Here is a 129,103-nt window from a genome sequence, read left to right on the forward strand (position 1 = left end):
CTTAGATTAAATCAGGAAGGTTTGGGAGAGACTCCTGTGACATTCCAGCAACTCTTTGGAGTTTGCTAATCTCCTCTGTCTCCTTTTCTTTTCCTGTGCCCTGGTGAACGTGGCCATTGCCCACCAGCACTGTGTACTCGCTGCCTCACCTACAGCTGTAGCTCACACGTCTTGTGGGGCATATTCCACAGCAATTGTATGACCTCTTGAATAGCACTGTTGTGATTTTGCACCCCCATTCAAGTTCCAGTGACAGCATTGTCCTGCAGATTATCCATGGCTTACATGGAGCTCATTGCCATGGCAGGGCTCATATGGAGGTTTGTAAGGACAGTTTCTAGTGTTTAAAACATCACCGAGGAGTTAAATTTCTCTTTGCTCAGGCAGAGCCTGTCCTCTCCTGAGAGTGTCTCATCTCATCTCTTTGCTCAGGTTGCCCAGGGTTGCTCCCACCCTTGGTCTCCCTAGATCCCCTTTTCCTTTCCCAGAGCAGCAGTGAGGCTGAGGCAGTGGCAGGACTACAGTGTGTTTCTGCAGAAGATGATGGGTCAGAGAGGCCAAGGGGAGCGACTTTTAGGGTGTAACAGCGCTGACTGTGTTGCCTTTCCCTCCTCCCTGAACCCAGCCCCGCTGATAGGCATTAGTGGGTGGGAGGCTGGCTCACTCCAGAGAGCCTTTGACATAAAGGGAGTTTTCACCCCACCTCTTCATCAATCAAAACTTAAACTTATTTGTGCTTATACGCTACTTCTTAAGTAGAGAAAATAAAAACTGGGTTTAGGAGAGTGCAAATATTTAACAATAAAAAAACCACATTAATTTACCCTTTTTCATTTCTACAGAAGGATCCTTAATGGAGTCACATGACTCTTATTCTAAGTGATAAACCACAGGTCATAAAGCACCACTTTATCACTCTGCACAAGCAGTATAAATAACAGCTATTACCCAACCTCACTCCATCTGATAAGCTCGGAGATTTTCTAATATACATTTCTGATTTTTTTAAATAATATTCATGATCATTTCCTCTTGAGCGTTATGAGTCTCTGGCTATGTGGCCCTTGAAACCAGGGCCTGCAAGCCCTTGTACCATCTCCCTGATTTATGGCCGTGTTGGTCGGGACTGACGCCCTAATGAAATCTGTGACACTGCATTAATGGGGCTGTTTGTTACCACCAGAGTTCAGCAGCTGGCTGTAGTCTCAGCGCCGTGCTCAGGATGGTACAGGCACAGTCTATAAAACCCACCCGGTGGGCAGCAAACCTGCCCCGCCGCGCACACCGCGGCACCAGCGCGCGGGGGCTGCCCGGCCGGCTCGGTGAAACCTCGAGTTGCAGGCCGAGGGTCACGGCCCCGCACCTCCTGCCGCAGCTGCACGAGCACACGGAGCGCGTGACAAGCTCGGGGTCTTCCCCGGGCCCACGGCTACGCACACAGACACACGGCTCTCAAGCGTGTAATTAATACCCAGCCCCCGGTGCGGAGTCATTGAGTTGCACCGGCCACAGCGACTGCGCGCCATCAGATTACCACTAACAAGCGCGTGCGTGTGGAGTGTATCCGACACGCATCCCTAGAGCCTGCAGCAGCCCCGCGGCCTCAGCGCGACCTGTGGGCAAGGAAACGGTGCCCACGCTTCTCCACCATCCTGCCCAGGGCTGCTTTCCCTCTGGCTCCAGAGCGAGGCCACAGGCCAGCACGAAACACCTGCCTGCGGTGTGTGTGTGCTTCCACGACGCTTTCCGGTGTGATCTACTTCCATCGACTGAGACATCCAAGTCAAATAGCCACCCAGTTCTCATCAAATCTGATGGCAGTTTGGAGGATGATTCATGTCCTCAGCTCAGAAAAACTGAGCCAGCATGTATGCAACAAAGATCTTGTGTATCCACTGCACAATAAAACATACCTGCAAGACAGTTATTTTAATACCAACATGCCCTATATAGAGATACATTATCGTGAACTCAATCTTGGACCTACCATGGCAAGCAGAGAGAACTCCAGTTTTCTGTAAGCAGGTTGTGTTGGTACCTCTTCTTGGGCTAAGTAATCACCCTGAAGTTTTTACCACAGGCACATGCTTGAGTGTCTAGATCTAATGTAGACCGACTGAAGCAGTTCCTTTGTGTTGCAATCAGCTACCATCAGCATGTGTTTTCTCTTGAGTTTTATTTGCTTCTGTTCATCCTTGTTTCATTTTTTCCTTTTTTAAAATAGTGTAGGAAACAAATGCAAAGATTTATGTTCATGCAATGCGGGCTCCTATGCAAGGAAATAAAAAATCCAAAAGTGACTATTTAGCCTTAATTCTGCCCTAGGGTAAAACTCTGTCAGCTGCTATAACCGTATATTACCTATCAAATAATTCAACGCAGCACACACTTTCCTCCACCTTAGGTACATACAAGGAAGAGTCTTAGTTCCTGTGTGCTTTATTTTACAATTTTAAATGCAGGACTATTCGTTGAATTGAAAGCTTTCTTCAGAAACATTTTGATGTGAAAGGTGGCAATGTTATGGAATATACTGTTGTGCCTTTAAAATGCAGTGCCTCTTTCAGGGTTGCTTTTGTAGTATTTTTAATAGTCAGAAATGGCTTAACAAGAAATCAGGAGTTTGACGAATTCACATCTTCTGGAATTATTAAATAATTACAAATAATAAAGCATTGAGCTTAAAAATGGCAATTTAAAATCAGTAATATTGATATGGCTGAGTTTCATTTATCCTGGAAAGGAAACAGCTTTGACAAGATCATATTTTTTGATAAAACGAGAGTGATATTTTTCTATCAGGTCTCTTTAATTCCAGTATCATAAAAATGTGGTAGATCTTTATTGATGGACTTTAGCTGGTGCATTCTCTTCTCTACAGCATATATATGTTAATGATTTTCTCAGCACTGACATACAATATGTTTAACCAGATGATTTTTCCTTTCACTCAGAGTTACTTCTCTGAGCAGTAATTTAGTGGGCAGTTCTCAAATGACAACTCTGAGAAATACACACACCATGTCTTGTTAAAAGTGTATTTTAATGATGTCTTGCTTGACCATGTTTCCTTTTTGTAGAATTGTAAATAATTCCTACTCTTCTTGTGATCTGTAGCTGGAGAGACACAAGACTGGAGGAGACCAGCTATTCAATCAAGTCCAGTGCATTTGCACTTTGCAGCAGGTGTATAGTCTGAAACAAACCACAATTCCCTTCTTATGCCACAAACCTCAGAATAACTCAAACCTGCTTGTGCTAAAAAGATACACACAAAAAAAAAAAAAACCCAAACCCAAACCCCAAATCCTCTGAAAAAAAGTAATAACACATCACAGGGAAACAGCAGAAGATACCTGGAGCCAGAGCATCACCCACTGCTGCGAGCCGCATGGGCAGGGGAGTGTGGTACGTGAATAGGCACAGCTGATCTCAGCACATTGCAAATGTAACTCTAGTCAGGCAGTAGATGTGCTCTCTTTAATGATATTACTGAACAGATTACATAAATGAGTGAGAATTTATGTACAGAATTTGCATGTGTTTGCAACTGATCTGAAACTTATAAATACATTTCTGTATTTACACGCACAAGTAAATTAATATTGATTTCCAACCAGCAAGCACCACCAAAATGGCATTCAAGTGCATGTTTCCAGGTGCAAAGTATTTAGCTGGAGAGCAAAGCAGCAAGTTTGCAATGAGAACATTGAAAATGTGGATGCAGTTCTGGAAAGAATGACTTGCACTGTTGGTATTGCAGCAGTGCTGGAGGTTGCAGGCACCTTGGGCAATCCTACTGCAATCCTGCTGGAAAAGAGCTCTGCCCAGCATGTGCTAGTGAGACAAGTGCCTCAGTTTAGCAACATGGGTCTAATTCCCAAGTGGGTGCTTATTCTCTCCCTGGAGAGCTTTATTGGGTGTGCAGCTCAGCTCTCCGGGTTGGCCATTGAAGGTTTCCAGGCCATCGACATGAGCTAGCCCAGGGACATTGTGGTTATTGCACGTACCGAGTCTGCTCCTGCATTGCTTCATTTTCAAACCCCTGCACAGCTGCCATCTGCATGCCCTCAGCACCCCTGCGCCCCATTTTCACACTCCCCAAGCTCTAACACATCCATGCATTCTCCAAAGAGGACTCTCTCCCTGACTGCCCACATTCTGGAGCCTGTATCCACTCTTTCCCTCGTCCCTCCTTCACAGCCTCCTACCTTTCCTAGACCTGGGCCACTACCTGGGCAGACATGCTGTGTCCCAAAGCACCATTCCTCACTCTCCTCCTGCTGTGCACCCAGTCCAAAGTGAGAGTGTTGGGACAGGGCTGTAGAGGGCAGGGGGAAGAGTAGCTGTTGGAGCTGCATGAGTCAAGTCTAAACCCTCCTCTCCACCAGAGAAGGCTATTACTTTACCAAGGACTGGGTTTTTAGCCAAGCTATTACAATCACATCTCTCTGGATTTCTTTTGTTTTTTCCTTCTCCTTTCCCTGAAACTCCTCCTGATGTTTGGTGCATTTTTCTTGGGAATGCTTTTGTTGTTTTTGGGTTATTTTGTTGCTATTGTTGCTTGCAGTCACTAGAGAGTTCCCTTCCTCTGGTTAATGGCTCATTAACTAGCTCCCTCCATGCAGGAGTAGGGCCTGGGAAGTGCTGAATTCTAGAAAATCCTCACCAGAAAGGAACCATTTGCCAGCAACAAAATCCTCTTTTCAGAGGCCCCTGTGTTATGGGGCAGCAAGGGGAGACAGTCCTTGGATGGGAGGGGTAGGGACAGAGCCCGCAGGAGTGCGGGGCACAGGCGTTGTTACTGTTTCTTGAAAAACGGCGCTGGCTCTTGGGAAGAGGGGGAGAGGAGACAGGAGCTGGATTGTTAGAGGATTCAATGAGCTGTGCCCAATGTATTCGAAAGGTGCTTAAGACAGCCAAAGCTCCTCGCCAAACATACACTGCTGTGAGCAGCGCAGCAGTGCCCACGGGCTGCAGAGAGGCAGCCCAGCTCCCCGCCCCTCGCACAGCACACCCCAGAAACGGGCACCATCCCCCTGCCCCACAGCACCACGGCATGGCCCAGGCGTCAGAGCTTCCACCCGTGCTCACCTGGACTTCTGGCTAGCCCAGAAGAGCTGCCCACCTCAAACCCTTCCCCTCCCTCCCATCTGCACCCTTCCAGGTAGAAAATGACTTGCAGCTTTAGGTTGTCCCAATCAAGCAACCCAACAGCTAGGTTAAGAGAGTGGGTTCAGGATTTTCCATAGATATAAAAAAGACAATTCAAAACAAGTCTTGGGATTGACAGGACTGGTGAAATCTGTGTTCTCTTAGCTTTGTGTCTTGATTCCTTCCTTTGTCCTCCCTCCATCACCACTACAATAACCACAGAGGACAAATTCTCCTCCAGTGCCTCGCACTGCCCCAGAGGGACCCTCAGCTTTCATGCTGTCACTGGCTCCAAGCCATGTGCTGTTTGGTCACTGGGCATGAAGGGGTGGTGGCCAGCAGAGAAGATGGAGTAGTCCTGATGCTGGCACCAATGTGAACCTCGCTTCTTTGCCCCATCATTATTTTAAACACATTTTGTAGGCATAGAATAGTTTAGTGGTCTCTGTCCATGTGTCAAGTATGGCTGACATTGACAGGTAGGTTAAGCATTATGGAGAGGATGGGGACAAATGACAGACAGTGCAATTGCCTCTGCTGGGTTACCTGAGCTTAAACTTAAAAAAGGTGATAGTTTCATTTCATCAGTGTCAGAAAGTACCCTCACCTGCAGCTGCAGAACAAAGCACAGCTCAGGCTCATGAACATAAGCAATCAGTTTGTCACACTTTAATCAGGTAGCTCCCATCAGCAAAACTGCAGAAATCACTTTTCTTAGGGGTCTTGTGGCTCAGCTTCACTTCAAAGATGAATTTTCCTTACCCACAAAGGCTGGCACCTCTGGGCCTTCTGAAATACCCTGGAGGAATCAAGATTTAACCTACTCCCATAGCTGCTCAGCTTGCCGAACGAGGTCCACAGGCGCAGCAGAGACGTGCAGATCTTGATGTCACATTGGCACTGACTGTGGCACTGCTTATGATCTAGCCCTGTGGCCATAGTCCCAGCACGGCCAGTGCCCTTGTTACAGGGCATTTTTGGGCTCTGTGGTACCAACTCACCTACAGATTATCACACCTGATAAAAGCAACAGTTTCCCACCGTGCATATTTCATACACCTCCAAGTTCATCACAAATGAAGCAGTGATGATTACTGCCATTTTAAAGGCAGGGGAACTGAGGTATTTCATGATGCGTGACCCAGGGTCTCCCAACACACTGGTGGCAGGGACCAAAGAGACACCCAAGTTCCCTACATTTCAGCGCAGTGTGCAGGGGCTGGATTATCTCTTGGGCAGGATTCACTGTGTGATGCCCACACTGGTCTCAGGCGAAGCTTTCTAAGCCTGGCTTTACACTCAGGGTGGTCTAGGACTTGAGGGTGGCAGGGCAGAAAGGAGACATTCCCCGACAAGCTTTTGCCTCACAGAAAGACGTGAAAAAAGTTCAGCTCAAGGTCCTAGTGAAAAGGACGCCTGCAGGGCCACCCGCACCGCTCTCTAGCTGCTCCCAAGCAGTGAATTCATCTGGCTGAGGTTCTGGGGAAAGTGAAAAAAAAGTACATATGAGGAGACAGAAGCTAGCCCCATCGACCACTCACAGTGTTTGACATTAAAAAGTGCTGACAGCAGAGAGGGAGGAAAGGAATGGACGAAGGGACACTTTCATCTCATGACAGTCTCCTGCCAGCCCCAGCCACTGCGTCTCCCTCTCGCCCCCCCCTTCTGGCCCCTTGCTCTCCTAGCCATTTTATTAAATAGGGTCACAGCCCGCATTACGGTCCCTCCCACGGCCCTGGCAAAATGAAAACACTCGCCCGTCCCCATGACCCCCACCCTCCCAGATCTCTGTCTCCTTCACTGTTTCCCCCCACCCCAGAACTGAGATCTCCACCCCACTGCAACCTTGGCGTTTCACAGCCCAACATCAAGGCTAAGGGCTCCAGGGAGGAGGAAGGTCTCCCCCGTTTTTACCCCCCCTCTTACATTAATTATCTCATTTAGTTGAAAGAAAAGTCCAAAAATTGAGCTTTCCCTTGGCAATTTATGAGGCTAGGGAGTAATTTATGGCTTGATACAACTTTATTTTGTTCCTTCTTTACACACACACGCGCACACACATAGACACAGATAAACACACACATACATACACTTAAGGAGACACTAAGCTGAATTTATCACATTAAGTACCTGCCTGCTAAAAGGACAGGACTGGACATAATTTACAAGGCAGGATAGGGAAGGGTTCACATGGGGGGGGGAACATTTAGATGAGTTAATGTTTGAAAGTTGGTCTTTGAAGGCAGGAGGCTCCTCTAGACAGAAAAAGAAAACTTAACTAATTAAAACTGATGTATCAGTTTCAGAAGAAGAATGTGCTGGGAATGAAACTGTGCATTGGTAAAAACAACAGTCAGGAGGGTTAGCTGTGGCAGTGTAGATACCCCCAGGGAGATGGTCCCGATTTCAGCATCAGACCAACAGGGTCTGAGCTCTGTCTCACTGGGGCAGTAGCCAAAGGCCCCTGCCGAAGTGACTGGTCTGATGCAGGACACAGCTTAGGTGCAGAAGCAAATGTGGGTCATCTGTAGGGTTTGAATCATGGCCATGGCATGCCAGCAATGTGACCCACTGCGCTCTGCTTGGAGGAGGAGGGAGGGGTTCTTGGGCCACAGATGTGCCGCCGGTTGCTTCAATAGTGATCAAGCACTGTAAATGGCCAAAGGAGAGGACTCGCCTGCCCCAGAATGCTGACCAACAGCGCAGGCAACAGAAAGGAAAGAGGGCACAGAGGGGCAAGTGACTGGTCCAAGGCCAGTGCAGAACCACCGTTGTGGCCAGCATTCACAGCTCCCCAGTCAGCCCTTCAGCCTCGCTGTGTCTTGCTCGGTGAGTTCCAGAGGGAACATCCTGGCTTCATCTCTGCATTTTGCAGTATACCTTCCTGAAGTGTCCTCCTCCCACTTAGGGATACCCCTGGGGGCTTTCCTAGCACCTTCCCCAGTTCTCCAAACCTCTGGAACAGACACCTAGGGGGGAGGTCCCTCCAGGCACTACCCAGGAAATGTGAAGTCTGAGTAATTAAGTATGCTGAGATGAGAAACATGTGCAGAGCATCTCAACTGATGTTCGATTTTCTTTTGTGCACCTGAACTTCCCTAACTTCACAACGCATCTCTATCTTCCATATAGGAATCTGAATCGTAGAAGATACCCAGTGACTTGGACCTGGGTCACAATGCAATTAAATCCATCAGCCAAGGGCCAGGTGAGCCCCCTGCAGACAGAGAGTTCTTCCACTGCAGGAACCTGTACCTGATGTGGTTGGGCACCGACTTTAACCACTCTTCCACTGCCTTTATCCAGGACTGCACACATGGTTTCCTCTGAGTCATAGAATTCTATTGCTCTTACAAGCCTTAAAACCTTTAAAATATTAGGAGAAGAGGTAACTGTAGGTGTGGAGGAAAGAGGCAAAAATTAAAAAAAATAATTAAAAAAAAAAAAGAGAGAGAGAATCATAAAAAATATTTTAGAAATTCCCCTTACCCAAATGCATATTCTTTCAAAATGTGCCTTGATGAAAACTGGTCAAGCCACGAGTGCCCTTTTAAAGTGTTGGGACTGCATCAGGCAGAGGGCCACCAGACAATAAACAGCCCCTGCTTGTCAGTCCACACAGCAAATTTCTGGAGCCCACTGAAAGAAGCCCCAGTAGGTGATTTGTATGTAAACACAGAACACCCGCTCCCTTTGGTAGGGAAGGTGTTCTTTGTCTTACAGCTTTCCCTGTAGACATCAGCTTGTTTACAAATCTCACAGCAACCCACAGCCGTGGCATTAAACAGGTGAAGAGAATAACGCTTTTTTCTTATTGATCTAGGGTCGGTTTCATTTGTAAGCAAAAGGGCAGCTGTCAATAGACTGCATGATCTAAGGCACCAATCTAGAGAAATCTTAAGCACGTGAGCGCCAGGGAGCAAGGATGGGATTCAGGGTTGTTGAATTGGGGCCAGCAGCCTAAACCAGGCTTTATTTCATGTTGCATCATAATTCTATTGTGTGAATGAGAGGGGAGCATTAATAAATGGGAGGATGGAAGGGGAAGAAGAAGAAAACATGTCTGTTTCTTGTCCAATAATGTTAGCAGTATATTTATAAAACTGAAACAAGACTAATCTTCACTCCTCTGTGCCTCTCAGGAAGACCTGTCCATGTTGTCTGTTTTGTTTAGATTGTGCACTCTTCATGACAGAGATTATCTGTATTTTGTGTCTTGTAAAGCACTGGGCACTTTTATATAATAGTAATAATCTACAAAAGAGCAAATAAAAATATCAGAGCAAACAAATGATGTTGCAGAATTGTTTCTGCCTAAAAGGAGCAGCAAAATTCCAGTTAAAAATGCCCATGTCTACCTCGATAATAAAATGTATGCGTGTGATTGTGCAGGTGAACGCACATATGTAGGTGCATACGGCAGGGAAAAAGAGTCAAGGAAGGAATAAGTTCATCAAATCTCTAAGTATGTGGCACCTCAGCATCATGCAAGCTACCCTGGGCGCAATCAAAGCCTTCCGACACTCCGAGGGACTCAGTGGAAGAGTGCAGGATATTGAGAGTGACAAGCCATCAGGACCGCACTATCAGGCCAGCAGGGAAGGGAAACTGAAGCAGGGTGTCAGTTTGAATTGTCATTATCCCTGTTCAGGAAACAGCATCAGGCAAGGCAAAGTAGTGGCAGGAAGAAAGGAGGTTGGGACATCTGGGGACTAATCCCCCATCCCCCAGGAATTCTGCACCCATTCAGGACCTGGGACTAACTGACTTCTGCGCCACTCCCGGTCCTCCCTTTGTCATCTTGGGAAGGGGGGTGACTGCTCCCAGGGTGCTCGGGGTGGGAGAGCAAGGGGGCAGATGCATCCCTGTGCCCAGGGAAGGCTGTCGGGCAGTGGGAGGAACTCTGCGGTGCAGTGGGAGTGTGCAGCGCTGGGCAACGCCAGGGATGGAGGGGAGGAAGGGAGGGTGGGGAGGGGATGGCCTATAATCCCCTTGGTAAATCCATGCCTGAACTATAAAAGGATAATCCATGTGCAACCCTGGCCCCACTTACAGGATTTAGCTCTTAGTGTAGAATACTAATATTTGGCTGTTTGTTTACCCCTGTGAACTAATTTGGCAGATTCTTATGATTCTCACAGGGAGAATTTATTTCGATTTTGATATTACTCAAAGCCTTGGGTCCTGGAGTCATAGGATTATATGCAAAGCTCTGAGCAGACTTTTTTAATCCTTTTTCTTAAGAAATAACTATTTGTTGTGGATGCAGCAAAAAGCTTGAAAGCTGGCCTGCTGTTCCACAACACAATGGCATCAGAAAAGAAGCCACTTGCTAATTCCTTTTTTTTTTTTTTTTTTTTTTAACATGGTGATTTTTAAGCCAGTTTTGCAACTGTGAAAGGTGAATGGGGATCAAGCCCACGATTTTTGAAGAGTCGGCACAGTCAGGCCTGGCTCTGCTTGTAGTTTCACACTGGCTTGGTGAGCTTCTGTCTCTGCTTTCCTGCTCCTAACCCAGTGGCACTGCCTTGGGAGAGCAGTATCACAGGCAGAAATTAGATCCTTGAGCTAAAAATAATGTGCAAAATTTGGGGAAGAGGCAGGCACAGGAAAAAAAAGAGTATGCGTTAGGATCAGGAATTCAGCCTTCAATTAAAAAGTAACTTTCTAACCTTGGACAATGCAGAGAATGGCTTGAAAATGTGATGCATGCATCCCCTTAACACAAAAAGCCAGTACAAGAATCCCAACTATGTTATTTTTATAATCTTGCTGGTTTGAGGGCTTGCTCTGTGATTTTTGAGCAGTTAAAGTCGTTAATACTAGTGGGGAGAAGTGTCCTTTCTTTAAATGGAAAAACCAGCTTTCGTGGTAAAGTGTAAAGAAACGGAAGGAAAACAACAATTTTCTCTAAATATATTTGTGGCTGTTCCACTCCCACTCACTGTTCTGAAAGAAATTGAAAGTTGCAAATGTAATCACAGCTAGGAGCAAGACAAAACTGGATATGTGCTGAAGATTTGACTCTCAGTTTATGAAAATATTTATTTTTAATTCTGTGCCCAAGATGATTTCTTTTGAGAAGATTTAAGCACATGCCTGAAGTGGAGTAACTGCAGAAGGAGTCCACCAAATCAGGGACATGAGGAGAAAGCTGACAGTAAACCCAAAATTTATTATAAAAAAAAAAATTCTCTCCCTCAGTAAAAACAGAAGCATTGCCTAAAAACCCAAACCTTCATAAATCAGGCAAACAAGACAGGCAGATGAGAATCTTATCAGGCAGTGGAAATGAGGCAAAAGTAATTCAAATTATTCACACGTTTTGAAACTTTGCTGGACTGAGAAGAGAGGGTGAAATCTTGGTGAATAGATCAGGAGCACAGGCAAAATTTGTGCTGCAAACACACTAGGTACAGGTCCTAGAAGTCCAACAGCAGAAAGTTTTTAGAGGACGTATGTGCATCATTGCTGGCTGCCTGATTTTCCTCCTTCTCAGATCCTGCAGTGTCTGGCTCTCTTGCACGACTTCAGCTTCTCGGGCTGCCTCCTTCCCGGAGCCGGCCGCAGAGCCAACTCCCGCTCCCCAGCTCAGCGGGGTCTGCCGTGTGCCGCAGGGACGGGATGCTCGGGCATCCACAGCCCCTCCTGCAAGTCCCACCAACACCCTGGAAATCTACGTGCGCCTGAATACACTGATTTGTTGTCATTTTACCCCGCACTCAGATGCTGACAGCCAGTTCTATCTCTGGTTATAGCTATTAATAATTAGTCTATAGAGATTGAGAAAATATCTTTTAGGTGAGTGATATTTTCCCAAATTTGTTCCAAAGATAATGTGAAGGGAAACGATGTGTTCATGCACATTGAGACAAAGAGAAGGGAAGGTTTGGCTGTCTGATTTTTTTAGTGGTTTGGATTCATTCCTGTGTCCTCCTCTTTCTGTCTCGGCTTGTATTCTGGTAACAGGATAGAAGAACCACAAACATTACCAAAAACTGGGGGGAAATGTACTACACCAAGGATTCAAAGGGAACCATTTGTTTAGTTATTAAAAGGATTGAGACGTGACTGGCTTCCCATATATAAATTTCTTCCTAGGGAAGACATACCAGGTGCTAAAAAACTCCTTAATCTGCCAGAGAAATCTGTAACAGGAGCCAATGGATAAATGCTGAAGCCAAACAAGTCCAATTAAAAATAAAGTCCTGGACCTTTTAGAATTTTGTTTCGCTTTGTCCGAGGAAGTCAGGGTGATTAACCATCAGAGCAGCTGTTACGGGAAGCACTAGAATTTCCCTTTCTCAACATCTTCCGCTCAAGACTCGTATTCTTTCGGGAAGAAAGTTATTGTGTTCAGTAAAGGGGTAGCAGGGGGACAGTCTCTACTCTGTGTTATGCAGGCAATCCAGTCACATCATCAGAAAATGCTTTGTGAGCTCAAACTGAATAAACAAGTTAGCACCCCTCAGCTTATTTTTAAATAGGAGGCTTCTTTTTAAAAAATTGGGAAAGGGAGAATAAAAATTCTCAGCAATTGAATAATTTAATAATTTTCCTTATTACACACACACACACACACACACACACACACACACAAAAAAAAAAAAAAAAAAAAAAAAAAATTAATAGAAGCAGAGGGATCTGGTGCAAAAAGGACGCCAGGATCCAGGACAGAGCAAAGCAGAGGGCTCACTGCTGTCAGGGCTGGTGGGATTCTCCCCCAGCACTGCGAGCCTTTGGGGAAGGAGCTGCTCAGGCTCCATGGAGAATCCTGCCTTGCTGATTTCCAGCTGAGCAGCTTTCCACACTCAATGGCTGTCCCTGCTGCTTTCATGCAGGGATGTACTCTAGCTCAGAAGAGAGCGGTTCTGTTTAGATAGCCCCCAATCCTAGCTTTACCTCATCCCTTCCAGCAGAGTCACTGTAATTAAGATTTGTTAAGGTTTGGAAGAAATCTCATTAATCAGATAAGATCTGAACTTTATTTTCTTTTTAAAGACCCAATTTGATCTCTCTTGCTTGTGGTAATTGCTCTCCTCTTCTGACATGGAAATTCATTTTCCAGGCACATAAAACACAATAGATTTCCATTGTCAACAGCAGCAACCCCAGGAGACTTGAAAATATTCCTCCAAAGGCTAAAAAGGGTATTGGGAGCAAATCCAGACACAGGCGGGGAGAGGGAGCATGAGACAGGGTGCTGTCAGAGAGATATGGGGTGGAAGGAAGGGGTTTGTGTGGCCCTGAAAAGAGGAGGGATACACCAGGGGCAGGGGGACAACAGAACCCCCACTGTGACCCTCAGTAAGTCAGGTTGAGCCAGCAGGTCCTACTAAGGGACCCAGCACGGAGAGGAGAAAAGTTGTTGTCACTCCTGGTTCCTGACCCGGCTTGGTAAAAGCATCCTTCTCCTGAGTTTATCAGAAACCAGTACTTCAAAGAGCGATCAGAAAAGCCTCCTCGACGGCTGACATTTCACATGAGGCAGCACCAGGATAAATGACACAGTGTGAAATATACTCCACCACATCAAATCCTATCCATCAGCAGGATTCCTGGTTTCTAAATGTCAGGTATAGAACGGGAACTCCTCAAGAACGTCTGAACCAGAGGGTGGATTCCTTCCCTGCCGCCTACTCCCCAGCGCCCCAACTTCTCTTGGCCTCCACCGTGCTTTGGTGGCTCTGCCTTCCCATCCAGCCCAAGCCCAGGCAGCCAGGTGCTGCTGCCAGGCCGGGAGATGTGTACCGATAAGGCACACACCCTGAACAGGGCTGGGTGTACCTGTAGCACTTCTCACCCGAGAGACTGCAGTCCTCAGGAGAGGCAGGACAGGGGCACATGGCAGCCCGCTGATGAATCCTTCAGCCAGGGCACAGCATGTCAGCCCAGCGTGTGGCCATCAAAACTGGCATCACCATCTTCCCCCTGCCCAGGGCCCTGTACCCTGCCTCCCCTCTGTCACGCCGGTCGCCCCCAGCCCATGTCCTGCTGCTTGCACCACCCCATCCCTGAGCTTGACCTGGACCAGGAGGGGCTGAGCCCCAGCTGCACCATGAGGCCAGTGGCTACAAGCAGCCTCCCTTGTCCTGAACTGTCACAGCAAGAATAAAGCTGAACCACAGTTTTCCAGCGCTTTCAGGGGTCCACACAATCCTGCAGCAGCAGCAGTCCCTGTCACAGCTCAGCCTGGCCACCTTCTGGAGATGCTGAAACTTTGGTGGAGCAGAGATGGAAACCACTAGCAGGCACATTGTGGGCTCCCAGAAATGGGCAGTCCCGGGCAGCTGGGCCACAAGGCTGGCTGTGGGTGGCCAGGGTGGCCAAAGCAGGGAGAGTTCCCTGCACCACCGGCCACGTGGAGGCAGAGAATGGGCATGGTGAGTGCATGCAGAGGTACTAATAGAGACCTAGGGCGAGCATCCCAGCCCTGCCTGCTCCTCTCATTCTCTTTGCAGAGAGAATCTGCAAACATATTAATCTCATCTCACACACAAACCCTCCGTCCTGATCCCAGAATCCATATATTAGGAGATTTACATAAATTACCAGCTATCAATAGGGCACATGAGGTGCAGGGGCTGAGAGCCAGCACCCTTGCCAAGAATACAGTACAAGAGGATTGGAAAGGAGGGAGAGGGAGGGGGCTGCAGAGAAGGGCTAGGAGCACAGACCTGGTGAGCAGAGGTCTGGAATGGCAGTGTCTGGCTATGCTCTCTGGGTCTGTGAGTCACTTGCTGCAGCCACTGTATGGCATGGCTGCAGTAGTAGGTACATAACTAGCAGGGGAAAGTGTATGAGCTCTTCACAGCACTGCTTTGCTTTATTCAGGGCTTTACATTTGACTAGGTCAGTGCTCACCTTAGCCACTGGCATCTCCACATCTCAGGAGCGTTGGGGAATCAGAGCTGTGTGACTCTACTGGGGTATTCAACACATCCTTGACTCCCTCATTTCTACCTGGGGGGCTTTTCCTCTGCTGGGAGAGGAGGAAGGTGTAAGTCCAGCCACTGACCACACCACCTGCCCAGAGTCAGGATGCTCTCTGCCTTAGGTGCACTGAAACAACATTCAGTCTTCTCTGAGCTGTGGGAAATACAGGTGATGCTTGGTGAGCATTGTGAGAGCCTTGTGCAGAGCCCTGGCATGCAGATGCAGAGAAAAGCACCAGAACAGATTCCATTCCAATGTGTTTCCCGGGACAGACCCGTTCTGTGAAGGGGGTGATGGCCGAGCATGGGGCTGACCCAGAAGTGCTCCAGTTGACACAAGGACACAGCCCTGTAATGCTGTGCATTTCTAGATCCATCCCCTTGTCATCTGCCTGGGGCACAGCCCCGTTCCCATGACCCGAAGTCTCAGACCCTGGGCAAGCCTCGGGCGAGCCCTGGCTCCAAAGAGGGGACAGAGATGGGTCCTTCCTTCCCTGGGCGGGCAGTGCGCCTGGCCTCTTCCGCAGCATCTTCTGAGCGTTCCCGGCAGCAGTCCCGGATCCCCCTGCCTGTGAAGAGCCCCGAGTCGGGGTCCCTTTTGTCACCAGCCCGCGGCCGCCCCGGGCTGAGCCCGCTTCTCCCGCAGTGTTCTGCTGCCCTCGTGGGTCCGGAGCGCTCATTGCAGCCCCGCACCCGCTCCGGCCCCCGGCCCCCTCGCCGCACCTTCCCTGCAGAGAGCCAACGCACAGGTTGTTCCCTTCCCTTCCCTGACGGGAAGAAGAGCAGGGCGAAAAAGGCAGGCAGCTCCCTGTTTTGGGTCTGGACCAAGGGAAGTGGGGCGGAGAGCACTGAGAGGGGCCTCAGCACCCAGTCCCAACCCTGCTGGTGGTGTAAAAAACGGCACAGAACAAGAATGCCCTAGAAACCAGAAACAGTGATCACAGGAGTTAGAGCATCACCTCTTCGGAAAGGGGCATCACGTGTCATCTGTCCCTCCACTTTTCCTGTGGACAGGCAGGCAGCACAGCTGAGGCCAGTGTGTCCACAGGCTGCTGGGACTGTTCCATAGCTGTGAGTACAGACAGGTACTGGAAGCTTCTCCCAAGCTGAGGTGAGGTACACTCCAGTGTTATTTCCAGGGCAGAGAAAGATAGAAAAGTAACCTGTGAGGCAAAGAAACAAAGCAATGCAAGCCATGGAAAACAGGTCTGGATTTATCTTCTAGAGAATCGGATTAAACAGGGGAGAATGTTTCTTTCGTTTTATGATAGTGGGGGGAAGGGAACGGGAAGTGAGGAGAATGAGAGTAACCAAAATTAGAGTTCACATATACAAGATTTCCTGGCAGTGTGACTAGAGTACACACAGACCTTAGCAGGTTTGATTTGTGCTGGTATATGACAACATATGTGGCACAATGAAAATATGACTTGCACCATATGTTTGTACTTGTACAGCATCTAGAGCAGCAGACAGCATCCTTCCTAATGCCAGTGTTCAGGTGTAGGCACTTGGTCCCACGTACCTCCCAAAGACTCTCGGGTACGATCGAGAAGAGTCAAGTCTAACCCAGGTCTAGCAGATAGGTTCCAAACCGAGGCTGAAACTGGATTCAGATTCATGCCCGGTGTATCTGACACGAGGGCTCTGTGCCAGGGGAGAAGATTTTCACGGGAAAGACGCTCCTAAGGTATCTCAGTTCAGAATCAGGTTTTTGGCCCCGCCGATAGCCCGAAGCCCCTGCGCAGGCCGAGAGCATCCCCGCTGCGCGGCTGGCAGGGCGCGGTGCCCGCGGCAGCTCCGGAGCGCCGCACGGAGCGCGGGCTCCACGCCGCGGCCGTGCCGGGCAGCACACGGCAGTGCACGGCGGCACACGGCAGCACACGGCAGCACACGGCAGTACACGGCAGTACACGGCGGCACACGGCAGCACACGGCGGTACACGGCGGCACACGGCGGTACACAGCGGTACACGGCAGCACACGGCGGTACACGGCGGTACACGGCGGTACACGGCAGTACACGGCAGTACACGGCGGCACACGGCAGCACACGGCAAGTGCACGGCAGCACACGGCGGTACACGGCGGCACACGGCGGCACACGGCAGTACACGGCGGCACACGGCAGCACACGGCAGCACACGGCAGCACACGGCGGCACACGGCGGCACACGGCGGTACACGGCGGTACACAGCGGTACACGGCAGTACACGGCAGCACACGGCGGCACACGGCAGCTCACGGCAGCACACGGCGGCACACGGCAGTACACGGCAGCACACGGCGGCACACGGCAGTACACGGCAGCACACGGCAGCACACGGCAGCACACGGCAGCACACGGCGGCACACGGCGGCACACGGCGGTACACGGCGGTACACAGCGGTACACGGCAGCACACGGCGGTACACGGCAGCACACGGCGGTACACGGCGGTACACCGCAGCCCACGGCGGTACACAGCGGTACACGGCAGCACACGGCAGTACACGGCAGCACACGGCAGCACACGGCAGCACACGGCAGCACACGGCGGTACACGGCAGCACACGGCGGTACACGGCAGCACACGGCAGTACACGGCGGCACACGGCAGCACACGGCGGCACACGGCAGCACACGGCAGCACACGGCGGCACACGGCGGTACACGGCGGTACACGGCAGCACACGGCAGCACACGGCGGCACACGGCAGCACACGGCGGTACACGGCAGCACACGGCAGCACACGGCGGCACACGGCGGTACACGGCGGTACACCGCAGCACACGGCAGCACACGGCAGTACACGGCGGTACACGGCAGCACACGGCAGTACACAGCGGTACACGGTGGCACACGGCAGCACACGGCGGTACACGGCGGTACACGGTGGCACACGGCGGCACACAGCGGTACACGGCAGCTCACGGCAGCTCACGGCAGCTCCGGCCGCACTGCCCGCCCTCCCCGGCGCTCACCCCACCGCCTGTCGCTGCCACATACCCCTAGAGATGCCCGTTCCGATCCCTGCCGTGGCCGTCTTTCCTACCAAGGGGTTGGTTTTGTCTGTCTGCCTCCGTTTTAGCCGGGCTTTTTCATTGCTCTCCCTCTCCACTTACTCAAACACCTTCATCAACACCACTGTCCCCGAATTTGATCATAACCCAGACACCTCAAAACCGGCCCCTTTGGGTATGAGCTCTCCTCTTTTGGACGTACAAGATGGTTCTCTATTTGTTCACTTAGCGATTATTTGTCTGCCTTAAAGCGCTTGGAAAACACTGCCATTGTCAGGTCCCGGGGCTTTCATCTTCCACCACAGCCGTCCCCTTTCACTGCAACCCTCATGCAGAGCCATAACATGGGATTTTCCCACGCACCCCTGCTTTTTTGTTGTCCCGGTGCGAATGAGCATTTGCAGACACGTCCAGCATCAGGCAGATACACCTTGTCCAGTGCCTGGAAACGGCTGGGCAGGATTTGTCTGGTTGTGCCTTGGGTGCAAGACCAGTATTTGACAGAACCTTTCCAGGGCAACATCTGAAAAACCAGCAACAACAATCCAGTCTCTTGGATGTGGGAGACAATCCCAACATCAGCAGGCGTCAGCATCAGCTCTGTCCTGCTGGGGAAGGAGCAAGAGAGTCTGACAGCTGTACAGCGACTGCCAGAGGTGACAGCAATGCCTTGGCCACTGCACCGAGAGAGAGCTCATCACAGCTGCTCCTGAGGGGCAGAGCCCTCCCTTGCAGACCTGGAGAGTCACTTTGGGAAAGGCAGGTTGTCATCATAGCATCAGAGAGTGCATGTACAGAAAAGGCAGCAGCTGGCCTGATGGCAAATTCTCCTGCAGGACAGGCCATGCCAACCAACATGTTGCAGCAAGGGCAGATGCAGCCCAAATAAACCAAAAAATCAGCAGAGCAGCTGCAGCAGCACCCAGAGGTCAAAGGCAGCTTGAGTATTGGGGGGCAGGGGAGTGTGACCCTTTCCAAACAAGTTTCAGATGTTGACAGAGAAAGAAAAGAACCCACAGTAAACACAGACAAATTCAGTCAAAAATGGGATTCACTGATGGAGGCCTTTCAGCTCTGGAGCAAATTCTTCAGAGCAGCAGTAGATTTTCTGTCCCAGTGCCTTCAAACCCTGACAGAAGGCCCTTTGGGAGGGAGGGGTTTAGACAAAAGAAACAAGGAGAATTCCCTCAGTTACCCACCAACTTACACCAAGTGACTGAACAGCTGCTTTTTGACTTAAAATCTCTCCCTGGCTGTGCTTGAGCTGCACAGCTCTTTCAGGTGTGACAGGCAGACCTGCCACAAGTACCATAGCCTCCGCGGGGTGGGGACAATGGGACAAGTGACTCAGGCGGTTTCATAATCTGTCATAGCAATAGCCACCACGTGCACTCTATCAACCCTACCATCTCTGGTTTGCCTGTTGAGCATCAAACCACCTGTTACAGCAAGCAAATAAAGTTTGCTGAGGAGCATTTTTCTGTTCTTGACGTGCATAAAGGGCACCACCATCAGTTGCCTGTCTCAGAGAAGAGTTTGGGTCACAGGAGCAGTGGAGGTGACTGTACCTACTCAAAGAGAGAAGTTTTCTGGTTCAGCAGCTGATTACAAACTCTCTCACATAATTTCTCATAGACTTTCTTCCCTCATAGGGTCATAAGACAGAAAGCAGATCCATGTGTCATCCTTCAAAGGACCTTCACCAGGGTGACAGCAACTGTACTGTAATCCTTGGGGCACAGAAGCAGCTGTCAGTGCAGGCAGGACCTTCAGGGCCAGGGCAGATACCAGTTGTCCACTGGGAACCATAAAGCCCTCCCTCTCTTGGCAGTCCTCAGAAGCACCTCCTGCATGTAAACAGCTCAGCAAAGGCTCTCCCAACTAAGCCCACATTTTCCCAGCAATTCCCTGGGGAAACTGGTACACATCAGCTCACAAGAGCAGGGTCCTGCCTCAGCCTGTAGCTCATATGCTCATGCTGAAGGGCAGTTCTCTGACTGAGAGCTCCCCTAGAAGCCCCCTCTGATGCCAGAGACCTCTATCTAGGCCAAGGCATGCCTCAGGCAAGCACACCATAACAAATACTTCCAAGAAAATCCAGCCATCACACATTTACTTCCATCTGCAATTGTATCCCCTCAACCCTGGAGCACAGCTCTGTTCCCTTCACCCAGAGGCTTCATGCCTGATCTTACCCCAGCTCTAGGGCAGGATGAATGAAATTACCTCTGATGCATCTGAAATCCAGGGAACTTGAAGCAAACACAAACCAGAGTGGGGAGCTTTGACCAGTCCACAGGTCCTGAGGATGAGTTATCATCTAGCACCATGCATGCAAGGTTCACAAGAGGTTTATGGATGGACAGAGAAGAGGGCAGAGAGTAGCAGGGACTGATGATACCAGTGTACCCAGAAAGGGAAAGCCTTACTGTTTAGTCCTGTCCTTCCCCATGGAATTTGGACATTACATCTCTGCCCCAAACCCAGCAGGAGGTAAGAATTGCTGTTCTCACCAGAAAGCTGAGGGCTGTAGGCAGGTAGGTAGATGAAGAATTTGTTGCTCTGGACACCACAGGTACATGGTCTAGGAGACCTCTGCCTCCAGATCTATGTGCTGACCAATAACATCAAGCTGGCAAAGGACAGGGATTAGTAACCCCTTCTTTCATCTGAGGGACGGAGACTCAAACCCACTGGGTTTAATGCTGCAGGAGCATGGACATACCCAGAGAAAACAAGAAGCTGGCAACAAGCTACAGTCCATAGGTAGTAAAGCAGAAAGCAGAACAGGCAGGGAGCTAGTTCAAGCAAATGCAGAGCCCTTGATTTCCTAGTTGTACAACTTCCCTGTGGTACTTACGTATCAGGAAGAGCAAGAATGCTTATAGATGCAAACACTGCAACTGCCTAAACCAGCAGGTGACACAAGGCAAGAAATACAAGCCTTCTTTCTAATATACCACATTTAAAGAGATAAGATTAAAAACAAGAATTTCTTAAATGGATAAAAACCTATACTGAAAATAAACTTTATTTAATAACAATTCATTAAAAGCTTCTCCCACCATTATTTTCACCAGTTTTATTCAGAGCTGAATATGCGAGTGAGGCAGGCATGCTGTCTTACCAAAATCCAGCCCTAGGCAGTTTGCCAGATGAAGCCAAGGACACCATCACATGCCTGCCTGTAATCTCACCAAAGTTACACTTTGTTAATGATCCAGGTACTTGGGTCTCCATTTCCAGGATCATATACAAGAAAAGACATGTTCTCATGGTTGTATATGAACCAGTCTGAAAAGTAAAGATCCCGTGCAGAGAGCTGAAGAGAACCTACTGCTCCCCACTGTGTTTCTTGAATTCCTGGAAAGCAGCCACTTATGGCCATGAAACACTGATTTTGTTTATTTTTATTTCACTTGGGCAGATCTTACTCACAGGTTAGTTTGAGAAAATTTCTCCCCAGAGAGGATTTGAATCAGCCAGGCTCTGCTGGGCCAAACTGCCAATATCCTTGGTTTTCGTAGTTGGTGCCCTCTTTACTCCTTCAGAAGCTGTTTTCCCATTAACTACTGTGCAATTTTATCTCCCAGATCCAGGACTGCAGGAAAGTCACTTGAGCCACCAAAGCTATATTCCTCCTAGTATCCAAGCTACTTTCCTGTGTCCTTTGGGAAAGGTACAGCCAGGTGACATTGGCAAGGCGCTTTCCTCCCCCTACTCACAGGTAACATTTTTCCTGTCAGAAAAAGGGGAGTCAGCATACAGCAAGAGAAGAAAAACACCTTTCTGGTAGTCTTGTACCAGAAAATAATTTTCACATGCTGGCATGTTCTCTGTAAGTGGTGGGATCAAAGCAGGAGGTTTGGAAACAAATGCCTTGCTCAGGCAGTGAGTCCCACGGTTTTAGATGTGCAAGATCCAAGTGCAGTTCCAGTAGATGACAGAGCTCCTTGGCAAGGTGCATAATAGTTGCCCTAAGGATTTGGACTGCTGTGTTTTCTGCAGTAGCTGGAAAGGTGCTAGCCTGGGCAGCATAAGCAGATGGAGCCCAAAGGCACAGGAGATGAACAAGACCTGGCTCTCCCTTTCTGGGAGGCCAAGGCAGCCACTGACCTGCAGTGCCTTCACAGCTCCTGACCTGAGCCAGGCCTGATCCACCTCGCCCATCAGTTCTGCCTCATTGACCACACACAACCTCTTCCAAATGCTGCTGTAAACAGCAGGCTCTTGGAGGGGGCTGGAAGGTGGCATTGGTAAGGTTCATGAGCCACCTCCTGGCTCCCTCCTCTCCAAGCACAGCCACACTGCCATGTGGAGGAAACCTTTGGCAGCTGTCTTGTGCTGGGAGACAGGGCTTGCTGAGCTTGGCTGAGTAATCCCAACCACTCCTGTCACTGCAGCTGCATGCATCCTTGTTCTCCCAACCTAAGGATCACTGCCTCGCTGAATCACCCCATTAAATTGCTAATATCTTATTGTTCTTTAAGATTTCGAAACTTGCTGCGAAACGTTTACAGATAATTTTTTTTTGCCTGCAGTCACTGTGCCTAATGCCCAGTCATTGAGTGCCATATGTGTTTATATGCACTGCAATTTTCCACTTGATTACATTTTACCACAAACACTTTCATCCACTCCGCAAAGACAGCAGCAACACATCCATAATGCTCAGAGCAGCCCAGACAGACAGAGCTCAGACACAAATGTCTCCACTGGATGGGCACTGCAAAATCTGAGATTCTTAAACCAACGGACCCAGTCCCCAATTCTGAAGTCTCCAAGGGCACAAACACCTCAGTCACCTAACAAAATGTGCAAAGTTAACTTCATGCTCCAGCTTTCCCATTCAGCACCAGGTGCTTCTTGTAAGTCTGGAACAGCTACACAATATGGACATGCTTGCCAATAACCAAGGAGTTCTCAGATTTTCCAGGAGACGGGGGATGACACAGACTTCTACAAGGTTGATTAGCACCTGAACCTGAAAAAAATCCATTGGGACAGCAATGGTGCAGCATGCAGCACAGACAAGTTCTGAAATTAGATCCTGAACCCCAGAAAGTGAAGTCAAGTTCTCATTCACACTTCATCTAACTGGACCTAGTCCAGCTTGTCCATTGTGGGGCTTTCAGCTCCTGATGGCTACACCTTCACATCTGCAGCTAGGCAAGTCATCTTTTCCCCTCAAATGGCACAAAGCATCCTGGCCAGAAGGTCAGCCCTGCCTGGGGAGAGGGGGTTCCCTTAACTCCAGCTGGCCCAGGGCCACAGCAGTGCTGGTGCGACCAGGTCACCGTCTTCCAGGAGAGGAGAGGCAATATGATCTACACAGCAACATTGGCATCCCCATGTGAGCTCGTTCTTTGCACCAGTTCAGCACAGCACAGAGCAGAGAATGCCTGCTCAGCTGCAGCAGTGAGCCAAGCCTCGACACTGTGCTGATGTGGCAATGCTGCTTTTGATTCAACAGTCCTTGCCCCGCAGTGTCCCACCCTCTCCACTGCCCGGTGTGGACGCTCACTGTGGGGAAGTGGCAAACATCTGCCATCTAATGATCAACAGCTCTCAATCCATTACCATCCACCTGAGCCCTGACAGGCTGCTGACAGGCTCTGCTGACAGACATAAGGCTAGTTTGGCGAGGAAGCTCTTCATACCTCTGGAAACTAACTGAAGTAGCCTACAACATCCACAAAAGGTTTTACATAGAAAAATAGAATAATCCGATATTCCCTTATATCCAGGGTTATCTGGGATAACCCCTGCCTTCAGATCTATGTGCAGACTGTTTCTTGTGCTATGTCCAAGAAAGAAATGTTACTACCCCTTACTGGATGCAAACTGTCAAGGGATAGGGCATTTTCTGCTGCTAATGAACATCTTCCATCCTTGACCGAACTCATGGGAGCAAACATAACCACCCTACACTGGAGAAAAGGCACTAAAGCTGTTAGTGGTCACTAGTTAGGCAGCCCAAAGACAGTGTTCCGCACCCTGGACCCATGAGCACAAGTCTGCAGAAAACGAGGCAAATGAGTGAGCCTAGCTGCCAAGAAGGGCCACCACTGTTCTGCCAAGCATTTACAGCCTCTCTTTGAACAACAGTGATTAGCACCACCAGCACAAAATCAATATTTACTTGAGAGAAAGGCTGGTTGAGAAAAACCCAACAGTGACCTTGGCAGAGGCCACTCCCAAGACATGGGGCAGCATGTCTGTCAGAGGGAGCACACACCGCCTGAAAAGTGCCTGTTAACTCCTCTTTTGTTTGAGACTTCCTACCTTCCAGACATCTGATGTAGTCAGCCCTCAAGGGGCAAAGGTGTTTATTCCACATGAGTTCACTGCCCTCCCGTGGGACTCAGGCTGTATCAGTTTTTAGGTCTGTACCTAAAAGGCAACCTTTTTGAGTAGAAAACAAACAAGAGGGGTAGGAGTGAGATTGTGTTTTTTTCCCTTGGCTGCTTCACTGAACCCATTCAGCCTCCTGCTTAAACTCCCATGCCTTTCATGTAGGGCAAGAGCTCAAGCTCACATGGCAAATAGTAAGAGGTGTGAGCTTCCTAGACTCACTTGGGAGCTACCACTTGCCTGGCTGCTCACAGAGGAGAAGCTGCATTGAGCTTTGGGGGGGGTTGGCCCTGTGCTGCTGCCTCCATCCCACTGCACGATGTGGTGACTTCAAAGCATAGCTCATTCTATCCACGCTCCTTGGTCTAATGAAGAATTGGAAGAGTCTCATGCTAGAGGCTTTTATCTGGGAAAAGCCTATTAACTCTTTTCTAGGCTCAACTCAGGGCTTATTTACTTGTTTAATGCACGAGACTAGAGAGGATCCCTTGAGTCACTGTATTCAGCCTTCCTGATGTATTCCTGCCGTATGATATTGACCACTTTGTCCCAGATCTTTACATCACACTCCATCAGACTTCTAGCACATCACCTACAATTTCTTTCTCTCCTTCACAATCTCTTCTACTTCTGTAAATGTTAGTTACAATCCATTACCCTGCACAAAGGGTCCCTAGATATTCCCAGAGCCCCTAAGCAGAATGGTTATTATTACCTCTTATTCCCACTGAGGAGGATATCAGCTTTTATGCATAAGAGAAAAAGAATAATTATAAAAGTACAGCATCCCTCAGTTCCAGGTTGATGGGACAGTGGGTACTGTAAAGCTTGGTAACAGCAGATGACAAAATCCTTTTGGGAATATCATGCACCTGCTGTACCCTCTTTGCATCCTAGTTAGGTAACAGGGGATTTGCAAGAGAAAGTACTGTGGCCCAAGACGTTCTCAGGTGAATGGAAGGCATCTTCGTGACAATGTGACAAGTCCAGGTGAACCATGACAGAGATTCAGAAGCAACTTCCTTCCTGCACATGACAAAAGGGAGTTTCCCAGGAAGACTTCCACATCCATCTGCTAAATCATTCCCATTCTTTTTCCCTTGATGATCTCAGCCTGCTCTTCTTTCTCCTCTGACAGCACTTCCCTCCAGCCCCTCTGCTGGAGGCTGATACTTTCCTGTGAAGTCCAATTTCTTCTCAACTGCCTCTGTGCTGAAACCAAGATTTGAAGGGGAGCCTCAGGAGATGGAGGAAGCAAAGTATGAGACATTCAAGCTATAGTGAAATGACATATTCATCACAGCTAATGGGGGCCCACATGGCACCCCAACTCCATGCTGCCCCACTGCCCATTTCCCAGCTGACTCTGCTGGAGTTCTCCCCCTGCTCCCCTCCCCATGTTTCTGACAGTGTCACTCCAAGCGAAGTGGCTGATCTGATTGGCGAGAGAACACGAGGGGTGTCAGAGAAGGTGCTCACAGACATTTCTTGGCTGCCTCAAGGAAATAAAGGCCATCGCTGAGCCTGTCAAAATGATTAATCGCTTACAGGGAATGAGGGGGAGGAGGGAGAGGGAGGGAAAAGGAACGGGAGGAAGGAGAAGAGAAAGACAGATGGGATGGGGAGAGCTATAAACAAATAGCAAAAGCAGGAGACACAGGATTGCCTCTGTGCTGAGGAGGAATTGGAAGCAAGAGACCCCAGGCTGTGCTTGGAGTGAACTGGTGGCAGATGAATGGGTCCTTCACAGCCCCCAATTCCACTTGGAGATTCCTTCTTCAGGTGTGCACCACTGCCAAACGCAGGCTCAAAGAGCACTAAGATCTGCTCCACCAGAGCCAGTGTCAGACCTGACAGCCCAAGTAACATGGCCCTGTGACGTCTCAGTTCTACAAATCTCTGCGGTTCCCGTGAGCTGACAGACCAGAAGCTTATTACCTCAAATGCCAAGCAAGGCCTTGCCTCCAGCTCCACAGCCTGTATTGTCTGGCATTTGACCCAAGTACCCACCAGCACCAGTAATTCTTTGCTGCCAGAAGGATTTTAACCCAATGAAACACAGATGGTTGGGAGCAGCTTCTGAATGTCAGAGGTCCTGGTGGGGGAACTTGCAGCAGAATCAGCCCATTGCCTGTTGTACTAATCTCTTCCACAGAAACTACCCCCTTGGATGCTATTATAACCACATGTGCCCTCTCGGTGGGCACAGGGACCATCCTTTTATAGAAGCAAACTATTTGACCTCACCCCTTTAGCTGCTTTCAGCTCAGCTCAAGCCCTCACACAGCTCACTGCATGAGGCCAGCAGCGCTTAAGCAGCTCAAGGGGCACAAAGCATGCAGCAGATCTTGTAACACAGATTACCTACACACAAGAGAGCCTCCCTTCCTGGCTTCTTAAGAGGTTAAGTCACACCCAAAGGTCCTCTCTATCAAGGCACTCAATAACAAATTCTGACTATTCAGGAAAGAAAAAAAAAAATCACAGCTGACACTGAGACAAAAGTCACTCTTGTGCTCCTGCCATCCAGTACAGTGACATTTCCTACAGCAAGGGCAATGCCCTGTCATGTCAAAGTCTGGGATTGCTCAGGGTTTGCTGCAAGTTTGCGAAGTGAATTCTGACTCCACTACCTACTACACCACAACCTATCTTCCCCCTCTACAAAGAGCATGAGGTCCACTCCTCCAAATGTAAACAAGCATTAAAAATGTTGCTGTGAATGAGAAGCACCCTTCCTCTTGCGTTCAAGAGGGAATAAAAGTCACTACCTGACATATCTCCCCATTCTAAGCAATATGACCAATGATTCTCCTAACTTCTGTGACAATGAGCTCTGGATAAAAAGCCCTGTTAGATCCTGTCCTGAGATCTACTGTTCTTTCATTTAACTTTCTGTGGTGAATACTAGCCACGGGAAGAGGCTGAAAATCCAAGCTGCTGTCATTTGTCTGAGCTCAGAGCCAGCTGGGAATGAGACAACACAGCTTCAGCTCTTCCCTTTGTATTTCCAGTTGCAGAAAGAATAGTCACCCTGATAGAGACCTTCACCTCAAGTAAATGACCCAGCCTCGCAAAGACAGGAACTGTCACTGAAATCAATGGATACAGTAAGCTTAAGTCTTCAAATGAACCAATCAACATTGTACGCCCCACAAATGGCCTGTCATGCCCTCTCCCAGGTTAGAGCTTTTGATTTAATCAGAGGCAATGCCTCTTCATGCAAACTATACCAAAATGTTTAACCTAACAATACCATGGATGACAGCTGTAACGAAAACAGGTAACTCAGATTTCATATGTACAATAATTTGATGAAAGCCCACAAAATCCAAACAAATGCATACAGTGGGTTGTGCATGACTGGATGATGAGGTAAGACAGCAAATGACAGACACAGAGAAGTCACCACTGCCTTCATTTCTTTACCTGCCATGCAGTCCATCAGGTTCCTCCTTGCTCTTGCAGAAAATGACATTATCAGGAAAAGAGCCTGAAACTGCTTTCATGTTGCCTATCCTAAGCTTTCTGCACGCCAGTCAAGGCCCCTGCCTGCTCACTTCCACACCACAGACCACATGCAAGATGTGGAGAAAGGAGACAGAAAATTTAAGACATTGTTCTGTGTTTTTTGCTGTCAGTTTGTGGCCAGGCACGGAGATGGAAGTGCAAGTTGTCAGTGGGGGAAGGACTGGTCTCCCAGATATGCTCTCTCCCTTACTAAGTAGGTATCTGAGAATCACAGAACAGGACTGGAAGGATTTTGCCACACTGCCTTCCTCCCCAAGCCTTCCAAGACAGACATAACGCTCTTTGCTGCTCTGTACCGAGGCAGAGATGGGTCCGTGGAGCAACAGGACACTTAGTTATGCATCTTGTGGACTTCACTGTGGCTCTAGTGGCTGCCTCCATTGTTTGTGGGATATTCTCCCCCCCTTCCCTCCTTCTAACAAAGATTCTGATTAATGATCGCTCATTCCTAATTGTCAAATTTCTTTTCCTTCATCCTGTGTCTAATCACCAGTGACAGAAGCCATTACGCAAATGAGAGCAGACGACTTCCCACAACTGTTCTCGTTGGTAAAAGCCTTGTAATTTAAAGCTCTGATTTGTAGAGGAAAGCTGCGTTTCCCCAAGGCGTCCGGGCATCTGTTCCACTTACACTCCAAGAGCCTCGACTTCCGCTCCCTCCCCCCACAATTAGTCCTCTGCTTGCAACAAATATTTGACTTTTCGAGGCAGTAATTAGAACTTACTTTGCATGTGTTTGTCACAGTAACAGTATCTTTCCCTTTCCTTCTAGGCAGCGCCAATGCAGACAAGTGCCCAGGGAAGATGGTGGCTTCAGGCTTCCAAGGACATTGATGGGAGAGGTGCTTTCTGTTCCAAAAGCAGGAACAGGAGATGAAGACCAGAAGCAAGAGTAGGGAAGCTTCTCATACACATGAGGCAGAAATGCCTTTCTGTAAGTGTAAAAACATATGAGCAAAGGCAGTACCTCTGCTGCAGTTGCTGCTCTGCTTCCAGGGCTGAGAACATGCATTAACAAAGGCCTGCCAGGAGATTGCTGAGACCCTGAGAGCACTACCCCCATTCTAGGGCTTTAAAGCACAGTTAGCTGTGTTCAAGGTCAGCTTGGTCATTGCTAAGAGCCATTGCAAACAAAAATCTTGGCCCAGGCCTACCCCCGTCTCAAGAGCTGCTTTGATGCCAAGGGTGCCCCCCAGCTGAGTTAGCCTGCCCCTGCACTGCAGCTGTGTCTGACACCTCCTCTGCCTGGGCCTGATCCTCAACTCTTGCCTTTGCCCTGGACTTCATTTACCACTCCGAATTTCCCTAAGCTGAGCATGACCCTGATCAACAAGGGGGTGAACAAGTGGGTCAGTTGTTCAAAAACCCATGCGCTTCTCTTTACACAGGGAAGATCCTGCAGCTATGATTTACAAGGATGAAACTTCTCCTCAGAAGAACATCCCACTTCTAAAGGAACAGGGAAATGAGGTGAGAGAGGAAAAAAAAAAAAAAAAGAGGAGAAGAGAAGAGAAGAGAAGAGAAGAGAAGAGAAGAGAAGAGAAGAGAAGAGAAGAGAAGAGAAGAGAAGAGAAGAGAAGAGAAGAGAAGAGAAGAGAAGAGAAGAGAAGAGAAGAGAAGAGAAGAGAAGAGAAGAGAAGAAGGGTATTAAGGGACCTAAGTTAATAAAACAAGAAAAAGACTAAAAGTGAAAAATCTTGGCCTCTGACCTAGTTTTCAAATTACACCATGCTCATCCGTCAGTTTCCTCTCTCTGCTCTTTGCACAACCTAAACGTTTCTGAACTTTGTGATGCTACCTGTTATCCAAGAGGCAAGTGCAGAGCAGAAAGGATCAGACACAGCAGACCACAAAGTTCAGTGCAACAGAAGCAAGGGTGTTCAGAGAAGATGTTCCCAGCAGGCACAGCAGGGAAGGGTGAGCACCCACAGTCAGACTTCCTGCACTTAGCTTTCCTACTCCCTTCACATTCACCCCGTCCCCCAAGGGAGAGAGGAGAAAATGCCATTTGTGGTACCCAAGGCTGACGCATCTCTCTCTCCCACCACGCCAACATCCCTCACCTACTATTCGGCTCCTCCCTATTTTACTACATCTTAGCCATTTGTTCAGAATTAGTCAACATTTCACCAATGGTTAGATTTCAAGATTGCTGTAGTTAATATTGCCATAAAATAACCTGTGTTGACTAGGTAGAGAGGACTTCACCTCCCAAGGCTGCTAACACACATCACAGGTACACACAGGAAGCTTCCCCCCAAAATCTCTGTTACAATGTAGATGTAGTTTGCTCTGTCACGCAATCAGAGTATGGTGACATCATTCAGGTCAGCAGGGAGGGGAATTTTTCCCTTCCCACCAATACTTCTTGTTGACAGGGTACAAGGACATCATCTTATTCCCAGCTTTCCTTTCAGGCTTATGGAAGTACTATGGAGAAAGTTGTGACAACACATAATAACGCAATTGGTATTCTGTTTTGAAGGCAGTTCTGGAGACCGACAGCCTTCACCGGTGAAGAACACAAGTGGAGTTGTCAGACTGAAAGGCAACTTTATATGCACATGTCCTTATAGAGCTCTTCCACACAGCCACTCACAAAATAAAAGCCACGCCATTCTGTTGTTCAACATTGGTTGTATTTAAGAACTACACTTCAGAAGGTACCATGTGTTTGTCACACCCCACCCCCTGCACACACACCCCTAGCAGAGAACACACAGCTTCCCAATACCATGGCAAGGGGCATTGAAAGCACAAGGTGAAAAGGGAAGGGGGGGGGGGGGAGTCAGTCCATCAGTGCATTGTAAATGAGCTTTCACGAAGTCAAGTGCAGCAAAACCTGTTCAGACACTTTAAAAGTTAGACCTTTGGCAAATAAAAGGAAAAAAAAAAGGATCCTAAAAGTTCTGTAAGTACCATTCTCTCTCCACATGGGATATGAACTCCCACCCTGAGCTTCAAGAGTTGATGGTGTCTAACAAGCAGTACTGAAGACTACCATGTACTGAATAAATAGCACAGAAATGGGCTTTAATTTGAGCATCTTTCAATAAAGGGCATGTGCCCAAGATTCCTGGGAAGGCCTTGCTTTTGGCTAGTCAGAAGCCTCTTCCCCAGTTGTCCAAGGGCTGTGCATTGATAAGCATCCAGCTGAGTGACCTTCGTCTGGATCTAAGCATAGCTCTGGAGAGTCTGCCACATGGCAGTCAGACTACTCAGTGACACATATTTCTTGAACAAGGACCCTGTAGCTGCCAATTAAACTTCATTTATTCTGACCAGAAAAGCAGCCAGAAAACTTGCCTCAGGACCTCCTGTTTGAGAAGCCTTTCACTTTTGTGAACACAAGCCCACTACAAGTGGTGCATAAGCTGTCCCAGCAAAAGATGGGACCTGAGACCAAAGATGGAGCACTTATCAAGTAGCATGTTACACTTTTATCAGAACCCACATCAAAACATGCCCAGCACAACAGGGAAAACACTGGCAAGTCTCAACAAAACAAATCCTACACTTTCTGGGATGAGATACGCGGGCTACAAAACAGCCTCTCCCACCTCTACCTCTTGGGACCCATTACAACCGCATCAAAAATACAAGACCTTTGCACTACCCCCAAACCAGGGAAAGCAGTGCAGCACACCTCAGGGAATAAAAAGCCAGCTTCCACCTAAGGCTTCTGCATGGAAGCATAAGCCTAAGGCTTATGGCATGGAAGAGAAGGAAGAAAGCGAAGTTATTTTTAAGAGTGATTACTGAGGACTCAAACAAGAAGTTGTCACTTCCCAGTCTGCCATGTGAAGTCCCAGAACACAAAAAGGATCAAGATAAACTTAATCACACTTAAACAAAAAGTCCTGAACTCTTTCATATGACTGTACAGGGAAGAGAACCACACACTGGCATGGATTTAACTGATAGACAGGAGCCACGCAAAATCACACAAACATGCGCACCTGTGCACAGCCACATACGCTTGAGTTCTTGCAGTTTCAGTAAAAAGGGCACTTTCCTGTGTTAGTCTGAGGAGCCAGCACCCCTGGTGGGGAGAAGTGAGGCTCTGTACCTAACTGACACTGTGTTTTGACAGCTGAGCTCAGCATCCCTTGGAAATTTAATTTAAAAATGTGGCTTAATCATTCAAGACTTGGAGAGTGCCCTGGCATTTATGCATCTCTCTTCATAATGCTACATCCCCTTTTAACCATACTGCAGCTTCAGAAGAGCAGGAGAGAAGCCTTCCCGCCCCAGAAAAAGCTGTCAGAAAGGAGATTTATCTAGACATACAAGACAGATGTTATTTGGAGAGCATAGGATTTGGTGCTCACACACGAGATAAATTCATTCTGATCTCTACCCTGTACTACATCCAAAGCATAGATGTTTTAGGCTGAAGTAACTGAATCATTTGTCCAGCTGCTCAACACACACAGGCCATCTCACATGTTTGCTTCCATTAATACAAAAAGGTGCCAGAGTTGAGCGGGGACAGGTCCTCTAAAAACAGAGGACTGTGAAACCTAACATTTCCGAGCTTATATCCACTGCTGGCACCAACACACAAACCCAGCCAGGAGGTCCAAACCCCTTGAGGCCGAGGAAACAATATTGCTCCTGGTTATCCTCCAAGCTCTTCTTCATATGCCTGAAAATCCTGAAGTAACACATCCAAGTGCCAGAAGCCATGCTCCTTGTTGTGGCAAACAGGGCAGAGGGAAGAAAATAAACAAGTTAGTGAGCATGAATCCAGCTTCCAATAAGTGCAGACTCTTTCTTGGGAGGTTCAGTTAGATGAGAGTGGAGGATGAATAGGGTACTAATGGTTTTGCAGTTCCAGTAGCCCCTTTATTGTAGTGGGGCCAGGATAGGCCAGGAAATCCATCAGTCTGTTAAGTGCTGCGTGCAATACTAGCGCTCAGAATCTTCCATTGCTTGTGAACAAAGCAGCTCCAACATCAGCCAGGGGCACCAGGCATTAGTCATACCGGCCCTTAATCATCATATTCAACAAGGGACCCACCTGTCCAAAGGAAAAACAGGTCATTAGCCAGGATAGTTAGTACAGTACAGAGCCTGCTCCCTCTGCATCACAGAGCCCAAGATACATCTAATCACTTTCAGAGTATTTTCTAGAAAAACACTGGGGAACCCACAAACACATTCTTCAAACACCCTACCAAAACTGCAGGGTTCTCTGTCAACACCTGACTTCAGGTGACACCAAAAACATTCCATTCAGAGTAGAAACATGCTTGAAACATTTTCACTTCCCACCCAACATCTGTGATTTCTAAGTAGATGCTATTAAAGGGAGTCCATAGTCACCACGGGTTGTTTTCAGGGCAGAGAGGGAACATTCTCACTCACTGAATCCTCTCTGGTCCCTGGGGTCAGTAAGAAGAGGGGCTACGACTGATGATTTTGCTAAGGTTTTTTTTTCAGTCAAAACCACTCCCACATCTCAACATTGCCTGATCATGTAGGGAAGTTTAGAATGTTATGACAGTAAAATAATCTCAGGGGAAAGGCTAAAGAGGAGTTTCTGCACAGTGGTATGGATTACAGACCATGAAAACATTTCTATCCTGGACCCGCATTTCCACTTTCAGATGATCAGATCTTCACAGGCATACTGTTAGCACCTCAGTCTTTTTAGACTTCTTACCTCAGGGGTGGGTTGTTGGTTTTTTTGTTTTTGTTTTGTTTTGTTGATATTCCAGATGGTTAAGATTGCAAGGAATTCAGAGATGAGCAAGACACAAGTTAAAGATGAAGCACATGACTTAATAGAGGAGACTTCTGTTATTTAAGAGACTTGGATTCAGCAGGTGAAACAGTTTGGTTTTTGGTTGGTTTTTTTTTTGCAAATAATGGGTATCATTGCTGCACAGAAGGCTAAGGAGTATTTGGGAGCAACACCTTCCTGTAAGTGCCCAAAGTCAAAGTACATTTTTCCCCACATAAAAGAACAACTGCATCATTGTTTGTAGTGGTCCTTTCCAGAATTATAATTTTAAGAGCTTGCCTTTTGTAAGCAAATGACCTTCTGAAGACTGCAGGAATAACCAGCAAAAGAGCAATCCTGCTTTCTGCCACCCTCACTGTGGCACCTAGAGAGCCAGATAGCTGTCATCTCAAGTTTTGCATTATGCCTTAGCGATTTCAACAGCAGTGATGGTTCTTTTCCATACCTCTTGTGGATTTCCTAAGGCTTCTCCTAACATCTTCTCAATGTTCCTCATTATTGCCACTTTCTGATGAGCCTTTAATGGATACTCAATTCTCTTTGGGGTTGGGGCACCCTGAAATATCAAAAAGAGCTCATTTGCATGCTTCCTCTATTGGCAGCTTATTCCACCTTCCCCCAGTCACCCAGTTCTTCACACACACAACTCTGAAGAGGGAAAAGTAGCTTCCAGAAGCAAAGGACTTGGTGCCATGAAGTTCTCATATTAACAGTGTGTGCCAATACATCTCTACCTGAACAAATCCTCTGGGAGGATTGGAGCTATCCAAGCTGCACTTGTACTCACCTTGTACCAGAAGTTCACAGTGATGGTAATCCCCCCATTCAGGAGAGACTCAATGTGATGCCACCTGCATGGAAATCACATAAAAAAAAAAAAAAAGAAACTATTGCTGTAGCTTATAATGACATACCTTGGATGATGAGTTCAGACAGCACTAGACAAGCCTTGCCCTATACCTCCTGCATCAAGACCTCAAAACTTCTGGAAAGCTCTCCTTATTTAAATATAGATCCTTTTCTCACACATGTTAGTGAGTACATGACACAACTAATGTGGAGTCAGGGAGAATTACTATTCCCAGCCAACAGACAGGAACTGGAAGCATACTGGCCCAAGATATCACAGAAAATATCACAGTTGCTGGAGAAATAAAAACAAAATACACTTAAGACCTAACCCAACACTAAGTAGAAAACATTTTAAACCACTGGTTTTTATGACAGTGCAGTCCTGCCATCCTTCTTACCAGTACATAGGTATGTACAGGACATCCCCAGGACCCACCACCGTCTCATAGCCAACCACATTCCGGAAGTTTGGAAACTTCTCGTAGTCAGGATTGTCAAAGTCCACCTAACAGAAGAAAACATGAAGAAACTCAGGAGAATTTCCTGCAATGACAGTTCTTATTCTTGGCTCTCAGTGTCAAATCATCTTGGTCCTCTCTACATGGGTTTTACATTCCCATTTGTATCTTAACTTCATTGTGAGGTCCTGCAGTACCCTCCAAGTACCATATAGGTAAGAATCTTGCAATTTGTTTGTCAGCAAATCCGTGTTTGACCAAGGGATCAGTGAAACAGAACAGAGAAGTTAGCAACTGCAACCCCACTGTGCTATCAGTAAAAAGGTTTTTATGGCCCTAGCACTTGCGAGTTGGGACCAAACACAAAGATAAAACCACCAGTTCTTCCACCAATGCATTCTGTGAAGAACAGAGGTTCTGCAAATCTGAACAGAGGTTTTGCAAAAGCTCAGCAAGTGTTTTACAGCTTTAACTCCAGTGCAGCTTCCTCCCACCTAGCATCTTTACAAATGCCCATTTTTGGCATGGAGCAGAGAACAGATCTGCTACTCTCACCTGGCTCTGTCTGTCGCACGGATGGTGCACAGGATAAGGGTAGAGGCATTCAAACTGATCAGGAGGAAACAGGATACACCTCTTGTAACCCTTAATCTGAGCAAAGAAGTTCTGTTGCTCGTCATAATGAGCTGGTGTCACATTCCCTACACAGAGAGAAAAGATAAGACACTTTCATGTACAGGTATGAAAAAGAAGCAAGTTACATTCCTTGCTAAAGACAGAAAATATACTCCCACATATTCAGAAACTAAACAAGGAAAATGACAACAGGAATGTTACAAACTGAGCGCTCTATCAGTCAGCCGTTATTGAGCAGTTGCTACTCCACTTAATTTCCATTCCAAATCCATACTCAGCAACTTATGCTCTACAGGATTAGGGTCTCCAGCTTGTTTCAATGAACAGCAGATGCTGAATGTTGATGCGAAGCTTTTTCATAAAACATTTTGTTTAAATGACAAGTTGTGGAACAGACTGTCAAAGATTATTAGTCTGCAGAAAAAGAGTTCCATGGCTGGATATGAAAAAAAGTCCTAGAAGTTTTACAAGAAAACAAGTAAACAATCTCTGTCACTGGAGCTCCCCGTAACACCCGCTCCAGTCTGATTAACAGTGCTTGACTGCTGCCACTAGATCTTAAATTTAATCAAATCTTTAAATACAGTGGGGTGTTTTGTACCCCTCACAACTGTTTTTCAGGCTGTTTGCCAATTCAGATAGTACTCTCTTGGCCAGCAAGAATTAAGATAACAGTTAACCCCGTAATTTCATTAAATAGATCATACAGTTACATGCTGCTCTAAAGACATTTCTTTTTCTAGCACATGCTGGTTCAAGACAATTCCTTGGTTCTTGTGCATAACCTGTTAATAGGATTTTAGTGATTATATGGCCTGTAAGAAGTGTTGGTCCACTGATTCTATATTATGTTCTCTCAGCTAGTAAAACAAGCAGCAAAGACAAACTACTGTAGGTTGAGTATGACTTGGAGCAAAGGGGAAAAAACCATCCAAGTTTTGTAATTGAACAATTATAATTTGATATGTTGGCCACATTGATTATAGGCCCTCACACTTCACAGAATGGAGTACATTTCTTGAGTTATTGAGATTACTTTCTAAAAGAATGTTCTCCTTGTCAGCAGCCTAGTGATACCTCTGTCTTCTAAGGCACCTGCCTCTAAGTCAGGCTCCATGGATTTAGAATTCTATTCTATCCATATACTTTTAGAATTTACCCATATTCAAGTTTCCCACTGTACTCTAACCTTTCAAGAAAAAAAAAAAAAATCCAGTCTTGATCAAAAGAGAATTCCTCCTCACAGTGCACTAGCTCAAATAAGAAAAAAAGGCTTCACGAAATAATCATATTTCCTCCTGGGCAGACATTGGACATACTCAAAAAAGCCTGTAAGTCTAGCACTGTTCAACTTGCAAACCGTTCTGCTTTTTGAATCTAAAGTGCCTGAAGAACTGCAAACAGTAAACAGATCCCAGGATATGATAAGTAGTTACTAGAAACACAGTCCCACAAGCATCACACAGAGCCTTTCCATAAGCACATTACATTCAGGCATTCACAGTACATCCCTGACAAAATACAGACTATTCCTTTCCTTGTTTCCTCTTTATAACCCAAGCTAAGGTGTGACAACAGTCTCCTCCCAACACAAAGCTTTAAACTACCTCCTCTGAAGGAATACACAGAAACTAGGGGAAAATCCATTTGAAAGACCTTCTGGAACTGAAGTACAGAACTGCTGATGTAATCTTCTCCCTTTCTCCTCCAATTTGAGGAAGCTATTTACCTTCCATGCCAATAAGAAGCAAGTTAGAAGTCAGTTGACCCCAGCCACGTTTCCCTTGCTGCTTGTTAATCCAGTTCCAGTTGAAGCCAAGGAAATCCACCACAATCTTCCTTCCAACGGTGTCATTCAGCGTTTGCTGCAGATACAGCCTGAATTATCCAAGAGAGAAAGCAGAAATCAAGTATTAAGCTTTGTCATTAACACAGACATACTCTGTCTCTTCAGAAAGATTTCAAAACAGAGAAGTACTTCCTAGAGATTCTGTTCTATCACTATACAGCTCAACAGCTGTAGAAGGAAACTGTTTCAAAAAGTCCCCAAACTTTGCTCTAAGGTTTCCCAGTACAGATCTCGGTTCAACTTGAACAATTACAAGGGGAAAACATAATTTTAAGGAAGAACAACCCTCTCTCAGGGCAGGAGGAGGAAACTCTAAACAGACCAGCCATTATCAAATATGTCTAATCCCTAGATGAATGACACTCGTCTAATTCACCTGCAATACCAGTTACCTCTTCTACCAGAGCTACATGAGGGAAAAAGGGGGCTCAGGAGAGCCTGCACATTTCAGTATCAAGTTACTTAAAGCCATGCTGACATTTAGACATAGAGAATCAGAGGAATCAAGCATCTGTACCAACAAACACAGCATTACAGACTGCTGTCTGCAATGCTGGAAGAAAATGCATTTTTAAGAGCAAGGACTGCATTCTCTCTTGGAAAATGCACACCCAAAGCTGAGAAAGAAGAGAAATGCACAGATGACAAGTGGGCATGGGTACAGTGTTGCTTTTAGAGGACTGTGGCTGAAAACACTAAGGGTTTAAGTACATCTGCTGATAGTTATAGTCCATGTCCACTTGAACCTCCTCTCAGAAACTCACAGCTCTGTTAGTGGCACAGTCCATCACCACCAGTACACAGCACCTGCACAACCTGACCTCATATTTCCCAAAGAGGGCTAGCTCCAGCTGCCTTAGGATTCTGTGGGAAAGCCTGATTACCCTAGCCTGTACCTTTTCATAAGACAACAGGCTTCTCTACCAATACCACAGTCTGCCAAAAAAAAGTGAAGCTCAATTCTTACACACCCTGCCTCACACAGAGGAAGAAAAAAAATAAATAAATTCCCACAGCCAGTGTGAACAGTTTGTTTAGTATGAACTTTTCTCATAAGGTAACAAGGCTGCTGTCAACTACAAGCCCTGCAGGAAAAGCAGATTATTAAAAAGAAACAAACAAGAAGTCCAAAAAATTCAAGACACATTAATCATCAACACCCACTGAAGAAAAACCTACCTCCTACTTAGGTCTGAAGAAAACAGAGAAACCTCCACACACCACATATCACTTACCTCTCAGCACTCCCTTTTTGTTGTATTTCTTTGAGTCTGTCCACAAACTCGGCAAATTTCATTTCTTCCCTACTTGACTTGGGTTTGAAGTTCTTAAAATTGGCCATTTTCTTCTCATCGTAGTACAAAAACTTGTGTGTACTGGCACTATACACTGAGAAGTCCCCATTGCCAATGTTTTCCTGGAGATAGTCCAGGTCCCATTTCAGAGCAGGATAAACCAGATTCGTATCTGTCAGCACCACTGGCTCCTGGGGAGAAACAGGAAGTTTATTGATTCAAAGACCTCTTGAACTTAGGAACAATCAATAGGCATTCATTATTGCACCCACAAAAACTCCCTTTCAAAATGGGGAACTGGAAAAGGCATTTGAAGTAATCATACACCTCGTTCTGGGGAGAAAACCAAGCATGATAGGAAGTTTTAAGAAAGTGGTGTCCTGAGGTTACAGTAAGCTCCTGGTAGCAATGGGACAGATTGCACTATCTACTTAGCCAATCTCTATCAGCGAGGTTAGACAAACACCAGCTGGCAACGCTGCTGGGCCTGCTTGGTCCTGCCACGTAGCCAGGAGACACAGTAGATTCTGGCTGGTCACTTCCAGCCTCAGATGTGAAGGTGTAAATGCCAGCAAAAATATCCCTCTGAATCCAGAAACAGAACTCATCTCTTTTCTCAGAGGACTGCAAATTACCAGCCATCAAAAAACTGACCATCTCTTCCTACAGCAAAAAAAGAGAACCACTACAAAAGAAAGACAAAGGACATCGCCTATCTTCTCATCTACCAGGAGTAAGCAACCTAACCAAGGCCGTGCTGTGTTCCCAACCTGTGCATACACAACTTCCCTTCTTGCAAACTTTCCTTAAAAAGCCCAACTACCAAACCTACCAAAATGAGACTGAGTTGCTATAGAATCAATACAAGAGCCACCGCTGCAAAGGAACCTTTACATCTCTGGTCGCTCGCACTGACAAAATGATCAATATGTATGTGCCCAGGGTTTTATAAAACGTTCCCACAACTTCCATCCCGACAACAAAGGGCTTAAAACAAACGTCTCCTGCGAATTTCTCAACTCAACGCTGTAGCACCGAAGAAAAATATCCACCACAGCAGAGAGGAGCGGGACAGCGGCTGCAACGGAAGCCGCGCGGTACCCCGGACGGACAGGGCCGGGATGAGGAGGTGACTGCGCCCGGGATCCCCCTCACCTCGTTCTCGATGAGCTCCTCGGCGCGGGGGTCGCTGTGGCTGAGTCGCGGGATGGGCCGCGTCTCGAAGGAGTAGCGGCGGAACTGGGAGTCGTTCCAGCCGGGTCCTGCCGCCACCGCCGGGCCCTCCCGGCAGCCCGCCGCCGCCGCCGAGGAGGAGCAGGAGGAAGATGAGGAGGAGGAGGAGGAGGAGGAGGAGGAAGAAGAAGAGGAGGCGGAGGAGGACGAGGCCGCCGCCATCGCCGCCTCCACCGGAGAACCCGTACCAAGGAAGCCGGAAGCGGAAGCTGCGCGCCCATGGCAACGCCGGAAGCGGAGGGCGAAGGTGGAGGGCAGAGCGCCATGGAGAGGGAGGGAGAGAGGGAGCGGCCGCGGCAGCGCTCCCGCGCGGGCGGGGGCTGCAGGAGGCTCCGCTGCCCTTCGCCCGCTGTCCCGTTCCAAGGCTCTCGGACACCCCGGGGAGCTGGGAGCACAGGCCGGGAAAGACCCGCTGCAGGAAACAGAAAGGATTGTCTCTGCAGCCTCGTTTCCGGGCCCCGTGCCGCCCAGCGTGCATTCAGCCAGCAGCCCCTGCCCCTCAAAGGCGGGGGAGCGGGCTCAAGCGCTGCCCCTCGGGCGTTTCCATGGCCCCGATGGGAACGGCACTGCCCGCTGCTTCGGTCTGCCTACGGGCAATGCACTGCGGAGATCTGCGCCCGAAACGAGAGGGTTAATTAACGCTTGCTACAACAACAACAAAAAATACAGCACTGCCTGGTGCAACTAACACCCGGCCTGTGATGGCGGCTACATCATTTTAGCAGCATTTTATTAACTGTGACTGAAGCTGTTGAATTATTTTCTTATTGTATGTTTATTATGTGAGACAAAGTCTACTTTTGGCTTTTAATCTGCAGACAGTAAGAATGATGATCGTTGTTTCCCAAGAATGCGCGCCACATTAGGCATAAGCTCTGGAGAAAATTTTGGTCTCTGGCATTCAGTGGTTTTTATCTTACAGTAGCTGGGATTTGTTCTGCCTGTGCAGAACTTTGCCTTCATGAGAATGATGCAATTTCTCTTTGTCCTTCCAAAATTTATTAATATACTCAGTTTCTAGGAAAATTAATGCCCTCTCACCTTTTAAATTTACAGCATTTCTGCTGTACAGGTTACCAACATTTTTTTACAGTGTATTTGCAAATGTATTTCGGTGCTTGGAAAACTTGAAACACAGCTGTGGAAAACTTAAACATAATTCAAAAAATATATACCCAGTGGTGAAGAGCTGATGCAAGAAGTAGCTGACCACAGTCCAAGTCTGCAGTGAGGCCTGAGCCCAAGACAATGGGAACCAAGGTCCCCACTTCCAGTGCTGTCCCCACACTGCTGTCCCCACAGCACTGTGGGCTGCAGAGATGGGACAGACACCAAATGCTGCTCCATGGAAAACAGCAGCAGCATCTGCACTGGAAGGTTGGGCTCTGAGTTAATAACTTTATTAGATAACTAACTTCACTGCATACTCGTTTGCAAGGGAGTTGGCTGAATTAAGACACCATCCCTAAACTGACATTAGGTCTTTCTTTAGGATAAGTGAAAGAATCCTGTTCTTTATCTGTGACAAAGCCTCCATCTCAGGCATGCTGTATCTCAGATATATTTTTGTGGTTCACCACTACCTTCATTCAATTATTAGGTTTAAAATTAATGTTGTTATTAGAAGGAATGGCTTTAATGACAAATGGTCTGTGATAGTTTTTGAGCTGCAAAGGATAATAATGTAAATCGTTACAGAGACATTGCCCATTATGGTTGATGTGAATAACTGAAGGAAAATGAGTTCAACTACCACAGAGTTTATATAATGAAGTAAACTGCAAAATCCTTTAATGCTTATATTGATTTTATTTACAATAACACATTGCTTATGTTTGAAGAATCACATTGCTAAATTAACATGCCATTTCTGCTGTCCACCTTCCCCTGGCTCCATGGAGATAAGACGATTACATTTGGGTATTGAATAATAATATTGATACTGATACAAAGAAGGCGATTTGCTTGACGCCGCTGGGCGCGGCATTGACCCGATTGAGCATCGAGAGCCGGCTGCTCTGCAGGAGGCTCCCCGCGTCTGGAAAGCGGTCCCTGCCATAAATTCCCATTGCCCCGCTTCAGACGATGACAGACAGAGCAAAATACCGCACCGAAGCCTTTTCCGTCCATTAACCTCGTGTCGGTATTACGAACCAGCGGCGATTGATTCCCGGCCGGCGGGGCTGGTGCCCGCCGCAGAGGCAGCCCCGGGGAGGCCCCGCCCCCAGCCCCGCCCCGGCGCTGACCCCGCCCCGCCCCGCTGCCCCCCGCCTCCGGCCGCCGCGCCTGCGCGCTGGGGGCGATGGCGGCGGGCGCTCTCCGCGGTGTCCTCTGGCCCCGGGCGGCCGCCGGGCTCAGGGCGGCCCGGGCCGCCCTGGCGGCGCCTTCGGGGGCGCGGGCGGGTGAGCGAGCGGGGAGGCTGGAGCGAGGGGCCGGCGGCGGGGCCGCGGTGTCTGGGGCGGCGGGCCGGTGGTTGCGGGGTCGGGGCGGGAGGGCGGCGCGACCTCCCCGGCCTGGCTGCGGCTGCCGGCGAGGCCCGCGCCCACTCTGCAGCGTTGCTCTCCCGCAGCCTCGGAGATGTCCAAGGACATGATGCCTGGGCCGTACCCGCGGACTCCGGAGGAGCGGGCAGCCGCTGCGAAGAAGTACAACATGCGGGTGGAGGACTATCAGCCCTTCCCCGACGACGGCCTAGGGTGAGCTGGGTGGCGCCGTTGTTCCGCAACCGGGAGCGGGCCGGGACAGTTCCTTGTCTTTGTGGGTGGCTGCTGCAGGCTCGTAGTCCCTAGTGAATGCCTGGCTTTGCTGTTCTGTGAGCTTAGAGCTTTGAAGACACTTTCGTGTTTTAAAATAGGAGTGAATTGAATGAGTTAGAGGGCTGTGTAAATAAAATGCGAGAGACTTCATATCCTGTTGTCCTGCAAGGCTACGACTTGCATATGAATGTTGAGAATAAAGGTTTCAGGAGATATTTAAATGTTCTTCAATATGTGCCAAGATGACTAGCGTTCCATATTTTAGTTAAGCTTGCATTTTCTTTCATCTGGTGGAGCCCAATAAGGCCAGTTTGGGGAATGCGATTTGTTATGGTGACTGGTATCAAGGTAATTATTGTTGTGCTAGTTGTTTTAATGCATTTCAAAAAAAGTATATGCATACAAGCTATAAAAACAAGACAGTATTTGATTTTATTTCCTTAGGCCTGTCATAGACTGTCTCCTACAAATTATATCTAAATAAGTACCAAACATAAGTTCTTTATGTTTGGTCTTTTGTTTGTTTCTCATAGGTATGGTGACTATCCCATGCTCCCTGATAAGTCTCATTACGAGAGAGATCCTTGGTACCAGTGGGACCAGCCAGACATGAGGCACAACTGGGGAGAGCCGGTAGGAACTCCAGTCCCACTTCTCAAGTTGCTCACCAGTGCTTCTGTTACTAAATTCTAATATGTGCCTCTTGTTACTGCTTTCTGTTGAATCCTTTGTGTAATTTCATCATCCGTGCAGGTGTGTGTTGCCTGTGCAAGCAGGGACAGTCAGTTTAAGACAAAATTAGGCTATGGCCATCTGGGTAAATACTGTGAAAGTGCTGAGGACAGTTAACTTATTACATATGAGAAGGGAGACTTTACAAACCTAACTTTCCCTGCAGGAGTAATTTTATTTGCCTGATCGGACTCAGTACAAGATCCTGGTTCAGAATTGTTTAGCAAAGAATCCACTGTTCGAATAAAATCCTTTTAGTGCAATTGAAGTAGCTACTGTTGCTTTATTACTCCAGGGCTTTTTTGAGGTAGACTGCAAACAAGGATGCTCTCTCTAAAGGAAATTTGCAACATGTCCTTAAGATAAATGTAAATAGGTCATCTGTGTTAACTTTGAAAATATAAGCTCCTCAAATTCTTTTCAGGAGTAGCTTTTCTCTCAGTGAATTACTGTAATATGCAGTTGTTGAGCTTGGTAATTGACCTATGACCTCTTTACTAAAAGCAAGAGTTCATCTAGGTATGTGTGCTTAATGTATTGTAGTAAAACCTTGTCAGAGCATTTCAACGTGTGTATCACAGCAAAGTGCATGTTTTAATGGCTGTAAAAGCACATGAAAAAAACCCACACTGATTCTGTGTTGTAGTGGTTGCTGCAGGAAGGCTTGTGTACAAGCCCTTGCACATGGTGTTGGCAATTGGGAACGAAGAGGGTGTATTCCAGGTGTCAGCAAATGCCTCTGTTTAGGCATCTTTGATTTCTGCTCATTCTGGCTCTAGGTTTGATAGCTGTGGGGCTCTAGGGGAGCTAGAGCTGTGAATCTTGAGCAGCTCTTGAGCTACATTTATTAATGTGAAAGGAGACTATAGGCTGAACATGCTTGAGACTTTCCTATTTATACTTCAGGGCATTAGCTAGCTCTTGTTGTGGAGTAACAGCAGGTCCTCTCCCTGTTTTGAGGGACCAGCTTCCAAGTGTCAGGTAGTTGCTTCTTTGTTTGAAATAGCACTACTTCCGTTTGGGTATGTGACTGAGCTTCCATTAATGAGGGTTCCACTTTATACCATGCCTTTCCAATAGTCCTGGGGAACAAAGCCGAGGTGGAATGATTATGCATAGAAATAAAAACTGCTGCTATCCTATATTTAAGCATGTTTTCTGGGATAAGCATAGGATGAAATGTAGAGTCTTTAGAGTTTTACTGTATGCAACAATTTGTTGTGACTGTAGGTAAACCATGTACTTCCTCTGTGGCTTTATCTCTGTATTTGAGTGGAGATGAAACAGCTTCTGGCATTTTTGTGACTGCTGTAATGTACCGCTTCCCTTGAGTAAAGCAGTTTGACCACTGTTGGTAAATGTGCAATTGTTTTCCTTTGCTCTTTAGATGCACTGGGACTTTGACATGTACATTCGGAACCGGGTTGATACATCCCCCACTGTCGTTCCCTGGCACATCATGAGCAAACACTTCTTTATCTTTTTGAGCACAATGCTGATCATGTTTGGTCTTGGAGCGATCTACCCATCCTACATGCCTGTGGTGAGTGAAACCTAAGGGTAAAGGGCGGAAAGGTAGCTGTATTTCTTGTCATTGCCAGTGCCCATAAGAGTGGTTTTGCTGAAGATGAGTGATGGGTGTGGATGCAAAACTGCTGCGCAGTGGATGGGCCAGTGGATGTCCTGTGGCCTCATCTGGCCTGAGTTGTTCTCTTGACTGGCCTGGCTCTGCTCACAGATGCTGCTTCATAGCAGCAGTCCCTGTTCACAGGGAACTAATTTGAACTATACTTCTTACAGTGTCCCATCTTTGGTCTAGGTACTCTCTCCTCTGTGTGTGCATCACAAGTGAGATGCTTCTCTTGCCCTGTGTTTTTAATTATATCTCATGAGCTGTATCATTTGGGGAATGTACTCTTGAAAAATATGTCTGAATACACAAGCAGATTTTGCAATATATTATCCTCATGCTGTGAGATAAATTGTTGATTAAGATTGAAAGCAAGACCACCTTGATGTTTCTGTTAAAGACAATCATTTATGCAAGTGTCTTGGTTTTGAAAAGACAGGTGTCTGCTAAGGAGAGGCAGGCCTCTCTAGGAAATGAGGAATTTGAATCCTTCCCTCCGTGTTATTATAATTTGGAAAATCAAAAATAAAACTTTTCAGTCAGAGCTATGGGTAAAAGGAATAACAGTCCTTTACTAGTAAATATAACAGGACAGACAAAAAAAACAACAGTAATTATAACAATAGTAGAACAGAACCAAAAACCCCGAGGGCACACGGTGGAAGCTCCGGCGCTGATGGCTGGAAGCCGGGCGCGGTGGATTGTACTCCGCAGGCAGGGGGTGTCCTCGGCAGGCAGAGGTGGCAGTGCCGGAGAAGCCGCGGCGGCGGGACCCGGTCTCACCCAAAATCCAGCAGGATAGCGAAGAAACTCCGAATTCCTGGATACTCCAAGAGATGATAGAATTCCCAGGACCAGACTCCTTCGTTAACTGTGGATTCCAACAACCGTGGCCCGCTCCGTGCTCCCCCCCCGGAAGAAGAAGAGAAAAAACCGCGAGATCCCCCCACCCTCCGCTCTCTCCGGGAGCTTTTTTCCCTCCCCCAAAACTAAGTTATCAGTTCTTTTGTCCAGGTTAAGCACTCAGCACTTAGTCTCCTAGCAACTTGGGAGGGGGGAAAAAATTCCACAGAGACTTAAACCCCAACATTATCCACCCCGAATTTTTTCCACACCAACATATTATATTGAATTTAAATCTTTAAATAATATACATATATATACATGTGAATATAAATACAGACACAGTCACAGTGTTCACCGAAAAACAAGGTCCCCTTGAGGTATGCAGCGGGTCTCTCCATCCCTTTGCATCACCCACCATGTGCAGCCAGGTCCCTGAGCAAAAACAACCCCAGGAGCGGGATTGTCTTTGGTGGAGGCAGAATTAATCCAAACAGTTTTTCCCAGCATTCCTCTCATATGTACTACAGGAACTTTATCTCCATCTCTTGTTCCCAGGGGCTCAGATTGGGCGGGGCCTGCTCGGTTGGTGGAACCTCGAGTGTTCACTAACCAGGTGGCCTTTGCTAAGTTATTCTCCCAGTTCTTAAAAGTCCCCCCACCCAGTGCCTTCAAAGTGGTTTTAAGCAGGCCATTGCATCGTTCAACCTTCCCGGCTGCTGGCGCATGATAGGGGATATGGTACACCCACTCAATGCCATGTTCTCCAGCCCAGGTGTTTATAAGGCTGTTCTTGAAATGAGTCCCGTTGTCAGACTCAATCCTCTCAGGGGTACCATGTCTCCACAGGATTTGCTTTTCAAGGCCCAGGATGGTGTTCCGGGCAGTAGCGTGGAGCACAGGGTAGGTCTCCAGCCATCCAGTGGTGGCTTCCACCATGGTCAGCACATAGCGCTTGCCTTGGCGGGTTTGGGGAAGGGTGATGTAGTCAATCTGCCAGGCTTCCCCGTACTTATACTTGGACCATCGCCCGCCATACCACAGGGGCTTCACCCGCTTGGCCTGCATGATGGCAGCACACGTCTCACAGTCATGGATAACCTGAGAAATACTGTCCATGGTTAGATCCACCCCTCGGTCTTGTGCCCACTTATAGGTGGCATCTCTACCCTGGTGACCTGAGGCATCATGGGCCCATCGAGCTAGGAACAACTCTCCCTTGTGTTGCCAGTCTAAGTCTATCTTTGACACCTCTATCTTGGCAGCTTGATCTACCTGCTTGTTGTTTCGGTGCTCCTCATTAGCCCGACTCTTGGGGACATGGGCATCTACATGACGGACTTTGACAGGTAGCTTCTCTACCCGAGTGGCAATGTCCTTCCACTCATCTGCAGCCCAGATTGGTTTTCCCCTACGCTGCCAATTGGCCTTTTTCCACCTGTCCAGCCAACCCCACAGAGCATTGGCCACCATCCACGAATCAGTGTAGAGGTAGAGCTTTGGCCACTTCTCTCTTTCAGCAATATCCAGGGCCAGTTGAACAGCTTTGAGTTCAGCAAGTTGGCTTGACCCACCTTCTCCTTCAGTGGCTTGTGCAACCTGTCGTGTGGGGCTCCATACAGCTGCTTTCCACTTCCGGTTCATCCCTATGACGCGGCAGGAACCGTCAGTGAAAAGAGCATAGCGTGTTTCTTCTGCTGGCAGTTGGTTGTATGGTGGAGCTTCTTCAGCACGTGTCACTTGTTCCTGCTCCTCTTCATCCATGAGACCAAAGCTTTCACCTTCCGGCCAGTTTGTAATTATCTCCAAAATCCCAGGGCGATTTGGGTTTCCAATGCGGGCGCGCTGAGTGATGAGGGCAATCCATTTGCTCCATGTGGCATCGGTGGCATGATGGGTGGAGGGAACCTTTCCTTTAAACATCCACCCCAGCACCGGTAGTCGGGGTGCCAGGAGGAGTTGTGCTTCTGTGCCAATCACCTCTGAGGCAGCTTGAACTCCTTCATAGGCGGCCAAGATTTCCTTCTCTGTGGGAGTGTAGTTGGCTTCGGACCCTCTGTAGCTTCGGCTCCAGAATCCCAGTGGTCGGCCTCGAGTCTCCCCAGGCACCTTCTGCCACAGGCTCCAGGACAGGCCATTGTTCCCGGCTGCTGAGTAGAGCACGTTCTTCACATCTGGTCCCGTCCTCACTGGGCCAAGGGCTACTGCATGAGCGATCTCCTGCTTGATCTGGGCAAAGGCTTGTTGCTGTTCAGGGCCCCAGTGGAAATCGTTCTTCTTGCGGGTGACCAGGTAGAGAGGGCTCACAATCTGGCTGTACTCAGGAATGTGCATCCTCCAGAAACCTATGGCGCCTAGGAAAGCTTGTGTCTCCTTTTTGCTGGTTGGTGGGGACATTGCAGTGATCTTATTGATGACCTCAGTGGGAATCTGCCGCCGTCCATCTTGCCACTTTACTCCCAGGAACTGGATCTCTCGGGCAGGTCCTTTGACCTTGCTCTGCTTGATGGCAAAACCAGCTTTCAGGAGAATGTGGATGATCTTCTCTCCTTTCTCAAACACTTCCATTGCCGTGTTCCCCCACACAATGATGTCATCGATATACTGTAGGTGCTCCGGAGCCTCACCCTTTTCCAGTGCAGCCTGGATCAGTCCATGGCAGATGGTGGGGCTGTGTTTCCACCCCTGGGGCAGTCGGTTCCAGGTGTACTGCACGCCCCTCCAGGTGAAAGCAAACTGAGGCCTGCATTCTGCAGCCAGAGGAATGGAGAAAAAGGCATTAGCAATGTCAATTGTGGCGTACCATTTTGCTGCCTTGGACTCCAGCTCGTACTGGAGTTCCAGCATGTCCGGCACAGCAGCGCTCAATGGTGGAGTCACTTCGTTCAAGGCACGGTAGTCCACAGTCAATCTCCATTCTCCCTCAGGCTTGCGCACAGGCCAGATGGGGCTGTTGAAGGGTGAGTGGGTTTTGCTGACCACCCCTTGGCTCTCCAGCTCACGGATCATCTTGTGGGTGGGAATCACGGCATCTCTATTTGTCCGATACTGTCGGCGGTGCACCGTCGAGGTGGCAACTGGAACTCGTTGCTCTTCTACCTTTAGAAGTCCTACTGCAGATGGGTTCTCCGACAGTCCAGGCAAGCTATTCAATTTCTTAATGCCCTCTGCCTCCACAGCTGCTATTCCAAAAGCCCACCTGAATCCCTTAGAGTCTTTGTAATAACCATTCCGGAGGAAGTCTATGCCCAAAATACACGGGGCCCCTGAGCCAGTCACAATTGGATGTTTCTGCCACTCCTTCCCGGTCAGGCTCACCTCGGCTTCCAACAGAGTCAGTTCCTGTGATCCCCCCGTCACCCCAGCAATGGAAATAGGTTCTGTCCCCACATATTCCGATGGTATCAGGGTACACTGAGAACCAGTATCAACTAAAGCTTCATATTTCTGTGGCTCTGATGTGCCAGGCCATCGGATCCACACCGTCCAATAGACCCGGTTTTCCCGTGCCTCTCCCTGGCTAGAGGCAGGGCCCCTCTAGCACCGGTCATTATTCCCCTCCTGGGCATACATGGTAGAGGTTCCTTCACGGGGATCTGACATATCATCCTCACTTCTATAATACCTGGCAGCCTGGTCATGCGATGTTGAGGCTACCTTCATCTTAGTGGAACCCCCTCGGTTAGTGTTTCTCTCCTTGAGCTCACGCACCCGTGCTGCCAGGGCAGAAGTGGGTTTTCCATCCCACCTTCCCATGTCTTCCCCATGGTCACGCAGAAAGTACCACAGGTCAGCTCGTGGGGTGTACCCTCTCTCTCTAGCTGGGGGCTGTTGAGCTCTGACTCTGGGGCCTGTAACTCGCACCGGTGCCACATGGGAACTGTTCCTCCTCATCTCCTCCCTCATCTCCATCATCTCCTCTCTGAGTTCCTTAGCCACAGCAGAGACCTGAGCCTGCATTGGGCTACAGATGATACTCTCATAATTTCTAAGCTTGTTGGCTACAGAACCCACTGTCTCTCGGTTGGTATCAGGATGAATTGTTGCAATGTATGTGGCGTATTGAGATGGTCCTAGAGTTGCCAGATTCCACAGCATTTGCCCTGTGCACTTGACTTTGTCGGGGTCATTATCATGCTGTCCACCCCTCCCAAAGAGTACCTCCAATACCGCCACTTCTCTCAACTGTTGGATCCCTTCCTCAAGGGTCTTCCAGCGCATTCTATGATGGTGCTCCTGCATTCTGTCTCTGTGGACAAACCTCTCCCGTACACTCATTAAAAGCCGCTCCCAAAGGGAAAGGGGCCCTGGCTCCCTTACGAATACCTGATTCACACCTGAGTCCTGGGTCAAGGGTCCCAAATTCCTTGCCTCACTACTATCTAGTTGCACGCCTGTACCTATAAGGTCCCAGACCCGAAGTAACCAGGCTGTATAAGCCTCACGTCCCCGCCGTGCAAGATCTTTTTGCAGATTACGGAGACTTTCATATGTCAGGGACTCAGTGATGATCTCAACCTCTGACTCCTCCCCGGGTTGTGAGGGCCCTCCTTTCTTATCCTTGTTGCCTGGGTGCTCTGATTTCATTTTATACTTCTTTGTTTCCACAGGGGCCACTGCTGCTGGCTGTGGCTGCCCCTGTGGTTCAGCTGGAACCTGGACAGTTGTAACGTCTGTGGGTTCTGCTGCTGCACCATCAGACTCTCCTTTGTCGGGGCAGGGGGAGGGTTTCCCAGCAGCTGGGGCTAATGAGGCTACTACAGGGGAAAGGTACTCCCTCAGCATCTGACCCATCTCACGGATCTCCTTCACCAAATCTGGGTGGTTTATTCCTGAGGCAGGCTGTGGGACAGTGTCAGGCTGTGGGACGGGCTCAGGCTGTGGGGCAGGGTCAGGCTGTGGGGCAGGGTCAGGCTGTGGGACGGGCTCAGGCTGTGGGGCAGGGCCAGGCTGTGGGACGGGCTCAGGCTGTGGGGCAGCATCCTTATTCTCTAGGGTAGGTATCAGGGTGGTTATCCAGGTCAGTCTCCCCTTATCTCTAAATGCTAAACAGAACAGGCATACCAGCAACACCAGCCACTGTATGATGTCATTAACATTCAGAGATTTGAACCCTTCAAAGACTGGTGGGGTAGGCCCAAAGAGCTGGGTGAAGGGTTGTGAAAAAATTTCCCCCGGTGTCATTTCTTCACAGTAGGTACCGTTGTTAAAGTAACTCCAGAAACACACAGTTAGTGTATGATAGCCCTGAATCCATGTCCCTGCCTTCCAGAGGAAATTAAAAATCCACGATTTCCTCACTTCGTTAACCCATATAGCAAGATTGATGACAGCCACAGTAACCTTAGTTACAGGGCCCATGTTTAGAAAAGGGCCTGCAAATGGGAGAAATACGGCCACACCCACATGCCACCCAAACCAGGTTAAGCCAGACCACATGATATCTAGTGCACAGCAATGTAGGCACTTAAGAACTGTTATTCCTTTTTCTCTCAATGCCCCACGATCTGGGCGCCAAATTCTGTCTTGGTTTTGAAAAGACAGGTGTCTGCTAAGGAGAGGCAGGCCTCTCTAGGAAATGAGGAATTTGAATCCTTCCCTCCGTGTTATTATAATTTGGAAAATCAAAAATAAAACTTTTCAGTCAGAGCTATGGGTAAAAGGAATAACAGTCCTTTACTAGTAAATATAACAGGACAGACAAAAAAAACAACAGTAATTATAACAATAGTAGAACAGAACCAAAAACCCCGAGGGCACACGGTGGAAGCTCCGGCGCTGATGGCTGGAAGCCGGGCGCGGTGGATTGTACTCCGCAGGCAGGGGGTGTCCTCGGCAGGCAGAGGTGGCAGTGCCGGAGAAGCCGCGGCGGCGGGACCCGGTCTCACCCAAAATCCAGCAGGATAGCGAAGAAACTCCGAATTCCTGGATACTCCAAGAGATGATAGAATTCCCAGGACCAGACTCCTTCGTTAACTGTGGATTCCAACAACCGTGGCCCGCTCCGTGCTCCCCCCCCGGAAGAAGAAGAGAAAAAACCGCGAGATCCCCCCACCCTCCGCTCTCTCCGGGAGCTTTTTTCCCTCCCCCAAAACTAAGTTATCAGTTCTTTTGTCCAGGTTAAGCACTCAGCACTTAGTCTCCTAGCAACTTGGGAGGGGGGAAAAAATTCCACAGAGACTTAAACCCCAACAGCAAGGAAGCCCTATTTCTGAATTTACTTTCCTCATACTCTAATATTCTAGCTGAAGCACTTAAGAAATAAAAATTTAGGTCATAAATTACAAGCCTTCATTTGGGTGGGGGTGGAATGGGATGAGACATTTTCCTCTTACCCCTTAATTTGCTTGGTGAATGTGGTGAATTTTCCACTCTCTCTTCTTGTAGGGACCGAAGCAATATCCCTTCAATGACCTGTATCTGGAGAAAGGAGGAGACCCCAATAAAAAGCCACCAGCGGTGATACACTATGAAATTTGAATGTTGTTCAAGTGCTACATTTCCATCAGTTCTGCTGGGGAAGGAACCTTGTCTAGTGTTCACTGGCATATGTTAACACTTGTTCTTCAATGTTCAGCTGCTAACTGCAGTGAAATATATCAGTGAGACCTACTGTGCTAGTTGTCTTCTGTTGGTTTGAGAAGGCTGAATTATAGCTGATGAAATGGAGTGACCTTTGCTATTTTTCTAAATGGGATAGTATCTGTGGGGCAAAGTAATGAGTGCAGACCTAGGACTGCTGGTCATTTATGTGTCTTGTGCACAAACATTCCTCACCTGTGCCTGCTTATGTAGGAAACATCTGCCTGTAACCAAGGCATTTAATGCAGGTGCTCCTGGGCATTGAACTGAGTGTCACTGTATGCTGTAAAATGACAGGCAGAAACAGACTGGCAGGTGCCAGTCCTTGGGAGTCTTGTACTGCGTATGCCCTTACTGGGAGTTAACTTAGATCTCTTCCAGGTCTAGATGCCCTCTGCAGTGAAGTTTGCACGAGTAGGCAGCACTCGTGAGGCACAGAGCCTTGCAGTGTGTAGCTTGAAGCTGACAGCAGAGCTGTGTGGACAGCAGGGGTATGAAAAGGCTGATGAGCAAGTTCAGCTCTGGCCAGATCTGCTTTGATCCAAGTGCACAGGTGCCCATAATTTTACCTTTATGGCCTGAGTTCATCCACCTGGCCTGGAGTTACATCTGACCCATGAAATCTGCCTATTTTGCTGCAAACCACTGGTCTTGGACTTCCTATAGCTTCAGCAACAGTTTGCTTGGGAAAGGTATATATACAGTTAAATAAAGCTCCTAAATTTATCCAGATCCACTCTAACATAAAGGTTTTTTCCTTTTGTTGCTGGAGGAGGCAGTGCCTTTACTGATTTACAGGGAATCATCTCTCAACTCTGCCATGCTATGCCTTAACCCCACAGCTAGTTACAGGAGCAGGTGATCACAGAAGGCTGAAGGCTTGGGCCACTCTAGGTGCTTCCTATAAACTGGATGCTGTGCTCTGCTCTCAGCACCCTGTCACAGCTTGTAGTTCTGTGTTTTAAGAGAAGCAGGTATATAAAGGCTAATTCATGATTTCTCCATCTGTACAGGTTTTAATCCCCAAGGTTTAAAGGGATTGTAATCTAAAATTCTAAAGAGACTGCTAACTTGGTTATTGTATAGGGTTTTTTTATGAAGATATATATTAAAGGGAAATATGGGATTGAGTGCTAGGACAGTTTTATTTACACCTAAATATTTGTAAATCCTTTGGAGGTGCTGAACAATCAACATTCCTCATATCTTTTGTAAGCTGTCACCATCTCTTCTTGTTACAGAAATGGTTGCTTTTAAATTATAGTGAATGATGTTTTATCCCAGAAAGGGTTTTAAGTGAGGAGGTTTTTTTTGAGCTTTGGGGACCTTAAGACTGAATTCTGTTTTGCAGGATAAAACACTCCTTGGGGATACTTGAGTCGAGAATTACCATTCCACAGCACTTACATGAGAGCACTATATACAATGTTATGAGAGTTGTAAGAGTCTTAAGTAAAGTGAAGGTGGTCAGAGCAGCAATGGGAGCCCTGCCTGGGTGTGTGTGGTAGAGTAGCACTTGCACTGAGGCAGGGCTAGGCCCATCCAGCACACTGTGCAGCGTTCCAGTGCTGCTGCCTGATTTGGGGACTCCCAATCCCAATTAGTTCTAAACGGTAGCTTAATTATGGTATGATATGGGCAGATATGGCTCAGAAATCCTAGAAAATGTAATGTAATGTAAATTTTTTTTCTTAAAGCAGGAGAGATGTAAGGGAAGAAGGCCTGGGTCCTTCTGCATATTCTTTCCTGGCAATACTTATAGAAAAATGCATTCCTTCCCCTTCTGCACGCCCCCAGGATGCATTAAATTTTTACCTAAGTTAAAGTTCTGATGGGGGAGGGGTCATGGCAGCCGCAGCAGAGCCAGGCTCCGGCAGTGGTGTCCTTGGCCTCCGGTGTGAACCGTGCGGGGCGGCCGGCCGGAGCCGATGCAGGTACGCTGAGGAGGGTGCAGCCGCCCGGGAGCGCCGGGCCCGGCGGGGGCCGCAGGGCGGCGGGGCGGGGCCGGTCCCGCGCAGGCGCGGCGGGGCGGGGCCGGCGGCGCTCGGGGCTCCCCGCGGCCACCGTCGGAGCGCCGGGCTGCGGGAGCGAGCGGCGCGGGAGGCACGGCAGCCAGCCGGTAAGGGCCGCCCGCCCCCCGACCCGGCCCGGCCCCGCCCCGCGCCCCTCGGCCGCCGAGCCGGGGCGGGGGCCCGGCCTGCCGCGCCCCAGCCCTGCGCCCCAGCCCGGGGCTGCTGTGCTGACCTGCCCGTCTCGCTTTCGGGACTCCGCTCCGGGTTCCCGTGGCCCCGTCCTTGCCCCGGGAACCTCGGCTCCCCTCTCCCGTGTCTCCTCCGCCGGCCGGCTGGCGGCGGGCCGGGAGCGGCCGGGGGATCTCAGCTGTGTGACCTGGGCCGCGGAGAGGCCTCTGGCGTAGCCCAGAGCCTGTGTCTGACACCCGGTGTCCGAGGTCAATGCTTTCCTGCTAGACCCTTGCTCTTTTTCGCCATCCCACGGGATAATGCTGTTGTGTAGACAAGCACACTTGAGACGTGTGTGCGCTGCCATCTGAGGAGCGCTGTGCAATGGGCAACAGCTTCTGAAACTGCGCAGAGCACAAGAAGTTTCTTTATATACCATTGGAGCTGTCATGGAGGAATGTGCTGAGCCCTGCCCTGCAACAACCCCACCTTGCACACACCAGTGATTAGCTGAGATTAGCTGGGTGTCTCTGCCTTCCGTAATCGGGGTTTATAATAAGCACATACGAGAACAGCCTGGCCATGGGGAAAACTGCGGAAGGAGAGTGTCAGACAAGTGCAAATGGAAGGGGCAGTACAGAGATTTCAAATCAACACTGGGATGTGGAAACTGTAGGGACTGTTTGTGTCTCAGCCATTGTATTGTGGCTGGGGGATGTTTTTCAGGTCCTAGGGTGTCTGTTTGTCGCCTGGGTGACCTTGGACAAATCTTTTTTGTTCTGCCCAAATTTCACTTTTAGTTAGCTGTGGAGAGGTCAGCCTGTCATGTCCTTTGTGTGCAATGCTGGAAGTCCAGTATCAGTAGGAGCTGTTCAGAGAGGAATGGTTGGATGTCCAGTGGCAGGAGGAGGACTGGGAAAGTCAGTGGGAGGGGATTTCTGATTGACAGTATTTGGGTGGTGCAAGACAGAGAAGGCCTCACTAGAGTGCTATCAGGGATAATTATGACAGCTTTGAGGGTCAGTTGGCTCTTACAACAACCGTGGTCTTATTATAATGTACAATAGAGCTGTAAGTATTTCAGGTTAGCAAAGGTGAGGATTTTTTGCCTCCAACAGCATTGTTTGCATGGGAATTTTCACTGTTTAGTTGCATGTTCTTCATTTCTCAGTGGTGAGGTGTGCTCTGACCTGTCAGGTTTTGCTTTGCAGGCATTGTTACCCTTAAAGGTCTATGCAGGAAGCCATGTCTGGGGAAAGTTGTGGTGAACTGCTGTTTCTGTCCACTCCCTTTGGTGCTGAGTTTCATTAATATATTAGATCTGTAATTGGATAGATGTCTGTAGAAGAAGGGTGAGGAATTGACATGATTAATTAATTAAAGTCCTGAGAAAAGCCTGAGCTTTTTCTTGGAAGTCTTAGATGCTATTTTGAGAGATGACAGCAGGTGGCAACCTCTCCCTAAAAATGCTAATGTGCAAAAGTTTAATACTTGCAGATTTTTTTCAGGCAGCCAGAAGAGTTTGCTAAAGAAGGGCTTTTTCCTTCTTTAAGGATTATTAGTCCTCTTCTGTATACAGATATACATACTATATTGAAGGATCACTTCTCTAAAAGTAAGGCTCAAATCAGGCATTCTTTTCCTTTTCAAACTCAGAGCTCACTGACTTCAGGAGGAAGTGCTGCTGTATCTGCAGCTCTTCAGCTGCAGTGGAGCTGGACTGCTCAGATGTTTTTAAGAGATAGTTGATATTGTGATCTTTTAGCTTTTTATGCATCCTCTGTGGGCCTTCTCAAGTCTGTTGGAACCACTGCTGGTTTGCCTTTAGGGCCAGGGACATGGTGAACCTGTTCAATACCTATGATCGAGCACTTCTACAGCTGTTTTGTTGACATTGAGCCACTCTAAATGGAGTGTTGTTTGCTTTCTCCATTTGGGTGGGTTACCATGACCAAGACACTTTACCTTCACATTCTGTCCTGACTTCAGTTTGTGAAAAGAGAACAGTAATGATGCAGTAATTGACTTTCTTATGTAAAACACTCTATTGACAAGAACAGCCAAACAATTGATCAATTCTGTTCAGCACAATTTTTGCAGGTTATCTTTATTTGCGCATTAAATGTAAATTATTTCAGCCATGCAGTCAGTCCAGCACTGAGGTAAGGAGGAGGAGCTTGTACCATTTACTCAACTCAGTTTGTGGTAGTTGTACTTTTCACTGATTCCTTACCAGTTAATTTCCTGTAGGGAAGAGGTCTGTTGGCCATTGTCTATTGATGTTCACACGGAAGTTGCCCTATCAAAAGCCAAGAGGCAGTGAGGCCTGAGTGTATAGCCAGCTCCTACAACTGATAGATTGTAACTGGAGGAGGAAGAGGCAAGAAAGGGAGTTGTAAGGAGCACAGCGGCTGTCCTGCCCCCCACAGTGGTGGAGTCAGCTCGGGCCTTGTGCAATGGACTGTTGCTAGAAGATTCAGCTCACTTCTGGGGATATTTTCACTCCTCTCTGCCACTGAAGGGAGGAGACCTGGACAGAGTTTCTGTAGTAGTATGGGAGGCATGAATAGATGCTGGAACATCTTGAGAGATGCACTGCAGAGAGAGTGTAGTGGACCCCTAACAAGTACCCCACAAAGTGTATACTGAAGATTGGAAAGTAAGCTTTAGAGATTTGTTATGGTAATGAGGAGATGACCTTTACACCTCTATTTGTAGGAGGCATGAGGAAATAGTTGCCTTTTTTTTTTCTAATTATACAAGGGTTCTGTTCAGATTCTGTTGGGCCTTAACTAAGTTGGAATAAGCTTAATGTGAGAATAGCAGCTGGCAGTTTGAGCTTTGGGAGATACTACTGTGGACTAATGCTAAAAAACATCAAGTAGTTTCTCATCAATCAGCATATTCTAATAGTGCATGGGAGAGAGAGAGAGAGAGAGAGGATATCCTTAACTTCTGACTCATAAGGCAGAAGAAACCCTAAAAAAAAAATGTAGAATTATTAGCTGGGAGGTCCAAGCCCAAGAAGGAATGCTGACCAGACTTCCCCCTTCTGTGGACTCTGAGAGGCCAGTTTCTTATAAGGCCTTTCTGGGCATGGGCCATGTGATACAGGTTGTGGTTTACACCAAGGGTGTCAAGTAACCAGGATAGGTTAATCACTGCAAACTGACAAGATGCAGAGGGCTTTGCTGTGCTGCCTGCTGACAGTTTTACTTTATTCAGCATGATGTCATCTGAGGGTACAGTTCTGTTTAGCTAGAGTTAAAAGACTGCAGTGCAGCCAAGCTCAAAAAGTTTAGGCACTGCTGATGAGAGTGACCCCACTAGCCTGTGAATGTCCACACATCATTTATGATGCTTAGAAGGCTTGTTTGTGGTCAGGACTGGAGTGCTGGGCTCTTTCTCCTTAGTAAGAATGGTATCCTACCCAGAACAATAATTATTTGTATTGTATTCAGTTGTCTTTATATTCCGTTTTGCAGCCTCCCAGCTGCCTGCTGTTGTTTGATTATCAATTAACCTGCTACATTGTTGCCCAACTAACCTCTCTCTCTCTCTCTCTCTCTCTCTCTGGAGACATGGGGAAATTTTGTTCCCGTTTTACAGGTGTCACTCTATCTATCCTGAGTAAATAAAAAGAGTTACTGTCAGTGCTGAGATTGAAACCCAATAGTTACTTGTGGATTACTTCTTCTCACCTTCTAGCTTTTGTTGGTTTGAAGAGAAAATCAAATTATTTTTTTTCCTTTCGCATTTCAGAGGAGCAAGAACAAAGTACATTAACTGAATTGGCACACAATAGCGTTGCACTTTGTTTTCTGTTGCCACGTCATTTTTCTGCTTGGAATTTAGCCGGCCCTGAGATTCCTTCTGCTCCCTTTTTGCTTATGTATATACTGACATTAGCTTGTTTGGAGAGAGCAACTAGTGCTAGATAAAAGAAACATTTGTTTAAATTAATTTCTGTAGCTGATTTAAACCAGCCCGCAGTGAAGACTTGAGTATGTTAATTTAGATCCCCTTCTTTTTTTCTGAAAGTCTCCTGTAATTGGAACATATAAAAAGAGAGCTATATATGAAAGAAAACCTGGGGTCAGACAGTGGAATTGTGGTGGTGGGGATTTAATAAATTCTTAAATATCCTGATTCATTCCAGTAAAACTATTTGCTGCCTCAGGAAGTAGCAATTAACTTGACTCTTTTGGGAGCAATGTGTTCTCATGTTTCTAATGTGAATATTTTCACATCAGCTGTATCTCTCTGTTCTAAATTCTGTGTGAAATTTCTTTCAGAGTCTAGAAAATGAAGCTAAAAGAAATCGAGCGAACGGCTGTGCAGGCATGGAGTCCGGCAAACAACCACCCTATTTACCTAGCAACAGGTAAAGTTCTTCACAATTTGTGAATATTAGTTCTGTGACTCAGAGCAATTTTTTCTGAATCACAGAAAAAAATTATGTAGAGTTTTATGGGTTTTAGCTTTCAACAGTTTCCACCTTGATAGTGTCTGGAAAATTTACAAGCAATATACCAAAAACATTACAGCTTTTATGTTTTTTTAAAGTAACTGGTAGAGAATCACTTCTGTGCCCAACTTTGACATTTTAAACATGAGTGATTTTTCAAAGGTTGAATACACAAATTTTTGATTTCTATTTAAGACTGTATAGACTCCAACACTGCTTGCTATTCTGCATTACACATTTCCTATGTGTGTGTGTGGGGGGGAGTTAATTCAAGTAACGTTCATATAAGGTCACTTGTACTTGTCTGTCTTCCTTCATAATCATGTAGCTTAACAATCATATACTATAAACCTCTTCTCCCTGAAGTTGCCTGTTTCAGTTAACATTCCATTTTCAGTACTTTTGCAAAACCTTAAATTTTATTTTGTTGATTTTATTAATTAATCACTATTCTTATAGTGATTTTATTTCCTGAAGCAGAAGGTGAGCAGGTTCACTGAGTTGGCAGCAGGTAGTTTGTCTGTGTGGAGCTGACAGTTCCAGTGGTTTTGTTGGGTTTGCATGGTTTGTTGGTAAGGCTCTGGGAGCTGGGGTGGCTTCTGTAAGAAGCTCCGGCTGTGTCCCCTGGAGCCAGTGCCAGCCGGGGCCAAGCCCAGCGGTGCCAGTGGGAGTGCCTCTGGATAACACAGTTAATAAGAGGGAGAAAAAATGCCCTGTGTAGCTGAAGCACAAGAAAGGAATGAGAATACGTGAGTGAAACAATGCTGCAGTCACCAAGGTCCATGCAGGAGGTTGGGCTGGAGGTGCTTCAGGTGCCAGAGCAGAGATCACCCTGCAGCCCATGGTGAAGACCTTAGTACGGCTGTCCCCCCCACAACCCATGGAGGTCCATGGTGGAACAGATACACAGCTACAATCCACTGTGCTGGAGCAGGTGGATGCCAAAGGGTGCTCTGGCCCTGTGGAAAGCCCATGATGGAGCTCTTGGTAGGGCCTGTGGCCCCATGGAGAGAGAAGCCCATGCTGGAACAGGTTTGCAGGCAGGACTTGTGACCTTATGGGGGACTGAGGTTGAGGTAATCTGTTCTGAAAGACCACCCCATGAAGGGAACCTGCACTGGATCACTTTGTGAAGAACTACAGCCTTTGGGCAGGATTTGTATTGGGGAAGTTTGCAGAGAACAAGGCCAGAGTTTTGGTTGAACCAAAGGTCTTGGCTTCAGTTTGCTTAAAATCAGAAGCTGTGTAGTTTCATAATTTGTACTGCTTTTTAATAGTCCTTTGGGCACTTTCCATTCTGTAAGCATCCCTTTGGTAACTGGGGGACAGTTTGCCTGGCAGTGTCCCAATAGGCAATGTTAAATCAAGTTGTAGCTTTTATTCCATAAGAATAAGGAGAAAGAAGGAAGCTACCAATTTGTGACTGTTAGCTGTATGTGGTGTGTTGAGGCATGTTTAGTTGGTTACAGTTGAAGAATTTATGCTGTGGAGTAGATTTACAAGGTCTGATTAAGACATGTCATAATTGAGGAGCAGTATGCAGAAGTACTTGGGATCATAACTGTAGCTGGATTTCATGATGTCAGTGCATTTGTAATTTAGAGAAGAACTTAATATCAAAAGTCATAGTTGCTTGGTGGAGGCTGCATGAGTTGCACCTATCCCTGAAAGTTATCTGTGTAACAGTAACCTTGGTGACCAGAATTTCCTGAAGAATTTTTAATTTCTTCCGAAGTCTTTGACATAATTGTTGATTTGTTTTTTTGAGGTGTTAAGACATGTCCTCTTTTGAACTGTTACAACACCAAGGTTGTGTTGACTATGAAGAACAGCTTTTCAGTGCCTTACTTTTTTTGTATCTTGTGCTTTTGATAAAAATGCCCACTTGTGTTACCCTTGTACTTCTGCTAGGAACATCTGCCCAGCAACTGGATGCATCCTTCAGTACAAATGCAACCTTGGAAATATTTGAGGTTGACTTCAGGGATCCCTCCCTGGACATGAAGCAGAAAGGTGTACTTCCTGCCTCAAACAGGTACTAGAGGCTCATAGTGATAAATCAATCAATGAATCTGCCAAGGGTTTTCTGGTGCAAGAAAGGAGAGGAGGAAATAATGTTTACAGCATATAAAGTGATCTTTTGAATCAATAAATCTCTCTTCAAAATGGAACTTTTTTGTTGATACAGATCATATTGGGTATAAAAGTAGAGGAGTTGGGCTATTAGGGAAATGTGAAATTACTTGTATGGTAGTCAGTCAACTGAGACATTTTCTATAATGTGAATTTGTTGGGACTAACAATTTGCACTGAAGAGACTATAGAGAGAGCGAAACTTACTTTCCAGCTTTTTAAAACAAGATGAATTTTTAGGCTCATCAGTGTAGGTGACATCTGCACCCAAACACAGCTTGGGTTTCTAACTAGCAGATTTTAAAGGGTGTAAGCATATTTTTCAGATAACAACTCTAGAAATGAAGACACTTGGATCCTAACTAAATTTCAATAAAGTGTAAGCTAGAGGATTTCACCCACCAAATCCCATTTCAGGTCCTAAATGTTTTAAACAAACAACAAAACTGCCCAAAAAAATAGAGACAAGCTCTTCCTTTTTAAGTTTTCTTCAAAAGTCGTTAGAAGGAAGCTTTTTTTTTTTTTCCATGCAAGAGCCACAGTCCTCTTAAAAGGGAGATGATTATTTAAAGTGCAGACTGATGGATATGTTGGATAGGTTGAAACATGGATGTGAGTTTTCATAATGAAGAGGGTGTCTTGATTTCCACCAAACATCATGACCTATGCCAGCTTTATTTTCTTCTTTTTTTAGGTTTCATAAGCTGATCTGGGGGAACTTTGGAAATGGGTCTGCAGAGTCCTCTGGAGTGATCATTGGTGGAGGGGATAATGGGGTCCTGACAATGTACAGTGTGCACCACATCTTGATTTCAAAGGGCGACCCTGTCCTTGGGCAGACAGAGAAGCATTCAGGTCCCGTTCGAGCCCTTGACTTCAACCCTTTTCAGGTGTGTAACATTAAGATACCAAAGGAAAGTTAAACTCCATGTTAGAAAATACGTTCTTTTGTGTATAGATTCATGAAGTGAGGGGACAAACTTTAACTTAAGAGACACAATAGTTGTGACACAAGGCTGGCTTGAGACTCAGATTTGGGTTCTGTCCACTGAATTCCTCTGTGACCTTGTTCAAAACACAGCTCTATAAAAACGTCTTGTAATATTGTCATGTGTCAAACCACTGTCCTTTCAAAATTAGAACTTCTATTTTTTTTATTTGTTCAGTTGGTGTTTGATTCAGTGGGGCTCTGATCACATTTGAGAGGACTGCAACATAAATGAGGAGTGAAGAGAACATGTTCTTGTGGTAGCACAAAGGCAAATGGAAAACTATCTGCAGTCGGTTGTGAGAAACTTGCATCTTCTCAGAAGAAATGTCCTTGGTGCCAGGATGCAGAGTAAAGGCTCAGCTGGCCAGAGATGGTGGCTTCCAGGCCTGTGGCACAATTTCGTCATGATTAACAGCAGCCACCTGCACAAAACAGACAAATTTTAAATGTGTCTGTACTATGCCGCAGTGGATGGCATGGAGGCCAGAGATGTGCTTGGTTTATAATCCAGTTAGTATCTTTATGCACTCCAGTGGCTGTGAAATACAGCTCTCATCTCACTTTGAAAGATTTTGGGGTTTTTGCTTCCATTTATTTTTAAGAAATCTGTGAGCAGGAGTCTCAGCTGAGGTTTTCCTTTTTTTTTTCTACAGAGTAATCTCTTGGCTTCTGGAGCCAATGATTCTGAAATTTTCATCTGGGACTTGAATAATTTCAGTGTGCCTATGACTCCAGGGACTAAATCACAGGTAAATGAGTTTACTCTGGGCAATACTCCTGCAGTTTTGTATCTCAGTAGGCAAGACAAAAAGATGTGTGTGGAGACATCCTAGCCTCGTCAGTCTGTGAAAGGGGAATGACTTTGAAGTCTGTCAGGAGAGAGATGAATCAGAAGAGACTGGTTTCATTCTTGGGGGTGGAAGAAGTGTTGTAAAGGGAGGGGAGGTAGACTGGCAAGCTCTGGAAGGATGCACTTTGCATGGATGGGTAAGCTCTTTGTGGATTTGAATCAAGTAACTGACCAGTTTATCTTGTGATCCAGCTGGGGCATGTGTGATGGATTAAGAAGGTTTATTGGACCTTCTCTGAGGAATGAATTTATTTCAGGCTTCAGCTGAGGCTTTCATATCTCATGAAAGTCATATCCTTAGCCGAGCCAGTGAGCCATTAAATGCATCTTGGCTATTGCTCCCAGATAATGTTTCCTGAGTTTGAAGAGGAAGAAGTTTCTGATCTTCTGATGCTTATTATACTATTCAGGGCAATCAACTCCTAAAAGTAGAAAAATCTTAGTAAACTTCAGTAAAAACAGGCCAGGTTTTTCCTCCAGTAAGTCTCCTGTTTGTTTCCTTGCCTATCTCCTACATTGCAGTAGATACAATAACAGCAATTACCCATGAATACTTCATCATTTTCCATCTCACTGCACTCCTGAAATGTTGCACAAGGTCGTCTTTCCATTTAAGTTCATCTGAGAAGTTGGGGTAGAAACATATATACGTGCTCAACCACAGTTCTCTCTGCAGTGATTTATAGCACATATGGCCAATGTAGAATCCAGTACCTGCTCCTCAAATGCAAAGGTACTTTTCCCTGTGACCTTCCCCCATAGAATTTTACTGTCCACTGTATTCTGAGTAAAGGACTTCCCCTAGTCTTTCTGGTATTTCCAGTTAGTTGATCAGCAATTGAAGATGGGAATCTATGTATCATCAAATCCCCTAATCCCTCAGTTGAACTATTGACTGACTCCTGTGATTGGTGTTCCCTCAGCTTGGGAATAATGGATGTGTGGCCTTTCCTGTCTTGGCAGCCTCATGAGGACATCAGCGTGGTGTCCTGGAATCGGCAGGTGCAGCATATCCTGTCCTCCGCTCACCCCAGCGGCAAGGCTGTGGTTTGGGACCTCAGGAAGAACGAGCCCATCATCAAAGTCAGTGACCACAGCAACAGGGTGAGTGGAGAAAAGGCTGCATTTCTAACTAGCTTACAGCATGCCACGTGACTATAGAGCAGTGGCACGGACTCTTGGTACAAGTGGTTTTATTCTAGAAGCTGTTGGAACTAGAGACTTAGTTGGAGGTGTAGCATCAAAGCACCTCTTTTTATTCTTTCCTGAATGAAATGGGGAAACAAGACCCCTTACTGTTCTTAAAATTCATGCACTCTTGCATTCAGTTTCTGTGTTCACAACTCATTTATGAGAAGCCTCCCAGCTTTATTACTAAGTCAGCTTTAGACTTTGACTTCTATATGGTTAATGGTTTTGGTTTTTGTTTTTTTTTTTTTTTGCTGTGAAGAGAAGGTAGAAATACTTGCTGCCTGGAGCAAGACATTACTAGACTTGGTTTATGTCAAGCATTTTAGGCAAGCTCAATACAGAATGACATGGCTTTGTCGCATTTGTGCTATTGCTAGCTTGCCTTGCTGAATTTTCAGCCTGTGCTATTTTTGTCCCTAGATGCATTGCTCAGGAATGGCCTGGCATCCAGAAGTTGCAACCCAGCTAGTCCTTTCCTCTGAGGATGACCGTTTGCCAGTGATCCAAATATGGGACTTACGCTTTGCTACCTCTCCTCTTAGCCAGCTGGAAGGGCACACAAGGTGAGGACGTGCATGTTGTGTTGCATCTTTTCAAGGCAGACATCTGGGAGACGGGACTGTGGGGAACTATGATTTTCTCCTGGGCCTGCTTGTTCTCCCAGATGAATCTGGTTGAAGGTAGAGAGGAGAACTAGCATTTCTGTGCCAAGGTGCTGGGGCATGGTGCTTTCTTAGTGACTGCATGGCAGAGTAGACTGTATAGGAAATACGATTGATTTCTGTCTGATCTATTTTAGGGGAGTTCTCTCAGTTTCTTGGTGCCAGGCTGACCCTGAACTGCTGTTGAGTAGTGCCAAAGATAACCGGATCTTGTGCTGGAACCCAAGTATGGGGGAGGTATGTGACCACAGCTATCAGTACACAAGGTCTACTTTATATTGTGTGCTTTGTTGTGTGTGTGTCCTTCCCTGTATCCTTGTGGAGTGCCAGTGTAATTCCCTCAAGCATGTCTTATGCACCCTTTCTGTCTGGAGTGAATGAGTGTGGTTCATATCTAGGCTGAAATAGGTTTTTGTCGGTACATCTTTGTCCAGAGATCAGAGAGGGAAGAAAACTTTAATTAAAATACAGTTTCAACTATTTATGATTACTCTTGCTATGCTCACACTTTAGTGTTCTCTGTTTCCATGTGTTTCTTCTTTTTCCTTTTCCTCTCTTGGGAGGAAATTTGAAGGAGACCAAGTATTAGACAAAGAGCAATTGTTAGAGAGGGTCACTGAGAAGGAAACAATGTAGTAAAATGGTTTCACATGTATGTGCTTATCTAGTCATGTATCTCAGAATTACCATACTTGGTATATTTAGGTATCACCTGAATTAAAGTGGGGCTGTTTAAATTTTTTTTATGGACACCCATTCATTCAATGCTGAGTTCCTGGATAAAACTGAACTTTGGACAACGCAGTTGATCTTGATGATAGCGTGGGGAAGTGCTCTAACAATACTGAACAAAGTCCAAATGGGAGCCCCAGGCTAGATTTATTTCAGGGGACAGTATCACTCAACTGACCACTTTTGCCTTGGAGGCAAGGAAACAAATTAATCAGTTTTCCTAAATTGCATGAAATGCTGCTTTTGTAGTTTCATGGGATTTGATGCTCACTTTGCCTAGATCTCTTGTGGTCAGAATCAGACTCTGAAACATTCCTGATGTCTAATTTTTACAAAAATACTTTCACTGTCTTTTAGTGGAAAACTTAAAAAATTAGCATGGCTTACTTATCTTTATGCATGCTGCTGTAGATTTGCAAAGTCCAAATTCAAATTATACTTTCATGTATAAACTGTTAGGGGGCTCTTTTTGACTTGGTACCAATGAACAGCAAATTTGCAGGTGAAAAAGTTGGGAAGCTTTGCAGTATTAAGGATTAATACAGTTATACAGAATGGCTAATGACATAAGTCTGAGGGAAGTATTGGTTTCTTGGGGTTTGGGGGATGTTTGGGGTTTGGGATTTGTTTGTTAGTTTTTCTATTTGGCAATCTAGATTTTAATATAAGAAAATGATACTAATTTGCTTCTACCTGGAACAGAAAACATACATCATGTTCCCACAATTAACAAAGTTATGATTTTCCATGCTTTGTTCCTGTAAACCATAAAGGAAATATATTTGTTTTATGAGTGGGAGGTTTAAAGTCAAGGCTGTGTTAGTGAGTTGCCCAACATCAGGCAGGAAGTCTGTGACTGGGCTATGAATTGAACTTTGGCTTTTCGAGTGCTGAACTATAAACTTGTTGGCTGCATGTCCTTCATAGTTCATATGCAGCTATTATAGTCCTCTCTTCTTGTTCTATTTTTTTTTCTTTAGCCTCTTTATTTTCCTTGTCACATTTGTTACTCCACAGAGTTCTTTCTGTTTATGTGTTCTTGCTCATGACACATTCTTACCTCTTCACTTCTGGTTTTATTGTGTTGTTTTCTGGTGCCTCTCCCTTGGTTAACAGAAAATGTGACAATGCTATAGTACTCTGATACAGTAGTACTTAGAAAACAGAGCAAAAGTGACTTCTCACTTTTGGATTTTGTTCTACAGTCACAAAGAATGTTTCACATGAGCTTTCTGTGACTTTCAGCTGTTCAAGGTGCTATAATTTGGTTCCAAATGCGCCCTTCAAGAAGCAAAAATAAGAGATTTGTATTCAATGGTGATATGTAAATAAAGTGACATGCTTGCTGTGAGCAAGTGGTTTGGGGAAGCAGGAGACTATTTGTGTTGTGCTTCTCTCTTTTCCCTTTCTATGACAGGTGGTGTACGAGTTGCCCATTCGGAGTCAGTGGTGCTTTGATGTCCAGTGGTGTCCGAGGAATCCTTCAGTCTTCTCTGCTGCCACTTTTGATGGATGGATCAACATTTATTCTGTTATGGGTGGGAACTTAGAAGCTCAGCAGAAGACACAGGCTGACAAGGTAAAGGCCTGTGACCGTGCTAGACCTTGACAGACTGGCAGTTTCTCTCATGACTGCTCAGAGAGGTAGAAGCACATGTGTGTACCAGGGTCACTTTTAAATGATGTAATCTGTCCCATGCACCAGGACCTATAGCTGTATGGTGTGGGAACCAGAAACTACCTGTGTGAGGGCTTAATAATCCCACCAGATCCCAAAGGGACTCCACATTGCCTCTGACAAGGTGTGTAAAGACAATCAAGAGCAAGCACAGTTGTGATGTTAAGATACATTTTATTGTTACTACTATTAGACTAAAAATAAAGCAGCACACAAGCTTTTCTTGTCATTAGGTTAACATTAAATACATTGATACTAATTAACAGGCTATGTTATTCTTCATTAGTTTAGAAGGTAATTTTATAAAGTGGTTTATAAACCACTATTAGCAATTTTCCTCAAGGCTTTTGACTACAACTTGGAGGATGTTAATATTTTTGATACTGAAACCCATTACTTAGCCAATGAATAGATGAGCAAACTCTGAACAGATTAAATGTCACTACTGTCTAAAATTTTAGTTTTAATCTGGTGTCTAGTCTTTTAATTCCCTCCCTCTGTCCCAGCCAACAAATGCCTTTCAATACAGGTTTTAAGAGAGTACATATGAGCTGGCTTAAATGTTATTTATATAGTCATTTACAGCTGACTGAGTTCAGTTTCATAGGATTTGCAAGATACAGAAAATACTTTATCAAGCAACAGCTGTGGGAGATTAAGGATTTATTTAACCCATGGAGAATTTTCTTTCTCTGCATTCTTCATGTGCATGTGCCACACTTCCACTGTTCAAAACTGGGGAACAGTAGTGTTGAATAATTCCTGAAAAAACTGAATAACAAGAAAGAACACAAGCAGAAGGACATAATGGGAGTTATGGTGACAGGGAGTTTGTGACCAAGAGGTCTCTCTTATGAATTCAGTAGTCTCAGGGAAGAAACTCTGTTGCAGACCTGGTTGTGTGTATTTATTTCTTTAAGGTTTAGAGTGTTTCATCTGTTGGATATAAGCTGTTCCTCAAAAAATATTCTTTCTTTGGAATTGGTTTCCTCTGAAGAAAGACAAAACATTGCCTGTGATTCTAAGATTTGGCAACCTTAGCTTGATGAGCCTGATATTGCTTCTTTTTGGGTACACTGGTTAGTTCAATTTTAAAGCTATTCCCTATGGTCCAGTCAATCTTGAACGGGATTATTTCTAGCAAACAACGAATCTGTGCAAACAATGTTAAAAATGAAAAGTGCTTTTGAACAGCATTGTATGTATGTTCACTGACTCCCTAAATGTCAGAAATCTGGCTCAGGGGCCGCTGACTCTCTTGCCTAGACAAGAAACTTTTATTTCATCAGTCTCATCTAAGCCAAAAAAGCTTGAGACAGTCCTTGAAATTAACCCTTTTGAAAGACTCCAGCAAGAAAAAGGGAGTCAGAATTCCTTTGTGAGAAAAACAAAAAATAAGTTGGACAACTTTTGACCATATGTTGTCATTATCTTGCATAAAAAAGTGATTTTGCAACTCCTGTGTTTGAGCTGGGTGCTAGACCTGGCAGTGTTTTTTAGGAAATTTACATCTTGCTGAGGAAAAACTACTTGAAAATCCCTTAGGGTAAAAGTTTCTTGAGAAACAATTGCTGGAACTGTTTTGAAATGCCATTTCTCTTGCACAGGGTCTCAGTGATATTCCAGAAAGAGGTGCTGTGCTAGCCTCATTCTTCATTAGTGTGGAAAGTAACTAATTCCTAAGTAATAGTTTTTTGTGCTTACTCCAGACATAGAGGAATTGAATTATATTTTCTTCTTATTTCCATCTGATTCTAGATCTCTTCCTCCTTCAACAACCTGGATCCCTTTGGCACAGGTCAGAGCCTTCCTCCACTGCAGGTGCCAGAGCAAGTAACTCAGACCACCTTGATTCCACCATTAAAAAAGCCACCCAAGTGGATTCGCAGACCTGTGGGGGTTTCATTTGCAGTAAGTGAATGGAGCATCTTTAGCTGAAAATGTAACGGATGTGTTATCTTGGGACACAATCCTTTCGTTTCACTGGACAAACCTATATATTCCTGTTGCTAGTTGTTTTAGTGCCTACTTAAGGTGCATTGTGGTGTCCTATAAAGTGCAGTTTGTTTACTCTCTACATTCAGGTCTATTTCCAACAAGAAAGAGTTCTGTAGCAGAGAATGGGAATTATAAGTAGGAGTTAACAAAATCTGAGAAAAAAATGTAAAAGCTGTCCTTGTAGGCTGGCATGCGTTCCCATTCTCCTCTGTCTCTTTCCTATCCAGGCATTTAATTTTCCTCACATCTTTGCTTCTGAATTGGATGGCGGAATTGTTCTTTTAGTCTGTTGCTTGACTCGTTCTATGTTTAGTGCCTGCTCTTCACCTCACAGTTTTTATCATTGCAGTCTGCCTCACCATGTAACAAAAGAACTAACAGTTCTTTTCAATGGCACCTTTTCCTCCGTGCCTCTCTGGCACTTGCAATTGGCTTGGCCTGATCAGATATGCACAAGTGTCAAGTTTATCAGTGTTCAGTTCAGCTGAAGAGCTTGTGATGTGAACTCCCTCAATGCTGATACTATCCATACACACTAAACTCTTGGGTTCCTTGTGAGCACTGCTGGAGCTTGGGTCTGCCTTGCTAAATGAAGAACTATGTGAGTAGCTTTTCCCTTTGTTTATAAAAATACGTACTGTGTTTCCGTTTGTCATTCTCAGTTTGGAGGAAAACTGATTACCTTTGGTCTTACCAAAGCTCCTGGACAGCAAATGCAGCAGACTTATCCACATCAGGTATTCATCAGTCAAGTCACTACTGAAACTGAATTCCTACTCCGATCCAAAGAACTGCAGATGGCCTTGCAGTCGGGGAACCTCCTTGATTACTGCCAGGGCAAGATCCAGACAGCCAAGTTGCCATTTGATGAGAACCTTTGGAACTTCTTGAAGGTAGGATGGCTGTGGTGAAATACAGAGGTCATTTCTTTTATGGTCCTGGGGTAGAATATGGTCCTCTCTAGCCCTTTATATTCCTGTTCTTTAAAATATAAAATGGAATTGAATGAATGAACTCATTACTTTTCTAAAACAAGTTGAGGTCTTGGAGGTTGTCTTGGTTTTCATTAGGAATGGTCTTTTCAGTGGACTTATTTGGGCTTCCTGAGACAGGATTTTTTCATCTCAACACACTCTATCTGCCTGCTACCTGTGGAGCTGAACGTTACTATTTTTCAAGGTGAAGTCCAAATGGACAATGAGATAGCCCAGAACAAGGGAGAGAGCTGTGGTAGCATGAGGACTGACTAGCCTTCATGGACAATCAGAGTTTGGTAATAAGAAGTGGTCGTCTTTCTGAAGAGGCAGAGCTTAGTCTTGGCAGTGACTTACAGTTATAGCAGACTGTGTGGAAGGCAAAATATTGGGATCTTTGCCACAGTATTATATTTGCGTGAGGAATCTTGAATAGGATGGCCAAACATTAATCTAGGTGGTGACAGTAGTCTCCATTGCAACAATGTCTTCAGATGTGTTAAATCAGACACATCAAACTGTCATTTTTAGTCAATTTTTATAATCCATCTGGTGTGTGGTCCTGAGAGACCACTCCAGCACATAAAGGATCTATTGCAATTGATTGTCTTAAACTACAAATTAAGCTTCTGTACAAAAGTGTCCTGTAGCACCATTCCTGCTTCTGCAGGAACAGTTTCTGAAATGGACTATTTACAAGTATCTTATTCATGTACAGTTTGATCATTTGTGTAGAAGGAGCAGCATGGGACTTAGCTGAGACAGACAGATTCTCCTTGCAGAATGTTAATCATGCATTAAAGCATATAAATCGTGCCTATCAATTAGGCTGTGTGCAGCCTGTGGGAATTTTTGGGAGTGTCTGAAACCCTCATCCAGGGAGCTTCTGTAACAGTTAACTAATTCTTGTGAAGCCAGCTAGCCATTCAGGCAAACACCTTGTCTCAGCTTCATCCAGACACAAATCAGTCAATTTTCTCTATGAAGAGATTAGCTTGGCAGCTCCTAGACTATCCAGGGAATTAATGACCAAGTACACTAGGTATGTACACAGTCATGGTCTTGATACACAGTTGTAATTGTGGCAAACTTGAGTTTTGCCTTTTTATCACGATTATAACTTCAGTTCCATACATCTTTACACAAGTTACTAGGTCGACTTTTCATAGTTGAATTATTTATCTATAAACTGAGCTCTAAACTTTGCTGCTACCAGAAGCAGCTAACTATTGTCACTGTGTAGATGTCTATGATTTTAGATGTTTTTTGTCTTTTTGATATCCATTGGGACTCAGGTGAATTTGGAGCAGGAGTCCAGGACTAAACTTCTCAAGCTGCTGGGCTACAGTAAAGAGGATCTGCAAAAAAAGGTAAGGGGTATTTCCAATAGATAGAAACCTTTACAGACTGAAGCTGCTGCAGGAGAATTGTAGAGTCCTACTGGAATTGAGCAAGTGATCTTATAGCACACAAAAGACCAAACTGTGAAATTTCAGCTGGAACTCTCGTGGAGTATACCCCACTAAAAAGCAAAGGGTGTAACTGTAGCTGTAGTGAATCAAGCCAAAGGGGTCTTGAGCCCAGTTATCTTGCTTTCAGTTGTTGGTGTACTGGGAAGTGTTTAACCAACAGTGCATTTGTGAGAGCTTCTTTTAGCATTCAGCTCTCTGAATCTCAGGGGGTTTTTCAACTGGGAAGAGGGTGACAGGTGGAGACAGTCTGGCATAGTACTGACGGATAATGCTCTGGAAAGGATAAATAGTCACTGATAGGCAGCCAGTCAGGAGCAGGGTGAGGTGGAAGTTTTCAAACTGGTGAAGGAGTTGGGGGAGTTGTGCCTGGAACTTGCCAGTCTCCTGGTAGTTTTGCTGTCCAGGTGCTTACTTTGTTTTACTCTATGTCTGTTCCTTTTCTAGATTGCCTCATGTTTGAGTAATGGGATCCCAGATAAACAGCCCCTTCCTGAGGCAGGTGATACAAATGCTGCACCAGATCAGGTATGTCCTGTACATCTTGCCAGCTTGGGAGAGGAGGGCAAAATAAACTGGAAAGACTAATTCTTACCACAACTTGTTGGGCTCAATGCTGGCATTGCAGAGGGCAGTTCACAGGCCTGTCAGACCCTCACAGGGTTAGACTAAATGATAATAACTTTCCCTTCTGGCTTTAAAACTAATCAGTGAACAATGAAGGACTCCTGGCTGTTATTCCTGCAAGAAGGTTTGCTTCACCTGTGTTGATTTCTTCAGTGGCAGAATTAGCCTCACCCCAGCTTGGGGCTACTGTTCTGGATTTCCGATGTGAAGCTTCTGCTGTGGTATTTCTTTCTTTTTCACCTCTATCCTCTGAAATGTATTTGCACATGATTTTGGAATGTCCATCTTCAGATGCCTTCCAAGGCCTGGTTTACTGTAAATTTTTCTCCTCTGAGGTATCTAAAACTTAAATCCTCTGATTAGTAATCATGTTTCACAAGCTTCAAACACTAGCTGAGATATTCTAGGAGTAGCAATTGTGTCCTGCATTTCAGTAAAGCACCACGCATGGCTGTGATCCAACCTGTTATTTACAGATTTTACTTGTCTCTGTTCCATCCAAAACAATTCAGCTTGCTCAAGGGCTGACAGTTGAGTTGACAAATGCTGCCCAGCAGTGCTTTTGGCATTGAATGTCTTGCACCATCAATCTCCTAAGCTTTGTCAGTTGCAGCACTGCTCTTGTTGCTTCCCTCTGAAACTGTGCAGATTGATTGCGCAGTGACAGGAGTTTCCAAATTGAAATTAGATTTATATGAGCATGCACAACCAAATGGGGAAGAGCTTCATACCACCCTGTAATCCAGTAAACTGTTTTGGATAGGATATGTGTGTGCAGTGGATTAAATAAGCTCTTGCACTTTTTGCACAGCTTTTGATGAATTCCAGCGATGATGTAGCTGCTGTTTCTTCCTCTTCAGCATTTTTTGATAACCTCATCCCACAAAATATGAGCACATTGGAGATTCCTGTCACACAAGGTATGTTACATAAAGAGTGTTTCTGCCCTCTTAGGAAAAGGGGAGAGGAGGGAAAACCAGAAAATTAAGAGAGACCAGGAAAAATCTACTCCAGAAAACCAATACTTTTAAAACATATGACCCCTTCAAGTGTCATGCAGTATATCTCATTAAGCATAGAAATACTTTTCCCAGATAAGAGACCCATTAAAAATATAGAAGAATCTTCTAGATGATGGAAGACTTAGAGTCAAGTCAGTGGGGTTTTTTGAGTTTCCAAATTTTCTTTTAGCTGGGCTTTTAGCTGTTACTGCTTTTTACTGCCTGCTCTTCAAAACAAGCATCATTAGTGAATCTGAGTGATGACTCTTTGGCTTGACTCTGCTTCTCACCTCTGTAGATACAGATGGACTCATCAGCCAAGCCCTTTTGTTGGGGAATTTTGAGGGTGCAGTGGAGCTGTGCATGCGAGCAGAGCGCTTTGCTGATGCCATCATCTTAGCTATAGCTGGTGGGGATAAGCTCCTAAAGGAAACCCAGAAGCGCTATTTTGCCAAGCAGAAAACAAATCTCTCTGTGGTAAGCGATGGTTTTGTGTATGCATTGAGCAGGGAAAGATGTGCACTGTCTTGCCAAATGTTTCTCTGAATATAAGTGGAATTGCTTTTTCTTCAGTGAAGGAAGTGGAATGTCAGCAGAATCTGTGCACCTCCTATTGACGTGACATTTGCTCTAATGTCTTGGTATTTTATGACAATCTTATGTTATTTACATAGTATGTCTGTGTTCTCTATTCCTTCTCTTTTCTTTAATGGTTTCTGTCTTGGCTTCTCATGCTTGTAACCGGTGGTGCATACTGCCCCTTTACAGCTCAGCAAGGAAGTTCCTAGCTTATTAATTTACAAATGGGAAAGTGTAAAAGAGATTGGGGTGTCTTAACACTGTGCTCCCAGTCATTGATAACAGCTACTCTGAAACAAGATATGCGTTAGAACTTTAGTCTTGTCTGCTGTGGCTGTTTCCATATTCTTTTAAGCGCTTTGTTGGGCCTTTTTACTTTCCTTAGAGGCATCAGGTTCCAAGTACTGTTAACATAGGGATGCTGAGATTGTTGGATCTTAATGTACAGTGAGGAAGTCGCTGCATGGTGGAAAGCATGTTTGAAAGTGAACTGTTGACTAGACTGTCAGCTTCTCTTTGTCTTCAGTGCCTGACGGGCCTTCTGCTTCCCTTACAGCTGCTTTCCTCCATTGTGCAGCAGAACTGGCAAGATATTGTTTGCATGTGTGATCTACAGAGCTGGAAGGAGGCACTAGCCATCTTGTTAACATACTCAAAGCACGAAGACTACGCTCAGCTCTGTGGTAAGCAGTGTACTATGTTTTGATTCCCATGTAGGGGGTACCTCTGGACTGCTTTCTGAAAGAAGTGGTAGAGTTAATCAAAGAAAGCACTTCTTACTTATTACACCTACCTGGAACTTAAATAAGTGTGGACTGTTGAGTTAGAAGAATAATAGGTGTATACTGTAGCTGAGAATCATGGTGTAAAGTTGTATAAGTGGATATTTCCTGTGACCTCTGGAAGTAGAATGGAAAAAAACTAGGATAGATGTTATCCCTAGGCTGAGACATGAAGAGGTTGATTTTTGTTCTGTAGAGAAATGTATTTTGTTTACAGTAAAAGGTCCAGTGGGCTTCATTCCATCTAAAACAGGTTTTAGCACCCTACAATTTCCTGGAGATTCCCACACCTCTTTTGCAAATTAAAAAAACCCCCCAAACAAAAACCTTGTTAGATTTTTCACTGAACTTTTCTGTTATTTCTTTCTTTTATGTGGGCAGACATACAAAAACTGGCAGAAGATAGAAAAAGGATTTTTTTTTCAACCAGGTTGGCTTTGTGTTTCCTTCCCATTTCTCTGCTATCCAACAGTTACACAATGCAGCTACTGAAGGGTCTAGATCCCAGATCTTATGAGGAGCAGCTGAGGGAGCTGAGGTTGTTTGGCATGGAGAAAAGATGGTTTGGAGTGACCTTACTCCCCAAAAGGAGGTTGTACTTCTCCAAAATAGCAAGTGATAGGAAAAGAAGAAATAGCCTCCAGTTGCACCAGGGGAAGTTTAAATTGGGCATTAGGAAAACCACCTACACTCAACGGGTTGTCAAGCATTGGAACAGGCTGCCCCGGGAAGTGGTGGAGCCACCATGCCTGGAGTTATTTAAAAAACAAGAATATGTGGCACTTAAAATCTTGGTTCAGTGGGACTTGGCAGTGCTAGGTTTATAGTTAGACTTGATCTCAATGTTCTTTCCTTATTGAAATGATTCAATGATTCTAATTAGGTGCAGATTCAAAGCATTGGGGTTAATGAGCTCTTCCAAAGGGAAGTGTGTTAAATGCTGGCTTCATCTCTTCCTCTCTAGACATGCTGGGTGCCCGCCTGGAGTCAGAGGGAGATGCAGCCCTGTCCAATGACGCCTGCCTCTGCTATATCTCATCAGGCAATGTGGAGAGGCTGGTGGAATGCTGGGTAAAAAACCATGAGACTTCCTCACCACTTGCCTTACAGGTACAGGCACTATGATGTTGGTTTGAGTCCTCTTTAGGCCGGTCTGGTAGCCCTGAACTGTTCACGTTTTCCTGTCAGGTTATCTGGCTTTCAGCAGACCGTGGAGACCTGTTGGTACTCACCCAGGTATCTCCTTCTACACTGGATTATGGGCCTGCTTTGAAAAGAGGCTTGTACTCTTAATCATTCAGGGTTTGTGTATTTACATTGCATGTAAATCCAGCCATGGACAGGAGTTACAGCCTACCTGCCTCCTCCTGGCTGCCAGATACCAGCATGTATCATTCTACAGCTGTAAACACTACTTTCATTTCTAGGAGTTGGGGTTTTGAGTAACTAAAAACCTTCTGGTCCTTTTGCCAGCAGTAATAGTTTCTTCTAGTGAATTTCTCTTGGTATGGTTTTAAGCCTTCATCTTCCAAGTTGATCGCTTGTAACAATAGTAGCTTCCTAGTAAAATGACCACAGTTGATCAGAACAATCTTGTGGCTTCTGATTTTTTTTTTTTCCTCTTACTATTAAAGTAGCAATGTCAGGGTTTGCTTCCTGATTTCTGTTTTTCTCCAAGTGCACCTGAGGAAATGGTCTTCAGTGACAGTATTTGGTGCAGAGGGGAGTAGCTTCTGTCAACATTGGCCCTGATGTCAGCTGAAAGTGGGAAGAGCCATCTGGTATTGTCTCAGCATGAGAAGGACCAGTAAAGCTAGTCAGATTCTGAGTAGTTTTATTTCTTCCTTCCCCCTGGATTATTCAGGATCTTATAGAGAAGGTGATGGTGCTGAGCAGGTCCATTGAGATGCTCCAAGGCACAGCAGCACCAGCACCAGGCCCTGTCTTGGCAGAACGAATCACCCAGTATGCCAATCTCCTGGCATCACAAGGATGCTTGGCAGCCGCAATGAATTACCTACCCAGCAGCTCTAAAGAGGTGAGTGAGCAGCAAGCTGTTGTGGGAAAGAGTGGTAGAGGGGGGAAAATGGTACTTTGTATAAGAGAGAGCTGGGGTTTTGACATGCATCAGGACTTGAAGTTTCACCTTAATTATGCTAACTTGAGAATAGAGGGGTAGGGTGAAAGGTGTTCCAGGATATGGGTTTTGCCTTCATTTCCATGTTCTTTGTAGTGCCTTTGATTCAAGGAAAAGAGCTATAGAACTGTAAAATGGTTGATGGAGAACAACATTGGGAAGCAGCTCTCCAGGGAAGCTGCCTCTTCTTAAAACAAGCTGGTAGAGGAAGGGAATGGGGATGTCATCTAGCAGTTTGAAATAAATCCATCTAGTGCCTAAATGTGGGTAAGGGTTGAGGAGAGAATTCTGTAAGGACTGGGGGAAGATCAGTGAGATTTCATCTGCCTGGCAGTATGGCAGGTGATGTCCCAGACTGTCATTTACCATTTGCTGAGTTTTTTTCTGGTGGCTGTTGGGGACATGGTTTGTAGTTTGATTCATAATGCTTTAGGTGAGGGTCTGCTTTAAATGCCTCTCCAGCATTTTCCATCTGGGGCTCTCAAAGTGCTTCTTCTAAGGCACAGTTTGTTTCAGCTCCTGATTGAACAGCTCCGAGACCGGCTCTTTCACGCTCAAGGAGAGAATGTGGGTGATCAGCAGCCGCCCCCTTTTCCCTACGCTCATGTCAATGTAGGGGTCATTAAACCCACGGCAGCCAAGGGTAGTTCCACCCTTGAAGGAGCAGCCCACAAAGCAGGTTCCAGACATCCAGAGAAGGTAGGCCCTAAACTCAGGTGTTCATGACTTGGGAAGAGGGAGGAAGGCTACTGGGTTGTGGAAGGCATATGAAGTAATATGAGATGACATAAACTGCAGACACTGAGGAACTCCTCAGTGATGTCCTTCACTGGAGCATATGCAAGCTCTGTGACAATCCAAAATAAGCTGTCCGGCATCTTTTCACAAATCCCTGTCCTGCATGCAGTCCCTGGAGGAGAATGTTACAAGTGTAGTGATCCACTGAGATCTCAAATCTTAGGGTGAAAAAGGCTGTGGTCATTTTCCTATTTTCATCTTATCCTGATATCTTAGTAAAATTAGTGTAGTATGGTGTCATCTCAGTTCTTGCACAAGAAGATTGTTAGCAAAGTTTTGCTTCCAACCTATATTATTCCATTTTTGTTCCTTTGTTATTTCCTCTGGTTGTGCTTTCAGGAAGTCATTATATGGGAACTTGCTCCTGGGGACTAAGCCTTTTGAGAGCTGGAGAATACTCTGAAGAGTGTGGTGCTCATCTTGTTGAGCAACTTTTGTGGTGGGAAAGGCCTTTGATCGAGTGCATCCAGGGCACCAACAGCAGCAGCAGCTTCTGTTGCCTTAGAAGTGACAGGAATCGAAATTGCATCTGCTAGTATGTGTATGCATATGACTCTGTCAGCCACTTGCAAGTTTTTTGTTTTTTAATTGCAGCCCAACTATCAGTCGTCATTTGCCCCTTCAGCACCATCTCAGCCTTCAGTGCCTTCCCTCTTCACACCTCAGCCAGTGCCAGCAATGTCTGTGACACCTCACCACGTTGCCCCTCCCCAGGCCAGCACGGGTCCACAAGCGAGTCTCTATTCCAGAGGGCACCCATATCCACAGTACAACTTGGGCTTGAATCCAGCAACTGTCTCAGGGCCAGGTAAGCATTGTCTGATAGTTGTGTCCATTTCTAGGTTTTCTAAAACTAAAGCCTTCAATGTGGGTGGCTGCTCTAGTTAGTTTTCTCACAGGCCTATTGTACTGACAAAGAACAAGTCAGCTGTCTAAGAGGCTTCTTAGTGCTTCTGACATATCTAGTTCTCATAACTGTTGCTGCATGTGTGCTGATACTAAGCATATATAGGGGTGGAAAAGCCACAGCTGGCTTGGTGGCATTTTGACTGATGTAGCCTGGGCTAGGGGGGACACAGACATTAAAGGGTATGGCTTGAAGAAGCGAAGGCATACTACCAAGAAGGATAGTGTCACGAGTAGTTGGCACATGAAACAAGTCATGCTGATACACTCTCTGTTGTCTGTAGCTGTGTCACAGTCTCAGCCATTTGGACCAGTGGGAGTCAGACCTGTTGGTCCTGCTCCCTTCTCCAGCCAGCCCTCTCTGCCAGGACAGTCCATACCTGTTGGAGTGCAAGCACCTATGACGTCTCCTGGTGTTCCACCACCCAGACCTGCCCTCTTCACTCCAGCCTCAGTCCCATCATCTCAGCTTCCTGCAGCTTGTCCTCTCCCAGTGGCAAACCAGTCTCCTCTAGACTTCTCTTCAGCACCTTTCAACTGCCCCATGAACATGGGTTATCCTCAGGGAGGTCCTGGAGCTCCATCTACTAAACCACTGCCAGCAGCCATTCCTCCTCCTCCCACAGGTAAGTACTGCTTGTGTGACCTGTGTGTCCAGGACAAGCCCAGGCAGGGTTTTCAGTACGTAATGGATGTGGATCTTCTGAGGTCTGGTCTGTCTCCATAAAGCTGGATATGGTGCTGAGGCAAACCTTACAGGCACAGAGTGCTGAGTCTTGCTGTGGTGCTGAAACACAACAATGGTGACAGTTTCATTCAGCCTGCTCAGTTGTTGTGTATCCCAGGCTGTGGTTGCAAGGTGATGCCTCTTCAAGTCCTCAGTGCACTCTGAATAGTCATCTACTCCAAAAGCATCAGCTCTGATGGAAAGGGTGGTGGTTCCCATGGAATGCCTGGTGGAAGGTTTGCTCATCTCATCCTTGCTTATGCGACTTACATGAGAAGTGTATTTGAAATGGTGGGAGAGCTTCCCTGTCCACGAGATACCCCTTACTTAGCTTCAGGATTAAATTCCTCTGTCTGCTGTGCTCTAGTGCTCCCCTTTTCTTCCTGTTGTCATAAAGGGCTTGTCTAGGAATCACTTCTGGATTCATCACTGCAGTGTTTTACACCCCTCTGGGTCTACAGTTTGAATCCAGTCCATCGTGTGAAGTCCTTGTTAGCATGATGAATAGAAAGAGTGTTGTTGGACCTGGTTCCCCATGGATGGGCATTCCTTCTATTTCCCAGAATAGCTGGTGGTTGTTAATTCTCTGTTTGCTGTCTCAAGGGACAGGTTTAGCCAGGCTGTGGAGATCTCTAATAACAAGGCTGACAATCTGTAGCTTTTGAGCAGATTCTTCTCCAAGTCACACATTTGCTGAGAGTGAAGGAACTGAGGCTGTGTTTGCCTTTACCTGAAATCCTTTGCTGACCTGTGTTTAACCCAAGGATAGCAAACCCACTGTGTGAAGTCTTTGGGGACTACACACCAAAGGCTCTAAGCTACAGCTGGACAAATTCCTTCCTGAAAAGCTTTTTGGCATAGTAGTCCAATGAAATTACTCTGAATGAGAACTGTTGGTGTTCATGCCTTTTCCACCCTGCCTTGATTTACAGGTTTCTTCCCTTGGCTAGATCCTCACACGGATCATGCAGGTAGTAACCCAGAGAAACCTCCAGACCTGTGGGGCAGGCAATATTGCTGCTTCCAGTGAAATGCATGTTTTGATGTGCGTGCATGCGTGCATGCTCACTGTTGTGTGTGGTTTCCTTGCATGCCTGGGGAGCTGTACAGGTGGGGTAGGGAACATACCTGTCCTGAGGACTAGTAAGTGACAGCTGGGGATACTGGAAGTGAAATAAAAGTATTGTGCTTTTACTCATGAGTCTGGGTACAGAAAGTAGGGTCTCCCGCTTCTTCCTTCTCTGTTTTCCTCCAGTTCTGGAGGTATTAGACCATTTTCAGTCTCTGTCTTTTCAGGCAGTTGCTGGGCCAGCAGGACAGGGAAGCAGACAGTTTTCCTGTCTTGGTTCTGTAGGTAAGGAACAGGCCAGTGGTTGTAACTCATCTCTCCCTGTTACTCTCCCAGCCTAGCGCATGGTTTTGCTTGTGCTTTGCCCCTGTGGTTTGGAAGAGGTGAAGTCCCAGCTGAAGCAGTGGTGGAGTAGAGCTTCCCAAGCAGAATTTGGGGGTCTTTTCCAAGGGGTACTGGAAATCCCTTTTGGCTTTGCATCTTAGTTCAACTCTTGGGGAAAATTTGGACCCAAGGGTTTTCTGACTGATACCTTGTATCGATTTCTCTCCTTGGGATTCACTGGTGTTGGACAGTAGTAATTTTCTAATCTACATTGTCAGTGGGGTAAGGCTCAATGTCTTTGTGGTCTGTCACTGCAGCGATTGCCACTTTTTGGCAGGACCATCTACCAGGCACAAATCTCACAGCTTGATTTAGGAAATCCAAGTACTTATAGACACTTACACCCCCAAGCAGTCTGGCTGTGAGGAGTGGGACTCCAGAGAGGGAGTTGTCCCTTCAGCAGAGAAACGAAATACCTCAGTTTCTCCCTGTTAGGGGAAGATGATTCCATGGCAAGGATTTCAAACACTTCCTTAGGCTGAAGATGCCCTTCAGGAGTTCACTACTGAGAAATTCTCTTCTCCTTGGCAGTATTTGTCCCCAGTTTTAATGGCAATGTATGGCATGATTGGTTCAGCAGTGCCAACTGGCTTCCTTGGGAGTGCTTTCTTGCCTGCTATTATTGTTCTGGTTTTGATGTGTATTTTTCTTAACCTGGGAAAAAGCATCAAGTGATTTTACAGTCCCTTTTCCCTACAGAAAAAGGACTGTAAAATCACTTGATCTGACTGGCCAAAATTGCTTGCTTTGGAAATTCCTGATCATAGTATCTACAGCTCATGAACATTATTACTAACACAATGAACAGACACCTCCACTTGTAGAAATCCCAGGTTCCTAAGAGTGTCAGGGATAGGGTGAAGGACAGCAACATGTTGGTTCATCTTCTTTCTGGACAGGATAATCCCTGATTCCAGCCTCTGATGGTCTTGTTTTTCTAGGACAGGCATGGCTGGAGATTGCTGCCATGGGGCACTCCTTTCAGGGATGGTGAGAAATCCAATTTCACAAGTAGCATAGGGAGGATAGCATTTCACTGCAGCAAAATGCACCAGGGGCTGTTGTCTCTCATGTCTGATGATTAAGTGCCTGGCTTAAAGAGTATAATTTAAATAGCTGTTTCCAGTGAGGATACAGAGTGCCACCGGGGTGGAATATTGCCAAGGACTGCTAGGCCACAGACTCAATGGGGGCCAGCAGAGTTCTAGGGCACAGAATCCCCAAGCTAGAAATAGGTGCCAACTTAATTAAACTTCTGATCCAAACTCATCAGAGAGTGAGTCTTGAAATCATGGGAAAAGGGAGGGCAAAAAGAGGCTGCCAGAATTTTAATAATAAAGGTAATTAAAGTAATGAAGCACCTTTTGCATCTTTCCCCTGTGATTTTTAAAGCTCAGTTCAGGATCAGTAGCTCATTAAGTGTGGCTCAGAGCTCCAGCAATTCTGATATTGCCCCCTTAGATTTATTCTGTTTTCTCACAGATTATTCCTGTCTCATGGGCTTGAGGTTATTAATACTGGGGTTTTGTCTAAAGATGCAAGTACCTTTACGGGACAGCAGCAGACAAGGTAGTTGCAATTTGACCTTTGCAGAATGAAGAGTGGACACAAGTGTTTTGATGTCATGTTGTGTGATGGATTTTAAATTACCTGGAGTGAGGTTAGAGTACCACAGAAGCATCTGCTGAGATACCCCTCTGCTCCCAAAGCATTTACTGGTTAAATCTATTCCCTTCTATTCGGCAGTCAGCAAATTTTACAAACCTTTGGTTCTGAACATGATTTTGGAAGGGAACCCACCCCTAAATCTTTCTGTCTTTATCAGAATAGTCTGTATTGCTTTGGATTGTCACCATGAGCATTTCTGTGGGTGCTGATGAGAAACGTTTGCACCTGTAGCATAGCTCTGGCTGTGCAACCAGTGCCAGGGTACAGATTCTTCGCAGATTCTCTGGGGAACCCCAAGAACTTCCTGAAATGTGAGGTGCACACTTACGCAGGTCCCCACCAAGGTTCAGGCCTGATTCTGAGGCTGACTTCTGTAGCTTATACGCATCCAGAAAGCTTCAGGTAGTTAAAAAATTAAAGTTTTCTTCGTGGGAGTGGGTGTGTGCCAGTTCAGTCTGATCAGACATCACCTCACGAAGGCCGTGCACATGCTTGCATACTAAGAATGGAATTAAGAAAGGGAAGGGGAAGCAAGAGCATCTCATGGGCCTGTGAGCTGGGTTTGAAATTCCTCAGCTGAAACAATCCAAAGGTACAATGAGAAGGGAATCAAAGCCAAAGGGCCTTCTCCTGACAGAAGTTCTAAACTGTGCGAGCAACCATGAATTGTTTCTGCAGCCAGCTTCTCACAGTCTGAGGTTTGTGTCTTGTCCTCTGTTCTGGCAGCTCAGGAATCTTGGAGTGATCCCTCTACTGGAAGAGGAGGCCTTCAAAAGAAAAAGGTAAGCTTTCAGCTACAATATGTGTTGGTTGTCTTTTAGCCAGGGAGTTCCATGTAACAGTTACATTCCTATAAATGCTTACTGTCAAACTCTGCAGGTCTCTATCCCTGTTCCTCTGTTTATGTCTGTGCTGCATGCATGGCTAGGCCTGGGGTGTAAGTAACCTTGACTTTTTGCCATCCAAAGTCACATGCTGTTCTGCAGGGTGGCTGTTTTGTAACATGATTATCAGTTCTAATGTTGCATCCTCTGTCAGTACTTCCCAGGCTGCCTACAGTAATTTGTTGTTAAAAATATGGATTTAATCTTATGCCCTTGCCTACACCGTTTTTTTGATAGTGGCTGAGGAGGTCACATTCTTTTCACACCTGACAGCTAGGGGCAGCGTTTTCCCTCAGCACAGTGGGACCAACAGTGATTTTTCTCAGATGCTGATACCAAATGATAAGGCACTTGTGCTGAGAGAAGCTGGGACAGGTGTAGCTGTGAGCTGCCTGCTGTGTTAGTCCTGCAGCTCTCTACCTTGTCGTGATTGCACTAGAGGGCCTGTGAGCTGAGCTCTTTTGCAACAAATGCTCTCAATAACCCCATTTCTATCACTGCTGCCTGCTGGCAGGTGTGACAAGAAGCTTCTTTGGCATCTTTCCCACCCCCCACTCTTCTTCTTTAGCTTGGAACAGACTTCTCGCCCTTTTTTCTGGCAGCATAGCTGGGAACCTGCTTCAGGCTGTGCTCACTACAACAGGATTAGCCTCTTGTTAAAGCCATCTCCTTTTGATCTAGCCCTGTTGGAGAGAATCTGTCATGACTCTCTGGCTTAGCAGGGGCATGATGAAGTGTTTGCAAGAGGAATCTCCCCCCATGTCGTGGGATTTTCCCCAATACTTGCTCAGTTGGACACTTTACTGCTGCTAATCTCTACATTCAGGACTCGTGCCGTTGCAGAGACCGAGCGGCTTTCTGAGGACCAGTGCTCTCAGGGGTAACGGATCTGTTTGATTGAACAATTCCAGAGGGGTTTTCTTGCTGTCGCTCTGACTGTTCATCTAGGATGGAGGAGGAAGGGCCCCATTCTCTGAGTCCGGGGGCTGAAAGACTAGGGATGTGTTCTTTCATTATCTTGAGAACTGGAGACTCTTCAAGTTAGAAAGGATGTTGAATTTTTCTGTGGAGAAGCAACCAACCCTTCTTCCTTGGACTTGGTTTTCTTGATTGGTTTTTTTTTTTTTTCTTTCCTTTCTTTGCTGACAGTTGCCTGAGAAATTTACTCCTCTGGCCCCCATCACCGCTCCAGTAATGGGCCTGCCTGCTGAACCCCAAGGGATGCATCCTCAGCTGTCCAGGTTGCAAGAATCTGGCCAGTCACCCCCAGGAGCACCCAAGGAAGGCAGCCTACAGGTACCAGGGAAAGTGGGGCATTCCCCAGGCACCAGCGTCTTGTCAAGTAGAAAAACAACTCAGCTTTTGAGGTTCTTACTACTTGGCAGCTGCAGAGGGCTTATGCTGCTCCCTAGCCCTTACAAGGCATCTCTGCCTGAGCATTAGAGGAGTTGGCAGGTTGGAAAAATGACACCTGGGTATGGGTGGGAGAGGCAGAGAGACCAGGCAGGCTGTCAGCCTGCTGGGAGTGGAGAATCCATGGAGGCCTGGAGCTATATCACAGTCTGAAGATGATAATCTAACTCTGTGCTTCCAGATATTCTCTGGGTTTGTGAAGGGGTGAAAAATCTCTCTGTTCTCTAGTTTGAAGAGGGGAATATATCTGCTCCAGCCTTTCATGCTTCTGTTGCATTCATTCAGATGCTTTTTTTTTTTTTTCTGTCAGTATCACCAGCTACCTGGGGAAAGCATTGAGAAGAAGGAGCTGCCCCCTGAGCACCAGGCTTTGAAGACTACATTCGAAGGGTTGGTGCAACGCTGCTCGGCTGTTGCCACTGATCCAGTAAGTCTTCCCTTCTCTGATCTTTGACTTTTTTACCCCTAGAGATGTTTGATTGGTGCTTCCTTCTTTTGGTTGGGTAAAGAGAGGAAAAGTCCTGTCCCTGTAACTGAGTTAATCTCCATTTGCCTCCTTCCTTTAGGCTGCAGGCTTGTTCCTCTTTGGTAACTGAGATGCATTCTCTAACTTTTATCTGCTGCTTCTCATTGCCTTCTTGGAGCAATGATTCTGTCCTCCTGGCTCTTTCTTTTAAGGAAAGTAGAAGAATTTACTTAGCTAATTCAATTTCACTGGCTTAATCTGCAGATAGTTCCTGCAGATCTGGTATTATTAGCTATCTTTAGAGCTTAGAGGGAAGGGCTGAGATATCCCAGGTAGAAGAGAAAGCCAAACAATCTTTGTGTCCAAGTAACTGTAATTTCTCCACCTGGTTTCTGAAAGGCTATTGGTACATGTCACATTGGGTGAATGTGGCAGGCCAGACTGTCTGGAAGCAGAAAAGCAGTGCTTGCACATTGTGTTAGGTTGCTAGGTCTTCCTAGGGCTTGGGGCCACCACCAAGCCTTCCAGAGTACCTGTGCTTGACAGGTGTTAGGATGAACCCTGAGCCCAGACTGCTGTCCCAGAGTCAGGCAATTAGAGCTGCATCTTCATTGTGTTTGCTCTGTGCTTTCTGAGAGTGCAGCATAGCAATTTCTGGGGGGTAATCTAAAGGTTCCCTCTATGGACAAAAAGGCCTGTTCGTTTGGGCTTAAGCACTTGACTCAGATGGTGGTTGAATAGCTGGCTCTGTACAGCAGTGCAAGGCACCTGAACTCCTGTGGCTTCTAGGCCTGTTCCAGCCATGCCCAGAGCCAGGCATTTGTGTTCATGGAATAAGTTACCTGTGAGTGGATTATTCAAGATGGGGTTAATGAGGTCAGTCTCATTAGAGCTTCAGTACTCAGTTACTATCCTTGGTGGTTACCTAGAGTGGGAAGGATATTCCCCCTTTTCTCTAAGGAGATCAGGAAGAAGCTCTTTCTTGGGTCTGTCAGGGTGAGGCCATCTGAACACCCCATGGGTCAGCTAGTGGATGTTTCTCACACTTTGGAAGCATTGAGAGTGACTGCTGTCTGTAATCTGCAAGTACCGGCAGAAGGGAGGAATGCCTAGGCTGGGAGATGGGAAAAGGAGCCATCCATCTTTCTGTGTTGGGGAGAGAATGTATATATATGTACATGTATGTATATGTGCAGAGTGAGGGCATGGCTGGCTTGTATCACAGACCCTGGCTGTCAGAGGCTGAGGTGCAGCTGAAGGTGCTGTGGAAAGACAGAAGGGAGGGACTGAGTGGGAGCACTTTGGCTCTGGAGAGGTAGCCTTGAAGCTCTGGCAGACAAGCAATACCTGTTTTGCTTCAGAAAACGCGAAGGAAGCTGGAGGATGCGTTGCAGCGGCTGGAGTGTTTGTATGAGAAGCTCCGTGAGCAGGCGGTAAGTAGATGCCACCATTCCTTGTGGTCCAGCTGGGCCCCCGAGCCCACCTTGGCACTGGGTTGTGGGTCTTGGTATGCGTACCAGTGTAACCAGCTCATACTCTCTTGGAAGACAAGGGGTGTGCCAAACCTTGTAATGACCATGAATCCAGCCAGCCTTGTATTTTCTTTCTTAACTTTGGCCCAGACATAGTGTAAGGAAAAGCTGAGGAGGTATTTGCAAGGTGCTCTTACCTTTTGGGAAGTATACTGGCATAGATCCCAGATGGGAAGGGGCAATTGGGAGTGGTTAAGTGTGAACAGTGTAACTAGCTTAGAAAACTCCAAAGCTGGTGATGCCAGTTGCTGATGCCAACTGGCAGTTTTAAGTCTGGGAAAGCAAGGGAAGAAGCAGCTATCCTTCTTGCCAGTGCTTGTCTGTATAGGTGAAGATGAAGTGGAGAATAGTAAGGAAGGGTGTGGAGGGAGGGAGACCTGTGCTATATTGCTGAACGTGCTGAGTCATTTCTTCTCCCTCTCCACAGCTCTCTCCAACCATCCTCATGGGTCTCCATGAAATTGCCCGATGCATTGAGGCTAAGAACTATCCACAAGGTCTCCTGGTTCACACCCAAGTTGTCAGCAGCAGCAGTTTCAGTGAGGTGTCTGGTTTCATGCCCATCCTGAAAGTCCTCATGACCATAGCAGGCAAACTGAATGTGTAAAGTAGTTGGGAAGCAGTTGGAACAGTGCACACCAGGAGCTGGTGGACCTCCTCACCTGTTGATGTGCTGCAGGTTGTGGATTCTCCTTCTGACTCTGGAGAAATAGGTCTGTGCCAGTGCCTGGAACTGTGCTAGGCCAGCACACCTGGCCCCATCCACTTTCCAGACAGCCCACTGGTGCCTGCAGCTCCTGGAGACTGTTCTTCTTCTCTTCTTTCTTACTAGTCTGAGGCCACTTTTCAGCCCGGGGATCTCCATTTCAGGCTGTCCAGGTTGCACAGAGGTCCTTCTTCTTCCCTATATCCCCACACAGCACAAAGAAGAAATTCCTTCCCTTCTAGGGTGACACTGCTTTTTATTTTTCAGGAAACAAACAGGGCTGGTACCTGCAGCACCACCACAGAAGAGCCTCAGGCTCTATTCCCTGCTGCAGAGTAAACTTCCTCAGTGGTAGCTGGGCTGCCTTGGGAACCTAGGCTGGTGTGTCCTCACTCTGTTGGGATGCAGAAAGGATCTCTCCTGGCTCCTTATTTCTCCATTTTCATCCTTGTCTCGCCCTTTCACCCTTCTGCACCCATATCCTGCTACAGCTGGGGCTAACTACTAGTCTACTCCGGGCCAGCTTTGGTTCTCTTTCTTCTTCACCCAGCTTTCTTGTTTTTAAAAAAGTCTCCTGTTTACCCTCTATCCACCTTCCCTTATATCTTTTCCCCTATCAGCTACAGGCTCAAGCCCATAATGTTTCAGGTCCAGGGATGATTTCGCTTTCCAGTTCCGGGGACTCTCCCACTCAGGAATGTTGGCAGGTTGTGCTCTGTGCGCTTCTCCCCAGAGCCGGTCACATCCTGTCCTGGGGCTTAAAGCTGCCCTTTCTGGCTCCTGGCCTTTTTCACTTCTTTTATTTTAGCACAGCTGGACTTTTACCCACTGGTGTTATCTAAAGGCTTCTTACTTCAGGTTTTTCAGATGGCCTAGGGACTTTAGGAGCAGCAGGGATTGTTTAAGTCCCGTAAAGATTTCCCTTGAGCTACCCTGACCAGCCCAGACTTGAGCAGGGAGAGACAGCTCATTGCTACAGGTATGGTGCATTCATACTGCCTGCAATTACAGATACATGCAAAGGTGGTTCTCAAAGGCCCCTTGGCACTACGGTGGTAGGAATATGCTGCAGGAGGTGATGCTGTCAGGACTTGAAGGTACGGATTTTGCTCGTCATCACTGTGGCAGTTCCTCTGGGGGTAGATGAATGAAGCATATCTGTTCTGAGGAAGAAGTCTGGGAAGGCAGATGGCATTTTAGGGTACATCTTTGTGTGTGTGTGTATATATCCCTCTCTTCCTCCCTCCTTGCCTTCTCTCTCAACATCCGTCTTACTAACCGGGCAGCATAATCATTGATCCATAGCTGAGAGCAAGGCTTATGCCCAAGATTTGGATGCAGCCAGCCCCTACTTGTTCTGCTTGCTGCTTGAGTGATAAATGCTGTCGTGGGCCTGCAGTTCAGTCACGTACACGAATCAACCTCGTCTACCATGAGACTTTAGGAGGGAGGAGAATCAGAGAAGGAAGAGGAAGCGTCTCATTCTCTCCTTTCCAGGTCAAAGTGCCTCCTTGTTGCTGCTGTGTTGTTTCTATTGCTGCGGTTTGATGCACTGAGAAATTACAGAACAGTGAAATAAAAGCTGTGTTTTGTGATGCTTTTTTTTCATAGGCTTGTTACCTCTGGCTGCATGGGACTTCCTCAGTCTGCATGGCCACCCACTGAGGGGGCAGTTGAGAACTGTGAGGGACAAACCAGATTTTGGGCTCTGCTGCTATGGGCAGCATCCATCCTGGTGTAGTGAGACCTCAGGTCTTACCCTCTCCCTAAGGCTGCAGGGTCAGAGCACTGATTTTCTCCAGATCACCTGCGTCCGTTGTGACCGTTCATCTGCCTCAGACACAAGAAGGGCCCCTGACTCAGGTTCTCTTGGGGAATCTCAGCAGTGTTGGAGATTTTGCACTTGACATCAAGAGTTGGAAGTATGTCAGTAAGTAAACAGAGAGCACTTGATGACATCGTCTCCCATTGGAATAAACGTTACACCACTGAAGCCGTGCAGTTTGAACTAGGATAAGGACTGGACCTGTGTGCAAATTTATACTCTTAAATTGTCAGTTCTTATCATTAGTTAATAACTCGTGCAGCATCAGAATGGGGTTGTAACACAGCCCAGGTGGCACACATTTGCTTAATGAGTCTATAAGGGAAGTCCCAGCTTTCTGAGATCACTTAACAAGCCTGGCATTTCTTAGATTCTGCCTTTCAGAATTCATTTATATAGTATCCTGTGCAGTCCAGCCTTTGCTCTCTTTAACTCAGGCCACTTGTACTGCTGAGAAATAAGCACTGATTTTCCACATATTTCTCAGATACACGTGACATAGGTTCTCTCCAGCATGCATAGCTACTGCTACCCGGTACTTGTGCAGAGACTGTCTGTTTATCCTGCCATTGATGTGAGTTCTTCCCGCCTGCCCCTCTGTTGCTCTGTTTTGCTTCATGTTTACCTCTCTTAGCACCATCCCGAAGCTCTTAGTAGTGAAAGCAAACACGGGGGGAAGTGAGGGGATTTCCTTGAAAGTCTTGGAGAGGCTCGTGGCAGAAGCCCTGTCTCTGCAGCCGTGGTGTGGTATATTACCCTTCAAATCCCGCTGGAAAGTGCTCCTCCATTTATAGCATCGTTTCTCCGGCAGTATCTCAGTGTACGGGCAGTGAGCACTGCCCCCTCCCATACGGGCACATGGCTCCACAGCACCCGGGCACCGGAGAAAGCATTTTCTGTTGGGTGAGAAGCCCTTTGGGTTGACAAAGAATTTGGGGGGGAAGGGGCCAGCAGGAAAGGATCCCTGGGCACAGAGAACAGAGCTCTAATCCCGTGGCAGATAACATCATGTCTGCAGGCTAGGCTTGTGTGTGTTTGGGGGAGCTGGAGGGGCAGAGATTGTTAGGCAGTATTTGTTTGTAAAGCCACTTGCTCTGAAGATAATGCTTGCACTAACTTCTATTGAGGGAGCAGTGTGAGTCCCCACAAAGTCCTTTCCCAAAGTGTCTTTGAAGCCAAGAACCCATTGAAAGGAAGAAAGGCCAAGAGAGGGGATTAGTTTGTTCAGCAGCTGTGAATTTCAGTGGGAGGCTGATGAACTCCAAAGTCTTTGTTGAGATGTTTTTTGTAAGGAGCCCTGCTGGAGGGAGAGACCCACACCGGGGCCGCGGCCTTAGACAAGAAGGAATCTGAAGCGGCGGGGAGCTGTAAACGGGCCACAAGGACTTTTCCCAAACACTTTTCGGAAAAGGTGTTGTAAAGAGATCGGAGGGGGATTAGCATGTGAAATGACACTTTCCATTGACTCCAGTGAGGGGAGGGGAAAAGGGCTGGCTGGCTGATTTATTAGCATTTTGTTCCCTTCTCTATTCGGCTCCCCCAGCAGCCCCCCTCCGCTGTCTCCCCTCCTCCCGAGCCCTCTAAAGAGGCTTGGATTGGAAAAGGGAGCGGGGGGCTGCCTGTTTGTGTGTCATCTGGGCGAAGGTGACCACCTGGGAAGCTGAATGTAAATATTTCTCCTCTGAGGAATGCGCCTTCATTAAACCGAAATGAATACATGGAAGCATCCAATCCTGCCCACAATGGCAGCAGGGCCTTTACCGCTGAGGGCTCCGTGCGCCGGGAGGGGGTCCCGCTGCTGAGGTCAGCACATTCTGCAGCTGCGGTGCCGCCGTTTCCCCAGCGGAAGCCGCGTGTGGCGGTGGGGCTCACTCCGAGGTGCCCCACACGGCCCCTGCGCCGCGGGGCAGCAGTGTCAGCAGGGCGGGCACGGAGTGCGAGTGGGAGCAAGAGGGAAACGGCTTCACAGCTTTTCCAGCTGACACTGGAACGGGGAGAGCCAGAGGGAAAAGGGAGGCTCGTGCTGGAGCTTTCCCTGGTGGTCGAGAGGCTCTTGCTTCCTCTTTCCTTGCCTGGCCGGCCACAGGGATGTGTAGGAGATGCTGATGGGGATGCAAGAGAGACCTTCGGCAGGGTCACTGTTCTAGTGAGAACCTCTGTGCAAACAGTGGTGGTTTGTGTGTGACATGGAAGTGTTTCAGTTCTCCTTGAGAACGGGCCAAGATTTCTGGCAATTTTTGAAAGGCCACATTCTTGCTTGACAGGAATGCTCTTGCTCTGGTGAGACCTTAGGTCTGAATTCCTGCTCCCTAGAGGTGGTCTTAGAATCGAGGGACTGATTGATAATGAAGAGACAAATACAGGCTGCCGAGTGTCTTTAATATATCAGCTGTGTAGTGGGCAAGAGGGCCCTGCCTGCCCCCGTCCCACCCTGTTTTCTCCTGGCAGTTGCATTGCAGTTGAATGCATCAAGCTCAAGCAAGCTCAGGAGAGAGCACATCCTTTCCCCTCGTGCCAGGGGCTGAGGTTGTGCTGGCTGGAGCTGGTTAGGTTTTCTTGGGCTCAGATGTGTAAGCAGTGTTTTAATCTCCAGGACTCTTAAATTTATACAGACACAAAATGGGATGAAAGAACACCCAGCCACTTAGACACAACAGCATTTTGCAAGCACTTGGTTACTGATTTATTGCATTGGCTATTGGTTTACAAATATTGGCTATAAGATGGGGCAAATGGCCAGTAACAGCTCTGCTGGCTTCTTATCTGGCTAAAGGACACTTCAAACAGCAAAGTAGATGGTATTATCGCAGCACAGGGGAAGATTGCTGTGATGGTGCAGTGAGTTTCCCCAAGTCCTGCAGCTGGCAGCTTCTTACCTCCCTCCCCTAGCCTTAGCAAGGGAACAGAGATGCATCAACCAAATCTTCCTGCTGCTTGCTTAGCCTATAGAATATATACAATATAAGTGGTAGAGGAAAAACTGTTATGTATACATCACAGTAACTGTGCAATAAATTAAACTTCAAAGTGCTTCACTTTCCTATTTACACCACCATTAAATAGTAACTGACATCATTTTCTCAGACTAGGAAGAAGTATTTAGTTAGTTAGCTGGCAGGGTAAGAGTGCTTGGCAAGTACACCAGGACATGGGGAGTAGGCTCAGCTTGGCAGCTCCTCTCTGGGAGAGATTTGGGAGGAAGAAGGTATTGGAGAAGTGTGAGGACATTTTTATGGCATCATTCAGGGGCTTTGATAGGAATGCTGGCCTAAAAAGGGAGACCAGACATGAAGGCTTGGAAGACACAGAGAAAGCATGTAATAACCAAGTGATGGGACCCCTTTTTTGGACAGCTGTGTAATGGGCAGGTCAGGCAGCAGTTTCGATCTTGCTTCTGCCGTTTCAAATGCAAAGTAAAGCACTGGAGAGCTTAGCAAAGCTGTCAAAGGGTGGGAAGCAAAGCTGTGGGGTTCCTGGAGGCTGGCTTGCTGAGAAAGGAGTTGCATGCTTTTTCTATTTCCTCTACACTATGAGGAAATTACGAGGCCTGAGGCAGTAATTGCTTTAGTATCTCTATTTTTTAAAAGCCTCCTCCCATTTACAGATTATTTTTCTGAGTTGCCCAATTGTTGGTGCCATCTAAGTTTCCTTGTACTTTTTATCTCATTTACTCAAAAGCCCAGGTGTTTGCTTGGGGAACAGACAAGCTCAAAACCACAGGAGCTACCAAGGCCTCCTGTTTTCAGAGATAATGCCATAGTCACTGGGTAGAGTGACACGGAGTTAAAGACACCAGGTCTCACCTTGTTTTGTCAACACTTGAAGGTCTCCCCAGAAGACATTACATACTGCACTAATGCCCTGTATGGGCAAGGCCTGAGCACTCATACAAGGCTCTTTTGCTTTGCCCAAGCCCCAGTGAGGCAGCAGTGGGAATGAGACAAAACTATGCCAAGCAGAAATGGTGCCAGGAGCTGATGGGAAGGGCAGGAGAGGAGAGGGGCAGACAGGTCTGTGGAGGAGCAGAAGCAAGTTAGAGCTTTCTCTTGAGCTTGCGGCTGGCTCCGCCACCTCCGCTCCGCTCCCGCTTCTCCTTGCGGACACAGAAGTACTTGGTGACCCGTTTGCGGCACTGCTCGCAGCGCACAGCACAGCACCAGTGGAATTTGCAGTTGCAGCTGGACACCATCTCGGCTCGCCTCTCCTCCACTGCCAGCCCGCAGTCCCCACACAGCCGCCGGCAGCTCCGCTTCTCCCACTTGCTGAGCGCCTTGCCCCTCTTCAGGCACTCCCTGCCCTCCGTGCCCAGCAGCCCCAGTGTCTTGTTCTCCAGGCAGTAGTCAGGAGAGTCTTCCAAATGGACCAGTTCCTTCTTGGAGATGGAACTGAAGGTCTCAGCAATGGCACCCCGGCTGGCAGCGCTGTTCCCTGCTCCCTGCAGCAAGTCCACCTTCAGGGCTTTGTGGTACCTCTCTTTGAGGTAAGTGCCCACCTCCCGAAACTCGGGCAACTGCAGCCAGCAGGTCTGGGTGGTGCAGCTCCCCGACACACCATGGCATTTGCAAGTCCGCTTCATGGTCCCTTTCACTGCCTGCCGGGTGAGCAGAGAGAGGGGTTCAAGAAAAAAAACCTGGAGGGGCTGTTTCTGTGCTGCAAGGCACTCAGAAACATGGCTCTAGGCCTGTGAAAGAGTTTGACATCGATTCTCCCTGCACAATAGTCCTGAAGCTCATAGATTTGCTTTTCCACAGTGCTCCCCTCCTTGAACTGGGAGAAAGAGGACTGCAGAAAATCATTAACACTGTAACACAGAAAGCTTTGCTACCTTAGAGCAGATACCATGGTACTGCTGCACACCGCCGCCCCCCCCCCCAAGAAGTTGTGTCTCCTGGACATGGGTTTTTACCCACATCAAACTGTGACTCTCCACAGTGAATGTTCAGAGACAATTTGGTATGCACTGTCAGCTCTGGAGAGAGAGAGGGACTCACCTTTCTACCTGCCTCATTGTTATGCAGGTTCATAGCAGCTCTGGCATCTTGTCCAGTCTCCAGGGCATCCACAAACTGCTTGGAAATAGCTTCCCCAAAGCCCACGTTATCGCTGCAGCCCCCCCACAGCCAGCCTTGTCCCCCTAAGAAAGGAGATGAGATGTGTGCTGTCAAAGAACCAGAAGAGGTTTCAGAAGTGATGGGGGGGAATGGAGGCTGTGGGGCAAATCCAGCCTTTCACCACACAGTACTCCCGGATTCCCTCCCGTTGAGTTCATGACATTTCTCCTGAGGCCTGGATAGTAAGTGGCTCAGGCAGCAAGGGGGAATGTCCTGTACAAAATATGCAGGGCTTTCCAGGCTTTCTATAGAGCAGGATTTAGAAGTTGTTAGTGACCATGCATTAGTAGACATGGAGTAAGCCTTTGGGTCTCTAATCACCTCTCAAACCCTGACTTCAGCTGGTTCAGTGTGACTTGCAGGGACAGAATCTTGCTAACTTGGATTAATAAACTGATGGAGGCATCCTGGTCAGAGGCAACAGATTGCCCTCTGCCTAGAACAGCCCAAGCCTGGCACACGTGCATCAAGGAGGCCCTGGTTTTGGCACACCCAGAATTCTGAGATGATGTTTAACAGCATCTTAGAAGGATCTGATTTTCTAGTTACCATCAAGAAACTGTGAAATTACTCAGAAATATGTGGAAGGTACTTTTCCTAAATGAGTGGGACTGGAAAAAATATTTTGCAGTTTTTTCCTCCTAGAGAAAGATGCCAAATTATTAATGAAGATTTGAAACCTGGAACATTCTGACCTTGGCGTGCCAAATTGGTACATCTTGAGAGTCGTGGTTTAATGGCCTTGTGCCTCTCTGGAAAGGCCTGGCCCTTGCCTGGACTTCTCTAGGGCATTGTGATCCCCTCTCCCCGGGAAAGACAGGAGTGTTTCATGGGAGGTGGGTAATTGCAGTGGATGATGCAGTCCAAATCAAGAACTGGGACTGAAGAAAGTGGGAAGACCTTTCACCAGCTTGGATTCAGTCCAGTGGCTGAACTGAATCATGCTGTTTTGGTCAAGGCCAAAGGTTTCCTGTGCCTTACAAGGTTTTCAGTCCACAATGGAAAGTTTTTTATTAAAAACAGATCTATTTGGGGAAAAAGGAATGTAGCATGACTAACATGATTTTCCAGAGAAGATAGAATTTGGTGTGTTGTTGCTCAAAAGTCTTGTTCTGCTAGAGACAGGCATTCCCAAACTTTGGACACCTAATCACTAGTGGCTATTTTCAAAACTATCAGCCAATAAAGTTAATTACTAAATACTGGACACTCCAGAGGAGTTTGGCATAAAGTGACACATACTGACTGCCTAGTATAGCTGGACAGGGCATGGCTTTTAAAATATTTTGATCATTTGAAATTTGGCCTCTTTCTATTCAAAACAAAACGCCCAAATGCCAGTGTTTTCTGTGAAAGCTGTGCAGTACTGGAGTGGTGCAGCACCGGAGTGGTGCAGCCTGGAGTTCCCCACCAGGGGTGCTTGGTGGCCAGGGGCCTGGATACCTCTGTCATGTGGAGGGTGTGGTGGCTGTGTCCTGCCACAGTGATTCTCCTGGTTCTGCTCTTGTGTGCCTGCCATGCTGACAAGTGCTAGAGAGGTTTATGAATGCCACCCTGCTCTGCTGTGGGCCCAACCTGGTCCTGCAGACCCTGGGAACCCTGAGGTCCCTGACCTGTTCTGCTATACCGAGATCATTTAGGTGCATGGCAACAGATCACTTTTCTGCACGTATGATACAGTCATTCTCTCCAGCAGCTTAAATAGAGTTCTTGATTTGAACCAGGGAAACTGCAAGCCTTTTACTTTCCTGCTCATTTAGAAAATAATGGAAAGCATCAAGAGCTTGGCTGGTGTAAACTGGAGGTGGCTCCATTAGCTTCCACAGGGCTACTTTGGTTTAAACCACGGAAAGCTCTGCTCTGAGCATTGTTCCCAGGTGTGGGGACCAGGATGAGGAGGTGTTTCTGCAGGCCTCAGTGGAGGAGAGAAGAGCTTCTCCTTCTGCCTGGGACGAGTGAGGGGCAGCAGCTCATCTCTCCTTACCCAGCTGCCCATTGCGGGAGTCGTCACAGCCGCAGTTGTCGAAGTCCCCCAGGCTGCAGTTCCGGGTCAGTGTGTACATGACGCCCGCAGAACTGATGGCGTGGACAAAGGCTGTTTCTCGGTTTGCTGTCAAGGGGGAATACAAAGAGAGCAGATATGCAAAAGATTTCATGGCAAGGGTAGTGTTAGAAATTGTTCCTACCATGCAGGAGTCTGCACAGGACATCTGCAGCAGGGAAGACTTTGTGGGGTGAAGAAGAGGCCCTACATGTCAGATTAGCTTCATTTGGGCTTGAACTGCATGAAGGCAGAAGTTCCCAAATATTATCCAGACCGACTCATGCCATTTGAAAGGTTGTGGACGAGATTGCACCTGGCTGTCCTTGTGGGAGCTCAGCAGTGGTGATATAGCACAGACAGCCAATGTTCTCCCACTTCTCACTAACACACCCCCACAGGAAGAAGTCCTCTCCAAGTATCAAAGAACTTCTTCCCCACACTCAGGCCTTACCTTCTGCTGAAAGAGCTCTGAGCAGTGACCATACCTACCCACCAGGATCAGTCTGGGAATCATCAGCTGGCTTCACTGAGCCTTTGGATTTCACTTAATACCAGCAAGGTGTAGATCTGAGCAGATAACCTTGACAGGAATGATCTGGGGATCTGCTTGTGGCCTCAGAGTGGGCCTTGTGCTGCAACTGTCTCCTCAAGGCCCCACAATACCCCATGTCCATCTCTGCCTCGGGCTCTGGTCTCTTGTCTGCTGCCCGTCCCATCAGAGGCCTAAGGTTCTCCTCCACACCCAGGTCCTGCTCTTACAGAGGGGGTATGAGCTCAGCCCAGCAGCAAACATATGTCTAGAGGGCCAGATAGGCACTGAAATATTTCCTGGGACCTGCAAATAGGTAAGGAATAGTATACAATGACAATGACCTCAGCACCATGCCCTACAGTGGCCCAGGTCAGGAATGCTAGATTTCTGCCTAGGGTGATTCTGACATCTGGAAGATGTAGGAAGACTTTTCTCCTGCCTCTTGGCCAGAGTACAGCCACTGATGAACTCTTTCCTGCTCCCTTTAGCCTTATCCCTCTGCTTGCTACCCAGCCAGCCTGCGCTGGCTCTCAGCCTCCCTGGGATACCCCAGGACAGCACCTAGGCATGGTGCGTCCCACAGGCCGTGTGCACGAAAGGGGGGTGCATCCTTGTGGGAAGGCAGTTGAGTGAGGGTTGGTCCTGCACCAGCTGGGGTTCAGCAGGTCCATGGATAAGGCTGGCATTGCAAGGAGGACTTGGAGCTAGATCCTAGTGTATCTGGGAGCTGATGGGTGAAGGGGTCTCCTGGGGAGATGCCTCTGGGGTATTCCTGGGAGAGGCACTTCCCAGGTGTGAATGGGGAAGAAAAGGAGGCACTTGGGAAGAGAGGAGGAGGCCATGGGCTCTAACCTGTAGCAAGGGGGTCCCAGTAGTGGTATCCAATGCTTTCCTTACCACTGCGCAGCCCACCGTGGCTGGAGAGCTGCAGTGCCCTCTCCGGGCAGTTCCAGCGGTCCCAGGCAAACTGGAACTTGCACTCCTCGATGCCGCTCTGCGCCCCAGCTGCCACGCTGCTGGAGTAGATGAGATAGGCCTAGGAGCAGAGCTGGGGGTCAGCATGGGGATGATGTGTGTTTCCAACTGAAAGCAACCTGCATGCCATCTTACAAAGACAAGACATACAGAGCTCAGAAGGTCTCCCAGGTGTGGCTTCCCTTGGAAGCTTACCACGAGCAGCAGGAAACCCATTTCCTGCTGTGCTGGGTCAGAGCCTGAGCCTCCTGGGTGAGAAAGCTGAGCTCTCCACATTAGGAAATGTGCCAGCCAGCCTCTGCCATGGGGAATCCCTTATCTCTTCACCATGAGAGGAAACAGAGCTTTCTGCTCAGATCAGGGAACTCCAGGCCAGCAGACGCCTCAACCTGCCTTGTTCTTCACCACAGCCCATGGGGGAGAGCTAGTGCTTCGGGGCAAGGTTGCTTCACCAGTGTACTGGGAGCTAGATGGGTCTGGAGGTGTTCCTGGGGAATAGCCAGAACAAAATCTGGGTAAATTTTACAACTGGTCCTGACTAAGAAAAAAAGCCTCTGAAAGAGGAGCACAAGGATGTGAGGGGTCAAAAATATGGAACAAAGTCCTGGCGATTCTAGCTGTGCTCCTTGAGGAAATATGTTTTACAGAGCCTACAGAAAATACTTTCTGGCTGGATCAGTGTGGGCCCTGATGCCAACCTGATCCTCAGGAAGCAACAGATGTCAGGTGAGAGCCTTGGCTGATGTCAGTAGACAGATCTCCAGAGTCTGGCCCCAACCAGCTTAAAAGAACCCCAGGTCAGCATTGCTCAGGGCTCATGCAGCCCAAGGAGCTCAAAAGTTGCAGCTCACAGCAAATCTTTCCTGGCTTTTTACTGCCTTTTTCTGGAAATCTAGGGGTGAGGGGAGCTCTGGCCAAGGCTGGGTGGAGAGAAGTGGGAAGGAGGAGCCCCTCTCTCTCCCTCTCTCCCCTTCCCTCCCTCGGTTTAGTGGAATCAGGGACAGAGATCAAAGGGATTTCTCTTACCTTGGGGCCCGTCATCAGGAAATTATTCACTGACCTGGAAGATAGAGACAGTGTCAGCAGGGAGGGGGTGATGGCGGAGGGGCCTGGGGAATGCCAGGCATCCCAGGGCTCTCCTCTTACTCCCCCACAGTCTGCCTGTCTCCTGGCTGCAGGCACCTCTGGTCTCTCCCCCATGTCTCCTTGGTGCTCTCTAAGGGACAGGACAGTGCCATCCCCTTCCTCCCACCCTGCTCCTCTCAGTCAGGCTGTACTGGGCCGCAGTGCCTTCACTGCTCCCTCCTTTTGCTTTCCTCTGCTCAGCTACCCTTTGTACAAATCCAGCCACTGTTTAGTTTTCCTGTTGCCCTAGCCTTGCTTTTTACCTCACTTGACTAAACTCAAGGTAGCATTTCCCCCAGCCCCAGGAGTGGGACCATGCTGAGGGAAGAAGGGCATCACACCACTGCTCCTTTGCAATGTGTCCAGATGCTTCTCTCCACATTACAGCCCCTTGTTTTCCTGTGGTGCCATGTCTGACTGCCCACACTCTTGGTCAGGCTATGGTGATGGCTGAGCACAAATATACATGTCCGTCCCACCCCCTGGACACTGTGCAAGGGACCCTGGGGGTTGGGGGTGGGTGGGAGGTCCTAGACAAAATTAAGCTTCCTGGTCTTTCCAGTGAAGGTGTGGAGGGATCACCTCCAAGGGTCAGGCAGTGTGGCTTTGTCTCCAACACTATCCCTATGGCCTTGCAGAACTGATGCTATTTGGTCTGAGTCTTTCTCCAGTAAGAAAGAGTGTTTCTGTGCAATGGTCAGTCAGCATCAGGACTCCATATGGTACACTGACCAGCTGCAGAATCTGGAGAATGGTTGGGTGAATCCTGCTTAGCTGTGCCATGGAAGAAAGCACTGACACTTTCAAAACGCCCAAGAGCCAACTCCAAATATCCCAAGTCAGAAAAGAAATATGAAAAGAGAGTCTTCTAAAAATACCTAATTCCACTCTCTCCAGGTGTGCAAAATAACACTCATCACTATTTCTGGTGAGTCTGTGGGGCATTTTCCCTGTTGGAACCCAGCACTTCAGAGAAATGCATGAGTGCTGCTATCACCCAGAGAGGACACTGAGGCCAGAGAAGTGGAATGAGTGGATTGAGACCTTGCAGTGAGTGAGTGATTGGGAAAATGACAGAGCATGCACTGATAGAAACTTGGCTCTTCAGCTTCTTCTCAAGAATGTGTTCTGCTTCAAATGAGCCACAAGTATTCCCTCGTAAGGGAGAGAAAGATGCTGTCTTTTTGTGTTACAAATCCAGCACAGACACTGTGGGGGACTTCCCAGGATAGGCTCAAGCATAGACAGAAGCAGGCATTGCTGTCCAGAGCTGAGGGTCACGGTGTAGCCTTGCCATAGACATAGGGGCAAACAGGGTGCCAGGACTAGTGCCCAGACATCAGACACGTGAGAGATTGAGAGAGGATGCTGCCCTGCCTGGGAAAACCACTTGTGCAGTTAGCAAGCCCACTTCACCTCCACTAGGACTGAACCCACAGAGATCCTTTCCAAAGTGCACCACAAAAAGAGGTCTCATTACTTTAGCTTGGTCAAAATCACAAGAAACCTGATCTTTGCTGTTACAGTTTAGAAAGAGTTAGGAGAATAAGTTTGCAACATTTCATTCTGGCAAGTCTAGCTTTCTTTTGTTTTGGTTTGGTTTTTGTGGTTTTTTTTCTGGTGAAAGTGTGTTTATATTGATGAAGCTTTCTTTGGGAAGAATTCCCCTGGGTCAAAACAGGAGTTTTGGCTGTGCCAGGGCACTGCAAGAACAGGAGATTCTTTCCCTTTGTTCCAGGCTTGGGATTCAGACCCGGCTGTGCTTCAGCCCCCATGGGTACTTTAGCATGAAGTCGATGGTTGTTTTGCAGAGGAATTTTCCTTTGGAAGCTGCTTCTGCATTGTACAGCTAATTAAATATTTCCTGGGACTTGGAGAGACGGCATCTGTAGCCGAGTGATTAGAGCATCGGGTGACCTGAATCACACAGGGCCATGAACCTGGGGCTAATCAGACTGTGTAAGCTCCATGGGTCCCCATCCTAACGCAACTGGGTAGCAGCATGAACAAGTCATTTTTCCATCTGGTTTCCCTTCTGTCCATTGCCTTGACCTTAAGTGCTTTGCTATGGGGACCACACTCAGGATAGTGTCAGTGTGAATCTGAGCCTCTGGTAGCAGCTGTGAGAAAACTCTGGTAAAATGCTCTTGCATAGCCAAGAGCGAGAAAATTGCAAGTCCTCTCTTACGTTGCTTTTGTCACCAAAACAAGAGATATAGCCCATCTGCATTGCTTCCCACGTGGGTAGGAAAACCCAAATTCACAGTGTATAGGAGGGATTTGCCTCAAACCCTTGGATTAGGAACATTTGAGAAGTTGCAAAGACAGCTTTCGGAGGAGGATGGTAGTTCACAACATCAGAGTTTACAGCAAACCAGCCTGTTAGCAGGAGTCAATTGACATGACTGCATTGAAGCAGAGGATCTGTTCCTTCCAGGATAAACTTCAAGGTTCACAAAAAGGCCAAGTTCAAGATATGCCAATTCTCCATCTGCAGCTGAGCAAATGATACAGTAGCAATTTCCCAGCAGGATATTCTAAACAGTTTATAAAGTCAGAGAGACAGAAGGTATTTTCCTTGAGCTCTCAGATCAACAGGCAGGCATGTTGCTGGCTGGGTTTGTAGGACTTAAGACAAGTAAAGGATTCACGAAGTTTCAAGTGTTTGGTGCACTTCACACCCCAACATTTAACTCTTGTAACTTCAAGTGGGTTCAGAAGGGGAGGTGGAACTGTCGTATGGCTGGAGGCTGGCTGAAATTTTTCTTACTTGTGTTGAGGGGGAAGGAAAGATAATAATAGAGACAGAATCTGTGTGCTTTGTCTTTGCTCTTATAATTTAGCGAAGAAAAATGCATCTCCAGTCTGTATATGGTCTCCAGTAAGGGCAGAGAGCAATTAAGCCACTGCTTACACAGATGTAGTACACTAGTGACAATGTAGAATCATCTCTGTGCTGCAAATAGGAATCACTACCTACCAAAATCTCCCTTCATTACTTTCTCTGTAGTGTAATTTTTAAAAAGAAATTATGTATTTCTACTGCATTTTCATTCCATTGTAAAGGAAAGCAGAATGTAATACTAAACTAAATGCATTCATAGCTGATGTTAACCAGCCCAATTCCTATGATTTTGGCGATTTTTTTGTAACACACACATGAAAAGAGACACTTGAAGTAATTTCCCTTCTCTGAGAAAGCTCAGGGGGTTTCTGGCTGTGTAAACCCCTTTCCCTCCATCCTGAGACTCCCGGACAGCATTACACGGACTGAAGTGGAGCAGGCTGATAGCTAAGCAGGTAGAGGGAGGAGACCCCTGAGTTTTTCTGCCGCCTCACCCAGGCTGTGCAGAGCCCTGGCCAGGGCATGCTGCTTCCCTCAGCACAACTCTACATCTCCAGGTAAAAAGTAAATCTAGGGCAAGAGATTTTCATTGGATCCAATATTAGAAAATTATCTCAAAGCTAGTGAATATCTTCAGCAGGAGTTTTCTATCATAGTTTTACTGAATCTGAAAGCAAAGAACCCTGCCAAGCAGCTGTCCCATTATACTTCACTCATATCAAATACTAATAAGTCTCTGATATGTCTCAGTTCCAACTTTAACCAATAATGTCACACTCCTCAGTTTAATATGCCCTAAGAGCCTATCTAATCTCTCATTACAATATTTGTCTGATACCCGACCACCCTCTCAGGCTACTGTGCTGCTGGTTCTGCTCTTTAGAGCATGATAAAGCTGGATTTACATCTTCACTATCATTATTGTAAATAGAGAAAATGGAGAATTTCCCTTTGGATCTGAGTTTTGTTCTCAATATGAGATTCCCGAGGTTATTAGAAAATCAGGGAGGCTGGAAACCAAAGGCAGTCCCATAGCTGAAGTGTAAAGAATGCATTTAGAAGCGAACTACTGAGTTAGACATCTTTATATTATTCCCACAGGAGAGGAGACTTGGCAGCAACTCAGTAACATTTGGAACTTTATTTCTTTTTTTTCTTAATTTTTCTCTCTTTTGTTATATTTATTTTGAAGATTTTTGTTCCTAAATGCAACCCTGACATTTTGATCACCTAGAAATAATACACTGCTTGAATGGTCTGTTAAATGGTAAAATCTAATCCACACTCAAAGAAGGGAAATGGCCACATAAATATACATATAAACCTTTTTGTTGTTCTATATAACTCACCCCCATGCTTCCACTTCAATTCTTGTGATTAAATCACAGGAAAAAATAACGTATTTTAAGTCATTGGATCAGATAGAGAAAAGCAGCACAAATTTAAAAGAGAATTATTTTATGATTCCCACAAATTTATCTTTTTTCTCCACAAGAATTAAGGGAGAGTGTCTGCAAAAATGATAATTTCAAATAAAGATTGCCATTTTTTTTCCTCTATGGAACTCATGACCTATGAGTAACATGCAGAGAGAAGTGGAGTTGTCTTGATCTATAAACTTTTCTCTCAGATAAAAACTGCTGAGAGACAGGGAATTTTAACATCCAACTTTGGACTGAAGATGTTTTCGATTTCCATATTTAGCTCTATTTGGTGCACTGAAATTTCTCTCCTTTGTAATGTTTCTTTAAAATGTTAGGGTTTTTTTCTGTTAATGTATTCAAAACCTTTTTTTATGGAGGAAAGCAAGACCCGTACACAGGAAGAGCAGAAAAATAACCACAAAATCAGCATGAGCTCTTGCCTAGCCTTTCTGTAGAACATACATATTCCCCTTGTTCCAGAAGGGAGGTTTATCTTGAGTTTGCTGCTTTAGAGTATTTAGACACACACAAATTGTTTCATATTCTTTCAATGAAGGGAGTAGAAAATCTCTGAAAGAACATGAATTTCTCTTCCAGACCAACGGGAATGATTTCCCATTTATTCTTTAGTTTCTCTTTTTGTAATTTTGACTTCTCCATCTATGGTAAATAACCCTAGAGACTTGCTATGGGGAAGGCAGGGGATTTTAGTAATTGAATGGTAAAAGACTTTACTTGCCATTAGAGATAAGTCTGTAACCCGCTGAGCAGATTCCCCAGGGCATCACAGCAACTGAGAAAAACATTTGGGTACTCAGTAAAAGTCACATAGGAAAAATACCTGCAGAGACAATTTCCCTTCGGGAATGGGACTGATATATCCCACAAGGAATGATACGAGATTTGATGCAAGCATAATCTTTTTCTGTTCACCCTTAAAGAACTTTTTGGGAAATAAATATAACACCACCCTCAGGACAAAGCAAGAGGTTCACAGGAGATGGCCACAGATTTGTGCACAGCAGAACTGGTCTGATGGCACTCAGGTAGTTGGAAACCGAGCTTTAGCAATCACCGTAGCAAAAGCTTCTCCCCAGGAAATCCTAGTATATGAATTTCAGCCACGTAATTCTGACCCTGTGTGTGCCAAGGAGCTTGGCTCTCAAGCTGCTCATCCAGAGTGACACTCCTGTGGATCTAACTCACCCCTGCGGGCTCTGAGCTCTTAATCACGGACTGTCCTCTTTGGGGAGCGTGAGAGAGCCCCACTTGATTTAATTAAGACAAGAGACAAGCTGACTGGGAGCCTTTGGAAAAACAGAAGTCTCTGGCTCTTCCCTTGGGTTATCTACCCACTTTAAAGTGAGGGGCTGTGTCTCAGCATCCACTCTCCTCTATTTTACCCCAGCTTACAACCTGGCCCCTAGTTATTTTTGGGAGGCATAGGGAAAAAGGAGACTTTCATAGATCTAACCTCTTTGCCAATGAGTGTGTAGGGACTTGGTTAAATATCTGATTCCATTAAAGACAGAACTGAGCTAAGTGAGAAAGAGGAGACATTCAGGAAGGTGAGAGGAAATTTCCTTAGGGTATCTGGTAAGAGCACCTGCCTGTGACACAGACTGAGATACTCTTGATACTCACCAGGCATAGCAGGACTGGAAGAAGGGAGTGAGGAAGAAGATGCCCAGATAAGGGTCCATGTGAAATACAAAATCCAAATAAAGAGGGAGGAAGGAGAGCCTAAAAAAATGCCAAACTTGGGTACCCACCACCACCAGAGAAAAGGAAAAAAAAAAAAAAGAAAAAAGAAAAAAAGAAAACAAAACAAAACAAAACCACAAAACAAACAAACAAAAAAACCCCCCCACACACAACTAATTTAGGGAAGGGATGGAGTTCGTTTCCACCGGGCAGTCCTGGTGTGATGAAGAGGCGGATGCCTCCTGAATCCCACCTTCTGCAAAGGATAACCAATCCTAAAGTAAGAGCTAAAGGGGGCTGGTGAAATGGAGCCGCAGAACTTCCTAAGAAGAGATTATCTACTTAATTAAAGATTTTTTTTCCCTTAAGTCCTTCAGCCAATCAGGACTCAAGTGCCAGAGAGAGATTGAACTGATGAAAAGAACACCCCAGGTTCCTCGAAGACAAATGCACCACGAAAGGGATAAGAGGGAGGGAAAAGGGGGGGGTGGGGGGGGAAGGAAAAAAAGAAAGGGAAAAAAAAAAAAAGAGAGAGAGAGGGATAAAGAAAGAGACAGCAAATCCCTTAAAGTAATAACTAGATTCAATCTCCACCAGCACTGCCCTGGCTCTCCATTCCCAGCAAAGGCAACTGGAAGGGCTGCTTTTGAAGTGTCCTGTCCTCCTCCTGCCTTGGAGACACTGCAGAGCTGGGGTGCACTGGGTGCTCTGGAGGGTGGGGGCATTGGGTTCAGGCTGTCTGCATCCGCTGCTTATGTCACAGATATGGGATCATTGTCTCTGCCTCAGTCTCCCCCAGAAGTTTAAGGAGGATCAGGGCCAGTTCCTCCTTCATTATGGTGACCTGCTCTTTCTTCCCACCTCCTGTTTGCATCAGGCCATCCTCATCCTCGGAGAAAGGCCTCTGACTAAACCTTCCAATTTGCCCTTAATTTTTTGGTTTTGGCATTTCCTACAAAGTCCACGGGGGGGTTCTTTGGTTTGGAAGGGTTAGCAGTCTCTCACTGAGGGCTTATCCAAGGCCAACGCTGCTGGAGCTACTTAGAAGTGCATCTAGTCTGTGGCAGCTGGCCACAGAGGACATCCCAGTTACTGTCACAGCAGGCACCACAGAGACCCTGACTGGCCCTAAATTAACATGACCAGTTGTATCACCATGTCCCAAAGCCACAGGAAGATCTTCTCCTCATTATACAATTGAATTTTGTGCTGTGGACATGATCAGCCAAAACATGGGCTGAGACCAGTCAAACTCATTTCATCCAGGGCACAGCTACCAAGCAGAAGTGCTGGACCCAGGCAGGATTTGAAGAGGACTGAGACCGTGTGGCTGAGCCATCAGACAGGGCTGGTGGGAGGCTGAGCTCTGCTTGGGGATGCTTCAGGTGGACCAAAGTCCCTCCTGGGTTGCACAGTCTCAGGAAAGGAAAGCTGCCTGGCAGAGGTTTGCCCTCCGATGGATTTTGGCCATCTCACACTGAGCCCAGCTATGCTCAAGGCAGGGAGCCCTGGCCAGGCACGGCACATAGGACACTGCTGGCAAGCTCTACCTTTACCCAGAGCGCTGCCTGTCCAGCCAGGGCACCCCCTCCCCCAAGAGTGGCTGGGCAGTTTGTGGGCACCTAGAGAAGAAAATGCAAGTGGCAGCAGTTTATCCCAAGGCCAGCTGTGCCCCCAGCTGTGTCCTGTTACAGCAGCACCGATGGTATTTGCACTCATTAAAGCCCCAGGTCCTGGAGCCCTGGGCATTTTAAAAACTGAGGTGTTATGTATGCTGAGAAAAAGCTTGAGAATTTGTCTAGGAGAAGATAAAACTCCAAAGACTGAAAAGTGAGGAAAATGAGCCTTTTATTTATTCTTAAATTGCTTTTTAAGAATACTATTTTTAATTATTAATTATGTTGACAGAAAATTTCAGTGCTGTGATGTTTAGCACAGTTTAATGGTTTAGGTGGTCTAATTCAAGTAGTGGAGGTAGCTGTGCTCCCCTCTCAGGCTGTCCTGGAGCCAGTGTAGAGAGCAGCTGCAAGGCTGATGCTGCCTCAGGGGAGCTGAGGGTCTGCCAAAGGGCTCTGTCCCTCGGAGCACTGGTGAGATGCAGTGGATACCACCATCCTGCATTTGGCATCTATTTCTGCTGGTAGAAAGGGGAAGAATTTACAGTTGTTTCTTTTAAGTCTCCAACTGTCTGTTTCAGGATTCCTGAGCTGGAGTTTTGACATTTCTCAGGTCCGGCAGCAACAGCATTTTGAAATCGTGCACCACTTCAGACATTTCTTGGCCAATTGGAAAGGAAGGTACAGTGGGGTGAGCTGATTTTGTTACTCCAAGACAAATTAAGTAAGAAGATTACAAAAAGTAGGAAAAAAAATAATAGCAGGTGGATCCAAAATAAACAGATGCAATTAATTTTTTTTATTAACTGTTGCAAGAGGCACCCAAGCTCACAGAAGCACCAGCAGCTTTGGAAACATCAGCCTCCTCTGCCAACATCGAATTCCAATTAAATGCAATACTTACTTTCCTGGAAACAAACATGTTTTTTCAAACCAAAGAAGCTGGAGTCAAAGTCTGAAACAAAGCTATTCCAAACATGTTTCAAAGGATTTAATTCCAGTTCTCAAAAGCTATTTAAAAGATTCTATGAAGCACTATCTAAAGAAATGGGATGCAAAATTATTTTATAATGTTCTTCAAATTTTGTATTGTTGAGCTGACAAAAGCTCTGTAAAATTGCTAAATGGATGCAGAGAGAAGTAAAACACCTTTTATGGCCAGAACTGGTACCTTACCCCACTTGACCCGCTGGCCAATACAGACCTCTTCTGACCTTTGCACTGAGTACTGTAATGTGTGTTTGACTATTTGTTCATCTCCCAAAATGGCAGGCAGGGCTTGAGGACAACAGCAGAGAGAAAACCTGCCACCATCTGCAGTAATTGCTTCCAGTTTATTCAAAAGCAAACAAACAAAAAATGAAAACAGCCAAATCAAACAAAACAAAATTTTAACGTAATATGTCTAAGTTCAATTTCTAGAGTACAGAGAATATTTGAACTAGCCTAAAAGAACTTGTACAAGTAATCACAAAAGTCAGAGAAAAAGTGAAAAATAAGACCTTTAACACTCCTGCTACCTTTCACCCTAGTACCAAAGCAGCTGATGGATATGAAAAAAGAAGTTAAGAAGTGGGGGTAATAATTCCAAGTCTGGCTCATAGATATCTCAAAAGTTTCTTGGTGTCAATGTAAAGTGCCCAAAGGACAGATTTGTTAAAACAAAATGGCCATTAAAAAGGTCAAGAAAGAATTCAACATTTATTCTGTTAAAAAGATATGTAAAAGGTATGAGATCAAAATAGCAGGAAATTAATCTTGTCTAGGCAACACACAGAATTCAAATCTGAAAGGGCTGAAATAGCCTCAGAAAGGTCCAGTTTACAGTGCAGTAAGTGGATTTCAATTGCTTTGACGGTAGCTTTGCCTTTTGGACCAACTAAATACATCTCCAATAGTGTCTAAAGCCTGTCAAAACATCCACCAGCACCCTAAGAAGGTGTACATTTTGCTCACACTTCTGTACTGAACATGCCCTGTGCTATTCTGCTTCTCCAGTCAAGTGGCTCCAGAAACAAAGCCAAATAAAGGCTGGAGAAATGCAATAGCTTTCACGAGATCAACTTACGTGCAATGGAAGCAAACACAGAATTTTTAGCATTGTGGCTCTGGAAAGGCAGGAAAGGTTTTGGTGTGCCCAGAAGCCTCTCTGTTTATTTTTGTGTTTAGTGTATCAGAGATAGTGCCATTAAAGACAGTATTGACACACCAGAAGACGCCAACAGTGTTTGACCTCTTTGATGTATGCTTGATTTTGTAACCTAGCACTGTTCCCCCACGCTGTTCTCTGCATGGATGACGCATGCAGAGCAGCCTCCAGTGAGGTCTGCTTGTGCTTTACCAGTATAGAGAGTATCCTCACCTTTGTAGGTTCTCTGTAAGGTTCGTGCAGGGACAGCTCAGTGGATCCTTGTCCGCTGCAGTGAACTGTGGGATGGGACACATCATAGGAAGTGACTTGACCTGAGGAAGCAGACCTGAGAAACCCAAGAAAAATCTACTTGGGAGCTGCTTAAACAGGTCCACTGTTGCACCAGAGACACACATTTTCTTTCCCTTTCAGGGTCTCAGTGCTCCCTTCTCTAATATTATTATTATTGGGAATATTTGTAAACAAAACAACATTCCAAACTGAAAGAATGAAGCATTAAAAAGACTGCCCAGTGACATTTTCCAAACTTCTTTAGCTGAAACTGTTCACAAGCTCTGCAAGAGCCCTAAATAACTCCAGCTAACTTGCAAATTGATCTCCTTCACCCAAGTCAGAAAGTTCAGCTCTAGTGCAGAAAAACTGACTGGTTTGGAGTCCCTTTTGTGAGGCTGACAGGAGGAGGTTTAGCTGAGGGATTTGTCCAAGCCTGTGATTTTTTTCATCTCTGCTTTGCTATGCGGTCTAATGACCGTGCAGCGGCATAAGCAGCTCTGGGTTACCCTGTAATTTGTCCCTCTGATGAGCCAGCCTGCCGTGTCAAAGCCGGCAGATGGTGCTCCCAGCTTGGCCTGCGGCTGGGCTGCAGCTCAGCGCTCCTGTGGAAGAGCATCCCTGGATTGTAGGGGTGCAGAGAAATGCTGCTGTGCTAGACATGACCACGTCCAGCACAGACAACAGGCTCTGCACAAGATCCAAGCTCAAAACTTCTCCTTTCCTCCTCCCTGTTTCTCCAGACCAAGTATCTTGAGGCCTCAGAGTAGGTAAAGTCCAAAGATGATTCTGACTGGTTGTGTCACAGCAGTGATGTGGAGCAGCTGGTGGCTCTGCCCACAGTTGGAGGTCAGAAGTGCCAAGGTGCAGCCACCACCTGTGTGCTGGTTTTCCCACGTTTCCCACAGGCAGCCACTGTGGCAACCACTGTGGCAGCTGATGAGACTCCTACCAGCACCTGGCCTTAGCTCAGGGATGAGCAGATGCTCACCAGCCCTCAGCATGAAGGTGGATGTGAGGCTGTCAGCAGTATGCACAGATCTGTATCCACACTTTCTCGCTGGTGTGTCCCTTAACAGGTCCTGGGGCAAACCCCAAGGTCAGGGACCAGCAAATCTTGGCTCAGCTCTTTGCCCTACAATAGCAATGAAAACCACTCTAGAGAAAGTCCAGTGAGGCCCTTCCTCTTTGCCTATAGCTGACTATCATGACTAACCTTCTGCATTTATCCAGAATGAGTCAGACCTGTAAAATTATGAGACCAGCTTGAAAACAATACAGAGTGTGAGCTATTTGTGTCCAAGCCTTTACAGTACTCTTGGGGCTTGTTTCCTCTGGAAATGGCAGAGCTGGGAACATGCTGTTCTCTCACAAGAAAGGCAAGCTGACAGTCCTGGGCTCCAGGCAATCAGACGTTCCAATGACCACCCAACATCAAAAGGCTTGCCAGAAATTATGGGAGTAGTGACACTGAGCAGGCATACAGGGCCTCTCTGTGCTGACCAAAACTTGCTAAGTGTGGGTCCTGGTTTTTTTCCTAAGAGATCTCACATGTTCAGTGTTCGTACATTAAAATACTGGATCCTCTTTGCTCTTTCCTTGGCCAAGAACTCCTCTTGGCCTTGCGTGTAATACCTGTTGCCACTCTTCACCTTGGGAGTGGCTGCATTTTAGAGGTGAACATGAGATCAGCCCATGGGGTGCGGTGGCTCCCAGTGAGCTGTAAGGAAAGCTGAATCATTTCTCCGTAAAACCCAGGGTGCAGGATCTGGCTCCAGTGTTCCCCAGTGTCATCTGCATTGACTAGGACTATTTCTTTTGTCAGAATAGTCAGCCAATCCCAATAAATGTTGATGTTAATGATGAGCTTGGAGGCTGAATCAGGCAGCCAAGATGAAGAAACAGCTCCAAGATGGCCAGGATAAACTGGCACCACAAAATCTATCACCAATCCTTTGCAAATGTCATTGCTGACATCAGGCTTTCTGTCACAAGCTTAAACATGAAGCTTTTAATGATGGTTGTTGGAAAAATGTTACAGACTGGTTTTGGACAACCCTGACCCCTTTTATAAGTGTCCTAAGAAAGAGGCATAAATAATAAAGCATCAAATTTTTTTTTGCCTGTTTGGAACAAGCCCCTTGGCTTTCATACTGCCAGCCTGGACAAGGTTTCACCACTGATCTGGGCCACCACGAAGAGGTGCTTTATTGAAGCACAACACTGAAGGAGTTGTTTCTTTTCCCACCTAAGATGAACCAGATATTTTGGTTAAATATTAAGAGCATGGTCGGTGTCCTAATCAATATTTTCCCTGAGTCCTACAAACCAGAGGTGCAGAGAGTGAAGGAAAGAGAATTGTGGCTAGAAATAATAATTTCTTTGAATGCCACTGTTGAATCACAGGTAGGAAAGATGGCTTTGTGCTGTCACGTGCTGCTGAGGAGAGTCAATACATGGTGACAAATTTTTGGCTGGTTATGTTCATTTGTCACAACTGACAGCAGTCAAGATTACTTTGTATATATCTTTTACAAAGTAATTCTAATCTCACCTCCATTGCTGCAGCACCCCAGGACCTGGGCTACTGCAACCTCTCAGTATACTTATGAAGAGTCAGCTGTTGACTAGAGGCTGGTAACTGAGGCATGACAGAGTTAATGGCTTGTCCAGACTCAGGCAGCCAAATGGAGTCTCATATGGTACATCTGAGCTGAAAACAAACCAGGATAGAGCCTGCTCATAGTGAGAAGAGGGAGCTGAGGGTGCCCATACAACAAATCACTGCTCAGAAGGAGGGTACCCCATAGCAGAAGATCCAAGAACATCCTGGCTTCGGGCTAGAGGTTATTGTGAGCTGAGACCCCAGTATGCTGGGATGGCATTGCCTCAGGAGTACAAGAAGATCCAGTAGAGAGTCAGCTCTTCCCAAACACTGTCCTTTATACAGGGACCTGTGTCTGGTGTCAGAATGAAAATCAACAGCAAAGTTTGCACTCATTTTACATTAACATACGCAAAGTAGGAATGAGCCTTATTTTGTGGAGGACAAAGCATTTCTTGCCACGAGAGAAGGCAAAAAACCCCCAACCACCGCATTAGAACCAACTATTTATATAATTTCTTTATACAAATATTCACATTTATCCATCACAGGGTGGTATTTGTTTTGAATAATGTACTTTATATCGCTTTATCCTTACCCATTGCCACTGTGAAAGACGAGCTACCTCCCAGACTTTGTATTGTCTGATTGCAGTACCTGTTTGGAGACAGAGTCCAACCTTTCCTCACCTCAGTTTTCAGAAATATGGCAACATAATTCAGATTTCACGCCATCAGGGTGAGCGAAGGGGAATCTGTAATTCAGACACATTGTGCCTGCAGTTCCCTGTCCGACTCCAGGGTGGCGATGCTGCCTCAGCTCTTACCACAGCTAGTAACGCACACTGCACTCCGGGAAGGGATTTTTTTATTAGCACCGCACACAGGGTGTGATGAAAGATGATTGCATATGGCAGGAGTCATTCTAACAACCACGGTCCGCCTGTTTTTGCTGCATCTGAAGCCTTGCATGTAGCTGCTGGAACAGCCCTTACCTGCCCATGGATTGTAACCAGAGGAAGAACAGAATGTCCTAAGAAATTACACGTGTCTTGTTTCTGGGATGATTTTTATTATGAGTATGTACAGATGGTGTCAGTCATTGGTAGGTGGTTATGCTAAGAGGAGATAACAGATCCCACCCAGGACACAGGCTCTTCTAATTCCAGCTCTGCCTTTGATCATGGATAAATTATTCTTCTTTCACATGCCTCAGTCTCTCTCCATTCAAATGTCTACTTAGACTGTAAGCTTTTGGAGACAGTGGTGTCTCATAGCGTGGAGACACAAAATGTAGTACTGGTGCTGTACAGCACCCAGAACAATGGAGATCTTGATCTTGATGGCAGCCTTCACTCATTATCTTAATAGAAACATCCAAGTCTATATATGAAAAAAATTATCTGAACAATCTTTTGGTCATACTGACTCCAGATTAGACACGTGATAAGAAGCGACAGAGGAAGCTGTGTGCATGTAAAGCCATTTTACGTCTTTGAAATGACTGAAGATGTAACTTGCAGTCCCAGTGGAGGCGATGCCCTCCAAGTGGCGGCGCTGCACCTCAGATACAACGTGTGTGACATTTCTATTGCCCGCTAGAGGCTTTCTGCTCAGTAGTGAAAAGAAATTAACTCCAAGTCTTGGATCCCAGAGGGCAATTTTGTAGCAACTGTGGTGTCTGTCTGCAGGGAGCAACTCCTTAGAGAGCTGATCTAATACTACACTGGCACCAGAGAAGGAGCTGGTACCCTCCTTACAAGGGGACACCACACATCTGAAGAGGGAGTGAAAACACAGGTTTGAGGAGACTGGACCCTCCAGCCCTCCAACCCCTTTTCCATTTTTAAGTACACATTAGAAACACCACAGGAGATAGGAAGCATCAGTTCTTAAGGAAAACTCCCTTTTGACTAAAAAAATCTCACAAAAGGACATTTTAATGGGGAGGTTTTGAGCATAAGTATTGTGAGGGCTATTGATACCATTTCACTGTCATTAAGAGAGTGAACTTCCCATCTCGTGTGGCAGAAGAGCAGACCCCACAGTGTACCTCACCTCCAAGAGTATGTCTTCCAGCTTTGCTGGGCTGCAGGGAGCAGATCTATGCGCAGCCTCTACCAGAGAGAGTTTATTTCATTGGTGTACGACCACCTCTCTTAACCAAGACATCAGTCAGTCATTCAAAAGACCTGGTAGTGCTTCCTCAGGCCAGTTTTGTGTCTTATTTATCTCCTCCACCCCAGCTCAATAGACCCATATCCATGCTGTGTGGGATCCTCCTGGCAACGCTAGGCATCCCAAAGCAACAGTGAACCTCTGTACCTCTGTTCCTCCTGCCAGCCACTTTCTAATCCAAGCCTTGCTATTTTTATCCAGTTCAGATTTCTTCACTCCTTTATTAAATAAATAATGTGGCAATCTCTCAAGTGTCTGGCCAAAGGCAAAGCAGTTTGCAGTCATTCATGGCCCTACTGCCAGAAAACAACTGACTAATCAAATGTCATCGTGCTTGCTAAGCTGACCCCAGTAACAAGGTTCTCCTCTCAGAGGAAGCACCTGAATATCAGGACTCTGTCACCACTTCCACTAAACTGGAGGTCTCTTGTCCCTTCCCTCCCAAAATAACTGCATAGAGAATGCAGTAGAGGAGAATTCAGCAGCATCCTACCATGTCCACCATCTTACCCAAGACACCAAAGGAGCAAGTGCCTTATGTGTGTCAAGGGAGGCTGCAGGACCTACAAAAAATCATTCAGTCCTCTGAATTTCTGCCCTCGCTTTCCCAACAAATGGGAACAGTGTCCAGTGCCCTGTCCTCTTGTGACCCTGGCCCCAGTGTGCTCTAGATTGTGATATCTCTCATTGAGAGCTGAGTGACTCTTCTGGCTTGGACCACCAGCAGACACAGCTGGGACTTTGTCTGAGGTGAGTCAAAGCACATGCATTCAAAATGTGCTAAGCCCTATAATAACAGGGAGAAGGTCGCCCCAAATATGTTGTTTGTATCATCAGCTAAATGCTAATTTGGAGCTGGTTTTCCTCCCACTTTGCTGGGCTATCTTGAGAGAACAAAAGCCAGAATTCCTGGGGAACTAGCAATTACTACCTAGTTTCCAAGGGTAAAACTCAGAAAAATATCTAAGAGAAAAAAAAAAAATCATAAAGTCTCTGATTTCTGAAAAATAAATAGAGTCCCTCCCCTCTGAAAACTCTGCTTCACACTGTCTTTGGTAGGAATCCCAAAATCACCCGTATATAAAAGCTTTGGGCTGGGTGTCATTTATGCAAGGCTAAGATGGTGGATCATTCTCTCACAGTCATTCAAATATGCTAATAAATTTCTTTCAGGCCTAGTTAGGGGCTCAGCCTGTGCATTCTAGAGTTTGTACTGAAAGTAGCACAAGGTGGAAACTGCTCTGCTGAAAAAAGGTAGACTGATCCCCTCTGGACCTCAGCTATACCTTTAGCCCTCCTTTCAGCTGGGGGAATTTCTAGAGAATAGAGCTGGATTCTCCTATAAAAGGAGACTATGGGGATAGAACTTCTGGAATACTGGGGGATGTGGATATGTAAGGTATTGATGATTTGTGCTAGGGGAAGGGTGGGTTGCAGCAAAACTCTAATACAAGTTTGGAGATTAGGCCTCAGAAACTCCGTGGTTAGGCCATTGTTTAAGGCTGGGAAAGCAGCTGCTAGAGAAAAGGGGAAACAGATGAATTTGAATACTACTTATTATAACTGGTACTGTGGAGGGGAAGGGGAGAAAAGCAATGTATGGTCTGCTCTCAGGGAGGGAAGCATACTTGGTTGAGTAGAGACCTACCTTTTCAAATTCTCCCCTATCTCTTTTCTGTAATTAGATATGCTGTGGGTAGTGTAAAGGAAATTTTACTGCTCTGACACTGGGAGCCTGAAGCAACCCTGAGGCCCCAGAGCCTATAAAAATTTCTGAGAGGTTAGGGTCTCCTGCTATTGTAGAAAACAGTGCCCTTGTTCCTTACATGCAATGAAGGCTTGTGAAAGTCTCCCTTCTGATGATGACACGGCAGATGGTGATCTGACTTTCCATGTGCCCTTTCTTTACTTATTGCTGGCATATCATCAGGGTCTAGAAGTTCCTAGTTCTGGGGCCAGGGCTGCTATTTTAAGTACCTTTGTTCCCTACTCCAGAGGCATAAGAAAGCTATGGTTTTTAGGTCTCTGAAACTTCTTAATAGCTCATTTGTAGGTTCTTCCCTATGCCAGAGCATGTCTGCTGTGGGATCTCTTTGGACAAGCCAGGAGTATTTTTCAGCTGATGACCTCTCAGATACTGGGGTGGAGGGGCAGAGCTCCAGGAAGTGCCATCAGAGGTGCTGCAGGACTGAGGCCATCCTCGGATGAGGTCTGTCACTGACGTCCTCTCTTGGTTGGGTGATGTCATCCTTAGCGAAGGTTGGTGCTGGCTTAGTGCTGGCAATGCCAGATCAGGACATTTCACTTCAGTAACCTCTTGTTCCTCACACGCAGAGAGTGTGAGGGTGCATCAACCAACCTTTTGCCTGGCACTGCTCTTATCTGAGGGTTACTGTTCTCATGTTTCTGTGCTCAGCCAAAGATCTGGCAACTCTCTGGTGCTTGTGGCCAAACAGAAAATATGGCACTTGTGTTAGTGTGACCATGTCCCTGCAGGGGTTGGCAGCAACTGGTCTGAGGGAAAATGACAGTTTGATCTTCAAACAGTATCCATTGGGACCCCTACTAGATCTGAACAGCTATCATATCTCTGATATCTGAAAAACAGGTGTTAAGCTGAAAGGCTGCCAGTGGCTCTACCCCTGCTCTTTCATACTGGCAAATAAACGGTTTTCAGGTCTTTTTATTACTTAGTTATGTGAATTTTTAAAAGGCTTTTGGGCCTGAAATTGACCTTTTCCTTCATTTGCAAAAAGCTCTTAATCAAGATAGTGGAATCAAACAGGCTGTGGATGGCTCAAACCCAACTGCTCTGCCAAGCCTCTGGCCATCTAGGATAGGTCCAGTTATTCCTTTAATGGGTGCAGCAGGATCACAGGCTGCAGCAGGGGTTTGTTGCATGGGGCTAGGTGCAGTGGGGATTAGTACTTCTTGTGAAGAAGGAACAGGAAGACATGGCTGAGATTGCACAGTGGCAGAGTGGGAATGAACTCCAGTTCATGTTTTATGCATCAGCTGAGAAAAAGCACATTTTTTTAATCCTCTTAGACTTTTATAGGGGTAAAGAGGAGCTGGAAATTTCTGCCCTATTGATGGAGAAGTTGATATGTTCACCTTGTTGCATACAGAGCCAGACCGGAGACACTTCTCTGAGAAGAGGGAATGGATGTAACCGGGGTTGTTGCGGTTTGAGTCTCCTGTAGAATTTTTTAACTTGACTAGGTGTATAAATTACCTCATACAGGTTCCCTTGCTCTGTAATTAATTTAAGTCCTAAAGTGATGGGATTTAATCTTAATGTTCTTGCTGGCTCCCTTCTGGCATTTCTGGCAATATAGCCTTGGAGATCTCTCACTTGATACCCTAAGGTTTTCTAAATGCCACAAGAGGTGACATCTGTTTGGGTTGCTGGCAGCAGCAGTGGGGAAGCTTTAGAGGGCACTGGAGCCATGCCATCAGCTGTTGTACTTGCTGATGCACAGGGAGAGGTAAAGGCATGTTGCATTCTGAAGTTGGGAGGCTTCTGCTAGAAGTATGGGGATTTGACAATGTTTTGGCACTGGTAGAGAGGATTGGAAATTAGTTCCTCTAGCTCTACAGGTGCTTACACCCCAAAGGCTTTCCTTAAAGTCTGAGGCAAAAGTGGAAGTAACAAAGCTAAGCAAAGTTTTCAGGACTGTCTCAGCAGGATTGGTATCACCTATTTCACACAGATGAAAGAGGTTAGAGGAAAAAGGAAAGCAAGCATTGAGTACACTGAGTGAGTAAAAATTCTTGACTAATATCATGAAAGCATAGCTCATTTTCCCTGTTCCTCGATCACACACAATTTGGCTCCTTTTACTTGAGCACTAAACAAATCCAACGGCTGTAGGCAATGTGGAGGTCCCACACCCTGGGAGGCCTTCTTTTGCCCTCAAAATGAGGTGCTGGGCACAAAAGCAAACATTTCATTGTCTGCCCATGCAAGCAGGTGACAGTGGGAAGTCAGCTGCTGATTGCAAATGTTTGCTGACCACAGCTTGCCAGCTCCAGCTGCCAGCACCCAGAAAGCTCTCAAAGCCTGGACCTCATCAGTGATTACTATGGTGGGGGAAGGGAAACACTGGAAAAACTCTGTTGCATGTCTTAATAAATCATAATGTTGCTGATATCAGTGTGCTGGTACTGAAGGAGTTGCTGGAGGCAGTAGTCTTTTCAAGCAGAAAGTTTTGCTTGAATGGCGACGTAACAGCTGGGCATGTGCTAGCACTGTGCTCGTGCACACTTGGAAGTCAGTGCATGAGGGATTACAGTCATCAGGCTGAAACAGCACCAGAAAATCTGGAAGGAAATTTTCATCTGTCAAAGCCTTTGTTTCTTTAGTTTAATCGCTCTCATCATGTTTTGGACAGAGAGTTTTGAAAATATAACCTATTGGCAAGAGACTGCATTTGATTCTCAGCTTTGCCGTGAATGCTCTGGGCTTCCCCTTGCAAGGCAGCTCTGTGCCTGAATTTGTAGATGGTAATTTTACCTTTTGGGTTATAAACCCTCTTTGGGGTAGGAGCTGCAAGATTGTGTGATCTGCTCAAACCTTTCAGCACTTAGATGGAAGGAGTGCTTCACAGAAGGTGAGGTTATTGGTAGTTATTAAAAAGAGATGTCCAGATATAATCTGGCTGTTCTTCTATAGGGCTCAAAGCATCTGCTACTGGCTGTGGTTAGTCAGAGGGTACCTTTGGTCTGACTCAATAAAGCTAGTTTTATTGCAATAGTTAGTCAAACAACCTCACATTCTTTTTATAGATGGAAAAATCTGGTTGTTGCTTAATTGGAAGTACAAACTTCAGAGCCCTGGAGAGATGGGAATGCAGATTACCTGGAGGCAGATCAAAAGGGAGGCTTACAAGATAAATTGTCATGGATCTTGCTTATTTGCAGAAGTATGACTTCCAATGCTTGTTACTTTTCTGCAGTAGAAGTGATGAGTTTGCAAAGATTCTCTGGACTTCCATAGAAGCCACAAGGCATATGAAGATGCTTTAGTAAAACAGCAGACTTCAGCAATCCTCATGTTTGCAGGGTGACTAAGTGGCAGAGTTGGGCCTGCCAGTTCATGGTCCCCAGCCATGCATTGAAGCATGAAGGGAAGACAACACATGGGTGACAGAGCAGAAAGCACTTAGCTGGCTCTTACGTGGGACCTTCTCTTTTTGAACAGATCTTGCCCTTACAGACATCCACGTGGTTCCTGTCAAGTCCCTCCACAGGGCTGAATTTGACTGAATTTCCTATAGTACACTTCAGGAGGAGGAACATGCTCCCCACAGCCACCAATTCTCTCTGGCAAACAGTAGCATATGTTTCACTGGGCTTTCCACAAACCATTTCATGGTTTGTTTGGTCACAGAAGATGTCCCGTGCTAGCACTGGCTGTCCTAGCTGCATCTGCAGGTGCCACCATGAAGAGTTATGCATGTCACACTCTCTTCAACGTGTTTTTCCCAAACAGGTAGTATAAGGTTCTATTCTCTTTGATGTGATACGGAATGCTCTTGGGGGAAAACACAGATTACAACTGCTATTTCTTAAAATATCTTTTATTCATTAGCTGCTGTTAATAGAATCAAGGTGTTATTAGTAAAGCAGATAACTATCCACACAACACATCCCTCACTCTTGTTCACTTGTTAGTGGGAGCAGCCACTTGAAGGCCAATCCCAGTGTGAGTGCTTGGAAGCAGAATGTCATCCTCACACACTCCTGCCTTCTGGGTGGATCTTTAGAAATTCCTTCAGAGGGCACTTTGTTTCACCACCTGTATACATAACTCCGTATTCTTAATCTGTGTAGAGCAGCCACTGCCCTCCTGGGTGTGCTCCAAATTATACAACCTGTTGTAATGTGTGCTGGCAGCCTTGTAGACCATTAAATGCTGGTGGTCTAAATTTATAATTTCTTGCAAATTTATGAGGATTAGTTATCTCTGAAGTTTATCAGCCCCTATGAAACCTTCACATAATACCTTCTTAGCATATATCTGTCTTGACTTCGGCCTGTAATATTTCTTGGTAACTATTTCTCCATCTGAATCTATAGAAGCACACAAACTTGTACAAAGGGGGCTTCTATGATACCAGGAGGTAGTATTTAACTGGGGGGATGGTGGAACATGTATGTCCTCTGCAGAATAAATGATACTGTGGCCTGAGGTGGGCTCAAATTCATTTGGAATAAGCTGGATGGATACTAGTACTTGGGCACACTGATGCTGTCATCTTCCCATGGATAGACTTGACATTTACCTACTCCAGCTGGTTTAAGAACCTGTATGTGACACATAGAAAGACTCTCTCCACAGCTCCTCTTCATGTTTTGCAGGCTGGTTGGGGTTCCCCTGGTGATCCAGCTCTCTCATACATAAGAGCTGTGCTGTAATGCCCAGCATGGCTGCTGGTGAAGAACAGAGTTCCCTGCAGACCCTAGAGGGATTAGGAGGAGCATTGTAATTGCATAGCACGCAGTAGATATCAATTTACATCTCTGCCCTATATGGGAACTTACCAGAGCAGGATGGCCCAAGCTTTCAAACCAGGAGAGAGCTCTGTGGGATCCCAGCCATATGGCACGCAGTGCTGGTTACTCATGAATAGGTTTGCTTGGGGCTTTCTGTACATGTGGTAAATGAGACAGTCTGCTCCTTCAGCAGGTCTCAATTAGTCTGGCTCCTTTTTGAGCAGCACTGGCTCACACTGGTGCCTTTGCTAGTGCTCCTGGTTGGCTTTCTTGATCTTGCCCAGATGAGTCTTGGTCTTCTGCTGCTGAAAGAAAAATCCCTACTGCTGGCTGCACAGCATCTCCAAAGAAATCTGAGCTGTAGTTGGTGTGGAGCTGGCCAGCCTGAATGCAAAGCCAGCCTGCTAGCCTGGAGAAAGGAGTAGTACCATCTTGGGTGCCCACAGTGAAGGAAAGGGGTAAGTGCTCTGAAATTCTTCATAAATCCAGCCTTGCCTTTTCACCTCTGTGGAGTCTAGCCCTCTGAAGAGGCTCCTGCCCTGAAAAGCCAATGTGGATGGGAATAAGGGCTGGGTTAAAGGAGCACTTTGAGAGAGAAGTTTGAGGGCTCCTGATCACCATGACATGGGCCCTTCCCTACTGCAGGATCCCTCAGATCTAGTTCCCTGTCTTACCTGGAGAGCTGGCTTTCAGTGCAACTACAGCAGACCCACTGGACCCAGCAGACCCAGATCTATCAGCAGCCTGATGCTCTGATCCACATTACAGCCAGCAGCAGGGGAACCAGGATGCATGGGGGAATCTGACTACTGTAACCAGGGAAACAGGACGAGCGGGCTTTTTAGGCAGAACCAAAATGGAGAAACATTCTGAACTAGTCAATTCATTCACCACATAGGAGACTGGAGCAAACCGAGAGGATTGTGCTGCTGTGTGTGACAGCTGACTGTGTAGCTATTACCTGTGATGGTGGAGGTGAAGTAGGCAGGTATAACATTTCACGTCTTTCCATCGCTGGCATTTTCTGTTAGTTTTCAAAAACATTCAGAAGCCTCACACAGAATTATAAATTTAAAATACGTGGTACCTTGTGTATTGTATGATAAAAAGTATAAACCAGCAGGAAATTTTGAAAATGCCATGCTGACATGTCAGTGATGCAGTCACTAGCTGTGGATTTAAGTGCTAAGTGAAGTGCTACAGGTTGTTTCACAAAGCCAAGTTTCTTACCCAGCTTACTACAGAGCTGTCATTTGGGAAATCAGAGGCACATGAAACCCTTCTTCAGATGGTGCTTTGCATTGACTTCACTGGGAGTTTGCACTGGCAAGTGCCTTCTCTTCTTTATTCCTTTGTCACTGTGATAGACACCCTGCCAGCCATGGCAACTAAAGCATTTGTTATCCACCATGCCCTTAACTGGAATTAGCTCCCATCCACTTTTCCCTGCCTGTTCAGTCAAACAGCTCTTCGGCAGCCAGGTTATTTCTCAGCCTCTGCTGCTGGTTTCTACTGCAGTGGTACTCTTGTAATGGCTTTCTTGAAGTAAGAACATTTTTGTATCAGTGTCCTTATCTCCCCCAACAGGAAGAGCTGCCTAACCCTGTCCTCTCAGCCATGGAAAAGCTATTTGCAAATACATCAGGAAGGAGGCACTTTTTCAGTCATTATAAATCTGAGCTTTTACTGGGAGGTGCTTTATCTGTGCCAGCTAATCTAGAGTGTCTCAGTACTTTCCACTGAGGATGAGGGTAATTATCTTTAAGCTAACTCACTTTCTAAGTGAGCACTCTTCTCTTTTACTGCTGCACTATGGCCTCCTCATGACTAGGAATCGGTTCTTTCTCTGCAATAGTCTCCTCACAAAAGAAATTGAGTGCATTTAATAAGCTAATGTGCTCTGAGGTAGGGCTTGTGTTAAAGATGCAATACCTGATAACAGACTGATCTTAAAAATATTTACTATTTTATATGCCTGGAACAGTCTTATGCATTCAAACATTGGCAGTGAACAGCAAGCACATTTATAAGGATGTGGTGTGGTACCACCCCTGTGCTAGAGCTGATGTCATGAGGCCAGAAAAGCTCTCAGCCCTATCTCTTGTGAACCAGAGAAGGCTGGAGGCCATTGGCACTGACACCATACACTGTGCCCATGCAAATGTTTGGACTGGAAATGGCTGGCCACATGGGAAGGATGTGTATCTTTAGGGTGCAACTAAAGGACAAAGAGGCTGGGCTTAGAGTTCTCCAGTGCCCCACCTTAGTTTAGTGGCTCTGCTGCTGCATGTTAGACCAGCACTGGGCAGGAGATGCAGAAGTTTCTCCAGCCAAACAGAAATCTACCATAGCACAACATATACTGCACCAGGGCACGGAAAACTCAGCTGAAGGGCTTACTGACAAAGATGTGTCAGGCAATTAGTGATCCTTGCAGTATGTCCTGTACCTGCTCAGATAGAAGAAGGAACTGACAGTAAACACACTGTTAAGAAATTAAATGTGTCCAGTTCTCATGGCAGAAGCATTTATTATCAGTATGTGCTGTTCTGTTAGCTCAAGACATCCAGATAAGGATGAGAGCATAGAACCAGCTAGGAGAGCTGTGCCTCAACCCATCAATCATTCAAAAGCATTACATATTTAAATGCACAATCAGAACTAATTTGAGTCTCCTGAGGAAAAAAACCCATGCGTGCATCTCCTGGGAGAAGGTGCTTTAGTTTCAGTGTCTTTCATTGCACAAGAGTTTTGTTATGGCAAGGGTTTCTGCAGTAGCAAAGGATGGGATACTGTGCTCTGGTTTTCCTCAAAGACTGAGGGATGACCTGAGGACCTGCCTTGTGAACTTCAGAGAAAGAGAAATGGCTGAACTCTAACTAAAGTAGGTAAGATGGAAGGTTTCTATGATGGCTCTTTCTCTTAAAACATCCCTAACCATGCTCTGGCTTCCCTGTGCTGGACGTGGAATATGAAGTCTTTTGTCCACGGAGCACTGCAGAAAACCTGGGAAGGAGGAAAGCGGCGTTTTCCCAGGTCCTGGAGGATTAAGAGACCTGCACAGCATCACGCAGGAAATCAGCAGCAGAGTGGGAACCAAACAAATTCACTAGTAGTGATTCAGGATAGAGGCTGGCCCAGCCCAAGGCATATAAAACGGCATCATCCTTCTGACTGGATATATTTCACTGAGGGAGCCACCTGCCAGCAGAAAATGTGGTCATCATAACTGAAACACTGTTTGAAACCAGAAGGATAAGAAAAGGCGTTCTGGACATTTTGAAATTTCCTGGTTTGGATATTTTCAAAATGAAATGCTTCTGTATGTTGCTTGGAAAAGACTCTTCAGCTGTATTTGTGTGCAAAGGTGGTGATCTTAAATACTATTTTGTGGAACAGAAGGAGTCAAATCAATGACAAAGGAAGGCAAACATTTAAGGCTGAAACTGCCTCATGAACAATCAACCACACAAGAAAGCTGGGAGCTCACAACTTCCTGTCTGTTTTCAGATAAATCCAAAAAGTTTTTGTAAATTTTTTCCTTCAAATTTTCACCTTTCTGAATCCAAATTAAATCTAGTTGTGAAACAAAAAATTCCTTTTTTGATGCTTCTCTATTATAACCTCTTATGCTCTGCCAGCATATGACTGGGCTTAACTGGTACTGGAGAGAGTAGAGACAAAGAAAAATCTCATAAACACAGAAAATAAATCCCACACAAATATTAAAACAAAGCTACTGCATTGTTACTAGCATTTCTAGAGACTTATTTCCTGAAGACTCTCATGTCTGCAGTATATTCCACAGCATCAATCCTAGTATGTTACTTGGTCATTAGTCCAAAGAACATACTCATTTATGAGTCTGAGATGGCTTTGTTAGTCAGGAGTGGCAAACTCAGTTATGAGCTTCTTTCCCAAAGATCCAGTATTTATTATGTGCCATCAAACATCTTGATAATTTGATGGCTGGCCTTCTTAGAGGCTTGGAGTGCTCAAACAAAGCCTGGGGAAGAGAAGTGGAAGATCTGGAAGGAATGACGTGGAAGAATAGGAGTGCTGCCTCCAAAGCTGGGTGGGATCATGGGGTCCACAGCGATTCCAGCTCTCTGTGTCCCCATGCTACAACAGGAGTTGTCACGAAAGCAGAATTTAGAGCAGGGTAACTAGTGGCAGCTACTCCTGATCCCACTGTGCATGCCTGACGTTATATTTCCCATCAGTGGCAGCCAGAGAGTCTGTTTAGGAAGAGCTGCAAGCTGTTTGAGGCTGTTCCAGGTCTGCTCCACTCAGACCTGTGTCCACGAACATTTTGTGTGTGTTAGAGGACACATCTTTGCTTTTACCATCTGGTTACGGACCTTGTTTGCTGTGAGTCTCCCTAAAGCTTTGGTGAACCTGTTGATGCTGTGGAAATTAGAAACAATTTCCAGAAGTTAATCACCCCCAGTAGGAAAAAACAAAAGTATGCTAATATGTCAAGTGCATTTCAAATTTCCAGTAATTCTTGGGGCATTTTAAAATTCCTTTGCTTCAAACAAGGCAGCTTAGTCAAAAGCCAAAGCCACCACGATGCCTCAGATGACATGTTTCTCACTTGAGCACTCAGAGCCAATGCTTAGAGTTGAGGGCACTCCTCATTAATATCCAGGTGTGGAACTCACTGCACCAAACTCATGCTATAAAAGACAGGCATCCAAAAACTAATCCAGGTATATAGAAGTTCCAGATGCACCACCAGCAGATGATTCACCTTTTTCTAAAACAGGTATCTCAGATTGCTGCTGTGAGTCACTGTGGGCACCACCTTCCTGTCTCCCCTGACTAGAGGATGCTTATTTAACCAAAGTGGATTTCACACATGTTTAAAATAGCTGAAGATAATTGAAACCATTCCCCACCACCTTTGCTCCGTGAAAAGAGATACACGAATTCTGGGTCATCTTGAAAGACTTTTGGCAGAAGGGGGATAGTGGACAGGTGAGTGCTGATGCTCCATCACCTGCTTGAGGTGAGAAAACATTTTGACCTCAGTCACAACTGTAGTCATTCAAGGCTTTTAAAATAATTATCTTGGTTTTCTAATGATGCTCTTCCCAGTGATCACCCAAGAACAAGTATCCAAGCATAATTTCTTTGAGATTCAGGATCAAGCCAAATCTATCGTAGCTGATAATATAGCAGTAAAATTAGTGATATTTGAATCACCAGTATGTAATTAGCCAACCCAAAAAGACAAAGAAGAAGATAAATATTACAATTGTGTAAGTTTCTTCCTGTTTCTGAACATTAAAAGTCACATGGCAGGGGTTAACAGAATTGTGTGATTAGCTTAGAAATTTTTAATTTTATGTAACTGTGTAAATGTGATGGAATGTTAGACCTCTCTGTAGATGAAGGAACACGTAATTAGGATAATTTTGTCAAAATTACAACTTCACTTAGTCAGCATATAAGGTACCTGAAGGTCATTTGGCATTTTCAAAACGGACAAGCAAGTCTTCTGTTTGAGTGATAAAGACCAGAGTTTTGTAAAAAGCTATTTTTGGAGAACTGAAAAAGAAAAAAAAAAAAAAAAAAGTAAAACAAACAGCTGTGTTTGTTACAAAGCCAAAGTAGCATGTAAGAGCTGTTGTCACTGTGTTCTGTTATGAAATACTATTTGTTCCACAAAGTGTTTTTATCTTTCCATGCAGTTTAAAAAGAAATAAAATACACGGTTTTACAAGGTTGGGGGATTTTTTCAGTTGAGAATTAACTGAATAAAAGTGAGCATTTGACTGTCTTCATGTAATGCCAACTTTCAAAATACAGTTACAAAATTACCAGATTATAACACAGCTAACACTTTCATGTTTGAAAATTGTACTTTTAAGCCCCTATCCCAAATCTACGTATTCAGCTTCGTGAATGATACTTTTGCGTTATTTATGTACGTATATATATGTCCGTGTGACTACAGGCGTCCGCATGCGTACTGAATTACAACTTTTTTGCCTTCCGGATTTTTTTCTGCTGTCTTTTTAAAGCTGTAACCGGAGCTCGTTTTTAAACACGAGTTGAAGTGCTCGCATTTCCCACGACTGCAGCATCTGGTGCTTTTTTCGAGGCCGTGGCAGGACGGGCCGGGCCGGGGCCGGGGCCGGGGCGGGGAGCGGGGCCGGGGCGGGGAGCGGGGCCGGGCCCGGGGCCGGGGCGGGGAGCGGGGCCGGGGCGGGGAGCGGGGCCGGGCCCGGGGCCGGGGCGGGGAGCGGGGCCGGGGCGGGGAGCGGGGCCGGCCCGGGCGGCGGGGCGGGATTGGCCCGGCGCGGTCAGGCGCCGTGGGCTGTTGCACACACGCGGCTCCGGGCCCCGGTGACCGGCAGTAACCCCGGGAAGCCCAGCCCGCTGTGGGGTGTTCCCCTCGATGCCGGCCCTGCGCCCTCAGCCGGCCCTGGCCGTGCCCGGCTGCCCCCGGGGCCTGCGCTGCCCCCGCGGCCCTGCCCCTGCGGGGGACGGAGCGCTGCCGCGGCCCCCGGGACAGGAGCTCCCTCAGCGGCTGGGCTGAGGCGGTTCGGCACACATCCCTCCGCTCTGCAGGGCTCTGTGGTGCCGTCTTCTCCACGTGCTCTCCTGGGACTTTGTTCCCTCTTTCCAAAAGTCCCGCGGGCTTGTGGGGCCCTCATGGAAGGTCAGCAGCAGCTGGGGCTTTCTCGCTGCGGTTGTGATGCCTTGAGAGGCTATCTAGAACAGAGGCTAGAAAGTGTTAAAAGAATAAAGTAGGTACTTATTAAAAGGCCTTCACAGGGCACACTTTGGGCAGTACAAGAGCCCGGCCAAGGCTGCACCCAAGACGGACGACAGATCACGCGTTTTCACGCTTTTTAAAGTTTTGGTCTCTTCAAATATTGGGGTTAATTGTCCAATTACAGCTTCAGGTTATGAAGTCCCATCCTCCCAGATTGCTCTCCTCAATTTACTGTTGTTTATACTTTTTGGGCCTGAAGCTGCAACGGTGTCCTTGGTTCTCCAGCTGGAAAAGGATTGTTTTGTCTAATTAAACTGTGAAGAGAACTTGCTAACACTTTATATGAAGCTCAGAGTTACATACTAATGCAGTGCATAATCCGGAAAATACGAAAGCTAAAACTTAAGTTACCAGATGTTGCACAAGGCTTGGAGCAGAGCTGGTACGCAGTCCTGCTCCTGGGCAGCCCCTGGGGGGATTGCTGTCCTCCCCAGGGCACCCTCCCTGGTCCTGCTCCCAGGCTGGACGCACTGGGTTACTCACAGCTGTGTTCACTGCATCTCACCCCTGGGGAGTGGACTGCAGCTGGAACCTGGTCTCCCCTAAAGATCATGTTGGCATCTTCTGCATGTTGTGTTCAGAGCAAAAAGATGCAGCGAATACTTCCCTGACAGCCTGCAGCCCTCCCTGCTCTCCCTCCCTTGGGTCTGAACAAGCAGGCGCTTGTTTGCCTGTTCTCTCCTACCCAGCAGAACTGGCTTGTACATTAACTCTTCCTTTCCCTCTCCTTCTCTGGTGGGTGGGAGATTTTCAGAGGAGCAAAGTTGGGGTGCACTGGAATTGCAGCTCAAATGTGCAGATTACATAGGAAACCAGGAATGATCGTGCGTTAAATACTTCCAGGCAATGACCTAAAAATGCTGAGCTGGCACTGCTGAAGGGCTTGATAGTGTAGGAAAACATATTTTGGGCAGGGGAGTTACTAACAGTCTTTAACGAAGAGGGAGAGGCTGTGATTGGAGTTGCACTCATGAAATCCAGACAGAGGGATCATTAACTTTATTTTTAGGCTTGGCTGAATAATCAGGAGTTTTGAAGACTTGACTTGCCTTCTCTGTTTCACTTGTTTTAGGAGGGGCTGTGCTGTCATAGCTGGGATCAAAAGTGCACCAGATTACCAGAAGAAGCACCTCTCTTGTCACATCCAGGGACGTAGTGCTGTGACCAGCTGATGAGCAGGAGCGTTTGCTTTGCTTTTTTCTACAGCTCAAAGCAGCCACATGTCAAATTGGCTGGGCTGGTCACATACCTCCAGGTGGAAGAACACAGCTGCTGGAAGAGCCTCAACCTTCTGTCTGAGTCTCTTTTCACCCCTTTGGTCCAATTTGCAGTGTGCTGGCTCTGGCCTTCCCACCCAGGGGGCTTTCCAGCGGCTGGAAACCAAAGCACGGGCCTGTTTTTCCAAGGGAATAAGCATGCCCAGCTGCAAGGGTCTGGCGGTGCCAGCAAGCATGGGCTGGATCAGGGGTCCCTGTGTGCTGCAGGTGGCAAAGATGCCACAAACAAGGCCATCCCCTCTGCCCGCTTGTGCATGGAGCAAGCTGGTGCCATGCAGAGATGGCCTTACTGCCACTGTGATCAAAAGGCGTTGGGGTAGCTACTATCAGTTAAAGTGATACTTGGTATGGGGATTTCCCGTTTTTCCTTTCACTTCCCCCCGGCTGCAGAAGGGGTGGGGATAAGCAGGGACACCCGCTCTTGCATGAGGAAAATTCCCCTCGCTGAGGCTGACGAACCCGCCTGACGGGAGGCGGCTGCCGGTATTACGTGTTGTGCTGCATGTGGATCGGCCAGCCACAGGCCCTGGCAAGGGG

At 46.5% G+C, this 129,103-nt stretch overlaps 4 protein-coding genes across 7 annotated transcripts; 2 read left to right on the plus strand and 2 right to left on the minus strand.

The window, feature by feature from the left end:
* Nucleotides 1–30,602: 30,602 nt before the first annotated feature.
* HIF1AN (hypoxia inducible factor 1 subunit alpha inhibitor) lies at nt 30,603–40,238 on the minus strand. Its single transcript, XM_040071678.2, has 8 exons — nt 39,974–40,238; nt 38,759–39,009; nt 37,404–37,552; nt 35,594–35,739; nt 34,979–35,085; nt 34,516–34,579; nt 34,174–34,284; nt 30,603–33,002 (listed from the first exon to the last, which is right to left on the minus strand). The coding sequence occupies exons 1-8, from the start codon at nt 40,211–40,213 to the stop codon at nt 32,958–32,960; spliced, it is 1,113 nt and encodes a 370-aa protein (XP_039927612.1). The 5' UTR covers nt 40,214–40,238; the 3' UTR covers nt 30,603–32,957.
* A 2,109-nt stretch (nt 40,239–42,347) lies between these two features.
* On the plus strand, nt 42,348–52,625 carry NDUFB8 (NADH:ubiquinone oxidoreductase subunit B8). Its single transcript, XM_040072023.2, has 5 exons — nt 42,348–42,453; nt 42,621–42,747; nt 43,341–43,440; nt 44,927–45,082; nt 52,400–52,625. The coding sequence occupies exons 1-5, from the start codon at nt 42,354–42,356 to the stop codon at nt 52,490–52,492; spliced, it is 576 nt and encodes a 191-aa protein (XP_039927957.1). The 5' UTR covers nt 42,348–42,353; the 3' UTR covers nt 52,493–52,625.
* Nucleotides 52,626–52,776: 151 nt separating this feature from the next.
* On the plus strand, nt 52,777–89,194 carry SEC31B (SEC31 homolog B, COPII coat complex component). 4 transcript variants are annotated; one of them, XM_058421617.1, is made up of 27 exons: nt 52,777–53,286; nt 59,070–59,158; nt 61,154–61,277; nt 62,070–62,265; nt 63,020–63,115; nt 64,180–64,320; nt 64,828–64,970; nt 65,207–65,306; nt 67,219–67,380; nt 69,238–69,390; nt 70,140–70,370; nt 71,747–71,821; nt 72,368–72,448; nt 73,359–73,467; nt 73,847–74,025; nt 74,684–74,810; nt 75,874–76,019; nt 76,774–76,947; nt 77,563–77,745; nt 78,439–78,652; nt 79,035–79,376; nt 80,410–80,448; nt 83,325–83,380; nt 84,632–84,778; nt 85,206–85,322; nt 86,723–86,794; nt 87,321–89,194. In XM_058421617.1, the coding sequence occupies exons 2-27, from the start codon at nt 59,080–59,082 to the stop codon at nt 87,498–87,500; spliced, it is 3,666 nt and encodes a 1,221-aa protein (XP_058277600.1). In that variant the 5' UTR covers nt 52,777–53,286; nt 59,070–59,079; the 3' UTR covers nt 87,501–89,194. The 4 variants fall into 4 exon arrangements, with proteins under 4 accessions (XP_058277600.1, XP_039926945.1, XP_039926947.1 ...); XM_040071011.2 differs by lacking the exon at nt 52,777–53,286 and adding an exon at nt 54,640–54,713; XM_040071013.2 differs by lacking the exons at nt 52,777–53,286; nt 80,410–80,448 and adding an exon at nt 54,640–54,713.
* A 4,263-nt stretch (nt 89,195–93,457) lies between these two features.
* On the minus strand, nt 93,458–105,195 carry WNT8B (Wnt family member 8B). Its single transcript, XM_040071511.1, has 6 exons — nt 105,125–105,195; nt 99,113–99,146; nt 98,009–98,147; nt 96,520–96,645; nt 94,416–94,558; nt 93,458–94,015 (listed from the first exon to the last, which is right to left on the minus strand). Exons 1-6 carry the CDS (start codon nt 105,181–105,183, stop codon nt 93,458–93,460), a joined length of 1,059 nt encoding a protein of 352 aa, XP_039927445.1. The 5' UTR covers nt 105,184–105,195.
* Nucleotides 105,196–129,103: the final 23,908 nt, after the last annotated feature.

This window comes from Hirundo rustica, chromosome 8 (assembly GCF_015227805.2).
Source record: "Hirundo rustica isolate bHirRus1 chromosome 8, bHirRus1.pri.v3, whole genome shotgun sequence".
Classification (NCBI taxonomy): Eukaryota; Metazoa; Chordata; class Aves; order Passeriformes; family Hirundinidae; genus Hirundo; species Hirundo rustica.

Coding starts and splice junctions, on each gene's coding strand:
- HIF1AN (XM_040071678.2), bottom strand. CDS start 40,213: ATGGCGGCGGCCTCGTCCTCCTCCGCCTCCTCTTCTTCTTCCTCCTCC. Junction 37,553..38,758: donor CAAAAAGGGAGTGCTGAGAG/GTAAGTGATATG, acceptor TGGATAATTCAG/GCTGTATCTGCAGCAAACGC. Junction 35,086..35,593: donor CGTGCGACAGACAGAGCCAG/GTGAGAGTAGCA, acceptor TTCTTCTGTTAG/GTGGACTTTGACAATCCTGA.
- NDUFB8 (XM_040072023.2), top strand. CDS start 42,354: ATGGCGGCGGGCGCTCTCCGCGGTGTCCTCTGGCCCCGGGCGGCCGCC. Junction 42,748..43,340: donor TTCCCCGACGACGGCCTAGG/GTGAGCTGGGTG, acceptor TGTTTCTCATAG/GTATGGTGACTATCCCATGC. Junction 43,441..44,926: donor GGCACAACTGGGGAGAGCCG/GTAGGAACTCCA, acceptor TTTGCTCTTTAG/ATGCACTGGGACTTTGACAT.
- SEC31B (XM_058421617.1), top strand. CDS start 59,080: ATGAAGCTAAAAGAAATCGAGCGAACGGCTGTGCAGGCATGGAGTCCG. Junction 71,822..72,367: donor AAGAGGATCTGCAAAAAAAG/GTAAGGGGTATT, acceptor TTCCTTTTCTAG/ATTGCCTCATGTTTGAGTAA. Junction 80,449..83,324: donor TCCTCACACGGATCATGCAG/GTAGTAACCCAG, acceptor CTGTTCTGGCAG/CTCAGGAATCTTGGAGTGAT.
- WNT8B (XM_040071511.1), bottom strand. CDS start 105,183: ATGGACCCTTATCTGGGCATCTTCTTCCTCACTCCCTTCTTCCAGTCC. Junction 98,148..99,112: donor TCCTGATGACGGGCCCCAAG/GTAAGAGAAATC, acceptor CTCTGCTCCTAG/GCCTATCTCATCTACTCCAG. Junction 94,016..94,415: donor ACAATGAGGCAGGTAGAAAG/GTGAGTCCCTCT, acceptor CTCACCCGGCAG/GCAGTGAAAGGGACCATGAA.